This window comes from Hyla sarda, chromosome 3, assembly GCF_029499605.1.
Source record: "Hyla sarda isolate aHylSar1 chromosome 3, aHylSar1.hap1, whole genome shotgun sequence".
Taxonomy (NCBI): domain Eukaryota; kingdom Metazoa; phylum Chordata; class Amphibia; order Anura; family Hylidae; genus Hyla; species Hyla sarda.
Genome location: NC_079191.1, coordinates 137058932 through 137203110, shown reverse-complemented (window position 1 = coordinate 137203110; position 144179 = coordinate 137058932).

The window sequence follows — 144179 nt, the reverse complement described above, 5'->3', positions numbered from 1 at the left end:
AGTCCGGCAGCGGGCGTGCAGGGACAGCGGCGGCAACGAAGTGGCGATGTGCGGGAGGAGTGGCCTCCCAGCCAGTGGCCGGGGAGCCAATGTGCTTGCTCCCGCCTGTCTGATTGACATGCAGGGAGCGAGTGCAGCCTAACTGAAAAAGGACTGATTGCCACTTCAAAATCAGTCCTTTTTCAGTAGCCGGTTTTTAAATGTAAATTAAACCTTTTTAATGAAAAAAATAAAAAATAAAAGTATATTAGAGATATGTTGTAGTACATAAGTACTACAACATATCAAAAAATAAAGTTGGTGACAGTGCCCATTTAAGGGGTTAAGGTGAAAATGGGATGTGTCCTTAAGGGGTTAAACATAGCTTAAATGTACATGTTCTATTTGTACTCAAAATTCATCATATTCATCAGCATTGAGAGAAGGTCAAGTACTGAGTATGTTTTAACAGGTATATTTACTAGGTAGGGAGCTACATTGCAATCAGTTTGAGTGTCACATTCTGAATAATGTTGATGGCAGAAGTGACTCATTTTATTAGCACTGACTTTTTAAACCACTAACTAAAAAGCTAAAGTAACTATACAGAGTTTGGTCATGTTGACACTAATGTCCAATTTAAAATGTAAAAACCTGCATGGTTTTATAAGCAGAGATGGAAAATCCATGCTGCAGACTGACTTAAGTGTAAAAAGAAATAAGAACAATAGTTTTGTTTTATTCTCCTACTTTTTTTTTTTTAAAGAAAAGATGCAGACATAAAAGCTCAGCATGCGTTCACAATGAAGTCAGTGGAATACAAATTGCACAAATGATGCAAAATGCATCATTAGCACTCATTCAGTAGATAAAACCATATACAAAGCACTGGAAACAATTTTGAAGACTACAGTAATTCAGAGCAATTTGTCTGTAAAGCTTACCTTTTATTTTAAGGTTTTTTTTTTTCCTTTTTTTTTCAATTGTACATGTGTAAGTAGTAAACTTTGTAAGATACTTCAAGGACACTGACATCTTTCTGATCACTCAGTATCCTGCATGTTCACGTGCCCTGTCTGCAGGCTTTCTATTCTTTATAGAACAGGGACATGGTGTGACGTCATGAGGGGGCGTGGCCATGACTCAGCATTCAAAACAAAATTTTCTCAACACAGAGGCAGTGGAGTAGCCCTTTAAATACTGACAGGCGAGTATTAGATTACCTTAACCCCTTAAGGACCGAGCCCTTTTTCACCTTAAGGACCGGAGCGTTTTTTGCAATTCTGACCACTGTCAATTTAAACATTTATAACTCTGGAATGCTTTTAGTTATCATTCTGATTCCGAGATTGTTTTTTCGTGACATATTCTACTTTAACTTAGTGGTAAAATTTTATGGTAACTTGCATCCTTTCTTGGTGAAAAATCCCAAAATTTGATGAAAAAAATGAAAATTTTGCATTTTTCTAACTTTGAAGCTCTCTGCTTGTAAGGAAAATGGATATTCAAAATAATTTTTTTTTGGGTTCACATATACAATATGTCTACTTTATGTTTGCATCATAAAATTTATGAGTTTTTACTTTTGGAAGACACCAGAGGGCTTCAAAGTTCAGCAGCAATTTTGAAATTTTTCACAAAATTTTCAAACTCGCTATTTTTCATGGACCAGTTCAGGTTTGAAGTGGATTTGATAGGGTCTTCATATTAGAAATACCACATAAAAGACCCCATTATAAAAACTAAACCCCCCAAAGTATTCAAAATGTCATTCAGTAAGTGTATTAACCCTTTAGGTGTTTCACAGGAATAGCAGCAAAGTGAAGGAGAAAATTCAAAATCTTCATTTTTTACACTCGCATGTTCTTGTAGACCCAATTTTTGAATTTTTGCAAGGGGTAAAAAGGAGAAAATTTTTACTTGTATTTGAAACCCAATTTCTCTCGAGTAAGCACATACCTCATATGTCTATGTTAATTGTTCGGCGGGCGCAGTAGAGGGCTCAGAAGGGAAGGAGCGACAAATGGTTTTTGAGGGGCTTGTCACCTTTAGGAAGCCCCTATGGTGCCAGGACAGCAAAAAAACACACATGGCATACCATTTTGGAAACTAAACCCCTCAGGGAACGTAACAAGGGGTAAAGTGAACCTTAATACCCCACAGGTGTTTCATGACTTTTGCATATGTAAAAAAAAATTTTTTTTTTACCTAAAATGCTTGATTTCCCAAAAATTTTACATTTTTAAAAAGGGTAATAGCAGAAAATACCCCCCAAAATTTGAAGCCCAATTTCTCCCGATTCAGAAAACACCCCATATGGGGGTGAAAATTGCTCTGCTGGCGCACTACAGGTCTCAGAAGAGAAGGAGTCACATTTGGCAATTTGAAAGCAAATTTTGCTCTGGGGGCATGCCGCATTTAGGAAGCCCCTATGGTGCCAGGACAGCAAAAAAACACACATGGCATACCATTTTGGAAACTAGACCCCTCAGGGAACGTAACAAGCGGTTAAGTGAACCTTTATACCCCACAGGTGTTTCATGACTTTTGTATATGTAAAAAAAATATTTTTTTTTTACCTAAATTGCTTGTTTTCCCAAAAATTTTACATTTTTAAAAAGGGTAATAGCAGAAAATATCCCCCAAAATTTGAAGCCGAATTTCTCCCAAGTACGGCGATACCCCATATGTGTCCCTAAACTGTTGCCTTGAAATACGACAGGGCTCCAAAGTGAGAGCGCCATGCGCATTTGAGGCCTAAATTAGGGATTACATAGGGGTGGACATAGGGGAATTCTACACCAGTTATTCCCAATCAGGGTGCCTCCAGCTGTTGTAAAACTCCCAGCATGCCTGGACAGTCAGTGGCTATCTGGCAATACTGGGAGTAGTTGTTTTGCAACAGCTGGAGGCTCAGTTCTGGAAACAGTGGCGTACCAGACGTTTTTCATTTTTATTGGGGAGGGGAGGGAGGCTGTGTAGGGGTATGTGTATATGTAGTGTTTTTTACTTTTTATTTTATTTTGTGGTAGTGTAGTGTAGTGTTTTTAGGGTACAGTCGCACGGGCAGGGGGTTCACAGTAGTTTCTCGCTGGCAGTTTGAGCAGCGGCAGAAAATTTGCTGCAGCTCAAACTTGCAGCCGGATACTTACTGTAATCCTCCGCCCATGTGAGTGTACCCTGTACGTTCACATTGGGGGGGGGGGAAACATCCAGCTGTTGCAAAACTACAACTCCCAGCATGTACGGTCTATCAGTGCATGCTGGGAGTTGTAGTTTTGCAACAGCTGGAGACACACAGGTTGTGAAACACCGAGTTTGGTAACAAACTCAGTGTTTTGCAACCAGTGTGCCTTCAGCTGTTGCAAAAGCTACAACCCCCAGCATGTACGGACAGCGGAAGGGCATGCTGGGTCTTGTAGTTATGCAACAGCCGGAGGCATACTACATTGGCTGGGGATGCTGGGGATTGTAGTTATGCAACAGCTGGAGACACACTGGTTTACTACTTAACTCAGTGTGCCTTCAGCTATTGCAAAACTACAACTCTCAGCAGTCACCGACAGTCAACGGGCATGCTGGGAGTTATAGTTATGCAACCACCAGATGCACCACTACAACTCCCAGCATGCACTTTAGCTGATTGTGCAAGCTGGGAGTTGTAGTTACACAACAGCTGAAGGTACACTTTTCCATAGAAAGAATGTGCGTCCAGCTTTTGCAAAACTACAAGTCCCAGCATGCCCATAAGGGCATGCTGGGAGTTGTGGTGGTCTGCCTCCTGCTGTTGCATAACTACAGCTCCCAGCATGCTCTTGTTGCATGCTGGGAGCTGTTGCTAAGCAACAGCAGGAGGCTGTCACTCACCTCCAACGATCCACACTGCAGGACTGTCCCTCACCGCCGCCGCTGCTCCTGGGGCCCCGATCCCAACATGGACGCCGGGGATCGGGGTCCCCAGCACCCGGGGTCGTCTTCCCGCACCCGCTCACGTCCTCCGGAAGAGGGGCGGAGCGGGTTGCGGGAGTGACACCCGCAGCAGGCACCCTGATTGGTCGGCCGGTAATCCGGCCGACGAATCAGGGCGATCGTGAGGTGGCACCAGTGCCACCTCACTCCTGCAGGCTCTGGCTGATCAGCCAGTAATTCCGGGTCATCGGGTCACTGGAGACCCTATTGACCCGGAATCCGCCGCAGATCGCTGGACTGAATTGTCCAGCGATCTGCGGCAATCGCCGACATGGGGGGACATAATGACCCCCCTGGGCGATATGCCGGGATGCCTGCTGAACGATTTCAGCAGGCATCCGGCTCCGGCTCCCCTCCGGCTAGTGGTGGGGGCCGGAAATGCTCAGGGCGTATCCATACGCCCTCGGTCCTTAAGGACTTGGAAACGTGGGCGTATGGATACGCCCTATGTCCTTAAGGGGTTAATGTATACCAAGGACATAGCCTAGCCAGTGTTAAAGACACCACCACAGTTAATACTGTTTTGTCTATAGAAAGCATACTGGCTTATATATATATATATATATATATATATATATATATATATATATATATATATATATATATATGTATACTTCAATATAGAACTTACTGGAAAGTCCTAAAAAAGATGTGGAGCTACATTTGGCAGCTCTCTATAAATATGGTCCTCTTGAGCTAGCTAGTTGAGATCCAGAGGAGTTAGATTATAAGCTACGCCATCCTGAGCTCCAACAAAGAGTAAGTTGCTCCCAGGAGAGCAGTATTTTCCAGACCGTACCTGAAAGTTCTTGGTTATTTGAGCACACCCTGATTGTCAGTGGTTGGGGCCTAGTCAGTCTGTGGAGACACATGTACCATCCGGCTGAATGTAAGTACAACACTCACGCTGAGTGGCCCTCTTGGAATGCCCTTCAGTCCTCCACACTAAGGAACTAAATCAGACTAGTAGAGGCGTGGCCTGGCAGCCGGACTGAATGGACGCATAGCTGCAGAGCTCCTGAGTTAGCGACTAACGGCGCCTGACCTCCACAAAACCGGTCACAAAGGTGTCTAAACTTTGCCTGACCGAGACGGCTTACCACAGGAGAGGAAAATCATCGGGGAGACCCAATAAACTCACTGATTTCTACTGCACAGCAGGCCATGGCGTGCCTCAAGATGGCGCTGGCTCATCTAAGTGCACTTCTTCTCCAGCCTTCTCCAGTAGCAGGTGGCAACGCAACAGACATGGCTCAGATGGCTCACCTCGGGGACGCAGGAGTACATCTCTCCTGTCAGATAGATATCTGGGCCAAATGGAGATAGCTACAGAACGAGGCTTCCCGCACTCCGGAGCTGACTCCCCAGCTTGCTCAGGGCAGGTACGTGCCATCTCTGCCCCGGCATCACCAGCCTCAGACAGCCAGGTAAAACAGAGGCCTCGGCTCTCCTCCCATGAGGAGACACTGCTCCACCACTAAACCTCACCTTAACCCCTGCTATCAATGAGGATGTGTTTAAAGCTTCTGTGGTAGGAAACGAGACAGTCTCTGAAACAACCTTGAAAGCCATGCTACAAGCACTTAGCGCTTCAATACATAAAAGTATCTTGCACTCCTTGCACTCAATACAGTCTAGTGTGCATGAACTAGGCAATAGAGTGGATCATGCTGAAAATAAGATAGCTGAATTTGCGGGCTCACATAATGATCTCATTGATGCTCATTATATTTTGTAATCCGAAGTAAAAAACCTTACGGTCAAAAGTGGTCGATATTGAAAATAGGTCACGCAGAAACAACGTCAAGTTCCAGGGCATACCCGAAAAAGTGGCCCCTAAAGATTTAACAGCTTATGTTCAAAGACTGATTAAGGGTGTTCCCCTAAACTGCTCCCAGAGGGACCTTTTACTCGATAGGGCACACAGGGTGCCTAATTCTAAGCATCTGGCAGATGACATACCTAGGGACTTTCTAGTCAGAGTGCACTTTTACCACATTAAGGATGCTCTGATGTTTCAGGCTAGGAACCGAGATGCATTACCTGAGGAATTCAGCTCTGTTTCCTTGTATACAGACCTATCTGCAGTAACTCTCCAAGCTCGCAGACAATTACATCCAGTGACTCTTGCACTCCGTAATATGAAAATGCCCTATAAGTGGGGCTCTCCCACCCGCCTGTTAATCCACAAAGATGGTGTGGTGCATGTCATACCCACCCTAGACGAAGGGATCCAGCTTCTTAAAAAATGAGGAATCTCCATGGTCAAGCCGACTGAAATGCCTAGAACCTCTCCTAGAGCTGTTCATCCTGACTTGCAGGTCGCAGGCAAATTGCACAGAGGTCACCGCTGATTGATGTTCTTGACACTCGGGACTTTTTTTCTCCGAACTTCCACCCTGAACCCTATGTGGTCCAAGTCTGGCACTCAGGAGACTTTGTCATGTCCCCAACTAGATGGTGCTCAGTCATCATCATGTCACTGTCTATCACTAGTGGTTCCTCTAGGAACTGATCCTACTTTTACTCTGTTTGTGTTGTTTTGTCTTGCCCTTTTTTTCAAGGTACAACAAGAAGAAAACTCACCATTGCTGAGGTTTCCTGTTTTGGCTGTCCTATATTGCTGTCTTCAAATAAATTAGGTTCTCTGGAAGCATTGTTTATGTATGACATGTGTCTTTAAATGTTAATGGATTAAATATACCAGCTAAGCGATCCTTTTTATGGTTAGAGGCTAAATGCACTAGCTGCGATATCTTGTGTGTACAGGAAACACTTCTACTTTTGAAGGATGCCTCTCATGTCCATAATAATGCCTTTCCACATATCTTTCAAACCCACTATGACACAAAATCAAGGGAAGTTTTGGTAGCCATCAAAAATACTGTAGCTTTTAAGTTGCTTAATAGTGTGACTGACCCACATGATAGATATGTTCTTTTAGTTTGTGATATAAATAATTCCATTTACACATTATATCAGTATATGCACCTCAAAAGGGTCAGATATGATTTTGTAACAAAGTGTTCCGACTTATCTCTAAACATAAAAAAGGTTCCCTTGTATTATGTGGGGACTTCAATGCGGTCCCAGACCCTGAATTAGATATTTCATCGTCTTCCCGTACTGTACCACTGTCTATATCTAAACTCTTGCATAGAGAGGAGTTGTATGATACCTGCCTCCTGCCTCAGAGGGGGATTTTTCACATTATTCTGCAACACACAATTCCTATTCACGCATAGACTTATGTTTAGTTGATAGAACTGCCTTAAATTCTGTGAAGTCTGCCACTATTGATCTGTTTAGGTAGTGACGGTGCTTTATGAGAAGGAAGTGCCTCCCCTGACATTCTTCTGCAGATGTAATACATTCATCATGAAACATACACAATATGGGACTGAGATAGAGAAGGACCTAGAGACTTATTTAGCGATTAACGCAACCCCTGAGATGTCTAAAGCCACTATATACAATGCCCATAAGGAATTCATCCGCTGTACTTTTATAAAACTAGGCCATGCATAGAAATTAGTTAAAGCAGCTCGACTAGAATCACTACTCTCTAAACACTCTGCACTTGAGATGCAAAATGAAGCTGCTAACTAGCTAATACATTGAAAGAGTGGCAGGTGAAATTTAAAATCCCTTACTTGAAAGACTTTCTTCTGGAGGTAAAAATATCACCCACAACACATAGCAGATAAGTTTATGGAATATTATGCAGAGCTGTACAACTTAGGCCCTGGAGGCTTTTTCTCTAACCCTTCTGAACCTGAAATTCAAGCCTTTCTTGCAGCTTCCACTTTTGTCCCTTGCACAATAAACCTCATTAAATGCCCCTGTGACGCCGGAAGAAATTAGCAAACTAATTAAATCTCTTCCCCTTGGTAAGTAACCGGGCCCAGATGGCCTTTCCACTGCCTATTATAAAAGAGTATGTTCTACTCTTCTCCCCCATCTACATGCCTTTTTGGCACATATTTTTGTATCTGGCGAGCTTCCTAAAGAAAACCAATCCGCTCCAATTTTAACGCTACCTAAGCCTGGCAAAATGCTTGATGTCCCTAGCAATTTCCGCACCATATCTATACTAAATCTAGACTTAAAATTATTTGCTTAGTTGCTTGCATCTAAACTAGCCTCATTACTACCATAATTAATAGAGAGGAACCAGGTCGGTTTCATCAAGGGTAGGCAAGCATTTGATAATACCCATAGGGTTGTTAATTTGTTACATTATGTTGAAGCAAACTGTACACCTCCTTTGTTCCTGTCCCTTGATGCCGAGAAGGCGTTCGCCTTCTCAGCACTCCACGGTATGGGAGTGGAGGGCGCTGCTCTTGTAGCAATTAAGGCCCTTTATACGGCACCAAACACCAACATTTTCCCCAATGGCACACTGTCCAAGGAATTCATGATTACCAATGGAACTCGGAAGGTCTGCCCACTATCGCCCCTGATTTTCATTCTTTGCTTAGAAACCATCCAAGTATCAAGAGCGAATGTCCGGCACCGCTAGCGTGGGAGGCTGCAAACAAGGTGGTATCAGCTCGGCAGTCAAAGGGTATACCAATGTAAATGCAGGCTGTGACTCTCCAGGTGGTGGGGCAGTGATCCAATAAGAAATAGCAGGTAAATACTGTATACTGAAGCAGAATGGAAAACACACTAACCAATCACTTGCTGGGTAGAATCATTTCTTTATTGCAGCGTGCTGTACATAAAATCTTCAGGTACAAAGGTGCACAGGGAGCTGTAGATAACAGGCAGGTGGCGTGCAGGGGGCTGCAACTGGTTTTGCGCACGTGGGCGCTTCCTCTGGCTCGCAATTAGGTGTTTCACAGGAATAGCAGCAAAGTGGAGGTGAAAATTCAAAATCTTCATTTTTTACACTAACATGTTCTTGTAGACCCATATTTTTTTATAAGGGGTAAAAGGAGAAAAAGACCCTCAAAATATGTAACCCCATTTCTCTCGAGTAAGGAAATACCTCATATCTGGATGTAAAGTGCTCTGTGGGTGCACTAGAGGGCTCAGAAGAGAAGGAGCAACAATGGGATTTTGGAGAGCGAATTTTGCTGAAATGGTTTTTGGGGGGCATGTCTAATTTAGGAAGCCCCCATGGTGCCCGAACAGCAAAAAACACCCCACTTGTCATACTATTTGGGAAACTACACCCCTCAAGGAATGTAACAAGGGGTGCAGTGAGCATTTACACCCCACTGGCGTTTGACAGATCTTTGTAACAGATCTATGTACACGGACCACAAAAATCTGTCAGACACCTGTGGGGTGTAAATGCTCACTAAACCTCTTATTACGTTCCGTGAGGGGGGTAGTTTCCGAAATGGGGTCACATGTGGATGTTTATTTTTTTGCGTTTATGTCAGAACTGCTGTAACCAGCAGCCACCCCTGTGCAAATCACCAGTTTAGGCCTCAAATGTACATAGTGCGCTTTCACTCCTGAGCCTTGTTGTGTGCCCGCAGAGCATTTTATGTCCACATATGGGGTATTTCTGTACTTGGGAGAAAGTGTGTTACAAATTTTAGGTGTCTTATTTTCTTTTTACCTCTTATGAAAATAAAAAGTATGGGGCAACACTAGCATGTTAGTGTAAAAAATGGAAAAAATTTACACTAACATGCTGGCGTAGACCCCAACTTTACCTTTTCATAAGGGGTAAAAGGAGAAAAAGCCACCAAAAATTTGTAGCGCAATTTCTCCCGAGTACGGAGATACGCCATATGTGGCCCTAAACTGTTGACATGAAATACTGTACAACAGGGCTCTGAAGTGAGAGCTCACCATGCGCATTTGAGGCTTGAATTAGTGACTTTCATAGGAGTGTATCCGGATGCAAGCGTTACACTTGCCTCCTCCACAAAAAATGGCTGTACGGCAATACTGGGAGTTATTTTTTTTGCAACAGCTGGAGGCTCCATTTTGGAAAAACTGACGTACAAGACGTTTTTTATTTTTAATTGGGGGGGGGGCACAGTGTAAGGGTGTAGTGTATATGTAGTGTTTTACTCTTTATTTAGGGTTAGTGTAGTGTAGTGTAGTGTTTTTAGGGTACATTCACAGGGGCCGGGGTTTACAGTGTGTTTCCCACTGCAGCGGAAAATTTGCCGCATCTCAAACTTGAAGCGGGAAACATTCACATGGGGGGGGGGGGCTTAGAAGGGACAGACCGTGCATGTATTTAGTTATGCAACAGCTGGAGGCACACTGGTTGGGATTGGGAAACGCTGAGTTAGATAACAGACTAACTAAGTGTTTCCACACCACTGTCTGTTTTCTAACTCAGTGTTTCCCAACCTGTGTGCCTCCAGCTGTTGCAAAACTACAATTCTCAGCATGCATTGTCTGTCAGTGAATGCTGGGAGCTATAGTTATGCAACAGCAGGAGACACACGGGTTGGGAAACACTGCGTTAGGAAAACTACAATGATTCCCAACCAGTGTGTCTCCAGTTGTTGCAATACTACAACTCCCAGCATGCCCAGACAGATGAAGGACATGTTGGGAGTTGTAGTTATGCAACAACTGGAGGAGAACAGTTTGGAGACCACTGTGCAGTGGTCTCCAAACTGTAGCCCTCCAGCAGGGCTGGACTGGGTGTGAAAACCAGCCCTGGAAAAAAATTACATACCAGCCCCATAGTGTTGCGTCATTATACCAGCACGTCGTCATCTTCTTGTTCATAAAAGGTAAAATCATGCATTTTAAAGCATATTAGTTTCCCCACCTTAGGTGCAGTATAGTTCCCCCCACATTAGGTGCAGTATAGTTCCCCCCACATTAGGTGCAGTATAGTTCCCCCCACATTAGGTGCAGTACAGTTCCCCCACATTAGGTGCAGTATAGCTCCCCACATTAGGTACAGTACAGTGCCCCATATTAGGTGCAGTATAGTTACCGCACATTATGTGCAGTATAGTTCCAGCACATTAGGTGCAGTACAGTTCCCCTCCCATATTGGGTGCAGTACAGTTCCCCCACATTAGGTGCAGTACAGTTCCCCCACATTAGGTGCAATACAGTTCCCCCCACATTAGGTGCAGTACAGTTCCCCCACATTAGGTGCAGTACAGTTCCCCCACATTAGGTGCAGTATAGTTCCCCACATTAGGTGCAGTATATTTTCCACACATTAGGTGCAGTATAGTTCCCGACATTAGATGCAGTATAGTTCCCCCACATTAGGTGCAGTATAGTTCCCCCACATTAGGTGCAGTATAGTTCCCCCACATTAGGTGCAGTATAGTTTCCCCACATTAGGTGCAGTATAGTTCCCCACATTAGGTGCAGTATAGTTCCCCACATTAGGTGCAGTACACATTAGGCTCTATACACTGAGGACAAGCAGGGCTCTGTACCTGAGGACAAGCAGGGCTCTGTACCTGAGGACAAGCAGGGCTCTGTACCTGAGGACAAGCAGGGCTCTGTACACTGAGGACAAGCAGTGCTCCGTACCTGAGGACAAGCAGGGCTCTGTACCTGAGGACAAGCAGGGCTCTGTACACTGAGGACAAGCAGGGCTCTGTACCTGAGGATAAGCAGGGCTCTGCACACTTAGGACAAGCAGGGCTCTTTACATGGAGGACAAGCGGGGCTCTGTACACTGAGGACAAGCAGGGCTCTGTACAAGCAGGGCTCTGTACACTGAAGGACACTGAAGTACACTGAGGACAAGCAGGGCTCTGCACACTGAAGACAAGCAGGGCTCTGTACACTGAGGACAAGCAGGGCTCTGTACCTGAGGACAAGCAGGTTTCTATACCTCAGGACAAGCAGGGCTCTGTACACTGAGGACAAGCAGGGCTCTGTACACTGAGGACAAGCGGGGCTCTGTACACTGAGGAAAAGCAGGGCTCTGTACACTGAGGACAAGCAGGGCTCTGTACCTGAGGACAATCAGGGCTCTGTACACTGAGGACAAGCAGGGCTCTGTACCTGAGGACAAGCAGGGCTCTGTACCTGAGGACAAGCGGGGCTCTGTACCTGAGGAAAAGCAGGGCTCTGTACACTGAGGACAAGCAGGGCTCTGTACCTGAGGACAAGCAGGGCTCTGTACCTGAGGACAAGCAGGGCTCTGTACCTGAGGACAAGCATGGCTCTGTACATTGAGGAGAAGCAGGGATCTGTACACTGAGGACAAGTAGGGCTCTGTACCTGAGGATAAGCAGGGCTCTGTACCTGAGGACAGCAGGGCTCTGTACACTGAGGACAAGCAGGGCTCTGTGCACTGAGGACAAGCAGGGCTCTGTACCTGAGGACAAGCAGGGCTCTGTACACTGAGGACAAGCAGGGCTCTTTACATGGAGGACAAGTGGGGCTCTGTACACTGAGGACTAGCAGGGCTCTGTACACTGAGGCCAAGCAAGGCTCTGTACACTGAGGACAAGCAGGGCTCTGTACACTGAGGACAAGCAGGGCTCTGTACCTGTGGACAAGCATGGCTCTGTACCTGAGGACAAGCAGGGCTCTGTACACTGAGGAGAAGTGGGACTCTGTACCTGGGGACAAGCGGGGCTCTGTACGAGAGAGAGAGCAGCCAGGATGGCGTGCGCACTGATCGGTGGCACAGTGAACTCCGACGTTGCACTGCTGCGCTTAGACGTGAGGTCCCGTCACCCCCACGGTGAAGTGACATCACGTCTAAGCGCAGCAACACGCCACGCTGGAGTTCAAAGTGCCTCTTCCAGGCAGCCGACCACCCAGGGCCATAAGTAAGAAGCAAGGCTGGCCTGGGACAGTGCAGGGCCGGTCCTCTTTTTCTGTTAAGATATTTACCGTCGGCGCCAGGTGGCCTATGCGGGCTGCCTGTGCAGCCCGCTGGATCTATTTACATGTAGGGGCCTGGAGCCCCTACGTTAATCCGGCCCCAAAGCGGCCCAGGGCCCAGCGGCCCACCTGGATAATTCCCGGTATCCCGGTAGGCCAGTCCGGGCCTGCCCTCCAGATGTTGCAAAACTTCAACTCCAAGCATGTCCAGACTTCCCAGTAATGCTGGGAGCTGTAGTTTGGCAATATCTGAAGGGCCAGATGTTGCTGAACTATAACTCCCAACATGGCTGGACAGTCTCGGCATGCTTTGAATTGACATCTGGAATGCTACAGTGCTCTCCAAACTGTGGCCTTCCAGATGTTGGAAAACTACAACTCCCAGCATGCACAGACAGCCAAAGGCTGTCTGGGCATGCTGGGAGTTATAGTTTTGAAACTCCTAGAAGCTGCAATGAAGATCACTTTACGGCGATCTTCACTGCAGCATCTGACACCGCTGCCGCATCACTTGCGGTCCCTGCTGCCTGCTGGCGGTCCCCGCATCATCCCAGGTAACGGCCGCCGTCCCGACGCATCAACGGCTCCCACACCTTGCCGCAATCTTCCACCGCTCTGCCCCAACATCCAGGGGTGGGCAGAACATGGGAAATGGATATTCCCCACGCCCATGCCACAAGTCGCCGATCAGGACCCCCCCAGGCATTTGCATGGGATGCCTGCTGAATGAGTACCTTCGTCCTTAAGTACCAGGGAGCAAGGGCCTACCTGTACACCCTTTGTCCCCAAGAGGTTAAGGCACATGGCCTTATATTCCTCCCTGGTCATCAATACAATATTACTACCCCCTTTATCAGAGGGTTTGATGACCAGTGAGGAACCCCTTACTTGCCCTTTGGATAGAGACTCTTTGTTCAAACAGACTGTTAAACTCCATCTTGTGTGGAAGACTCTGTCTCTCTGCACCCACACACCATCACGAACACCCCAAACTCCTCCAGGTTAACATTGTAATGGGGGGCACCTCAGAAGACTATTATATCATCTTGTGCATCCACTCCGATAACTGCTGTGACCCACAGGGTAGTGCTCCAAGACATCAAATCCTCCACAAGTGCCTGCTGGTCTTGTTCCCCAATCTTGATTTATCAATGCTTCTCCTGAACTGCAACTTAATCGAACTATCTGAGGTAATCTCATGGCAGAGCAGTCCTTTTATTATCATGATCATTTGGAGTCCCAGATGTAGGATCTCCCATTAACCAGTTTATCATGGATATTCCTTAACAAGATTAGATGAGAATACCCCTTAACCCCCTTAAGCCCATTTTATCCTTAATGACCAGGCCAATTTTAGTTTTGCATTTTTGTTTTTTCCTCCTTACCTTCTAAAAATCATAACTCTTTTACTTTGTTATGACATCACTCATTTTACCATAAAATGTATGGCATAACAAAAAAAAAAAAATTTTTATGTGGGGAAATTGAAAAGAAAACTGCAATTTATGAAATTCTGGAAGGTTTTGTTTTCACACTGTACACTTTCCGGTAAAAATTACCTTTTCTTTATTCTGTGGGTCAATACAATTAAATTGTACCACTTTAAAAAAAAAAATCTTAAACTATTTTAACAAAATTAGTATGTTTAAAATTGCCCTATTTTGACCACCTATAACTTTCCCAGACAGCTGGAGGCATTTGAGGGGACCTCCGTCCGCCATTATGGATGATCGGTTCCCCGCGGCAGCGCTGCGGGCGATCTGATCATCCATTTTAAGTGCCGCACTGTGCAGATTCCGTGATCTGTATTGATCACGGCATCTGAGGGTTTAATGGTGGACATCAATGTGACCGCTGATGTCCGCCATTACTGGCGGGTCCCTGACTGCTGAAAGTAGCCAGGACCTGCTGTGCATGACGTACATTTACGTCCATTTTCATTAAGGGGTTAAACTGTCATATAACTCTATCATTCTGTCTGTGACAAATCACAGACAAATGCTTGGCTTACAGCATATGGCACTACTTTGACATCACCCCAAGAGGATCCTGTCCATTTTGTCAGTCGAGCTTATCCCTGGCCCCAAACCCCAAAATGGACAGAATTAGAAATCACTGCACCATGGTGGGGACTCTTGGGACTTCATAACAGCAGTGGGAGCACTCAAATGATCTTGTCACTACTCTAAAGCATCAAACAAAATCATTCAGGCTTATAACAATATTTTCAAATGACAGGTAAGCTTTAATGTAAGTTACATCTATCAATATTATATCCTCCTGTAAAGTATTTAGCAAAATAATACATTCAGATTATTTTCCAACTATTCCACTATAATATGCATTCATTTTACATATCTTCTCAAATAGCATTAATTTTACATACTATATATAAACTACAAGAAATATAGTGGAATCTAATTGTCTGTGTGGGGAATATAGTTTTTTTTATTATTTAATATATGTAAATTTAATAAATTATCGCTTGATATCATTTAATTTCCTTTATCACACATATACCATTCTATGATAACAATGTTAACACTGTTATTACTTAATGTCATGCATGCATGTTTAAAGAAATGTACTTTGTGTTATATGATACTTAAGAAAAAGGAAACATACTCTGTAAGTCTTTGACTATAAATAAAATAGAAGAATTTTTAACCTCTAACTGGTGATTTTTTTTTACCCCTTACGGACTCAGCGTTTTTCTGTTTTTGCACTTTCGTTTTCTCCTCTTCACCTTTTAAAAATCGTAACCCTTTCAATTTTGCACCCACAGACCCATATGATGGCTTGTTTTTTGCACCAACAATTCTACTTTGTAATGACATCAGTCATTTTACCCAAAAATTTACGGCAAACCAAAAAAATAAATTTGCGGGACAAAAAAAAAAAAATACCATTTTGTAACTTTTGGGGGCTTCCGGTTCTACGCAGTGCAGTTTTTGGTAAAGCTGACACCTAATCTTTATTCTGTAAGTCCATACAATTAAAAAGATACCCTATTTATATAGGTTTGATTTTGTTTTACTTCTGGAAAAAATCATAACTACATGCACGAAAATGTATACGTTTAAAATTGTCATCTTCTGACCCCTTTAACTTTTTTATTTTTCCACATACAGGGATGTATGGGGGCTCATTTTTTGCGCTGTGATCTAAGGTTTTTATCGATACCATTTTTGTTTTGATCAGACTTTTTAATCGCTTTTTATTCATCCAAAAAGACACCATTTTGGACTTTGGAATTTTTTTACATGTATGCCATAGACCGTGTGGTTTAATTAACAATATATTTTTATAGATCGGACATTTACACACGCGGCAATACTACATATGTTTATACTTATTTTTATTTATGTAGTTTTATTTTTTTAATTGGAAAAGGGGGGTGATTCAAACTTTTATTAGGGAAGGGTTTAAATCATATTTATTAACAATTATTTTACACTTTTTTTTGCAATGTTATAGCCCCCATAGGGGATTATAACATGCAATACCTTGATTGTAGACACTGATTAATGCTATGCCATAGCATAGCAAATGCCTTTTCTTGTCTGCTTGAGATTTTATACGGGTTGTGGTATATAAGAGGGAGAAAAGAGTCTTCTTCCAGATGGAGGTGAAATTCTGTATTAGTTCATCTGCCATAGGGACACCGGAGGGAGAAGACAAGGGAAGTGGTGGACATGGATGAAATCCATAGACTACATGGAAAGGCAAAGTCCCTGTGGATTTGGAATCCCTATGGTTGTAAGAAAACTCAGCCCAGGGAAGTAAATCGGACCAATCGTCCTGACGAGTCGAAACAAAATGACGAATGTAGTTTCCCAAGACTTGGTTCACCCTTTCGGCTTGTCCATTAGATTGAGGGTGATAAGCCGAAGAAAAATTTATTTTGACTTGGAGACGTAAGCAGAGGGCCCAAAAAAATTGAACTCCCCGGTCGGACACAATATGGTTAGGCTATCCATGTAAGCAAAGATGTGGTGGAGAAAATGTTTAGCAAGCTGCGGTGCCGATGATAATCCTGGCAGGGTCCTAAAATGAGCCATTTTAGAGAATCGGTCTACTACAACCCAAATGACTGTATGGCCGCCAGAGGAAAGAAGGTCGGTAATAAAGTCCATGGCAATATCAGTCCAAGGACACTCTGGAACTGGCAAAGGTTATAGAAGTCCTGCAGGTTTTGAACAAGGAGTCTTGTCCCGGGCACAGACTGAACAGGAACGGACGAAGTCAACAACGTCCTGTTGGCCACCAATACTGTCAGGATATGAGTTATAAGGATTTACGGATACAGGCATGACCGGCCAACAATGAGGAATGACCCCATTTCAAGACTCGAAGTCTGAGATTGGGAGTTACAAAAGTCTTTCCAGGAGGGAGGTGCTGAAGAGTTGCTGGTGCTGCAGAAAGGAGACGATTAGGAGGTATAATATGTTGAGGATGGGATTCTTGGTCTTGTACATCGGAGGATCTAGGCAGAGCATCTAAAGATTCTTCTCTGATGGACTGCAGTGAAGAAACAAGTCAAATCTGGAGAAGAACAGAGACCAACTAGCCTGACGATGGGTTGAGATGATGAGCAGTCTGTAGATAGAGCAAGTTCTTGTGACCTGTATAAATAGTAATTGGGTGTACAGAGCCCTCCAAGAGTTGTTACCATTCTTCCAAGGCCAACATTATAGCCAAGAGCTTGTGATCTCCTATGGTATAATTTATCTCTGCAGAAGAGAAGGTCTTAGAGAAAAAAAACTCAAGTTACAGTTTTACCTTTGGAGAACTTTTGTGTCAAAACTGCACCTGCACCAACTGAAGATGCATCCACTTCCAGAATAAATGGCTTGCCTGGATCGGGTCTTGATAACACAGGAGAAGAAGCTAAGGCAAACTTTACTTGTTTGAAACCTTCTTCAGCCTCTGGAGTCCAGACTTTTGGATTAGCAGTCTTCTTGGTAAGCAAAACAATGGGAGCTACCAGAGTGGAGTAGTGAGGAATGAATTGTCGATAGTAATTGGCAAAGCCGATGAAGTGCTGAATCTCTTTCAGTCCAGTAGGTTGTGGCCAGTCCAGAACTGTGGATAACTTGTTGGGATCCATTTTAAGACCTTGACTGGTAACAATATAGCCCAGAAAAGGGAGGCTAGTCTTTTCAAAAGTGCATTTCTCCAGTTTAGCATAGAGATGATTTTCACAGAGACGCTGTAACACTTGGCGGAGGTGAGAGCGATGAGACTGGACATTGGGCTAGTTGATGAGTATGTCATCCAAATAGACAACGACAGAGGAGTACAGGAGGTCATGGAAAATATCATTGACAAACTCCTGGAAAACTGCTGGAGAATTACAGAGTCTGAATGGCATCACAAGATATTTGAAATGTCCATCTTGAGTATTAAAGGGGTTGTGCGCTGCTCTGCCTTTCGGAGCTCCGCACGCAGCGTCCGGAAGATCATTACTCCGAACGCTGTGTGCGGGCTTCCGTGTTCGTGGCCGCCGGGTGTGACGTCATGCCCGGCCCCCTTGTGACGTCATGCCCGCCCCCTCTACCAAAGTCTATGGGAAGGGGGCATGATGTCACGAGGGGGCCGGGCGTGACGTCACGCCCGCCGGCCGCGAACACGGAAGCCCGCACACAGCATTTGGAGTAATGAACTTCCGGACGCTGCGTGTGGAGCTCCGAAAGGCAGGGCAGCACACAACCCCTTTAAACACAGTCTTTCATTCGTCCCATTCCCGTATACGAATCAAATTATAGGCTCCACAAAGGACTTGTTTAGAGAAAATCCTGGCACTTCGCAGATGATCAAATAACTTAGAGATTAAAGGAAGTGGGTAGCGGTTCTTTACTGTAATTTTATTCAAGCCTCGGTAGTCAATGCATGGTCGCAAAGACCCATCTTTTTTTTCCACGAAGAATAACCCAGCTCCGGCAGGGGAAGAAGACTTCCTGATGAACCCCTTCTGAAGGTTCTCCTGGATATAATTAGACATGGCAAGAGTTTCAGGGAATGACAAAGGGTAAATCCGGCCCCTAGGAGGAGTGGTGACGGGCTGTAAGTCAATAGGACAATTGTAGGGACGATGTGGAGGCAAAACTTCAGCTTACTTTTCACTGAAGACATCAGCAAAGTCCTGGAGGAACGAAGGCAAACCGGACAGAGGACAAGAAGATGATGGTTCCAACTTAGACAAACGTATATGAATACAGTGTCTGTTGCAATGCGGACCCCAGCGAAGAACTTCTCCAGTTTTCCAATCAGCTGCGGGGCATGGAGCTGCAACCACTGTAGGCCAAGCAAGAGAGGAGAAGTACAAAGAGGTAGTACATAGAAGGAAAAGTTCTCCTTATGCAAGAATCTGACCTGCATTGACAACGCTTCTGTGCGATATAGCACGATACAGTCCAGATTTTCTCCGTTGACCGTAGAGATGTACCGGTGGGACACAGGCATATGATACCTATGTACTAGGGAGGCATCAATAAAGTTTCCCGCTGAGCCATGAATCCAGAAAGGCAAGAATGGAGATGATCTCTTTGGATGGTAGAAAAATCTGGACTGTCAAATTTAAGCGTGGAGAGGTGGTATTCACACCTAGGGAGCCCTCTCCCACAAACCCTAGGTGCAAGCATTTCGCTGTGACTGTGGACGCAGAGGACAATCCTTGAGGAAGTTATCTGCACTGGTGCAGTATGGGTATAGATTCTCATTTCATCGGCGAGTTCTTTCCTGCAGGGTCAGGCGAGACCGATCCACTGGCATAGTCTCCACTGTGGGAGGCAACGTAGCAGTTTGCAGTGGTTGCTGGAAGACAGGTGCCAGGCGAAGAAGGCGCCGAGGTCGTTCAGACTCCCTTTCTTGGCGTAGTTCCTCACATTGCTCAGAGAAACAGATTTCAATCTGGGATGCCAAGTGTATAAGTTCGATGACAGGTTAGATGGCAATTCCCAGGCAGCGAGGACATCCTTGATATGACTTGATAATCCTCTCTTGAAGGTAGCTCAAAGAGCTTCATTATTCAATGACAACTCCGATGCCAGAGTACAAAATCGTATGGCATACTCGCCCATAGAGGAGTTGCCCTGAGATAGACTCAGCAATGCCGACTCAGCGGAGGAAGCTCAGGCTGGTTCTTTGAAGACACCTCGAAATTCCGACAGGAATGCCTGGAGATCAGTAGTGAGAGCATCACTGCGATCCCAAAGCGGAGTTGCCCAGGCCAAAGCCCTTCCAGTTAAGAGACTGATGATGAAGGCCACCTTTGCTCGTTCTGTAGTGTGCATGGAGCACTGAGTCACAAAACCATGACAGGACTTGGGATCCCCCTACTATTTCTCTAGAAGAGACAAGCGGAGTTTTGATCTGTAGACGACTGCAGGAGCCTGTGGATGTGGCAGTTGTTGTTGAACAGTGAGTAACTGCTGCATCATGGCGGACAACTGGCTCATCTGCTGTGCCTGCTGGGCCAACTGCTGTGACTGGGGCGCCACGATGGAAGCGAGATCCGGATTCTCTGGCAGAGGAACCCCAGCGGCATCCAAGGCCGGATCTTGCTGTCACGGAGCTGGATGTGGATCCTCTAACCTGTGTGGCTGATGGCTGACGGTATTGGGGAGCAGAGTCTAAGCCCGCCGCAATGCAGGATGGGCATGCTGCAGCAGGCGACACCCAAGTCGCTACATCCAGAAGAAGGGGACACAGGGACTTGCAGTGCTTGTGGCCTGAGCGCAGAGTGTAACAATGTTTCCCTTATCTTTCTTTTCTCTTTGTATAAGTTCTTTATTACTACATTCTCTGTACATACTTACCTTCTATTTTATTTTCCTTTATGGTGTTGTATTAATCCTAAATCCCAGGCTTGATATGCGCCAGTGCTCCGCTCTCTAGCATTTGAGCACAGAGCGCATGCGCTAGAAGTGTATTGTACGCTATTGACGTGGTAGAGGACGCCTCTGACGTATGCTACTCACAAATTTTAGGAGCGCCACTGCCATCTCACAGCATAGAGCCAGAAGAAGCCACCGATGAAACATTGTGTCGCTCTACCTGTGGAACGTCTCCAGCCACTCAGATGTATCCCTCTTGATCTTTACACAGTAAAGAAGCCCTGCATCTATATGTGAGTGCCACGTCTCATTTTCTGCTACTTTTGAGTTATAAAAGCAAAATGTTATGCTGTAAAAAATTATCCCTAACATAGCGAAAAACGTCAGGCAGAAAAAAAAGTTATGAATCTTGTAATGTGGCCACACTAATTATTTTTATGTTTTAATGTTTCTATTATGTCAATGTAGTAAAAAAAAACTAAAACTATATAAATTTGGTATTGGTAATTTTACTGGCCCACAGAATAATGCTAAAATGTTATTTTTACTGTAAGATGAACAATGTAAATTTAAAATACAAAAAAATGAATGGCAAAATAGCATTTTTTTTCCCATTTGACAAGCATAAAAAGAGTTAATAATAAATTTATAATAGGATATAGTAACCCCAAAATTGCAGCAATACAACTAATATGGCTTTGTTGGCAGAAAAAAAAAGTTATGGAATTTGGTAGACAACATTGAAAAAGCTCAAAACAATTGCTTGGGCATTATAGTCCTAAAAGCATGTCAGGGAAAGGAATGAAAGCATATTTTCCTTCTAAAATAAATAATAAAAAAAACAACACTTCCCACCCTGCCTTCTCCCCTACCACAACATTCCTGCCAATTCCTTGCCCTATGCTGATTTGGGACATTTCAGTACACAGCAGACCATTGCTCTGCAATCAGTTAATCTGCAGCTCTTACTGTATTCAGTCCCTGTATTCAGGGTACTTGAGTGCCCTGCTTCCTCTTGACAAAGCCACAGGTTTTTAATATATGGTAAAGATTGGTATTTTTGGATTACCTTTTATGGTGATCTATGGGTTTATGTACTGAATTACCCTCAATATATTGGACTGCATGCTGGTGGTGAATATTTGTGTGAGGGGCCTGGGTTCAAATGTGGGTGAACAGTTCTAAAAATAGGGGTTACTTACATTAATAGGTGTAGTACTTGAAGAGTTATGTTCCTGTATTCTTCTTTTCCTATTGCACTGCTGTATGCAATGGAGGCGGGATGCCGGTTTACCGAGCTCCCCTGCCTCTTCTATACCCCCCTCCCCCATAATGAATATGCAAATATATTCACTCATACATCTCTAGAACATGAGAGCTTGCCTGCCGGTGGGGCAGAGCACTGCTGCCTCGCTACACTCATGAGGCAGTGGTGCCTCAGAGAGCTTATTCATTTTTGATAAACCTCCCTCTATTACTGTACGGAGACACACAGAAACTTCCTTCTTCCTCTGTACATGGACATCATGAACGCCTGGACATCATTGGTTCCTCACTTTGCCAGCCAATCCTCATCCTCTGTATAAAGACAACAATCATTATAACCCTACAAGAGTCTGTGCTTCCTAAATATAATACTGCCAAACTGTGTGTGCCCTGTATATTATAATGCCAAACATCATGCCCTCTAAAAACAATACTACCACACACTGTGTCTTCCGTAGTGTGCACAGAGCAGCAGCATCCCATTGAAAACAAGCAAAATTCTGCTGGTGGAAGTTTGTAGTGTGGAAGAGCCCTAATTCCCCAAGACCCCTCTGCCCTCCAGACCCCTAAGTCCTCTTCCAGACTCCTGCTTCTTGTGATTTTGCCTTCTCTGGAAACTTAGCCTTAGTCCTCCCCTGGTCCTTAAAGGGGTACTCCACCCCTTGACATCTTATCCCCCATCCAAAGGATAGGGGATAAGATATCTGATCGCGGGTGACCCGCGGCTGGGGAACCCCGCAATATAGCATGCAGCACCCACCTGTATCTGCTTCCGGGAGCGCTAGAGGTTCTGGCTCCCGACCACGGGAACGGAAGATCGTGACATTACGACTCTGCCCCCTCAATGCAAGTCTATGGGAGGGGGCGTGACAGTTCCCCCACAGTAGGTTGCAGTTTCCCCACATTAGGTTGTAGTCCCCTCACATTATGTTGGCAGTGTCCCCACAGACATACACCCTCCAGCCATATACAGTGTATGGCTGGAGACTGTATGTCTGTGTACTGCCCCACTTCAGTGCTCCGACCACCGCTCCTCTAGTCCGGGGTCATGATCTACTGCTAGGTCCCGGGACTGGAGGAGCGGTCGTCGGTGCACTGAAGATGATGTGTAGGTAACTTACCTTGCGTGCATCCTCGCTGCTCCGCTCCTACGGGTGCATGCACGGGACGTCAGTGATGTCCCTGCTTGCGCTACCTCCTGGAGGCCCCTGCGTTTTTAAAGTTAACGTGGGGCCGCAGAAAGGTAACCGGGTCATCCTTGTGTCCTGAAAAGATCTTTCAGGACACAGGGATATCCTGCTGAATGTGAGGGGGGGGGGGGTTGGGAATGACAGTATTTATCTGCATATAACACGCACTGGCATAAAACGTGCACCCTCATTTTCACAGGAAAATTTGAGGGAAAAAAAAAAGTAAAATAAATGACTGGGAAGCTCTGAACTATATGCCTCATCATCCTCCCAACTTTGATTCCCCTTGACCCTCAGTTCCCCCCCCCCTTCCTCCCCCTTTTATAAACCCCTATGCCATATTTACCCCCCACCTCCTTTCCCGCATTTTCCCCTGCTCATCATTCATTCCCTGCTCATCATCCCCCCCACTGCTTATTATTCCACCCCCCTGCTCATAATTACCCCCCCTGCTAATCATCACCCCCCCTGCTCATCATTTCCCTACCCCCTGCTCATCATTACCCCCCCCGCTCATCATAACCCCCCCTGCCAATCATTCCCCCCATGCTCATCATTACCCCCCTCTGCCTCATCACCCTCCCCCACTCATAATCCTCCCCTGCTCATTGCTCCCCCCTCCTCCTGCTTTTTCTATTTTTCCTATTTCCTTACCTGGCTGCGCTCGGCAGGCTCAGGTAATACGTCGGGTTTTGTGGGCTGTCTCCTGCGGCTCCTCTGCACAGCGGCAGGGATGTCACTCATCATTTCCTGCAGCGCTGGGGTGTAATGAAGAAAACTGTGCCCTGTAGCGGCCGCGGCTGCAGGAAGTGATGAGTGACGTCCCTGACGCCGAGCAGAGGAGCCGCAGGAGACGTCACACGTCACAGCCCACAAGAAACGACACATTACCTGAGCCTGCCGAGCGCAGCCAGGTAAGGAAATAGGAAATATAGAAAAAGCAGGAGGAGTCCGGGCCGCTGGTCACTGTTTTAAAGTGGCCGGGCTACTCTACAGCCACTTTAAAACAGTCCCCCCCCCCCCCCCCCCCGCTACTGAGCAGCCCGCAGGGATGTCCCGAATGTGACGGGGCCCCCTGCTGGCATGGGGCCGGGAGCAGGTGCTTCAGGAGCGTCAATGATGATCTGGCCCTGGTCACAGGGGGAGATTTATCAAAACCTGGGGAGAGGCAAAGTTGCCCAGTTGCACATAACAACCAAACAGATCGCTTCTTTAATTCTTAACAAGGCCTCTGCAAAATGAAAGAAGTGATCTGATTCATTGCTATGGAGAACTGGGCAGCTTTACCTCTCCACAGGTTATGATAAATCTCCCTCACTGCTTTGAGAGCTGTGACTGCCGCTTTAAGAGCTGCGGCCACACTGCGAGGAAGCCCGCCGCTGAGGAAGCAGCAGGGCTGAACATTGTGAGTTATCTAATCTATCTTCATAAAAGAAGTCCTCTTGCAATCCTGGCCAGGGGCTGTGAGGTAAATTCACCATCAGCCCAGGACGTGGATCTCCCTGTCTGCCCCTGTGTTCTTATCTAGATGGTTTGATTCAGCTGGTTTAACCCTTACATAGCATAACAGGGGCAGAAAGAGTAGAGAAACTTACAGTATAATTTATATGACAGGAGGAATGTCCATTCTAAACAATGTTGTTAACCTCCCCAATCCATGTATTCCTCTGTACTTCACCCAGACCCCTCTGTCCATCCCTGACCCCTCTGTACTTCACCAGACCCCTGTGTCCATCCCTGACCCCCTGTACTCCACCAGACCTCTCTGTCCATCCCTGACCTGCTGTACTCCATCTGACCCCTATATACTCCACCACACTCCTCTGCACTCCACCAGACCCCTCTGTCCATCCCTGACCCCCCTGTGCTCCACCAGACCCCTCTGTCCATCCCTGACCCCCCTGTACTCCACCAGGCCCCACTGTACTCCACTAGACCCCTCTGTACTCCACCAGACCCCTCTTTCCATCCCTGACCCCTCTGTCCATACCTAACCCCTCTGTACTCCACCAGACCCCTCTGTACTCTACCAGACCCCTCTGTACTCCACCAGAAGCCTCTGTCCCTCCTTGACCCCCTGTACTCCACCAGACCCCTCTGTCCATCCCTGACCCCCTGTACTCCACCAGACTCCTCTGTCCATCCCTGACCCCTCTGTACTCCACCAGACCCCTCTGTATTCCACAAGACCCCTCTGTCCATCCCTAACCCCTCTGTCCATACCAAACCCTTCTGTACTCTACCATACCCCTCTGTCCTTCAACAGACCCCTCTGCACTTCAACAGACCCCTCTGTCCTCCAACAGACCCCTCTGTTCACTCCTGTCCGATCTGTATTCCACCAGACTCATCTTTCCATCCCTGACCCCTCTGTATTCCACCAGACCCCTCTGTCCATCACTGGCCCCTCTGTACTCCACCAGACCCTCTGTACTCCAGCAGACCCCTTGGTCCATACCTGACCCCTCTGTACTCCAACAGACCCCTTTGTCTGTCCCTGACCACTCTGTATTCCACCAGACCCCTCTGTTTGTCCCTTACTCCTCTGTACTTCACTAGACCCCTCTGTACTCCACCAGACCCCTCTGTATGTCCCTTACTCCTCTGTACTTCACCGGACCCCTCTGTTCTCCACCAGACCCCTCTGTCCATCCCTGACCCCTCTCTCCATCTCTGACCCCTCTGTATTCCACCAGACCCCTCTGTCTATCCCTGACCCCTCTGTACTTCACCAGACCCCACTGTACTCCATCAGACCCCTCTGTTCTCCACCAGACCACTCTGTTCATCCCTGACCCCTCTGTTCTCCACCAGACCCCACTGTCCATCCCTTACCACTCTGTACTCCACCAGACCCCTTTGTCCATCTCTGACCCCTATGTATTCCACCAGACTCTTCTGTCCGTCCCTTACTCCTCTGTTCTCCACCAGACCTCTCTGTCCATCCTTGACCCCTCTGTAATCCACCAGACCCCTCTATCTGTTCCTTACCCCTCTGTTCTCCACAAGACCCCTCTGTCCATCCTTGACCCCTTTGTACTCCACCAGACCCTTCTGTCCATCCTTGACCCCTCTGTACTTCACCAGACCCCTCTGTCCATCCCTGACCCCTCTGTATTCCCCCAGACCCCTCTGTATTCCACCAGACCCCACTGTCCATCCCTGACCCCTCTGTATTCCACCAGACCCCTCTATGCTACAGCAGACCCCTTTGTCCATACCTGACCCCTCTGTACTTCAACAGACCCCTTTGTCCATCCCTTACTCCTCTGTACTTTACCAGACCCCTCTGTTCTCCACCAGACCCCTCTATCCATTCCTTACCCCTCTGTACTCCACCAGACCCCTTTGACCATTTCTGATCCCTGTGTATTCCATCAGACCCCTCTGTCCATCCCCGCATTGCAACCTGGGAAAAATCTGAGACATCAGTCATTTTGTATGCTGTTAAAAGTAATTATTGGAGTGAAAATCACATAAGAATTGTGTGAAAACCACCAAACACTATTACAGACACTATACTATGAACTAACTTTACAGCCCTTGTAGCACAGTCAAATAAAAAAAATTCCTGGAATATCCCTTTAAGGTTTTAGGAAACCTCTCAGCAAGTTCATGATGATCTTACCGTGAAACATCCTTTTCATTCTAAACCATTGCAGTATTTTAGAGAAAACACAGTTTTAAAACAAACGGGAGGTGATAAGTGTCCACAGGGGGCCGTGGCTTCTTCCCATGCTTGCCTGTTTTTAAAACTATGCTTTTTCTGAAAAGCTGCAATGTAAAGACCAGAGTGAGAAAACAAGTGGGAGCTTCATTTTGTCTGTGGTTAGGGCAGCCAGGATAAGCTCACAGGTTCCCTTTAAAGGGGTACTCCGGCCCTTAAATGTCTTATCACCTGATCGCTCATCTCTCATGCTGCACCCCCTATCATCAGCCTCACGGAGTGAAGATCGCTTCATGTCTGATGACTCACTGTCACGGGGCTGGAGTATCCGCCCCATTGAGACATCACGCCCTGCACCCTCAATGCAAGCCTATGGGAGGGGGCGTGACAGCTGCAACATAGACTTGCATTGAGGAAGCGGGGTGTGATGTCACAAGGGGGTGGAGCCGTGACATCACAATACTCCGGCCCCGTGACTGTGAGTCATCAGACACAGATCGATCTTTGCTCCCTGAGACTGAAGATAGGGGGTATTGCATGAAAGATTGCAGGGTTCCCCAGCAGCGGGACCCCTGTGACCAGGCATCTTATCCCCTATCCTTTAGATAGGGGATAAGATGTCTTAGGGCCGGAGTACCCCTTCAAGGGTGTGTTCACACGTGCATATTTTTGCTACAGATCTGCTGCAGATGTGTGCTTCCCATTGACTTCAATGACTACAGTAAGTCTCCATCAGAAAATATGCATGTGTGAAGACACCTTAAAGAAGTTTCCTAAAATAGTGTATACTCATATTTTCAGGTTATATGGCTTAAATAGACTGGTATACATTACAGTGCTGGAAAAATCATGAGTTTGATTTACATATTTGAAAAGACTGAAATATTTTATGAAAGTTATTAGTTGAAATACTCTGTTTTGCACAGAGTTGTAATAGGTCTGTCATAGAGACAGATGAGGCAGGCCTCTCCTACTTTCATATGTCTCTGATTTAATACAGAAGCATAAAGAGACTTTTTCTGTTTAACTTTATATAGCATACTCTTTCACATTTAGCATGTTAATGGTCAGTAGAGATCTCAGGACATGGATGGCCACCAATCACATCTTTTGATAGATACCCAAAAAGGACTTTATTAAGCCATTAAGCCAGATGTCAGATTCCTCAAATTGTTATCCCTATATATTGCTTATAAAAATACCTCTTTTCATCAGCTCACAGTGTTAGAAATCCTTTCAGGGGAAGGGGCGTGTCCCTCTTTGTGGTGGTGGGAGAGGATTAATGTGCCTTCTCATTCAGCCTTGTCCATGAGTTATCTTTTGTCCATGACTCATGGACAAGCCTAAGGCTGCTGCATTACTGGTAGGTATGGGGACCCCTAGTGGTGGGATTTTCAGGAGCCATTTTCTTTATTGAATATTCAAAAAAAAAAATTAATAACCATATTACAAAAGGTCTTTCATTTTCATCAGTAACAACATATAAAAAGTTTTTGGATCTGACAGTGTTCATTTAAGTTATTTCTTTTTATTTACCATTTTTTTTAATACACGTTTGGCTTTAGTTCAAAATTGCAGTGCCAGTTTAAAAAAAAAAAAAAAAAAAAACTGCCAAGTGGAAACCTAGCCCTAGAGAAATATTGCCATGAGGTTTGACCTCTAATTATTTAATGTCTCCGGGCTATGTTCCCATATTGAATATTCACGACATTTTTTACAAATTTTCACTACTTTTTGGCCTTTTTAAAAAAATTGCAAACCAGTGCAGGTACACTCAGGTCAAAGTCGAATTAAAGTGCAAGCACTGAATTGAAAGCAGCCAATACAATATGCCCTTAACAACATAAATGTACATCTCGATGCGGTGATACTTAACGCACGAGGATGTACATTTACCTCATGGTTATGCCGCGAGCACCGGACCAGTGCTCACATCATGCACGGCAGGTCCCAGCTGCTATCAGCAGCAAGGGACCCACCTGTAATGCGGACATCAGCAATCGCACTGATAACAGCCATTAACCCCTCAGATGCCGTGATCAATATAGATCACAGCATCTGCGGCAATGCGGTCGTTTAAATTGAAGATCGGATCGCTGGTGGCACTGCCGGAGATCCCCTTACCTGCTCCAGCCGTCATCCCCTCTGGTCTGAGATCTAGCAGACCAGAGCAGAAGATCGCTGATGCTACTGTTCAGTGCCAGTGCCTATGCATAGCACTGTTCAATATATGCAATCTATTATTTGCTATAAATAGTCCCCTATGGGGACTATAAAAGCGAAAAAAATTGGAAACAAAAAAAAAAAAGTGAAAAATCCCCTCCCCAATAAAAATTTAAATGGCCCCTTTTTCCTATTTTATCCCAAAAAAGCTTTAAAAATTAATAAACATATTTGGTACCGACGTATGCGTAAATGTCTGAACTATCAAAATACAATGTAAAAGATCCGATACAGTGAACGGCGTGTAAACAAAATGTTTCAAAATTTGCTAAATTGTGGTTTTCTTTTAAATTTCCCTACGCAAAAAATATTTTTTTTTGGGTTGTGCCATACATTTTATGGTAAAATTATTGATGTAATTACAAAGTAAAATTGATGTTTCAAAAAACAAGCCCTCATATGGGTCCGTGGATGGAACTATAAAAGAGTTATGATTTTTAGACGGTGAGGATGAAAAAATGAAAATGCAAAAATAAAATTGGCTGTGTCCTTAAAGGGGTACTCTGGCCCTAAGACATCTTATCCCCTATCCAAAGGATAGGGGATAAGATTTCTGATTGCGGGGGTCCTGCCGCAGGGGACCCCCGCAATCTCACATGCAGCTCTCAATCTGCGATCTCTCATTTGCATGGCGGAGTATCAAATGGGTGACAAGAGGAGTCCCTTACTTTGTCAGACCTGAAGATGTGCCTGGCTCACTGATAGCAGCTACGCTGTGCTTCTGACAGTTGCAGAAGGTACTAAGCTGTGTATGACAGCAGGGTCCCAGCGAGATCACCGCTCCTACCGTTTCTGAACATGTTAACCCTCTGTGATGGGTATACCAGTCACAGAGAATTAACTACCTTCCTACCAGGCCGTGTATACAGGTCATATAGCTGAAACGGATAATCCCAGGTTTCAGGCTCAGGTGGAACAGCTCTAGCCCCCGACATGAACAGTTTGTAAAAAAAAAATAATAATAATAATAATGTCACACTCTGGTGTTTGGGCTAAGTTATTGAACTTGTATGCTATGCTTGTATCGTATGGATTATTTCAGTAGCCTAGATAGTGTTAGTAGCAATGTTTTGCAGCTTGGCTCTTCAGCTAGCTGTAATGAATGGAGACAGTATTTTGGTGGATATAGCTGTGTGCCACATGTGAAGAGTAAAGGATCTTCACAAGCAGCAGCAGGAGTTTGACTCCATCTATTGGAAGGCATACTTCCCCAAAGGCGGCCTCAATTCAGTATAGCATGATAAAGGGCCTAGTCAAAAAAAAGGGTGCTTCTAGCACTAACTAGGCTACTGAAAACATCCATATGATACAAGCAAAGCTGTGATTCAGAGCAATAACTAGCATGAATGGAATTACCAGTTACTGAAACCAAAGTGTGCCTCTCTTTTTCTAAAAACTGTTGCATTTTGGAGAATAAATGGATAAAGACTTGATCATTTCTCTCAAATAAATTCATGGTCTGTTTTAAGGATATACCATAATGTCTAAGAGATCCATGCTTAGTGCTTTCAGTGACACCCATACTGGTGAGAAAAGACAATATGGACTTGTCTCTATTCTCCTTTATTCTCCACCTGAATGCGGTGTCTGGTGAATGTTGTGACACTGACATTAGTGGTAGTAGTGGTGCTGGATGTGGATCATTCAACCTGTGCAGCAGGTGACACCCAGGTCGCTACCCCCGATGCGACTCAGGAAACTGGGCAAGGCGAGGTAAAGAAGGTTGAGGCACAGGCGTAGTCAGACTTAGCAGAAGGTCAGGGCAGGTGGCAAAGGTGCGTACCCAAATAACGTAGCGGAAAGGTCAAATACATGGGCAAGGCACCAGACAATAGGAATGCTTAATCTCAGGCTAGGGGCACTGAAGATCCGGCAGGGAAGTGTGGGAGGTGCAGGGACTTCTAGAGTAGTGTCAGGTGTTACACATAATTCTGGGCGTACTGGCCCTTTACATTTCAGAGCTCCGGCATGCGTGTGCCCAAGGAGACGGGGACACGCCTGCCAGAGCTGAGACACCGTGGAGGAGGTGGCAGAGGGCCGAGGTAAGTGACGGGCTGGGATTCGCATGCAGGCGCGTCCCGCAATGCGAATCCCAGCCCCACCAGCAGCAGGGGAGAGGGGATCAATGCGCTCACGGCCAGCGCAAGTGGCCAGAGCGCATTGTGTAACAAATGTCTTGCCAAGCAGGACAGGCAGGGTGTAGGGAAATTAGTTGTGGGTTCTCACAGGCTAGGTCTGCATCTATTAGATCTTTATGGCATATCCATTATTTTACATTATGGTAGGAATGCAGATGTCCCAAAAGAACTACATTCTGGGATGCTGGATTGCAAAGTCATGGCACTTTGTACCATGCTTTTCTCTGTGGCTCTTTCTGTAGCCTTGGCCTCAAGCTGGTCTACTTTACTTTCTTTAACGGGTTATCCACCATAAGGTGACTTTAGTAATGGCCATGCTTAGGAAAGATCTCTGTCTGTCTTCGGGCTAAATGGCTGTGTCAGTTCTCCATAACACTGCTGCTTTATTTTTGTGAAATGGCTATTTTCTCTTGGAGTTCCCTCCCTCCAACTACAAGTCCCAGGATCTATTACTTGTAAGTGTGAAATCACTTATCTCCCTCCCACACAACATTCACCCAACCAATTTTTGCACAGCTAGGCTCTCTTCCATGGGTTGCCCCACCCATTAAAGCACAGACAGGCTCCTTTAAACCCTTCACTAGCGATGTAATGTCTCAAATAGCATTGCAACCTGGGAAAATCCAGAGACAACACATTTTGTATACTAATAAAAACAAATATTGGTGCAAATATCACATAATAATTGCAAGACCACCCATCAAACACAGGTACAGACACTATATTATGAACTACACTGACTTCACAGCCCCTGTAGCACAGTCAAATAAAGAAAAATCCTGGAATACCCCTTAAAGGGGTACTCCCACGCTAGACATCTTATCCCCTATCCAAAGGATAGGGGATGAGATGTCTTATCGCGGAGGTCCCACCGCTGGGGACCCCCGCAATATTGCATGCGGCACCCACCTGTTTCTTGTCCGGAAGCGCTGGAGGGTCTGGATCGCGACCACGGGAACGGAAGTCCGTGACATCAGGACTCCGCCCCCGTGTGACGTCACGCCCCCTCCCATAGACTTGCATTGAGGTGACGGGGCGTGACGTCACACGGGGGCGGAGTCCTGACATCACGGACTTCCGTTCCTTTGGTCGCAACCCAGACCCCCAGCGCTTCCGGACAAGAAACAGGTGGGAGCCGCATGCAATATTGTTGGGGTCCCCAGCGGCAGGACCCCCGCGATCAGACATCTTATCCCCTATCCTTTGGAAAGGGGATAAGATGTCTAGGGTGGCAGTACCCCTTTAAATACTTGTAATAAGTGTTACTAGGAAGGACATGTTAAGACATAACACTATCAATAAATAAGAAATGTATTTGATTCCCAATACCCTTTAACCAAACTAAAAGTATATTAGAGTCCTAAATATGACAAAATTGTGTTCATAGTGTATATCTACCATTGCCCCTTTATTGCAAAAAGAAAAACAATCACTTTGTCACATACATCTTGTGTGACAATGAATTGGATTAAAAAGCATTGAAATGCTGAAAAAAATAAGGGATAACAAAGTATACTGGCCAAATTTGTTCAGAAAGGACACACTTTTGACGAAGATCTGGCCAAAAGAATACACCAAGTACATTAGACATACATTTTAAGAATTTCCCAACATTCAATATACGGTAAATCTAGAGTGGAGCCTGCATGAAGTGTAAAAAGAGCGCAATATTTTATTTTACTTCTTTTATTAATCAAATTGTCAAATGTCTAAAATAAATCATTTGGAAACTGTATAAAACTAGTTTAATGAAAAGAAACTAAACACTGTCAAATATTTACATTTTACAACTTTTCTTCACTGCGTTACAAACATATCTAGAATCAGACTCCTACTTTTATATTTAACTAATTTTTATAATTCTGCGCGTAAAACAGTTTATATTGAAAAGGATGCAAAGAAACTAATAAACACTTCAGTAGATTAAACATTTCAATCCAGCAGTTTAAATTCTCTATATTAAAAAAGTGGGGAGTTGTTGCCACTGTATAATATCATCAACACAAATGCAATATTACCATGTACTCTTCTACGATTACATTATTAAATATTAAAGGATCAACGTTGGACCCAACTTGGCTGAAAATTTTATTGCATCCTGGATTTGTTTATTAAACTAAATGATTATAAATTCTTTGGAAAGATAAAACAACTTACAGTGAATCTACTTTTTAGATTAAGGAAAACTTGAAATAATAATAAAAAAAAAGAAAATATTTAACCCAGTTGGGACACAGCCCACTTTGGCCTTAAAGGGGTATTCCGGGAAAACATCTTATCTCCTATCAAAAGGATAGGGGATAAGAAGTCTGATCGTGGGGGGCCCGCCGCTGGGAGCCCCCGCAATCTCCTGCAGCAGCCCACATTCAATGCGTAGCTGCGTCTGCAGTTTCGGAAACCACCTTACGAATGGGAACGGGACGTCACGCCACACCCCCTCGATTCATGTCTATGGGAGGAGGTGTTGCGGCCATTACGCCCACTCCCATAGAAATGAATAGAGGGGGCATGGCGTGATTTCACAGCGGCAGTGCAGCGGGCGATCCAATCATCCATCTTACCGACCGCACTGCGGCAGATGCCGTGATCAGTATTGATCACAGCGTCTTAGGGGTTAACGGTGCAAATCACCGGTGGGTCCCTAGCTGATGATAGCACTCTGGTGCTCGCGGTCATGTACAGGACATAAAAGTACGTCTTGGTGCCCTGGTACTTAATGCACCAGGACGTACATTTGCGTCCTGTTCATGACCGCAAGCACCAGAGTGGTGCTCATATCATGCGTGGCATTTACGACCTGTGTCATTAACAGGTTAAAGGGTATGTCAACACAGGATGAAATGGTACAAATGTTTCATTTGGATGTGAAGGAGGATTTTGGTGTGGGTTTGCCACTGCATATTCTGATATGAATTGTATTATTAAAAACAAAATCCACAACAATATATTTTATTGTGTATTAATTGTGAATTTAACAAATCTGCAGCATATTTGTAGCAAAGATTAACATGCTGGGGCCAGTTTTGATCATAAGTTATTCGAACGCATGTAAATGAAATTTGTTGAATCTATACTATAGCATTATATTGTGTACTACACTGGACTAGTTGACAAAGAGCCTGTGTATTTTATGGTATGCAGCCTTGTTATGGTTTTGCTTATCATGACAGGTTGAAGGTTTTATTAAAGAAACAATTCTAGGAAATGATCCATGACAGTCTTTATTTAAAAACCACAATAGTGATATTTACATGTAGTTTTTAAGAATTGATGAAGCAACAAAACAGTATCAAGTAGATCTGTATATCAATTTAGTTATTTATGCATCTATCGATTTATAATAAAATAATGTAGCACTTCATAGATTTTAGGTGGAACATGTTTAACATGGTTAAATATAGAGATGAGCGAATATTTGGAAAATTCAATTCGGACGATTTGCCAAAAATTTGGTTTGGTCCGAATTTATTTACGGCAAATCGCTATTAAAAATGGCGATTCCTGGGCTACTGAGAGGCTCAATAGGGGTGTAGAACACTTTGATTTGTCGTAACAGGCATAGGGAGTGTGCTGTGTTAGTGAAATAATACTGTTATTCAGTATGACATGTAGATTACAGGCATCGCTATTAAAATCACTGTCGCAGAGCGTCTGGTTGTGGCAGCAGGGTGGAAGACCATATGGTGTCACATATTAAGATATTAAAGAGATTTTTTATGTATTTTTTATTTAATCTAATTGGAATTTATTTACCTTTTTTTGGGGACCCATTCTGGTGAACATTGAGCTGGCGGTCTGCCGTGAGGCAAGCTACCACCTGTTCCAGCCACTGCCACTCAGCGCCCCCCCCCCCCCCCCCCCCACACACACACACTCTGTAAAAGTGCAAATGTTTCATTTAATCAGTTATGGTTCATTGTTATCGCTCCAACCTGTTTAATTGGATTCTTGTGGTAATTCCACAGGTAATATAGGACAACGACCATAGAGCCTCACAATAATACTAATGACTGCATGACCATGAAACCTAATATAACAAGGAGTCACAAGGTGGCACAATGAATGAACCTAGAGGATTCAGCAGCCCGACAAGACCATAGGGCCTCACAATTGAAAAGATTGAATATATTTTTTAAAATTTAAATTAAAGATTTTCTATAGATTTAAAAAATGTTAAGTTTCATTTAATGTGACAACAGCATGAGGAGACCATATGGTGGCACAATGACACAGCCTGGAGGTGGCAGCAGCATAAGGAGACCATAATGTTTCATAATGACATAGCCTGGAGGTGGCAGTAACATGAGGAGACCATAGTGCCTCACAATTGAAAAGATTAAGGATATTTTGTAAAATTTTTATTGAAGATTTTATATAAATTACATTTTTTAAAGTTTCATTTAATGTGCCAGCAGCATGAGGAGACCACATGGCCACTGTGTGTCTGGGTCCTCTGTCTCGTCTTCCTCATCACCCTGTAGCTCCACAGCCTACTCCTGCTCTTCCTCTCCTGTCAGATGTCTATAAAAAAAAACATTTTGCAAAAGCTTGCCTGTGCTCCACTGTCCCCCTCCTCCCCCAGTTCAGCCCCCCTAGAGCTCATGTGACCATGAGATGTAGGCACCACTTCTCCAGTGCCCTGACCAGCCATTGTTTTCAACACATGTTGTAGAAAATGAAGCAGTGGAATGATGTTGTTCATCCCATAATCCTGGTGACTGACTAATAATGTGGCTTCTTCAAAGGGCCTGAGAAACGGCAGGTGTCATGTATGAGCTGCCACTGGTTGACTTTGAAGTTACACAGGGGAGTCCCCCTATCCGCTTGGATCATCAAGAAATTGGTGATGGCTTTTATGTGTTCATATATGGGGGATGCCCTTCTAATGCTGCATCTCAAGCAGGGTGTGCTTTGCCGTGTATGAGTGGCTGAAGTGCATGCAAAGTTTTCTTCCCATTGTTAGAATGTCTTGCAGATGGGGGTAACACTTCAGGAATCGCTTGACAACCAGATTGAACACATGTGCAGTGCAGGGTACATGTCTCAGACTACCTTGATGCAGATCAGACAAGATGTTCTTCCCGTTGTCAGTCACTATGGTTCCCATTTCCAGTTTTCGTGGAGTAAGCCATGATTCGATTTCCGGATGAATAACTTTTAGCAGTTCCTCCCCTGTGTGACTCCGTTTTCCAAGGTAAACCATGGGAAGAACAGTGTGACACTGCTGTGACCTGCACACATGGTATGCTGGAGGGGCACTGAGACTTGTCTGGGCAGTGGAGGCTGAGGACACAGTGGAGGATGAGGAGACGGAGTCACACACTACCACAGGACCAACGACCTGAGAGCTTGGAGGCAGAAGTGGCAATACCTGTCCAAGTTGCTGTTGTGGCTGTGCAGGAACCCCATTCACCCAGTGGTCCGTAAAGGACATGTATTGTCCCTGACCGTAGTTACAGGTCCACATGTCATCACTGCTGTGCACTTTGGTACACTTTGATAGAGTGGGGTGGTGGGTGTTAATACCAGAACCCGGTGATGAAGGTGGGTGAAAGAAGGAGAACTTGTCATCAAATGTGGGGCATAAGGCGGGTGGCAGGATCAGGATCAGTAGCTGAGGCAGGTAGGCAGAAGAAATTGTCTATTTTGTCAAAGTGTTGGTGTGCACAAGTAAATATTGAGGATATACAGTACGTAAAACGTAACTTTAAATATTATTCTTAGAACAAAATATATGGACCCAATTTTTTGGGGAAATCTAACAAAAGGAAAGGTGTGCAAAAAACACCATGTACCACCTACACCACCAAGTATTGATGCGATGCAAAGACCTCTAAAATGTGGAAGGGAACAACGTTTGGTCCATTGTAACAGTTGGGAATAAAAACTTCCCCTGTAAGGCCCTACTCTCACACTATTAGCTGCCTTATTGGCAAGTGTTACTCGCCCTAAAAAGTGCGGCCAAACACAGGAACCTCTCCCTCTTTTAACATAAAAACACTGCCATTTCCCAGGGTATTATTTTTTTTTTAATAGAGAGAAGTTTCTGTGTGGGGTCAGCCTTTTTAGGATGAGTAACACTTACCTCCAAAAGGTGTAAAGGGAACAATGTGTAGTCCATTGTAGCAGGTTTAAAAACTTCCCCTGTAAGGCCCTACTCTTGCCCTATTAATTACCTATTTGGCAAGTGTTATTCGCCCTTAAGAGAGCCGCCCCACACAGGAACCTATCCTTATTTCCACCTAAAAACCCTGGGAAATGGCCGTGTTTTTAGGTGGAAATAGGGAGAGGTTCCTGTGTGGGGCCGCACTTTTAGGGCGAGGAACACTTGCCAAGAAGGGAATTAATAGTGCAAGAGTAGGGCCTTACAGGGGAAGTTTTTACCCCCACCTGTTACAATGGACCATACGTTGTTCCCTTCCACCATTTAGAGGTCTTTACATCACATCAATACTTGGTGGTGTAGGTGGCACATGGTGGTTTTTGCATACCTTTCCTTTTGTCAGATTTAAAAAAATTATTGGGTCCATATATTTTATCCTAATAAAAGTTGAGTTTTAGCTAATGCATATCCTCAATACTGACTTGTGGTCTGATTCGGAGGAATTTCTGTAACTGGGGACTAGCACTAAAATTATATTTTGCAGTATCCATGGCAGCACAATGAGAGATCCTAGAGGTTGCAGCATCATCATGAGGAGACCAGATGGCGGCACAATGAGAGAGCCTGGAGGTGGCAGCATCAGCATGAGGGCCATGCCAACTGAGGTTTGAGTCTCAGTAACCCCCCGACTGTTGACTGGGGTGTCGGACATCACTTGGGATGAAGAGGATGACCTCCCAATCAATCACAGCTGCTAGGTTGCTGGTCGAGACACGACTGCTAGCTGACCCCGGGAGCTCAGACCTCTTGCTGCGACTCCTGCTGCCACACACCCCTACTCTGCTGCAACCTCTGCCTACAACTGATGAATTTAGGACTTTGCAACCCCTCTTTGCATGTCCTGGCACTTCTCTGTCTGACATACTTATACACCAGCTGAGTGCGTGTATGTTACACTTATGAGAGGAGGACAATGCGCTCCACTACTACTTAAAACTGTATTAGACTACAGAAACAAGTGTGTAGCTTTGGCTGGCCTTTCACAGTAACTAAACTCAAATTAGTTTAACAGGAAAATATATAAAGGACACCACATAGGTGTAAGTACAATTTTACTTCTTAACGACGCAGGACGTATATTTACTGTACATCCTGCGCCGGCTCCCGCGATATAACGCGGGGTCACGCGGTGACCCCATGTCATATCGGACGGTCCCCCCGGCCATCAACGGCCGGGACCCGCGGCTAATACAGGACATCCCCGATCGCAGTGATGCCCTGTATTAAACGTTCAGACACGGCAATCAGAGTTGACCGCCGGTTCTGATGTGAAACTGAAAGTATCCTGACAGCTCAATCGGGCTGTTCGAGACCAAAATCGCGGTATCCCCAACAGCTTACAGGACACTGGGAGGATCCCTACCTGCCTCCTTGTAACCGATCAACGAATGACTGCTCCGTGCCTGAGATCCAGGAAGGAGCAGTCAAGCGCCGATAACACTGATCAATGGCATGTTAACACATGCCAGTGATCAGTGTAAAAGATCAGTGTGTGCAGTGTTATGGCCCCCTATGGGGGCCATAACACTGCAAGAAAAAGGGAAAAAAAAGTGTTAATATATGTGATTTAACCGCTTCCCTAATAAAAGTCTGAATCACTCCCCTATTCACATGAAAAAAAACAGTGTAAATAAAAATGAAAATAAACATATGTGGTATCGCCGCGTGCGTAAATGTCCGAACTATAAAAACCTATTGTTAATTAAACCTCCCGGTCAATGGCGTACACGTAAAAAAAATTCCAAAGTCCAAAATACAGTGACCCCCCCGACCTACGATGGCCCCGACATATGATCAAATCGACATACGATGGCCTCTCAGAGGCCATCGCATGTCGATGTCAGCATCGACATACAATGCTTTTTTATGTCGGGGCCATCACATTAAGTGCTATCCGGCAGCGCCAAATACTTAAGCTGCTGCCGGATAGCAGCTTAATGTTCCCCGTGTGGTAAGTATTACTTACCCCTCCACGATGCTCCGGGGTGCCCTCCGGGTCCAGCGCTGGTGTTCCGGTGTCTTCTTGGCCCTCTACGATGACGTCAGTACGCTGCTGCGCACGTCATCCAATAGGAATGGCGTACGCAGCAGCGTAATGACGTCGCTACGCAGGCCCAGTAAGGCCTTGCGGAAGAAAGCAGAGGACCAGAGAAGACAGCGGAGTAACGGAGAAGACAGCAGAGAGCCCAGTGGAGGCCCGGGGACACCATCTCGAGCGGCGGGGACAGGTGAGTACAGCTTCCTATACTTTACATTGCATGAATCCCACAACATACGATGGATTCGACAAACGATGACTCGTTTGGAACAAATTACGATCGTATGTTGAGGGACCACTGTAGCATAGCACTTTTCATACCATTAAAAAATTTATAAAAAGTGATCAAAAATTCTGATCAAAACAGAAATGTTACCGATAAAAACTTCAGATCACAGCGCAAAAAATGAGCCCTATAACTGCTCCTTATGCAGAAAATTAAAAAAGTTATAGGGGTCAGAAGAGAACATTTTTAAACATATAAATTTCCCTGCATGTAGTTATGATTATTTACAGAAGTACCACAAAATCTAACCTATATAAGTAGGGTATCATTTTAACCGTATGGACCTAAAGAATAAAGATAAGGTGTCAATTTTTTTTTAAAAATGCACTGCGTAGAAATGGAAGCCCACCAAAAGTTACAAAATGGCATTTTTTCTTCAATTTTGTCGCACAATGATTTTTTTTCCGTTTTGCCGTGGATTTTTGGGTAAAATGACTAATGTCACTCCAAAGTAGAATTGGTGGTGCATAAAATAAGCCATAATATGGATTTTTAGGTAGAAAATTGAAAGGGTTATGATTTTTAAAAGGTAAGGAGAAAAAAACAAAAATGCAAAAACTGAAAAACGCTGAGTCCTCAAGGGATTAAACTTATAAGAGGTGGACAATACGCTATACTTAAAACTGTATAAGGCTAAAGAAACAAATGGGTTGCTTTGGCTGGCCTTTCACAGTAACTAGGCCAAAATTAGTTTTACAGGAAAATATATAAAGGACACCACGTAGGTGTACATACAGTTTTAACTTATGAGAGGAGGACTATGCACTCCACTACAAAGTGTAAAAGGCTACAGAAAAAAGTGGGTAGCTTTGGCTGCCTTTCACAGTAACTAGGCCAAAATTAGTTTTTCAGGAACAAAAACATACACCACGTAGGTATACGTACAGTTTACACTTATTAGAGGTGGACAATATGCTCCGTTTAAAACTGTATTAGGCTACAAAAACAAGGGTGTAGCTTTGGTTGGCCTTTCACAGTAACTAGATCCAAATTAGTTTTACAGGAAAAAAAACATACATTACCTATGTACACACAGGTTATACTTATGAGAGGACAATAAGCTCTGCTACACAACCTGCATTAGGCACTGTAATCAGGTAACTATGGCTTTTCATGCTCACCCTAGCATCTTTCATTTTACAACCAACCGCAGCAGTGCAGAATCGCTGTAGTAGTAGAGCTCAGTACAGTATTATTAGGCACTAATAGCAGGTCACAATGACTTTTGTGCTCAGTCTAACTGGCCGCTATAAGCTTCAGAGTTGCTGTACATCCCACTGTAGCAGTGGATTCGCTGTGAATTACACCCAAAAGTGTACTTTGTCTCTCACTTCCCTGTCAGTGCTTTTCTGCAGTGATTTTGACTTGTGCCAAATCGCTGGCAGGCTGTTTTTCTGTGCAATGCACACTCAGCTCTATCTCTCCCTCCAATTAAACGCTTTCTCTGAAATTAAATGGTGCAATGCCTGGCCGCAAGATGTCTGCCGATGTATATAGGGCTGTGACATCACAGGGGTGGTTGGCTGCTGATAGGTTGCATGTTGCATGTGATTCAGAGTCATCCTGCCTTGCTGCCTTCCCAGAGTTCCTTGCCCCATGTCCTTACATGTGGATCCGCCATTTTAGGTGCCCCGTAGCATTGACCGCACTAAATGGAGTTTAATCAAGTGATTCGTTTAATAAAGCAATCAAATCACTGCGATATTCGGATTCGTTGCAAAACATATTTTTCCTGAAATTTGTAACAAATTTGGATTCGTTGGATTCGATACGCTCATCCCTACTTAAAGACAGCACTTAATTTTTTTTTTTTTTTAAGCAAAAAGACTATTGCAATGTTGGGTGTATCTAGATCCACCTATTCATTATCCATCTACATGTGACAATGCTGGTTAGTCACTACACTGCAAAATTGGGCTTCACCTTTAACAATCAGCTTTCCTAGGTCCCGCCTGTGCCCCTTAGTAGTTAGATACTCCCAAGACTTACAGTAGAGCAGAATAAAATGACCAGCAGGCAATGAAAAGAAAAAGCTAATCATATATGTACATATCCGTATTGGAAGGCAGTAAGGATAAGATAAGGATAAGAATGAAGCAGAAGAAGACAAAGCAAACACATGCCGAGGTAAACTGTCAATCATTCTCCTTAATTGTTTCCTTGATCCTTCTATAAATTCTAAAATAACACCAAATTAAACTTCACATACAAATAAGGCACTATAAAACCAGATATGCACACCTTGAGAAAAACTCAGAAACTTATGGGGAAACATATTTTACCAGACTTCCAAATACAAATATCAGGATAAAACAGAGAGGAATCTAGAAACAGTCTACACATTAGGACAAGAACATGGAATTTAGTTGATAATGTAAATACTAAGACACACTTAAACATACTAAAATCTTTCTTTTAAAGGTTATCCAGTCCTGAGCAATCATCATTCCTTGATCTATTGCTGTGTACAGTCTGTGACATGATTGCATAATAACTGCCTCAAACAGGCTAAAACTATCTATCTGTCTGTTCATCGTTCCATTTATGTTTCTTTCCAGTGTTATGCTGGCATGCCAGTGTGCCTAAGCCAACAACATGAAGCAATCCTAAAGATCAACCATGCTTTTGGGCAAAATCTGTAGAAGGGCACTCTGCCTATCTTTAATTTAAAATGCTATAATCTTCTTATGTAGTGAGTCTGCTTTCTATGCAACCCCTATAGCTAAACCTGATTAATCTATATAGAACATGTGCAGGTTCAGTTTTTACAATTACACTGTTATTATTATATATCATACACACTGGTCATGTCATCTGTAAACTCATATAAGCTAGTTATGAGTGAACTAATGGGAACTGTCCCTGTTGCAAGTGATTGGTTCCGAAAGAGTTTCCAAATGGGTATGTAATTTCATCTACTCATTTCTAATCTATCTTGTTTCTACCTATACATCTGTCTTTCTAGTCTTCTCTTCTTTTGTCAATGCCTCCCACTCATATTAGGACCTCTAACAACCGGTTCTAACTAATTCTACAACATATTGCACTGTTAATGTTATCAAATAGTACAATTACATACTAATATTGTAAAAAAAAAACGGCTGATTTATAAATTGGCTGATTTATACTCGTGACTTTTTGCATTTTTATCATGACCTCTTTTTCTCATGTGGACTTTATTATTCTATGCCACTAGGATGGCAGTAAATATTTCTAGCAGCAGGAATGGTGACTTTAGCATTATTAATACAAACATGTCTGTTTTCTCTACTTGAATTCGTAAATACGAACATATTTATACAAAAAAAAGACTATTGAAGAGCAATTGCGGCTATTGAGTAGAGCATGAAGATGGATAGGTCTCACGCATATTTCATATGTATTTCAGGGTTTATTTCTAGATTCTACTATTTAAAGGGGTACTCCATCCCTAGACATCTTATCCCCTATCCAAAAGATAGGGGATAAGATGTCTGATCATGGCGGTCCCGCAGCTGGGACCCTTACAATCTCTGTGCAGCACCCAGCGTTCATTCAGAATGCTGGATGACAGTGGCGGGGGTTGTTACGTCACCACCACACCCCTCGTGATGTCACACCATGCCACCTCAATGCAAGTGTATGGGAAGGAGTGTGGCAGTTGTCACACCCCCTCCCATACACTTTCATTGAGGGGGCGTGGTGTGACACCACTAGGGGCGTGGTCGTGACATCACGACCCCCCACTGCCTGCTCTAAGCATTCGGAACAAAATGTTTCAAATGATGGGGCAGTGGAGTACTCCTTTAAATGCAAGAAGTACCACTTGTATGTCTGAGACAACTTTTGTACCTTACATTACCACACTTCTGATAATGTCAGTGATAAAACAGCACATACAGTTCTTGCTAGGAATGTTCTTTATGCCATTTGATGTGTAAAATATATAAATGAAACTTTGGAAATTTTAATGTGATAGCTAATAATACAGAGAACACGATGAAAGTGAGGTGAACGCAGTACATCTGAATCATTTACAATTACTGTCTTTTCATAATATTAATCTGTCAATTCATGTAATGGCATTCAATAGTGGGATGGAAATATGCAAAACATAAAAAATGGTAAAGGAAAATGTCAGGATTCCTATTAGCCAATGGTATTTGAGAAGATAAAAAAAAAAAAAGTCATGCTTGTGCATTTGTCGGCAGGTTATCTTCATTTAAAATGACATTATTCAGTAAATGACAAAATAAGATAACAACATAATTTTTTTTATTCTATAATCCTGTTGTTATTTGTGTTTATTTAATATTTATTTTGAATCTGAATGCATAATACTGCTGTCTTCAGATGTGATAGAAGGGACTCTCTGCCCCCTCAGATACCATTGCCTTTGTACAGCCGGTACCCTTCAATACACCAATTTGTGACATAAAAGCAACACTTGGGGTTATTAACCCCTTAACGACAATGGACATAAATGTACGTCATGGTGACGTGGTACTTAGGGCACCATGATGTACATTTACGCGCCGCCATGATCGCGAGCACTCCGGTGCTCGCGTCATGCCCAGCAGGTCCCAGCTGCTGTCAGCAGCCAGCGACCCGCCGGTAATGGCGGACATCCGCAATCACCCACCATTAACCCCTCAGAGGCCGTGATCAATACAAATCACGGCATCTGCTGCAGTGCTGTACTTTGAAAGGATGATCGGATTGCCCGCAGCGCTGCTGCGGGGATCCGATCATCTAGCATGGCGGCCGGAGGTCCCCTCACCTGGCTCCGGCCATCTCCCGGGGTCTTCTGCTCTGATCTGAGATCGAGCAGACCAGAGCAGAAGATCACCGATAATACTGATCAGTGCTATGTCCTATACACAGCACTGAACAGTATTAGCAATCAACTAATTGATATGAATAGTCCCCTATTTACATAAAAATTGTAAAAGAAAAGTAAAAAAATGTAAAATAAAAAAGGAAAAAAATTGAAAAATCCCCTCCTCCCCAAAAAAGTAGAACATCAGTTTTTCCCATTTTACCCCCAAAAAAGCGTAAAAAAAATTAAGACACATATTTGGTATTGCCGTATGCGTAAAAGTCTGAACTATTAAAATATATTTTTAATTATCCCGTACGGTGAACAGCGTGAACGTAAATAAATAAAAAAAAGTCCACAATTGCTGCTTTTTTGTCACATTTTATTCCAAAAAAATTTATAAAAAAACTAATAGAAAGTAAAACCTAAGCAAAAGTGGTACTCATAAAAACTACAGATCATGGCACAAAAAATGCTATATACAGAAAAATTTGAAAGTTATAGGTGCTCAAAATAGGGCAATTTCAAACATACTAATTTTGTAAAAATGGTTTGAGATTTTTTTAAGCGGTACAGCTATAGAAAAGCATATAACATGGGTATCATTTTCATCGTATTGACCCACAGAATAAAGAAAACATGTCATTTTTACCGGAAAGTGTACAGCGTGAAAACAAAACCTTCCAAAAATTTGTTAAATTGCATTTTTCTTTTCAATTTTCCCACATAAATAATATTTGTTTGGTTGCACCATACATTTTATGGTAAAATAAGTGGTGTAATTACAAAGTACAATTGGTGATGCAAAAAAACAAGCCCTCATGTGGGTCTGTGGATGGAAATATAAGAGAGTTATTATTTTTAGAAGGCGAGGAGGAAAAACGAAAATGCAAAAATAAAATTGGTCTGGTCCTGAAGGTAAAAATGGGCCTGGTCCTTAAGGGGTTAAGCGAACAACAAAGAAACTCCACAACTCCTATAATCCACTGAATGCATACAAAGAAACACACAACATAAACAATTCTGTGTTAATACAAAATCAACTTCTATCTTTATTTGGTAAAGTTCGACTAGACATAAACAGCACTCCACCCGGAGTATTTGAAAACAGGAAACGGTGTCCTGGAGGAGAGCTGGTGTTCAGGCACTCCTGTGCCAATGCAATGTTTTAGGGGTCATGCTCCCTTTCTCAAGCATATCCCAAGTGCACCCACCACCAAGTTACATAGGTATGTGCTCTCACAAGGCTTTGTCTGCTGAGATAAGATACAGTTAAACTCTATTATACTTTATAAAATAGCATAAAATGAGTATGCTTTAACCCCTTAAGGACTCAGCATTTTTCCGTTTCTGCATTTTCATTTTTTCCACATCACCTTCTAAAAATCATAACGCTTTCAATTTTGCACATAAAATTCCATATGATGGCTTATTTTTTGTGCCACCAATTCTACTTTGCAGAGACATTTGTCATTTTACCAATAAATCCATGGCGAAATGGAAAAAATAATAATTGTGCGACAAAATTGAAGAAAAAATTTCATTTTGTAACTTTTGGGGGCTTTCGTTTCTATGCAGTGCTTTTTCGGTAAAAATTAAACTTATCTTTATTCTATAGGTCCATACGGTTAAAATGATATCCTACTTATATAGGTTTGATTTTGTCGTACTCCTGAAAAAAATCATAACTACATGCAGGAAAATGTATACGTTTAAAATTGTCATCTTCTGACCCCTATAACTTTTTTATTTTTCTGCTTACAGGCCGGTATGAGGGCTAATTTTTTTGCGCCATGTTCTGAAGTCTTTATCAGTACCTTTTTTGCATTGATTGGACTTTTTGATCGGCTTTTTATTCATTTTTTTATGATATAAAAAGTGACCAAAAATACTCTATTTTGGACTTTTGAATTTTTTTGCGCGTTTGCCATTGAAGCGCGATACCACATATGTTTATTTTTATTCACACAGTTTTTTTATGGGAAGGGGGGTGATTTAAACTTTTATTAGGGAAGGGGTTAAATTACCTTTATTAACTTTTTTCCACTTTTTTTTTTTGCAGTGTTATAGCTCCCATAGGGACCTATAACACTGCACACACTGATCTTTTACCCTGATCCCTGCAAAGCCATAGCTTTGCATGGATCAGCGTAATAGGGGGTTGATTGCTCAAGCCTGTAGCTCAGGCTTAGAGCAATCAAACGCCGATCGGACGCGATGGAGAAAGGTAAGGGGGCCTCCACTCGTGTCCTAGCTGATCGGGACATCGTGATTTTATCAAGATAGTCCTGATCAGTCCGACTGAGCTGCCGGGAAGCTTTTACTTTAATTTTCGACGCGGTGATCAACTTTGATCGCCGCGTCTGAAGGGTTAATAGCATGCGGCACAACGATCTGTGCCGTGCTATTAGCCCAGGGTCCCGGCTATCAATTGCAGCCTGGACCGATCTGGTGTGATGCAGGGTCCATGTGTGACCCCATTTTAAACACCGGGAACAGGCGCAGGGCGTACAGGGACACCATGCGTCCTTAAGAGGTTAAATCTCTTCATTGGACTTATTTATTGAAAATAGGCCACAAAAAATTTCTCCAACTGTCTTACAAAAAAGGAGAATATAACCTACATCTTCACTTAAAGGGGTACTCCGGCCCTAAGACATCTTATCCCCTATCCAAAGGACCCTATCCAATGTCTGACCACAGGGGTCCAGCAGCTGGGGACCCCGCAATCTTGCACGCCGCACTGCCAGCTCATCCTGACATCACGACTCCGCCCCCGTGTGAAGTCACGCCCCACCCCCCTATGCAAGTCTATGGGAGGGGTGTGACGGCTGTCACGCCCCCTCCCATAGACTTGCATAGCGGGGGCGGGGCGTGACATCACACGGGGGCGGACATATTTGGATAGGGGATAAGATGTCTTAGGGCCGGAGTACCCCTTTAAGCTTGTATCTCTGACAAAGTCTGTATAATATATTTGGAAGCAGTTATCAATTGAACCTAATTTTACTATGTTAGGGTATATTCACATGGAGGAATTTTCATGTGAAATCCGGAGGAAAAATTCAGCTTGGAAATTCTGCTACATGAAGCTAACATTGTGGTGAATGGAATTTTCGCTGTCCCATTCACATGGTAGGTTTTCTGCTGTGTATTTTACTCTTCGAAAATTCTACATTCCGGATTCCACAAAAAAATTGAGCATGTCAATTATTTTTGTGGAACTTTACAGCATTGAAGCTAATTGAATCCTATTTAATTCTGTCCAGAATCTGTTTGTTGAATGCAAGAAATTCTGCATAAATTCAGTGCAAATTCTGCACTCATGAATGAATGATGTCACGAGGGTGTGTGGTGTGACGTCATGGCCTCCCAAACCTAGCGCTCTGAACATAATGTCTGTCTGCAGGGAGATCATGGGAGGCCCCAGTGGCCAGACCCCTGGGATAAGATGTCTACAATGGAGTACCCCTCAGGTGACCAAAATGCAGGAATGGGGAATTTTTCCCTAGAATATTTCACTTGAATATAAAGTAAATCTGCAGCAAATTCTGCTAATGTTGTAAGGGATTTGCCTTTTGACTGCAGATCTCAATGTGGATTTCCCAGCTAATTTAACTACGATGTTGAAAAAAAGTAAGAATAAAAAGTGGAAACCCCCTATCTGTGTAGTTTTACATATATTTTGGTTTTACTAGCAGAGGGATAAAGTGAGCATCAGATTGCTTCCATCCTGAGGATTTCAAAGAGAGCAAAATATTAAAAGAATTTCATTTGTTTAGTCTTAAGAAGGGACATTTAAGGGGAGATAATATCAACATATATAAGCATATAAATGGCCCATTAAACCCCCCTCAAAGGACAAGGAGGATCTCCCCTGTCTGGAGAAGAAAAGGTTTAATCTCAAGGGGTGACACACCTTCTTTACCATAAGAATTGTGAATTTATGGAACAGTCTACCTCAGGAACTGGTCACAGCAGCAAAAGTTGAAAGCTTCTAAACAGGGTGAGATACATTACTAGAACAAAAAAATATTAATGCTTATGCAGAAACATAACATCACATCCCTTCCCTTCAATACCTTGGTTGAACTTGAGGGACTTATGTCTTCTTTCAACCATACTAACTATTTAACTATGTAACAAGGGCCCAGATTTATCAAACTGTGTGAGAGAAAATGTGGAGTGATTTTCCCACAGTAACCAATCACAGCTCAACTTTCACTTTATAGAGCTCGTTAGCTGAGCTGTGATTGGTTGCTGTGAAAAATCCCTCCACTTTTTCTCTCACACAGTTTGAAAAATCTGGGCCAAGGTAAAGCAACAGACAATGAGGACAACAAAGCTTCAATTTGCAAAGTGTGAAAAGAACTGTCCACTGATTGAGATCACTGTTAGGCTAGGTTTCCACTTGTTTTTTTTTTTGTACACCTAACAAAACGCCAGCAAAAACGCCAGAAAAACTGCCACAGGTTTTTCCTGAGTTTTTGCAGTTTTTCTGCCGTTTTTTCTGTCGTTTTCCCTGGTGTGTGGAAACAGCCAAATTTGTACCCTGTGGCAGTTTTCTCACTGCCTTCTGGGTACCACTCTGTGGGTCGGATGCTGAGCGCTCGGTCCACAGTGTGTAGGGAGATGAGGAGTGATGTACAGCATGGCTCCCACTGCCTTATAGTATACAGGGGGGCATAGTGTACCCGTGTATGCTTTACAGGAGCCGGGAATCCTGTCACCAGACTGACAGGACTCCCTGCTCCTATAGCCCCTTTGGACAGTATACAGAATATACAGCTATCTATAGATAGCTGTATAAATTGTATACAGAACAGGAGGTCCACTTACCTCACTCGTTTCTGTCACTGCCGATCCATGTAGCCCCGCCCCTAGTGATGACATTATTAGGGGCAGAGCTACAGACGGGATTCAGACTAGTCTGAAGCTCTGTTCACATTGTCCGTTTTGGATAATGGAAACAGAGCCTTCTGCCAGTGTCTACCCAGACAGGGAGACTCCAGCTGTTGCTAAACTACAACTCCCAGCATGCCCAGACAGCCAAAGGCTGTCTGGGCATGCTGGGAGTTGTAGTTTTGAACCAATTGGAGGCTCACTGTTTAGGTAGACATTGCATTATGGGCGCTCTCCCCTGCAGAGAATGCAAAAAATTTACCAACCCATTTTTTTTGTGTTTTTTTTCTTCTTGTTTCAGATCCGTGTATGCAGAGGATTACAACGGATTCGATGGATTACAAAGGATGAACTTGCTGTGGGGGATTGTTTTTTAAAATAAAATTATTTTTCCAATGTGTTGTGTATTTTTTTAATTGAATATTCATGCTTAGTAATGGAGGCTGTCTAATAGACGGAATCCATTACTAAGCCGGGGCTTAGCGTTAGCCCCAAAAACAGCTGGTGCTAAAACCCAATTATTACCCCGGTACCCAACGCCACAGGGGTGCCGGGAAGAGCCAGTACCAACAGGCCCGGAGCGTCAAAAATGGCACTCCTGGACCTAGGCGGTAACAGGCTGGCGTTGTTTAGGCTGGGCAGGACCAGTAACAATGGTCCTTGCCCACCCTGGTAATGTCAGGCTGTTGCTGCTTTGTTGGTATCTGGCTGATACTGAATATACAGGGAACCCTATGCATTTTTTTAAATAAATAAAAAATAAATAAAAAAAACTCATAGGGTTCCCCCTATTTTCATTATCAGCCAGATACCAACCAAGCAGCAACAGCTTGACTTTACCAGGATGGGCGAGGACCATTGTTACTGGCCCTCCCCAGCCTAAATAACGCCAGCCTGTTACCGCCTAGGCCAGGAGCGCCATTTTTGATGCTCCGGGCCTGTTAGTACCGGCTCTTCCCCTGTGGCGGTGGGTACCGGGGTAATAATTGGGGGTTAGCGCCAGCTGTTTTTGGGGCTAACGCTAAGCCCCGACTTAGCAATGGATTCCATCTATTAGACAGCCTCCATTACTAAGCCTGAATATTCAATAAAAAAGAAAAACACATCACATTGGAAAAATTATTTTATTTTAAAAAACACTCCCCCACAGCCCTCGTTAATAAATTTTATTAAAATTTAAAAAATCAAGTTCATCCGTCGTAATCCATCAAATCCGTCACAATCCTCTGCATACACGGATCTGAAACGAGAAGAAAAAAACACAAAAAAATGAGTTAGGACATTTTTTGCGCTCTCTGCAGGGGAGAGCGCCCATAATGCAATGTCTACCTAAACAGTGAGCCTCCAAATGGTGCAAAACTACAACTCCCAGCATGCCCAGACAGCCTTTGGCTGTCTGAGCATGCTGGGAGTTGTAGTTTAGCAACAGCTGGAGTCTCCCTCTCTGGGTAGACACTGGCAGAAGGGTCTGTTCCCATTATCCAAAACGGATAATGTGAACAGAGCTTCAGACTTACTAGCCTGGATCTCGTCTGTAGCTCTGCCCCCTAATGACGTCATTACTAGGGGCGGAGCTACACGGACCCGCAGGGACTGGACGGTGGTAAGGGGACTTCTCCATCTTCTGTATACACTATATACAGCTATCTATAGATAGCTGTATATATTGTATACTGCCCAAAGGGTTAACCTACACGTCCAGCAGTGTAAGTTAACTCTTTCCTTGCTGGGCTGGCTTAGCGCACAGCTCAGGTAGGGGTTAAGTGAGCCAGCAATGTGAATACTGTATATACATTGCAGGCTCACTGTAAGTTATTGCTGAGCAGTAGGTATACGATGCATATCTACTGCTCAGCATCAGCTCTGTAGCCTTGAGAACAGCTGATCCCGACAGTCACATCAGGACAATCGCAGCGGGTGTCAGGAGGAGTGACATCCGCTGTGATCTGTCCCTTTCTGCAGGTACTACTGCTCCCAACATGGAGCACACTCTGCTGGGAGCTGTAGTATCTGCATTAACAGACAGATCGCAGTGGGTGTCACTCCTCCTGACACCCGCTGTGATCCTCCTGTATAATATATAGATGCGGCCGGCCGCTCTTCTATGGTCCCCTGCACTGCCGTATATATATATATATATATATATATATATATATATATATATATACACTTATTCCTATTTCCCACAGAGTTGTGATTGGCAGGAACTATCTGACCAATCACAGCTCTCTGCAGGAAATATGAATATGTGTATATATACGTCAGTGCAGGGGACCATAGAAGAGCGGCCGCATCTCTAAATTATACAGGATCGCAACGGACCCCGATGATCTGTCAATTAGTACAGGTAACTACTACTCCTATCATGGAACAGTGTGTTCCATGCTGGGAGTAGTAGTACTACCTAAAAAATGTAAAAAAAATTTATAAAAAGTGAAACACACACATTACATTTTTATTATTGTCGGCTACAATTTTAGTGCCCTACCCGCGCACATAAATTGATCCCTGTTTAAAAATGTATTAACATTTTGTTATAAAAAAGATACATTTCGTTAAATACAATTTTTTCCATCACTATTGTATCTTTTTTATTATTATTTTTTAATGGTATCCTACTAAATTTTAATAAAAAAGGTATCTCCAACACTTTTTTGGATTGCTAAAGTCCAAAAGAGAATAAGAACCGCCTGAAAAAACGCAAAATTTAAAACCCACATGGCGTTTTTTCACTCCCATAGACTTTTTCCCGAAAAAAACCCCAAAATCTCGACAAGAGGTCGTTTTTTAAAAACTGCCAAGGAGCCCAAAAACGCCAAAAGGATAAAAAAAACGCCAAACTGAAAAATGTAAAGTGGATTTGGCATTTTGCAGTTTACTATTGATTTGCAGCTAACATCTGGCCGCAGCCAGCAAGTGAAAAGCTAGCCTTAAAGAACAAGTATCATGTAAGATACTTGCGCTGGGACACCAGTAATCTCCTGTTTGGGGCCCTGGCTATCCTTCACAACGGCGCGTCACAACCCCCGCCCGAAGCAGGGGCAGCGGTGCCCCCTCTATATAGCTCTATGGGAGAGCCGAAGATTGATTAATGGCTCTTCCATAGAGCTAAATGGAGGGGGCATGGCAGCCCCCGCTTTGGGCGGGGGTCATGACGCACTGCTGTGAAGGAGAGCCAGGGCTCCAAACAGGAGATCACGGGGGACAACCTCAATTCAGATCAGCGATTTGCGGAGATTCCAGCTCAATCAGGTCACCAGTGACCCGGTGACCGGGAAAAAAAGGGTGTTTGGTGCAGTCCGAGTTTGCACCAATCAACCTTGCCCAGCAGGAGTGAGGTGGCACCGGTGCTACACCCCTCAATGAATGTAACAAGGGGTGCAGTGAGCATTTACACCCCACAGGTCTCTGAAAGGTTTTTAGAACAGTTGCCCATAAAAATGAAAAATTTACTTTTTCATTTGCACAGCCCACTGTTCCAAAAGTCTGTCAGACGCCATTGGGGTGTAAATGCTCACTGCACCCTTTGTGGGGTCACATATGGGGAGGTCCACTGTTCTAGCACCATGGGGGCTTTGAAAAACACATGGCCCCCGACTTGAATTCCAGCCAAATTCTCTCTCCAACAGCCCAATGGAACTACTTCTCTTCTGAGCATTGTAGTTTGCCCGCAGAGCACTTTACACCCACACATGGGATATTTCCATACTCATAAGAAACGGGGTTACAAATTTTGGGGGGCATTTTCTCCTATTACCTCAATTTTTTTTTCATTTACACATCCGACTTTAACAAAAAGTCGGCAAACACCTGTGGGGTGTTAAGGCTCACTGTACCCCTTGTTACATTCCTTGAGGGGTGCAGTTTCCAAAATAGTATGCAAGGTGGTTGTTTTTATTTTTTGCGGTTCTGGCACCATAGGGAATTCCTAAATGCGACATGCCCCCCCCCCCCCCAAAAAAAAAACAAAAAACATTTCAGCAAAATTTGCTTTCCAAAAGCCAAATGTGACCCCTTCTCTTCTGAGCATTGCAGTTCACCCGCAGTGCCCTTGATGTCCACACATGGGGTATTTCCATACTCAGAAGAGATGGAGTTATACATTTTGGGGGCATTTTCTCTTATTACCCCTGGTAAAAATTAAAATTTTTGGTGAAAAGCAGCATTTTTGTGAAAAAAAAAAATCATTTTCACATCCAAATTTAACGAAAAGTCGTCAAGCACCTGTGGGGTGTTAAGGCTCACTGTACCCCTTGTCATGTTCCTTGAGGGGTGTACTTTCTAAAATAGTATGCCATGTGGGGAATTTTTTGCTATTCTGGCACCATAGGGGCTTCCTAAATGTGACATGCCCCCCAAAAACCATTTCAGAAAAACTCACTCTCCAAAATCCCATTGTCCCTCCTTCCCTTCTGAGCTCTCTACTGCGGCCACCGAACACTTTACATTCACATGTGAGCTGTAACTCACTCAAGAGAAATTGGATTACACATTTTGGGGGGATTTCTCTCCGTTTACCTCTTGTAAAAATTTAAAAACTGGGTCTACAAGAACATGTGAGTGTAAAAGATTAACACCTAAAGGGTTAACACACTTACTGAATGTCATTTTGAATACTTTGAGGGACGCAGTTTTTATAATGGGGTATTTCTAATTTGAAGGCCCCTCAAATCCATTTCAAAACTGAACTGGTCCCTGAAAAATTTCGATTTTGAAAATGTTGTAAAAAATTGGAAAATTGCTGCTGAACTTTGAAGCCCTCTGATGTCTTCCAAAAGTGAAACATGTCAACTTTATGATGCAAAAATAAAGTACATATATTGTATATGTAATTCAATACATAATTTATTTGGTATGTCTATTTCCCTTACAAGCAGAGAGCTTTCAAGTTAGTGTTTTAAAGTGACAGTGGTCAGATGTGCAAAAGATGCTCTGGTCCTTAACCCTTTAAGGACTCAGCCCATTTTGGCCTTAACCTCTTAAGGACGCAGGGCGTATGGATACGCCCTGCATTCCGAGTCCTTAAGGACACAGGGCGTATCCATACGCCCGTGGGAATTCCGGTCCCCACCGCTAGCCGGTTGGGGACCGGAGCCGGATGCCTGCTGAAATCGTTCAGCAGGCATCCAGGCATATCGCCCAGGGGGGTCATTATGCCCCCCCATGTCGGCGACAATTCAGTCCAGCGATCTGCGGCGATTCTGGGTCAATCGGGTCTCCAGTGACCTGGTGACCCGGAATTACTGGCTGTTCGGGGCCGTCTCTGACGGCCCCGAACAGCCAGAGCCTGCAGGGGTGAGGTGCCACCTCACGATCGCCCTGATTCGTCGGCCGGATTACCGGCCGACCAATCAGGGCGCCTGCTGCAGGTGTCACTCCCGCACCCGCTCCGCCCCTCTCCCGGAGGGCGTGAGCGGGTGCGGGAAGACGACCCCGGGTGCTGGGGACCCCGATCCCCGGCGTCCATGTTGGGATTGGGGCCCCAGGAGCGGCGGCGGCGGCGGCGAGGGACAGTCCTGCGATGGAGCAGCAGCAGGAGGTGAGTTACAGCCTCCTGCTGTTGCTTAGCAACAGCTTCCAGCATGCAAAAAGGGCATGCCGGGAGCTGTAGTTATGCAACAGCAGGAGGCAGACCACCACAACTCCCAGCATTCCCTTATGGGCATGCTGGGACTTATGGTTTTGTAACAGCTGGAGGCACATTTTTTCTATGGAAAAGTGTACCTTCAGCTGTTGTATAACTACAACCCCCAGCTTGCACAAACAGCTAAAGTGCATGCTGGGAGTTGTAGTGGTGCATCTGCTGGTTGCATAACTACAACTTCCAGCATGCCCGTTGGCTGTCGGTGACTGCTGAGAGTTGTAGTTTTGCAATAGCTGAAGGCACACTGGTTGTGAAACCCATTTTATTTTTTTACCTTACTCAGTGTTTCACGACCGGTGTGCCTCCAGCTGTTGCAAACTACAACTCCCAGCAGTCACCTTACACCATGCACCGTACATGCTGGGAGTTGTAGTTTTGAAACAGCTGGAGGCACACTGGTTTTGAAACACTGAGTTAGGTCACAAACTCAGTGATACATAACCAGTGTGCCTACAGCTGTTGCAAAACTAAAACTCTCAGCATGTACAGTCTGTCAGCGCATGCTGGGAGTTGTAGTTTTGCAACAGCTGGATGTCCCCCCCAATGTGAATGTACAGGGTACACTCACATGGGCGGAGGCTTACAGTAAGTATCTGGCTGCAAGTTTGAGCTGCAGCTAATTTTCTGCAACAGCTCAAACTGCCAGCGAGAAACTACTGTGAACCCCCGCCCGTGCGACTGTACCCTAAAAACACTACACTACACTACCACAAAAAATAAAATAAAAAGTAAAAAACACTACATATACACATACCCCTACACAGCCCCCCTCCCCTCCCCAATAAAAATTAAAAACGTCTGGTACGCCACGGTTTCCAAAACGGAGCCTCCAGCTGTTACAAAACAACAACTACCAGTATTGTCGGACAGCCGTTGACTGTCCAGGCATGCTGGGAGTTTTACAACAGCTGGTGGCACCCTGTTTGGGAATCACTGGCGTAGAATTCCCTTATGTCCACCCCTATGCAATCCCTAATTTAGGCCTCAAATGCGCATGGCGCTCTCACTTTGGAGCCCTGTCGTATTTCAAGGCAACAGTTAAGGGTCACATATGGGGTGTTGCCGTACTCGGGAGAAATTGTGTTACAAATTTTGGGGGGCTTTTTCTGCTTTTACCCTTTTTAAAAATGTAAAATTTTTGGGAAAAGAAGCATTTTAGGTAAAAAATTTTTTTTTTTTTTTACATATGCAATAGTCGTGAAACGCTTGTGGGGTATTAAGGTTCACTTAACCCCTTGTTACATTCCCCGAGGGCTCTAGTTTCCAAAATGGTATGCCATGTGTTTTTTTTTGCTGTCCTGGCACCATAGGGGCTTCCTAAAAGCGGCATGCCCCCAGAGCAAAATTTGCTTTCAAAAAGCCAAATGTGACTCCTTCTCTTCTGAGACCTGTAGTGCGCCAAGAGAGCACTTTTCACCCCCATATGGGGTGTTTTCTGAATCGGGAGAACTTGGGCTTCAAATTTTGGGGGGTATTTTCTGCTTTAACCCTTTGTATAAATGTAAATTTTTGGGGAAACCAAGCATTTTAGGTAATTTTTTTTTTTTTTTTTTACATATGCAAAAGTCGTGAAACACCTGTGGGGTATTAAAGTTCACTTTACCCCTTGTTACATTCCCCGAGGGGTCTAGTTTCCAAAATGGTATGCCATGTGTTTTTTTTTTGCTGTCCTGGCACCATAGGAGCTTCCTAAATGCGGCATGCCCCCAGAGCAAAATTTCCTTCAAAAAAGCCAAATGTGACTCCTTCTCTTCTGAGACCTGTAGTGCGCCAGCAGAGCACTTTTCACCCCCATATGGGGTGTTTTCTGAATCGGGAGAAATCGGGCTTCAAATTGGGGGGGGTATTTTCTGCTATTACCCTTTTTAAAAATGTAAAACTTTAGGGAAACCAAGCATTTTAGGTAAAAATATATATATATTTTTTTACATATGCAAAAGTTGTTAATCACTTGTGGGGTATTAAGGTTCACATTACCCCTTGTTACGTTCCCCGAGGGGTCTAGTTTCCAAAATGGTATGCCATGTGTTTTTTTTTTCTATTCTAGCACCATAGGGGCTTCCTAAAGGTGACATGCCCCCCAAAAACCATTTGACGTTCCTTCCCTTCTGAGCCCTCTACTGCGCCCGCCGAACAATTAACATAGACATATGAGGTATGTGCTTACTCGAGAGAAATTGGGTTTCAAATACAAGTAAAAATTTTCTCCTTTTTACCCCTTGCAAAAATTAAAAAATTGGGTCTACAAGAACATGCGAGTGTAAAAAATTAAGATTGTGAATTTTCTCCTTCACTTTGCTGCTATTCCTGTGAAACCCCTAAAGGGTAAAAACGCATACTGAATGTCATTTTGAATACTTTGGGGGGTGCAGTTTTTATAATGGGGTCATTTGTGGGGTATTTCTAATATGAAGACCCTTCAAATCCACTTCAAACCAGAACTGGTCCCTGAAAAAAAGCGAGTTTCAAAATTTTGTGAAAAATTGGAAAATTGCTGCGGAACTTTGAAGCCCTCTGGTGTCTTCCAAAAGTAAAAACTCATCAATTTTATGATGCAAACATAAAGTAGACATATTGTTTATGTGAATAAGAAAAAATATTTGGAATATCCATTTTCCTTACAAGCAGAGAGCTACAAAGTTAGAAAAATGCAAAATTTTCAAATTTTTCATCAAATTTTGGGATTTTTCACCAAGAAAGGATGCAAGTTCCCAAAAAATTTTTACCACTAAGTTAAAGTAGAATATGTCACGAAAAAACAATCTCGGAATCAGAATGATAACTAAAAGCATTCCAGAGTTATTAATGTTTAAAGTGACAGTGGTCAGATTTGAAAAAAATGGCCAAGTCCTTAAGGTGAAAAAGCGCTCAGTCCTTAAGGGGTTAAGGACTCAGACAATTAAATTTTAACGTTTTTGTTTTTTCCTCCTCCCCTACTAAAAATCATAACTCTTTTATATTTTCATCGCCAGACGAGTATGAGGGCTTGTTTTTTGCATGACCAGTTGTCCTTTGTAATGACATCACTCATTATATCATAAAATGTATGGCGCAACCTAAAAACACAATTTTTGTGGGGAAATTAAAAAGAAAAACGCAATTTTGCTAATTTTGGAAGGTTTCGTTTTCACGCCGTACAATTTACGGTAAAAATGACATGTGTTTTTTATTTTGAGGGTCAATACGATTAAAATGATACCCATTATTACATACTTTTATATTATTGTTGTGCTTAAAAAAATCACAAACTTTTTAACCAAATTAGTACGTTTATAATCCCTTTATTTTGATGACCTATGACCTTTTCATTTTTCCGTATAAGCGGCGGTATGAGGGCTCATTATTGCGCCATGATCTGTACTTTTTTTTGATACCACATTTGCATATAAAAAACTTTTAATACATTTTTATAATTTTTTTTATAAAATGTATTAAAAAAGTAGCAATTTTGGACTTTTTTTTAACGTTTACGCCGTTCACCGTACATGATCATTAACATTTTATTTTAATAGTTCGGACATTTACGCATGTGGGGATACCAAATATGTCTATTAAATTTATTTTTTACGCTGTTTGGGGGTAAAATAGGAAAAAAAGGATGTTTTACTTTTTTATTGGGGGAGGGAATTTTTCACTTTTTTTTTACTTTTAATTTTACATTTTTTCACATTTTTTTTTACACTTGAATAGTCCCCATAGGGGACTATTCATAGCAATACCATGATTGCTAATACTGATCCGTTCTATGCATAGGAAATAGAACAGATCAGTGTTATCGGTTATCTTCTGCTCTGGTCTGCTCGATCTCAGACCAGAGCAGAAGACGCTGGGAGCCGGACAGAGGCAGGTAAGGGGACCTCCGTGTGGCGTTCTGAATGATCGGATCCCTGCAGCAGCGCTGCGGGTGATCAGATCATTCATTGAAATTGTGTACTGCCGCAGATGCCGGGATCTGTATTGATCCCGGCATCTGAGAGGTTAATGGCGGACGCCCGCAAGATCGCGGGCGTCGGCCATTGCCGGCGGGTCCCTGGCTGCGATCAGCAGCCGGGATCAGCCACGCATGACACGGGCATCGCTCCGATGCCCGGGGTTATGTACAGGACGTAAATGTCCTGTCCTGCGTCCTTGAGGGGTTAACCCGATAATGACCATGGACGTCTATACTCGTCCAATGGCCGTTACCGGGGTATGGCGCCGGCTCCCGACTCGAGCCCGCATCATACCGGCCAGCCCCCAGCTGATTCTTGTAGCTGGGGGCCGGCGTTAATAGCCGACATGCGGCGATCGCAAAGTTGACAGCGGCGTCTAAAGGTGCCTGTATACAGTCCCTGGTGGTCCAGTGGGGTGTATCGCCCCCCCCCCCCGCAGCGCGATCGCGGTGGAGCGATCCACTACTGAGGTAGCCTGAGGGCTTACCTCTCCTGCTGCGGCGGCTCCAGCTCTCTGAATGATAAAGCCTGGCAGGGCTATCAATCGAGCGCAGAGCACGCAGATCATTGTGGTTTTATGAAACCACAATGATCTGTATGAGGAATCTAATGATTCCTCCTAAAAGTCCCCTAAGGGGACTAAAAGTGTAAAAAAAAAAAGTTTAAAAAAAGATTAAAAACACACACATTAACCCCCTTCCTTATTAAAAGTTTAAATCACCCCCCTTTTCCCAAATTCCATATTAAAAATATGTAAACATAATAAAAATAAACATATGTTGTATCGCCGCGTGCGTAAATTTCTGAACTATAAAAATATATCATTAATTAAACCGCACGGTCAATGGCGTACACGCAAAAAAATTCCAAAGTCCAAAATAGCGTATTTTTGGTCACTTCTCATACCATAAAAAAAGGAATAAAAAGCGATCAAGAAGTCCAATCAAAATAAATATGGTACCGATTAAAACGTCAGATCACGGCGCAAAAAATTAGCCCTAAAACCACCCTGTACGTTGAAAAATAAAAAAGTTATAGGGGTCAGAAAAGGACAATTTTAAATGTAAAAATTTTCCTGCATGTAGTTATGATTTTTTCCAGAAGTACGACGAAATCAAACCTATATAGGTAGGGTATCATTTTAATCATATGGACCTACAGAATAAAGATAAAGTGTCATTTTTATCGAAAAATGTACTGCCTAGAAACAGAAGCCCCCAAAATTTACAAAATGGTGTTTTTTCTTCAATTTTGTCGCACAATGATTTTTTTTCCGTTTCACCATAAATGTTTGAATAAAATGACTGATGCCGTTCCAAAGTAGAATTGGTAGCGCAACAAATAAGCCCTCAAATGGATTTTTAGTTGCAAAATTGAAAGGGTTATGATTTTTAAAAGGTAAGGAGGAAAAAACGAAAGTGTAAAAACAGAAAAATGCTTGGTCCTTAAGGGGTTAAAGGGGTACTCCCGTGGAAATCTTTATTTTTTTTTTTAAATCAACTGGTGCCAGAAAGTTAAACAGATTTGTAATTCACTTCTATTAAAAAATCTTAATCCTTCCAGTACTTTTTTGGGGCTGTATACTAAAGAGAAATCCAAAAAAGAAATGCATTTCCTCTGATGTCATGACCACAGTGCTCTCTGCTGACCTCTGCTGTCCATTTTAGGAACTGTCCATCTCTACTGAGGAAAGGGTCGAGATTAAAGTACCCTGAAATGCATCTAGAGGAGATAAAAATTGCCGCAGCATTACCGCAATCCAACAACCGCAGCTTCTACATTCTAATACCAACCGAAAGTGAAGTGCTATTTCTTTAAGCCCTGTGAATCCTGCCAAATCAGCGTTGTACCATCTGCAAATCCAGCATTTCTATCTTGCCGAAATCACCTACCTGACTGACGTCAGACGCCGAGGGGCTCTCCACGAGGCTGCTTCTCCTTCCATCTCTGGAGCAGGAACATCTACCTCTAAGATAAGCGACTTCCCCTAGGCCTGTGACAACAAGGCCAGTCGCTGCAGCCCATGCCAGCGCTGCCAACGCAGCCTCCACGAGATACACCACCTGCCTCCTCGGACATCCAGTGATATGGCGCCATACCACGAATATACTACGATTCACTCTCATCTGCAGGAGCTGGTAATTATAAATGGTGTTCTGCACCTTAATCTGAACTATCCATCATACACGGACATTGTCTGCAATTCATTCCATATGAGAAGCTATTCATGCCGGTTTATTAAATGTCGGATTAGCGGATTATAGCATTATATAGCGGTTCCTTAATATTTTACTGTTTTATACCATTCTGTTTATGTTTTAACACCTCCCCACAAGGGCCCTGTGAAAGGAGGTTGTTATTAATGTACCCCTTGAAATTATTTTATAAATAAATGTTCTTACCATAAAGTGAAACACATTTCTTTTCCAAAATTTATGGTATTAGTCTAGAGGCTTATGGTACCCCTTTTTTTCCTGATTTACAAATCTGTTTAACTTTCTGGCACCAGTTGATTTAAAAAAAAAAGTTTTCCACGGGAGTACTCCTTTAAGGTGAAAATGGGATTGGTCCTTAAGGGGTTAAGGTCACGAATGATACAAAATGTGTATAAAGAAAGAAACACAGTAAGGAAAGTACAAAGAATCTGCAGATAAATCACACAAGCAGTTTTGGTGGATACATATTTGATTTACAAATCTTATGCAGGAGCCTATATACATTTTAATTATATCCGATTAGTAAAAGGTCTGATCCACAGATACCAAAGATATGTCTATGCTATATATAATTTGTTACTAATAGTTAATAATATAATTTGTTAATAGAAAAAAGATAAATGTCTGCATTGAGCTATGAAGATCATCCACCAATATGTTGTCTTTTTAACCTATCTGTCTCTCCAAAATGCTTTTCAAATTGAATCTAAAAAAATATTGTATACTGTATTTTTCGCCGTATAAGACGCACTTTTTCTAAGGGAGTTGGTGCGCCTTATACGGCGAATACCTGCGGCCATCAATGGCCGGGACCCGCCGCTAATACAGGACATCACCGATCGCGGTGATGCCCTTTATTAACCCTACAGACACGGCGATCAAAGCTGACCGCCGCGTCTGAAGCAAAAATAACACTAACCCTGCTGCTCAGTCGGGCTGTTCGGGACCGCTGCGGTGAAATCGTAGGCGTCCAGAACAGCTTACAGGACATCGGGAGGGACCTTACCTGCCTCCTCGGTGTCTTCTCCGTGCCGGGATCCCCTGCGCTCTTCTTCGACGTCATCACGTCGTCACGCACGCCATCATCCAATAGGAGCGGCGTGCGTAGAGGCGTGATGACGGCGACGTGATGACGGTGACGGAGAGCGTGGATCCCGGGGAAGAAGTCCGGAGTGTCGGGGACACCACAGGGACGCGGCGACAGCGATGGAGCGACATCCAGGGCACCGGTGACGGGTCCGGAGCTTCGGGGACACGTGAGTACTACATCCTATACCAGTGGTCTTCAACCTGCGGACCTCCAGATGTTGCAAAACTACAATTCCCAGCATGCCCGGACAGCCAACGGCTGTCCGGGCATGCTGGGAGTTGTATTTTTGCAACATCTGGAGGTCCGCAGGTTGAAGACCACTGTTGGGTTCAGAATCTTTATTATTAAAATTTGGCACCTATAAATTGGGTGCGTCTTATACGCCGATGCGTCCTATAGGGCGAAAAATACGGTATATCCTGAAATACCTCTCATAAAAAAGATTGCAAAAATCTATGTAATACCTATGTAAGATGATGTGCTGTCATTGCAATGTGTCAAGGGTGTAAAGATTTCTGCAGCACTTCTTCAAAGTCTCAAACCTCATTCTCCCTCTGTCACTTTGCCCTCCTCAATTTCCATCTGCTCTTTTCTAATGTATTGCAAAGTAACTTTCAAATCTAAACTCCAGCTGGCTGAGTCTTCTAATAGCATTTATCCATGGCTATTGTCGCTTTCAAGTTTTGCTTTTTATTAAAACTCTAACATTAAACACTTATTATATCTGCTCCAAGTTAAAAAGAAAAGCTTCAGGGGGTAAGTGATATTCAGAGACATGACCAGCTGGTAATTCTATCTTTTATGGGGACTGCTTAATAAACACGACAACAAGCGCTCACGAATGCAAATGAACATTTATTATACCAGGCATCTGACCTTCTCTGACAAAAGGTCTTATTAGGAATAAACATGGAAATCTTCAACAAAACACTCGGAAATCTTCCCACACAACAGTTTTTTTGTTGTGTTTCCTCTTCTGTCCTCTTTATGTATAATCCATTGCAGTTCTATATTTTCACCACACTGAGACATTAAAGGGGTATTCTCGGAATTTTTGGATTTGACTATGCTACAGGGGCTGTAAAGTGAGTGTAGTTTATAATATAGTGTCTATACCTGTGTGGGATAGTGATCTCGTAAGTCTTCTGTGATTTTTACCCCGATGTTTATTTTTTATCAGCATACAAAATGACTGTTGTCTCAGGTTTTCCCAGGTTGTAGTGCAGCCCAAGACATTACATTACTAGTCAGGAGATGACAGGGAGCCTGCCTGCTTTAATAGGTGGAGCGGCCGCTGGGTGGAAAGGAGATCATTCTGCAGTGAATTGTAGCTTTGCAACAGCTGGAGGCACCCTGGTTAAGAACAACACTGGTCTAGTCACAGCATAGCATGGGAGCTCAGATGTGCTTCAATAGGTGGGGTAGCTGATGTGTGGGAGGGAGAAAAATGACCTCACACTTACAAACAAGGTATTATAGAACTTGCAATTTGACAGAGGGATTTCCAACAGGAAATAGCCATTTCACAAAAAGATAGTCATAGCATTATGGTGGACTAACGACATAGCCATTTATTCCCCAAGACAAGCACAGATCCTTCCTAAGCATATCCATTACTGTCTGGCAAGTGAGTACTAAAATTACCTTATGCTGGATAACCCCTTTAAGGTCAAACGTAACAGATCCGCACCCATAGGGTGCCTCCAGCTAATCTCCATCAAGTTCCACCTATAACCCTAATGAGTCCCTACTAAGTTGATCCAGAGGAAGGCAAAAAAATTCCTTCCCGACTCCAAATATCTCAGTCAGAATAAATCCCTGGATCAACGTTCTGTCCCTATAAATCTAGTATACATAACCAGCGATGTTATTATTCTCCAAAAATGCATCCAGACCCTTTTTGAACTCTTTTACAGAGTTCACCATGACCACCTTCTCAGGCAGAGAATTCCACAGTTTCACTGCTCTTACAGTAAAGAACCCCCGTCTGTGCTGGTGTAGAAACCTTCTTTCCTCTAGAAGTACAGGATGCCCCCTTGTTATAGATACAGTTCTTAGTATGAATAGATCATGGGAGAGATCTCTGTACTGTCCCCTGATATATTTATACATAGTTATTAGGTTTAACCTAAGCCTTCTTTTCTCTAAACTAAGTAACCCTAATTCTGATAATCTTTCTTGGTACTGTAGTCCTCCCATTCCCCGTATTACTTTGGTTGCCCGTCTTTGAACCCTCTCCAGCTCCACTATATCTTTTTTTTACACTGGTGCCCAGTACTGTACACAGTGTTCTATGTGCGGTCTGACTAGTGATTTGTACAGCAGTAGAATTATTTCCTTGTCGTGGGCATCTATGCCCCTATTGATGCACCCCATGATTTTATTTGCCTTGGCAGCAGTTGCCTGACACTGGTCACTACAGCTAAATTTACTGTTAACTAAGACTCCAAAGTCCTTTTCCACGTCAGTCGTCCCAAGTGTTCTCCCATTTAATACATAATCCCAACCTGTATTTTTCTTCCCCATGTGCATTTCCTTACATTTATCAGTGTTGAACCTCATCTGCCACTTCCCAGCCCAAACCTCCAACCTATCCAGATTCATTTGTAACAGTGCACTGTCCTCTATAGTGTTGCTGTAATTACCCACTGACCCCTAGTTTTGCTTATCATGCACAGGTAGGTTAGTGTTAGGTCCCTTGCCACTTGAGAAACCTTGGCGTTGGTGTGCGGGCTCTAGTGTGTCCTTCATCTAAGGATATACTGGAGAATGTCTCAATTTTAACATCAGTGTTGAGGGATAGCCAATGTCATTGTAAACATCTACCCCAGTAGTACACCTAAATTGTATTCTAATTGTTACACATCCACACTGTTTATCTGGTGTAGGATGTCATTGTGGCACTTGTAGTCTGTTGCAGGCATCCTCCATTGTATGCATTTTTATGCTGGGGGTCGCCCTTAGCAACAGACCACAAGGGCAGGATCTTCTCCCCCAGTATATATGCACAACTGCATTTGGGGTTGAGCACCTCCTGCCATTTGAGACCACCTCTTTGTTGTTGTTTATCTCTATAGTGTTTACCACTTTACAGAGTTTAGTATCATCTGCAAAGATTGCTACTTTACTATTCACTGAGCCAGATACTTACCCACTTACACGCATTCTCCCCCAGCCCAATCCATATCAAATGTTTAAGAATAATTAAGATATATGACATCCAGCGATTGCCCCTGGTCCAGTCTGGAGCTCACCTCTTCATAAAAGCTGATCAGGTTAGTTTGACAGATCGATCCCTCATAAAGCCATGCTGATATGGAGTCATACATTTATTTCTATCGAGAAACTCCAAAATAGCATCCCTTAGAAAAAACTCTCAAACAATTTACATACAACAGAGGTTAAACTAACAGGTCTATAATTCCCGGGGTCACCTTTTGGCCCCTTTTTAAATATTGGCACCACATTTGCAATGTGCCAGTCCTGGGGAACAGTCCCTGTCACTGTAAAGTCCCGGAATATTATAAATAGGGGTCTGACTATTACATTACTTAATTCATCTAGAACATGGGGGTCAATTCCATCTGGACCTGGTGATTTGTCTATTTTGATTTTTTGTAGGTTGTACTGTACTTCTTTCTGGGTTAGACAGGTGACTGGTACTGGGGAAAGTTAGAATACTCCTTTTAAAAAAAAATACTGGTTAAACTATCTATAGTAAACTGATCAACACCTTTTGTATTGAAGTTGAAAACACCATGCACACACTCTGCATCCTATTGTTTATATAAAAAGCCTGCATATGTTAGTTGACATACTGCCCCGGAAACCATAGGCATACAATATTTTTGTATCAGAATACAGAGGGGATTTAAAATCCCTTAAAGGGTATGCCCATATCAACTTTTTTGTGGACAAATAAAAAAAAATGCTCCTTTTTTTTATAATGGATTAAAAATATCACATTTATTTGGTGTCTGAAGCTCCTATGCAGACTTACTGTATGTCTCTACATGGTCAGAGACTTTAAACTTCCTACTAGAGATGAGCGAATCGAATCTGAGGAAGTCCAATTTGTTTCGAATTTCATGAAAAATTTGATTCAGACCGAATCTGAACCTCAACTCGATTCGAAATAATGAATTTCTTCATTGGCGTCACCCCATGCGATCATCCTGTATAATATATAGATGCGAGCGGCTTTCTCCTGCGCTCCCATCTCTGAAATAGATAGGACAATCACAGCGGGTGTCAGGAGTGACACTTGCTGTGATCTGTCCTCAACTGCAGGTAATACTGATCTTAACATGGAGCACACTCTGCTCCATGCTGGGAGCTGTAGTACCTGCATTAATAGAGATATCGCAGCGAGTGTCACTTCTGACACCCGATGCGATCATCCTGTATAATGTATAAATGTGGGTGGCCGGCCGCTCTTCTCTGGTCTCACTGTGGTATGAGTATATGCCGTATACATACCTATTATTCATATTTCCCACAGAGAGCTGTGAGTAGCTGGAACCATCTGGCCAATCACAGCTCTCTGCGGGAAATATGAATAAGTGATCTGAATTCTTTTCACATCACTGGCCAGTGGAGTATAGTGCAGAGATGTGAGCGCAGGAGAAAGCTGCTCCATCTCTGCAATAGAAAGAACAAGCACATCGGGTGTAAGGAGTGATACCTGCTGTGATCTGTCTATTAGTACAGGTACTACAGCTCCCATCATGAAACAGTCTGTTCCTTGCTGGGAGAAATAGTACTACCTAAAAAATTAAAAAAATTGAGAAAAAAAAGTGAAACGCATATACACACACATTATTAAACACAATATTAAAATATATTACTAATAAAAAAAATGTTTTAATTGATTTAAAAAAATATATATATTATTTTTACATTTAAATGTAAATTTTTACATTTAAATGTAAATTTTTTTTCTAAATTTTTATTATTGTTGCCTACATTTTTAGGTCCCTGCCCGCCCATATAAATTGATTGCTGTTTAAAAATTAATATTAACATTTTTTTTTTATTTGGTGGCTTTATATTTTTTTTTATTTTACACCTAAGAATAGAGTCTACATTTTAGGCTGCTTTCACACTATGAGTATTAATCCTTTATTAAACATCCATTTTCTGTATTGTATAATAGAAAAACGGATGTATAATAACGGATGAAATAATGGGTGTTAAAGGCTGAATAATGTCAGTCAAAATAACATGCATATTCATCCCTTAAGACCCGTTATAACATCCATCATGTAACATTATTTTATGGCTGTTTTCAAGGGGTTATCCAACAAAAGGTGATTTTAGTATGTACCTGGCAGGCAGTAATGGACATGCTTACGAAGGATCTGCTCTTGTCTTGGGGCTAAGTGGCTATGTTGTTAGATTACCATAACACTGTGGCTAGCTTTTTGTGAACTTGTATTTCCTGTTTGACTTTTCTTTTTTTGACTACAAATCCCACAATTCCATTTTCCTCCCTCCCACACATCAGCCACCCCGCCCATTGTTTCAATGGACCTGTGGTTTTCAATCAGGGTGCCTACAGCTGTTGCATTAGTTGCAGTTGATCTCTCTCCCACCAAGCGATCGCTCCACCCATTGAAGAAGACAGGCTCCCTGTCATCAGCTGACTAGTGAGTCAGGTCTCGGTCACATTGCAAGACAACAGTCATTTTGTATGCTGATAAAAATAAATAGTGGGGTGAATATCACAGAAGAATTGTGGGAAAACCATCACACACAGGTTCAGACACTATATTATGAACTACACTAACTTTACAGCCCCTGTAGCATAGTCAAAAAAAAAAATCCGGGAATACCGCTTTAACACCTCAGCCTACAGACTGCCACAGCCGGGACTACTACTCCCATCATGTAACAGACTTGGTTCCATGATGGGAGTAGTAGTTCCCAAGCTGCTGGAGTCTGCCGGTGGCTGGGGAGGCTACATAAGTGTTTTTACTACTACCACCATCATGGAACAGACTCTGTTCCATGAAGGGGGTTGTAGTACATGGGTTGAGGGATTGATTGCACAGTGTATTTTTTACTTTTACTTTCAAATTCCCTGCCGGGAGCCCTGAATGGCCGCCACTGAGGAGCCATTCAGGGCTTCCGGGGGGGTTTCCAAACTACTAATTTGACCCCAAAATGAATGCCCCCATGCATGTTTCTAATAATTCATTGACTCCAGTATGTTTATAATAATTCATTGGCCAAGTGTGTTTATAATACTTTATTGGCCCCAGTGTGCTTATCCTTACCCCCCACAGTGTCCTTATTTCCCCTCCCGCTGCCTACTCCTCATCTTCCGCCAGCGATAAATGAATGAATGAAGCTGACATGTCCCGCATGTAGGCTTCATTCATTCAGTGCAGCTGCCCGACATGTCCCCGCTGCTGCCCTGCTCCTAGCACAATCAGCGCACCGTGGGGACATGTCTATTCTTTGCTGCTCATCTTCGTACTCTTATTGCACTAGGAGCAGGGCAGCAGCGGGGAGATGTCGGGCGGTGGCGGTGAATGAATGAAGCCTACATGCGGGACATGTCAGCTTCATTCACGCCGCCAGTTCCTGACATGTCCCACTGCTGTCCTGCTCCAAGAAGATGAGGAGCAATCATTGGGAGGGGAAATAAGGACACTGGGGGGTGGGAATAAGGATAAGCACACTGGGGCACATGAATTATTATAAACACACTGGGGCCAGTGAATTATTATAAACACACTGTTGCCAATGAATTATTATAAATATTCATGGAGGACATACATTTGGGGGTCAAATTAGTTGTTTAAAAACCCCGCTGGGAGCCCTGAATGGCTCCTTGGTGGCGGCCATTCAGGGCTCCTGGCAGGGAATTTGAAAGTGAAAGTAAAAATACATTGTACATCACAGGAGAGTGGAGCATGTCACCCGTTCCCCTGTTTACTAACTTCTGATCGCATCAGGTCACAGAAGTGAGACCTGATACGATCAATCCCTCAGTCCACATACAACCCCCATCATAGAACAGAGTCTGTTCCATGATGGGGGTAGTAGTATAAACACTAGCCTCCCCAGCCACTGGCAGACTCCCGCAGCTGAGGAACTACTACTCCCATCATGGAAACAAGTCTGTTACATGATGGGAGTAGTAGTAGTTCCGGCTGCAGGAGTCTGTAGGCAGAGTGTTAAAACGTCCATAAAACAACGGCGCATGACAGATGTTATAACGGGTCTGAACAGATGAATATGATCATTATTTTGATGGACATTATTCAGCCGTTATCACCCGTTATTTCATCCTTTATTATACATTTGTTTTTTAATTATACAACACAGAAAATTGATGTTTAACCCCTTGAGGACCTGGGCTTTTTCCGTTTTTTTCATTTTCAATTTTTCCTCCTTAACTTCAAAAAATCATAACTCTTTAAAAATTTAACCTAAAATTCTATATGATGGCTTATTTTTTGCATCACTAATTCTACTTTGTAGTGACATTAGTCATTTTACCCAAAAATCTACAGTGAAACGGGAAAAAAAATCAATGTGCGACAAAATTGATGAAAGAACACTATTTTGTAGGTTTTGGGGGCTTCAGTTTTTACGCAGAACATTTTTCAGCCAAAAATGACACCTTATCTTCATTTTGTAGGTCCAAACGGTTAAAATGATACCCTACTTGTATAGGTTTGATTTTGTATCACTTCAAAAAAAAATCATGAATACATGCAGGATAATGTATACGTTTAAAATGGTAATCTTCTGACCCCTATAACTTTTTTATTTTTCTGTTTTCAGGGTCCTATCAGGGCTAATTTTTTGCGCTGTGATTAGTGGTACCATTTTTGTTCTGATCAGACTTTTTGATCACCTTTTATTTTGTGGTATAAAAAGTGATCAAAAATGCGCTATTTTGGACTTTGGGATTTTTTTGCGCATACGCCATTGAGCGTGCGGTTTAAAAAGTGGTATATTTTTAGAATTCAGACATTTCCGCATGCATCGATACCACATGTGTTTATTTTTATTTTTATTTACACTGTGTTTTTTTTTTTATTCTTGGAAATGCCGGGTGATTGAAACTTTTATTAGGGGAAGGGATATTTGAAAGGGTTAATGATTTTTTTACACTTTTCTTATGCAATATTATAGCTCCTATAGGGGGCTATAACATTGCATTAACTGATCTTTTACACTGATTGATTCATCTCCATAGGAATGGATCAATCAGTGTTTTCGGCGATTGAATGCTCAAGCTTGGATCTCAGGTTTGAAGCATGCATTCGGCGATCGGACAGCGCAGGAGAAGGTAAGAAGACCTCCTCCAGTGCTACAGCTGTTCGGGATGCCGCGATTATACCGTGCCGATCCCGAACAGCTCCCTGAGCTAGCCGGGCACTTTTACTTTTGTTTTTAGCCACGTGGCTCAGCTTTGAGCGTGTCGCTAAAGGGTTAATAGCGTGCGGCACCGCGATCAGTGCCACGCCCTATTAGCGCCGGGTCCCGGCTTCACTATGACGCTAGGCCCGCCGCGATATGATGCGGGGTCACCATGTGACCCCGCATTATATCGCAGGACTGGGACCCAGGACGTACCCATAGGTTAATAACGGGTGAATACTCATAGTATGAAATTATACATCCATTCTTGGGTGTATAAAAAATGATAAAGCCACCAAAAAAAATGTTAATGTTAAGTTTAAAACAGGGATTAATTTATGTGGGCGGGCAGGGACCTAAAAATTTAGCTGACAATAATAAAAATGAAGAAAGCGGCCATTTAACCAGTTGCCCTCTAAGGACGAGCCGGCTCGTCCTGAGACGCCATACCAGCCGGCCCCTAGCTGATTCCTGTAGCTAGGGGCTGGCATTAATAGCCGACATGCTGCAATTGCCGTTTCCGGCAATTAACCATTTAGATCGCTGCTGACAAAGTTGACAGCGGCATTTAAAGGGACATTTGAACCATCCCATGCTGGCTGCTGCACTGTGAATGATTAAAGCCTGGCAGGGCCGAGCTTTATCAATCGAGTACAGAGCACACAGATCATTGTGGTTCTATGAAACCACATTGATCTGTATGAGGAATCTAATGATTTCTCCTAAAAGTCCCCTAAGGGGACTAAATGTGTGTAAAAATGTTTTTAATAAAAAGTAAAAAAAAAAAAAAAAACACCCATTAACCCCTTTCTCATTAAAAGTTTAAAGTTTAAACCTTTTCCCAAATTGCATATAAAAAAATATGTAACCATAATAAAAATAAACACATGTGGTATTGCCGCATGTGTAAATGTCCAAACTATAAAAATATATAATTAAACCACACGGTCAATGGGGTATGCGCAAAAAAATCCAAAGTCCAAAATAGCGTATTTTTGGTCACTTTTTATATCAAGTAAAATTAATAAAAAGCGATCAAAAAGTCAGATCATTACAAAAATGGTACCGCTAAAAACTTCAGATCACAGCACAAAAGATGAGCCCTCATATCGCCCTGTACACAGAAAAATAAAAAAGTTAAAGGGCTCAGAAAATGTCAATTTTAAACATATAAATTTTCGTGCATGTAGGTATGATTTTTTCCATAAGTAAAGCAAAATCAAACCTATATAAGTAGGGTATCATTTTAATTGTATGGACCTACAAAATAAAGAAAAGGTGTAATTTTTACCGAATAATGTACTGCGTAGAAACGGAAGCCCCCAAAATTACAAAATGGTGTTTTTTCTTAAATGTTGTTGCACAATGATTTTCTTTTTGTTTCGCCGTAGATGTTTGGGTAAAATGACTCATGTCATTACAAAGTAGAATTGGTAGCACAAAAAATAAGCCATCATATGGATTTTTAGGTGCAAAATTGAAAGGGTTATGATTTTTAAAGGGTAAGAAGGAAAAAACTAAAGTGCAAAAATGGAAAAATGCTCGGTCCTTAAGGGGTTGAATGTAAAAAGAATATATTTTTTTAATATTTTATTTTTAAATTAGTAACGTATTTTAATATTGTGTTTAATAAAGTGTGTGTATGTGTGTTTACCTTTTTTTCTAAAAATGTTTTAACATTTTTTAGGTAGTACTACTACTCCCAGCATGGAACAGAATGTTCCATGATGGGAGCTGTAGTACCTGTACTAATTGAGAGATCCCCCTGGGTGTCACTCCTGATACCCCATGCGATCGTTCTATCTATTGCAGAGATGGAGCGGCTTTCTCCTGTGCTCACATCTTTGCACTATATTCCTGCCGGCCAGTGATGTGAATAGAATTCACATCACTTATTCATATTTCCCACAGAGAGTTGTGATTGGCCAGATGGTTTCAGCCACTCACAGCTCTCTGTGGAAAATATGAATAATAGGTATATATACGGCATATACTCATACTACAGTGGGAACAGAGAAGAGCGGCCGCCCGCATCCATACATTATATAGGACGATCACATCGGGTGTCAGAAGTAACACCAGCTGTGATCTGTCTTTTAATGCAGGTACTACAGCTCCCAGCATGGAGCAGAGTGTGCTCCATGTTGAGAACAGTAGTACCTGCAGTTAAGGACAGATCATAGCAGGTGTCACTCCTGACACCCGATGCGATCATCCCATCTAGATGCAGGAAAGCTGCCCGCATCTATACATTATACAGGATGATCACAGCAGTCAGGAGTGACACCTGAGGCGATCTGTCAATTAGCACAGGTACTACCACTCCCATCATGGAAAAGTCTGTTCCATGATGGGAGTAGTAGTACTACCTAAAAAAAATAATTAAATAGAGAACAAAAGTGAAACATACACATTTTATTAAACGCATCATTAAAATACATTACTAATAAAAATTTGCTGAGAATTTATTAGGATCAAATCAATGTATTTATTTTTATTCGGTGAATCGGCCAAATCAAATTTTTCTAAAATTCGCTCATCTCTACTACCTACCATCTGTTTCCTGATTAGGGGGTTAACTATAGGAGATGCAGAGAAAGTAGTCACATAGAGGATTTCTGTGTCGGTAGTGACTAAAGCTTAATGTTACTCATTTCTACTTGGTAACTTTTATTTGATATAGTACGGCAGTCGCTAATATTCTGCTTCCTCATTTTTTTGGTTTCTTGTTTTTTTCTAAAACAAGCATACATTTTAACCTACTTTTTTTAATTTTCCAAAATTCGAAAACACATTTACCTATCAAATTTCTGACTATTGCCATGGTGTCGATGCTGAATTCATCACATGTAGAGGTGTAAAAAATATATATATAAATATATATATTACATCACCCCGCAGTTTATTATAGTCTATTTTCAATTTTCCCTGAGTCACTATTGCAAAATGCTGTGAAAAGTAGCTGTATGAAGATTATATGTTTCATAGAAGAATAAAATATCTTTGTGTCATCATAATCACAGGTATTTCCGAGATAATATAACAAAATGAAAACCTATACTTAGAGGCAAAAAAATAAAAATGGAGGACTTGGCACTTTATCAGTTTAAACATAACCGGAGAGTTATCGTCTGCATTACATTAGCACATCTCCCTTTCAAAAGTCTTTATCTTGTCTACATGAATTACTCATGATAACGTTAACAATCTAACAATCACTTTTTCCATTTCCTTTTTTCTTATTTTTTTTTAGTTTCCTTCTAAAACTTTTTAGCATCTTTCAAAAATAGTACATCCTTTGTTATAGCCGATTCAGCTCCTTAACATCTATGTTTTATTCAGAGATGTTTTGAAATAAGGTGTTTTTTTCTGCGCCAGCTTAACTACTTCATTAATGCAGAATCAAGGCTCTCTTTCCACTTCTATTAGATGATCTGGGAAAGATCTATTATTACGCTTAACTATAAGTTTGTTTTACCGAGGCTCTTGCTGTGTCAGGCAGATGAGCAGTGCATGAATAATCTGTGTTTTAGGAATATCTCATTTAAATTACCATGGAGTTGAACTTTATTAAGTGTCCTGGAACAGGGGAAATAACAAACACAATGAATAATGTAGTTCGAATGATCTTCTTTACTTTAAGACTTCCCCAATATCATCTTTTGTTGTGATTTGTTTTTGTTAAAAGCTTACCCTACTTTTGCTAAATCTTTAAACTAATCTCAGTTATGTGCTAAGCTGTGCAAGCTCTTTTATCATTACTAAAATTTGAAACATTTCAGAAAAATAACAATTGACCCATATTTTGGGTATTTATAGACGTTTCTCATTCTACTCTTAAAATAAGCATTTCAATACATCAACTAAGAGGATTTGTCAATGTTTTTGGTGGTTATCAAAAGTAAAAATGAGCGCCATAATAAACCAAAATGCAGTGTTAATTTTTTTTGGAAAAAACATCAGTAAATGTAAAGTATCTTAGTGTATAAAATGCCTTTCTGACCACTGTCATATATTTACAGCACAGGTAGTGTTAGAGAGTACAAAATAGGTTCAGGATCTGGGGGGGGGAGGTCAGCCACTGCAGGCACCGGGATACAGGCACCTTTATTGAAAGATGATCTAAAGTGTTAAGGGTTGTGTCGTCTAATAACGCTGGCCCCCAGCTACAGGAAGGCTGGGGGCCGGCCGGTATGACGTGGGCTCGAGTCGGGAGCCCGCGTCATACCCGGTTAACGGCACATGGAAGAGTATAGACGTCCATGGTCGTTAACCAGTTAATGTCCCGGTGTTTAATTTGAACTAATACTGTATGACTACAAAACCCAATCTAACAAGTAGTCACATGGCGGCACAATGACAGAGCCTAAATGTGGCAGCAGCATGAGGAGACCATAATCTGGAAGAATGACGCAGCCTGGAATTGGAATTGAAGGTAATGTCCCAGGTCCAGCAGCATCACTAAATCATATAGTTGCTGAATGACACAGCCTGGAGCAGGCGGCAGCATGAGTAGACACTAGGGCTTCACAATCCCTACGATTAAAAGATTAATTTTAAAATTGGAATTGAAGAAGTATGTTAGCAAGTGCCACCATAAAATATTTGTAGATAATGTCCCAGGCCCAGCAGCATCAGTAAACCATATAATGGCTGAATGACACAGCCTGGGGTTGGCGAAAGCATGAGGAGACCAAACAGTGTCTGAATAGCACAGCGTGGAGTTGGCTGAAGCATGAGAAGACCATATAGTGTCTGAATGGCACAGCCTGGAGTTGGCAGAAGCATGAGGAGACCATTGAAATTTAATATTTTTAAATTTAAAATTTTTAAATTTAAATTTAGGATTTTGAAATTAAAATTTTAGCTAACACTCCCAATTTTTCGTATCCTGGGCCCCGGCGTGTGGGTGGAAAGGACCAAATTTATCAAGGAGTCATATGTTACATGGCAGCAGAATGAGAGAGCTTGGAGGTGGCATCAGTATAAGGAGACCATATAGTGGCTAAATGACTGCCTGGAGTTTGTGGCAGCATGAGGAGACCATATAGTGTCTGAATGGCACAGCTTGGAGTTGGCAGAAGCATTTTAAACCATTGAAATTTAAGATTTTGAAATTGAAATTTAAGATTTTAAAATTGAAATTTTAGTGTATGGGTACAAAGGACCAAATCTAACAAGGATTCACATGTCACATGGAGGCACAATGGCAGAGCCTGGAGGTGGCATCAGTATGGGCAGACCATATAGTGGTTGAATGTCACAGTCTGGAGGTGGCTGAAGCATGAGTAGAAAATATAGTGGCTGAATGGCACAGCCTGGAGTTTGCAGAAGCATGAGGTAACTATAGAAATTTAAGATTTTGATATTGAAATTTTAGCTAACACTACGAAGTTTTAGTGTCCTGGACCCCGTCTTGTGGTTACAAAGGACCAAATCTAACAAGGAGTCACATGCCACATGGCAGAACAATAACAGAGTCTGGAGGTGGCATCAGTGTGAGGAGAACATATAGTGGCTGAATGACCGCCTGGAGTATGTGGCAGCATGAGGAGACAATATAGTGTCTGAATGGCACAGCCTGGAGGTGGCAGAAGCATGAGGAGAGACCATATAGTGGCTGAATGGCACATCCTGGAGTTTTTGGCAGCATGAGGAGACCATTGAAATTTTAGATTTTGGAACTGAAATTTAAGATTTTGAATTTGAAATTTAAGATTTTGAAAAATAAATTTTTAGCTAACACTCCCAAGTTTTAGTATCCCGGGCCCCGGCGAATAGTAAAAAAGTACCAAATTTAAAAAGGAGTCACATGTCATATCGTGGCACAATGACAGAGCCTGGAGGTGGCATCAGTATGAGGAGACCATATAGTGGCTGAATGACCACCTGAAGTTTGTGGCAGCATGATGAGACCATATAGTGGCTGAATGGCACAGCCTTGAGTTTGTGGCAGCATGAGGAGTCCATTTAGTGGCTGAATGGCACAGCCTGGAGGTGACTGAAGCATGAGGAGACCATATAGTGTCTGAATGGTACAGCCTGGAGGTGGCTGAAGCATAAGGAGACAATATAGTGATTAATTGCAAAGCCTGGAGGTGGCTGAAGCATGAGGAGACCACATAGTGGCTGAATTTCACAGCCTGGAGTTTGTGGCAGCATGAGGAGACCATATATTGTCTGAATGGCACAGCATGGAGGTGGCAGCACCAGCAGCATCAGGAGTCCTGAAAGGGACCCGGTGATAGAGTGGTGTGGTGGGTGGAAATATCAGTACCCAGTGACGAAGGTGGATGGAAAAAGTTCTGATGCGGAGGAATGTTTGTAACTGGGGAGCAGCGCCTTAAATCTGTTTGGCACTATCCATATTTATGAAGTGTTGGTGTGGCACCACGGTCAATCTACTCTCCTGCATCAGGCATTGGTAGTTGGAAATCCTGGCTGATCCATGTCTGATTCATGTTCACAAAGGTCAGTCTCTCCCCATTTTTCATGGACAGATGAGTTCTCCTTGGGGTGACTATGGTCCCCGCCGCATTAAATACCCGCTCTGATGGTACACTACTGGCCGGGCAGGACAGGTTTTCCAGGGCAAACTATGCTAGTTGCGGCCACAAATCAAGTTTGGCTGCCCAGAATCCAGCAGATCTTCAAGGTGTGTTGGCATGGGAATGTCAAGGTATGCCACCACCTGCTGTTTCAGGTCCTGTTCCAGGTCTACCTGGAGTTGCTTCACTATGCGGGTGAAGAAAGCTACTCATCAGCGACTGTAGACTTAGGCTGCTGCTGATGGAGCTGGTACTGCTCCTTCCACCCAACCCCTCCCCAGCAGCCATGGCAGTGGAAGGTGAGCGCAGGGGGCCCCCTGATTGAGACCTGCGAGAGGATGGACGATGGACCGATGGGCATCGGCCAACTGACTACATAGGATAGCTCTGTAGTAGGTCAGTTTGTCCTCTTTCTCAGTGGCTGTAAAAAAGGTCCCTATTTTTGTGGTGGTAGCGAGGACCCAATAAGATGGAGATCAAGAAGTTATCCTGCTGCTGAATGGTGACAATTCGGCTGTCATTACGCAATCAAGTGAGCATTCATCGTGCCATTTGTGCAAGTGACTCGGAAGGACTCCCTGCCTACATCTCCACTGCACACTGCCACGGTGTGTCTGGGTCCACTGTCTCCCCTTCCTCATAACCCTTTAGCTCCTCTGGCTGCTCCTGCTCCTCCTCTCCTGTCAGATTACTAGAAAAAACACCCATTTGGCAAAATCTAAACTGTGCTCCACAGTGACCCTCCCCCTCCTCCTCCTCCAGTTCAGCCCCCACAGGGCTCATGTGGCCATGAGATGTAGGCGTCATGTCTCCATTGCCCTGACCAGCCATCGTTTCAAACATGTGTTGTAAGAAATGAAGCAGTGGAATGATGTTGTTCATCCCGTAATCCTGGTGACTTACTAATAATGTGGCTTCCTCAAAAGCCCTGAGCTAACGGCAGGTGTCACGTATGAGCTGCAATTGGTTCACATTGAAGTTCCACAGGGGAGTACCTCTATCCGCTTGGATCATCAAGAAATCGGTGATGGCTTTTCTGTGTTCATACAATCGGTCGAACATATGGAGGGTGGAATTCCAACGTGTGGCAACTAGTGTTGAGCGGCATAGGCCATATTCGAATTCGCGAATATTCGCGAATATATGGACGAATATTCGTCATATATTCGCGAATATTCGCATATTCGTTATATTCTCGTTTTATTTTCGCGTGTGCGAAAATACGCGTATGCGAAAATTAACATATGCGAATTTTCGTATATGCTAAAGTTAGCATATGCTAATTTTTGCATATGCGAATTTCCGCACGCCAGTCTCACACAGTAGTATTACAGCCTTCTTTACACCACAAAAGCTGGAAGCAGAGAGGGGTGATCACTGTGATGTGTACTGTGAAGAAAAAAAAAAAAACGAATATTCGTAATTACGAATATACAGCGCTATATTCGCGAAATTCGCGAATTCGCGAATATGCGATATTCACGAATAATATTCGAATTGCGAATATTCGCGAGCAACACTAGTGGCAACGTCACAAATCAGACTATGTTGGGGGATGCCGTTCTGATGCTGCAGCTCAAGGAGGGAGTGCTTTGCGGTGTACGAGTGGCTGAAGTGCTTGCAAAGTTTCCTTCCCATTGTTAGGATGTCTTGCAAATGGGGGGAACACTTCAGGAAACGCTTCACAACCAGATTGAACACGTGCCATGTAGAGCGCATGTTTAAGCCTTCTCAGTCGCAGCACATGCAAGATGTTCTTCCCGTTGTCAATCACCATGGTTCCCATTTCCAGTTTACGTGGAGTAAGCCATGCTCCGTTTTCTTTACGAATTACTGTTAGCAGTTCCTCCCCTATGTGACTAAGTTTGCCAAGGCAAACCATGGGAAGAACAGCATGACACTGCCGTACCCTGCACACATGGTATGCTGAAGGGCCACTGAGACTTGTCTGGCTCTGCAGGAACCACATTGACCCATTGAGCCATGTATTGTCCTTGACCATAGTTACAGCTCCAGACATCGGCGCTGCCGTGCACTTTGGTACATGCCGACAGGCTCAAGGACTGGCCCACCTTCTCTTCCACAAAATTGTGCAGGGCTGGTACTGCCTTCTTAGCAAAGAAATGACAGCTTGACACTCTTGAAAAGGGTGGGACTGCAGCACCAGCAACTTAGACAGGAGCACATTCAGCTTCTGCTCTGTTGGATGAGTGGGCGCATACTGTTGTCTCTTGGACATGGCTTCGCCAATGGATTGTTGGTGGAATGACTGACTAAAAGTATAGTAATCGCAGTATCCGGAGCAACAGAAGGAGGGTATGACACACAGCTCCCTTCGGCTAAGATGGTGGATCCTTGGCTGGATGAAAGAGGGAGCGGCGTGCCACTAAGTGATGCAGCAGGCTGGACCACTACGTCAGAGCCACGGTTCTCCCAGGCCACTTTTTGGTGGCGCAGCATATGTTGACGCAGGGCCATGGTAACAACATTGGGAACCTGGCTACGCCTCCCCTTCTGCCGACATATCTTGCATGTGGCTATGTTAACCTCCTCCAGATGCTTGATGAACAACTGCCACACCGCTGAGTAGAAGATTTTCATACACCCAGTCCGCACTAATTATCTGCTACTGTTGACATCTCCAGGAACCTCTGTTCCACTACCTCGCAGGAAGGTAGGCTGCAGCCAAGCAGGTGGTCTCTCCCGGGCATGATTGGCTCCAGAATTTCCACTTCTGCACCATTGCTGACTGCCAACCATGCTACCACCTTGCTGCCTCACGGGCAACCTGCAATTCTCTTCTCCTGATGATGATGAATAGTGTTGCTCGCGAATATTCGCAATTCGAATATTATTCGCGAATATCGCATATTCGCGAATTCGCGAATTTCGCGAATATAGCGCTATATATTCGTAATTACGAATATTCGTTTTTTTTTTTTTTTTTCTTCACAGTACACATCACAGTGATCATCCCTCTCTGCTTCCAGCTTGTGTGGTGTAAAGAAGGCTGTAATACTACTGTGTGAGACTGACGTGCGAAAATTCGCATATGTGAAAATTCGCATATGCTAATTTTCGCATATGCTAATTTTCGCATATGCTAATTTTCACATATGTTAATTTTCGCATACGCGTATTTTCGCATATGCGAAAATAAAACGAGAATATAACGAATATGCGAATATTCGCGAATATATGACGAATATTCGTCCATATATTCGCGAATATTCGCGAATTCGAATATGGCCTATGCCGCTCAACACTAATGATGAAGCCCCTTCTGCACCCAGCTCCCACTTGCGATCGACTTCATCATCAACAAGTGTATGCACGTCACTGATGTCCTTCTCAGGTTCCTCAACAGTGTCTGCTTCAGGACCCTGAACGCTGGCAACACCACCTCCCATGTCACTCTCCTCATAACTACTTGTCCGCCTAGCAGGGAAGTGGAAGATGTCTCCTACACTTCTTGGCTGGGCAGTAGCTGCTAACTGTCCTCTATTAGATCATTCTCACTGAATAGTGGAGCTAAACCTTCAGCATAAGATACTTCTTTAGGGGAGGGAACAGCAAAGGACAGAGGCAATGGGAGGACAGGGACTGCTCCCAGGCAATGCCAACTGAGTGTTGTGTCTGAGAAACCCACCGACTGTTGACTGGGGGTATCAGATGTCACTTGTGATGAAGTGAATGACCGTGTTAACCAATCGATGACGGCAGATGGGTTGCTGGTCGAGACAAGACCGCTAGCTGATACCAGGAGCTAAGGCTTCTCACTGCGACTCCTGCTGCCAATTGCCCCTAATCTACTGCGACCTCTTCCTGATTAATTTAGGCCTCTGCCACTCCTCTGTGCATGTCCTGGCACTTCTCTGCCTGACATATTGAGTGCGTATATGAGGGGAGTACAATAGGCTTCACTACGCTTAAAACAGTATTTGTCTATAACAGCAGCAGGTGGGTACTTTTGGCTGTCCTTTCACAATATCTAGGCCCTTGATGAGGGGAGAAAAATGCTCTACAGTACGCTTAAAAAGCACTAAGGTAAAACACCAGCCTTTGATAAATTTTGCCTTGACTTTCACAGTATCTAGGCCCTGGACAGATTAACAGGTACAAAATAGTACACTCCTTATTTGTAGGTATGTGGTATGCACTTATGAGGGCAGAAAAAATGCTCTACAGTACGCTTAAAAAAGCACTGGAGTAAAACACCAGACAGTGATTACTTTTGCCTGGACTTTCACAGTATCTAGGCCCTTGACAGATTAACAGGTACAAAATAGTACACTACTATGATGTAGGTATGTGGTATGCACTTATGAGGGCAGAAAAATGCGCTACGATACACTTAAAAAAAATCTTACTACAACACTAGCCGGTGAGTACTTTTGCCTGGACTTTCACAGTATTTAGGCCTATGACAGATAAGCAGGTACAAAATAGTACACTACACTTTTGAGGGTAGAAAAATGTGAGTAAAAACCCCAGCTAGTGAGTACTTTTCTCTGGACTTTTACAGTATCTAGGCACTTATGAGGGCAGAAAAATGCGCTACAGTACACTTAAAAAAGTATTTGAGTAAAAACACCTGCCGGTGAGTACTTTTACCTGGATGTTCACAGTATCTAGGCTCTTGAGAGATTAACAGGTACAAAAAAAACAGGTACTAGACAACGAGATATACCAGACAGTACAATTAACCAAACCCCAAGGCCGTGGCCTGGGGTGCAAAACACCTCAAATTTTTCCCCCTAAAACATAACTTTTAATGGTGTATATCTAAAAGGTAACAATTCCAGAAAGTGATAGTTAAAAAATGCAATGTCACATGGGAGGATAATAGTTATTGGAGCAGCATGGCTTCCAGTATACAGGGCTCTGCAGAAGCCCAAACTTCCCAGTTGTGACACTAGTTAAAACACAAAATTGCCACCTCTACATGTTTCGCCGTCACACGGCGTTCTCAAGAGGCAATATGTGGCAACATCACTCCAAAATGGCGGCAGGGGGTATTTATAGACCATTCCCCCATCATCATCAGTCAGCGACATCTCTATCTAGCCTATCACAATTATTCTAGTATTGCTCCAATCACGATCCAATAGATATGATGCACTTCCCGAATGCTTCCATTTGGGAGCCAATGGGAAAACCTAGAGAGCTCCTTACCTCATCTTCCCTCATCATTCCGATATGTCATGTGATGGAACTACGTAAGCGGGGTCTTCCGCATCATAACAGTGCGCCGCGCACGCGCAGTCTGTTTACCAATGTTGCCTTGTCCTCTGTCGGCCGCGAATGAGTCGGCGCATGCGCCCGCACTCAGACACTGTATCGCCTACAGGAGGGCTAGTGCGCATGCTCCTGCACTTAGATGACAGCCTAATATCTATAGTGCAACTGCACTTATATGGAAAGGGGAAGCGAGGTAAAGGAATCTTTAATAGGAGTATGTATAGAGATAAAACCTTAATAGTGATGTTAAATAATATTATACTAACCATAGTACATATCTTGCGGAATATAAGAAGTAGAGCACTAGTATATTAAATTCCAGAGTAGGTTGGGAATATGTCAACAAGTGAAATAAAAATAAAATAAAATAAAATAAAATAAAATGTGATATAAATGCCCAAGGTGTAAAGATAAAAATAAGACAATAATAATGTATGAATATAAGGTGAATAAACAATCCAACTGTGCAAAGGTGAGTATAGTAATAAAAAATGTATATATATATATATGTGATGAGTGGTGAAAAAAAAAAATAAATAAATAAAAAAAAAAAAATAAAAAAAAAAAAAGAAATTGCAAAAATAGATAAATGTGAAAACATAAGTGTAAGATGAGTTTAGCCACAATTACACACCAATTTTTAAAAAGTGATAAGTGCTTTATTTGTGTCTGGCCACATATCGACAAATTCCCAACCCTCCATATGAATATATAGCTCTCAGTCTAAGATGATGATAAAAATATTACAACTGGTAGACTATAGATAACCATTATTTAAATAGATTGCCATTAGGACTGTGAATTTACACAATCTGGATGTAACATAAATAAATCCTGAAACAAAATAAATAAAAAACAAAAGATATATTTAATAATGCTACAGAAATGCTGAAAAAGAAAACCCTTCATTAAGACCACTTGGCGCCTGACTATGTAGCCTCCATATCCATTTAGCCTCCTCGCGTAGGAGGGACTTGTCGATATCTCCTTTCCGTGGTCCTAACTTCAATTGACATAGACCCACAAATCTTAAGTCGCTGATTCGACCTCCATGTAGAGCTCTCATGTGTCTGGATACTGGTGTGTCTTTTCTCGTCCTAATCGAGCTAAGATGTTGCGATATCCGCTTGCGAAATTCCTGTGTCGTCTTGCCCACTGTCTCACACAAGGTGGTAGTATCTATCTGGATCACGCACTTTCTTCTTTTGTCACTGCACTTCCTTCTTTTTTACAAGATACTAAAGATACAGTATTGAAACTTAATGATATTACTGTAACGGACTCTACGATATTAGTGAGCCTTGACGTGGAGAGCCTCTATAGCAACATACGGCATGAGCTAGGTATAGAGGCAGTTTCAACATTTCTAAGCACAAAGAGCACACTCTTTCACGAGCACAACCAATTCATTCTATCTTTACTTAGTTTTGTTCTTACACATAACTATTTCACCTTTAATGGCACGTTCTATCACCAAACACATGGCACTGCTATGGGGGCTTCTTGTGCACCTAATTATGCTAACCTCTTTTTAGGGTGGTGGGAGAACACTATTGTTTTTTCTGATGAGTTTATTTCTTTTACTGAGCACATTTTATTTTATGGTCGCTACATTGACGACATTTTGATGTTGTGGGACGGGCCAATTACCCTTTATCAGGAATTCGTTGACAAACTTAATGCTAATAACATCGGGATGGCCTTTACCTCCGAGATAGGTGGGCGATCTATCCATTTTTTGGATCTTAACATCTATATCGATGAGTCTAACCATCTACAGACGGATATTTTCCGCAAGCCCACCTCTACCAATTCGCTCCTGCACTGGGGTAGTTGGCATCCGGGGTCCCTGAAGAGGAGTATTCCGGGTGGCCAATACCTCAGGGCGAGGAGGAATTGTTCAGAGGAGAGGAACTTTCAGAGGGAAAGTCAAAATTTGTATGAGAGATTTAGGCAGAGAGGATACCCTCGTAAACATTTGAAAACGGCATATAAGAGGGCATGCCAAGCAGATAGGAATGCTCTACTTACCTTTACGCGGTCAACAGACACATCCAAACAAGTGAGATGCATTGGCACCTACGATGGACATACCGATCAGGTGATGGCAATAATGCGCAGACATTGGCATCTACTCACACGTGATGAGGATCTGGCACGGGTGATTGGAAAATTTCCTGGTATCACCTTTAGGAAAGGCCCCAGCATAAAAGATCAGCTGGTCCATAGCCATTTGGGCATAACAAACTCAAGGCAGTGTTGGCTGAGGAATACCACAACGGGCTGTTTCCCCTGTGGGCATTGTAGTTTCTGCCAACAGATTAATAAGACCAAAAAAGTGACAAATCCTGTGGACGGCCACCAATATGAAGTCAGACAGTTTATTAACTGTAGTTCACATAACATCATATATATAGCCCAGTGCCCATGTCCCAAGTGGTACGTGGGCAAGACGACACAGGAATTTCGCAAGCGGATACTAGTGTCACAACTGGGAAGTTTGGGCTCCTGCAGAGCCCTGTATACTGGAAGCCATGCTGCTCCAATAACTATTATCCTCCCATGTGACATTGCATTTTTTAACTATCACTTTCTGGAATTGTTACCTTTTAGATATACACCATTAAAAGTTATGTTTTAGGGGGAAAAATTTGAGGTGTTTTGCACCCCAGGCCACGGCCTTGGGGTTTGGTTAATTGTATTGTTTTGGCCTCATAGCCCCCCCCTTTTTGGGTCATTTTGTAGTTTTTGGATATACCAGACAGAATACAAATTCTAACGGCAGAATATAAACTCACAAACAGAGCAGAATATAGTGAATTTTTAAACAGTTCATAAACCGGATATTAGATAAACAGCAGCCATGATAAAATGAACAAGACTAGGCATGATAAGAGTATACAGCAGAATCCAGGAGATGAAGGGGATAAACAGAAGAACTGAGAGCCAAAACACTAAACTGAACTGGTAAAATAGAACACTGTTCACAAGCAGGTACAAGTACAAAGGACAAAGATCAGATCAACCAAACAGGATATAAATATAGGACACTGTTCACACAGGGACACAGAACATACAAACTGGACTCCACACACCACTATAGGAGTAGCCAATAATAATAAAGCCAAATAGGCTACTGGCCAGCAGACACACTCCCCCGTGTGGACAAAATGCTGACCCACTAGTAAACAGAAAAATAATACATTAAACACTAGACTAGAACCGGATGAGTCTGAATAGACTCCAAAATACCGAACAAGAATATAACATACAGAGCACAGGGTACAAGCTAGATTCAGACAGTGTGAGAACAGACAGAGCAGAATGAACAAACATAATCCTAAAACCGACTACTGTAACAGACTAAAATACAAGGAGCATACTATATAACTAGAGATGAGCGAATCGAAGTTGACGAACCCGAATTCGTTACGAATTTCATGAAAAATTTGATTCGCAACGAATGCAAATATCGCCGCAATTCGCTTCATTAAACTCCATATTACAGCGTTCCAGGCTATTGGATACCTAAGATGGTGGATCCACATGTGAGTACATGGGAGATGCAGCCTATCAGTGTTCACTGACCCCTGTGATGTCACAACCCCTATATAATCGGCGGTCATCTTGTCTCTCTTCATTTCATCTATGCACTCAGATGGAGAGGACGGAACTCTGTGTGTGTGAATAGCTCATACCACAGCGTTACACTGCAACTGCTATTCACATCAACATTAGAGAAAGACAGGAGTGCAGAGTGCTTTGCTGTCACACTGAGAAGGATCATTGATAGGTAAACCTCCTATTCATGTTATTGAGCATTAGTGTTGAGCGGCATAGGCCATATTCGAATTTGTGATATTTTGCGAATATATGGACGAATATTCGTCATATATTCGCTAAATTCGCATATTCGTAATATTCACGTTTTATTTTCGAATATGTGAAAATTCGCGTCTGCGGAAATTAGCATATGTGAAAATTAGCATATAGAAAAGTTAGCATAAGCGAAAATTCACATATGTGAAAATTAGCATATGCAAATTTTCGCATATGCGAAAATTCACACGCCAGTCTCACACAGTAGTATTAGAGCCTTCTTTACACCACACAAGCTGGAGGCAGAGAGGGGTGATCACTGTGATGTGTACTGTAAAAAAAAAATAACGAATATTCGTAATTACGAATATATAGTGCTATATTCGCGAATATTCGCAAATTTGCGAATATGCGATATTCGCAAATAAAATTTGCATTGCGAATATTCGCGATCAACACTATTGAGCATTGCAGCAGAGAGGGGGCAGATAGCTGTCAGCTGCCTCATACAGATCTTCAGATCTTTTGCTTCACAAATCTTCTGCTGCTCAGAATTGTGTGACAGAGTGCAATTTAGGGTTTAATCCCTGGATTTTTTTTTTTTGTGATGCTGCACTGTTGGGTCCTGCTGCTGTTCAGAAATACGTGATTTTTCAGTGGACTGCAGTGCATTTGTACCATTTTGTACCTGTTAATCTGTCAAGGGGCTACATACTGTGCAAGTCCAAACAATAGTATCCACCGGCTGGTGTTTTACAAAAATACAGATTTTTTTCTGCGTATAGTTAGGCAAATCACTGCCCTCATCAGTGCATACCGCATAGGTACATTCAAGTATTGTACCATTTAGTACCTGTTAATCTGTGAAGGTGCTCCATACCGTCAAAGTCCAAACCATAGTATCCACCGGCTGGTGTTTTACAAAAATACAGAGTTTTTTCTGCGTATAGTTACGCTTATTACTGCCCTCATCAGTGCAGACCGCATAGGTACATCCAAGTATTGTACCATCTAGTACCTGTTAATCTGTCAAGGGCCTACATACTGTCAAAGGACAGCCATAAGTAATCACCTGCTGTTGTTCTAGACAAATACTGTTTAAAGAGTAGTGTAGCGTATTGTAATACCCTCTTAAACGCACTAAGTATGTCAGGCAGAGAAGTGCCAGGACGTGCACAGAGGAGTGGCAGAGGCCTAAATACTTTAGGCAGAGTTGGCAGCAGACTTGGGGCGAGTGGCAGCAGATGTCGCCTGAGCTCCCGTTATCAGCCAGCGGTCGTATCTCCATCAGCAACCCATCTGCCGTCATCGATTGGTTAACACGCTCATCCACATCATCACAAGTGACATCTGACAACCCCCGTCAACAGTCGGTGGGTTTCTCAGACACAACCCTCAGTTGGCATGGCCCGGGAGCAGTCCCTGTCCTCCCATTGCCTTTGTCCTATGCTGTTCCCTCTCCTAGAGAAGTATCTTATGCTGTGGGTTCAGCTCCACTATTTACTGAGGACAATCTAATAGAGGACAGTCAGCAGCTACTGGACAGCCAAGAAGGCTGCGCCGCTTGCTTCACTAGGCGGCCAAGTAGTGATGCAGAGAGTAATGCGGGAGGCGGTGTTGCAAGTGTTCAGGGTCCTGAAGCAGACACTGTAGGGGAACCTGAGGAGGACATCATTGACGTGCACACAACTGTTGATGATGATGAAGCCGATCGCAATTGGGAGCCGGGTGCAGAAGGGGCTTCATCATCATCAGGAGAAGAGAGTTGCAGGTTGCCCTTGAGGCAGCAAGGCGGTAGCACGGTTGGCAGTCAGCGTGGTGGCAGTAGTGGAAATTCAGGAGCCAAACGTTCCCGGGGGAGACCACCTGATTCGCGGCAGCCTACCTTTCTGGGAGGTAGTGGAACAGGGGTTCCTGGAGACGGCGCCAGTAGCAGTCAATTAGTGCGGACTGTGGGTGGGAAAATCAGCTACTTGGTGGTGTGGAAGTTTTTCATAAGGCATCCGGAGGAGGTTCACGTAGCCACATGCAAGATCTGTCGGCAGAAGGTGAAGCGTGGCCAGGGTCCCAATGTCGGCACCACGGCCCTGCGTCAACACATGCTTTGCCACCATAAAACGGCCTGGGAGAACCGTGGCTCCGATGTAGTGGTCCAGCCTGCTGCATCACCCAGTGGCCATCCGCTCCCTCCTTCATCCAGCCAAGGCTCCACCACCTCAGCCGAAGGGAGCTGTGTGTCAAACCCTCCTTCTGTCGCTCCTGCTTCTCCCGCTTTTAGTCAGCCATTCCGCCAACAATCCATCAGCGAAGCCATGTCCAAGAGACAATAGTGTGCGCCCACTCATCCAACGGCGCAGAAGTTGAATGTGCTCCTGTCCAATTTGCTGGTGTTGCAGTCCCTCCCTTTTCAAGTGGTGGACTCTGCACCTTTCAGAGAATTGATGTCTTGTGCCGAGCCGAGGTGGAGAGTCCCAAGCCGTCATTTCTTTGCGAAGAAGGCAGTACCAGCCCTGCATAAGTTTGTACAAGAGAAGGTGGGCCAGTCCTTGAGCCTGTCAGTGTGTTCAAAAGTGCACGGCAGCACCAACGTGTGGAACTGTAACTACGGGCAGGGACAATACTTGTCTTTTACGGCCCACTGGGAAACTGTGGTTCCTGCACAGCCACAACAACAACTTGGACAGGTCAAACCGCTTCCTCCTCCACGCTCTCGCTCCCAGGCAGTTGATCCTGTTAGAGCGTGCGACGACACCTCCTCAACCTCCACCGTGTCCTCGGCCTCCATTGCACGTCCAAATCTCGGTGGCCCTTCATCGTACCATGTGTGTAGGGCACGGCGGTGTCAAGCTGTTCTTCACATGGTTTGCCTTGGTGAACGGAGTCACACAGGGGAGGAACTGCTAAAGTTCATTCGTAAAGAAATCCGAGTATGGCTTACTCCACGAAATCTGGAAATGGGAACCATGGTGACCGACAACGGGAAGAACATTGTGTCCACGCTGCGACAAGGAAGTGTGAAACATGCGCCCTGCATGGCACACGTGTTGAATCTGGTTGTCAAGCACTTCCTCAAGTCTTCACCCCATTTGCAAAACATCCTGAAAATGGCAAGGAAACTGTGCATGCACTTCAGCCACTCGTACACCGCCAAGCACACCTTCCTTGAGCTGCAGCGTCAGAACGGTATCCCACAACATAGTCTTATTTGTGGCGTTGCCACACATTGGAATTCCACCCTCCATATGTTGGACAGACTATACGAACAAAGAAAAGCCATCACCGATTTCTTGATGATCCAAGCAGATAGGAGTACTCCCCTGTGTAACTTCAATGTGAACCAGTGGCAGCTCATACGTGACACCTGCCGTTTGCTGAGGCCCTTTGAGGAAGCCACATTATGTGTGAGTCGCCAGGATTACGCCATGAACGTCGTAATTCCACTCCTACATTTCCTACAACAAATAATTGAAACCATGGCTGGTCACGGTAATGGAGACATTGCGCCTACATCTCAAGGCTACATGAGCCCTGTGGGGGCTGAACTGGAGGAGGAGGATGATGAGGGGCAGAGCGGAGCACAGTTTAGGTTGGATGAGATGGACGATGTTTCTAGTCTTCGGACCGGAGAGGAGGAGCAGGAGCAGCCAGAGGAGCTGGAGGGTTATGAGGAAGTTGAGACAGAGGACCCAGACACACCATGGCAGTATGCACTGGAGATGGAGGCAGGTAGTCCCTACGAGTCACTGGCGCAAATGGCACGATGCATGCTCAGTTGCTTGCGTAGTGACCCCCGAATTGTCAAGATTCGTCAGCGGGATGACTTCTGGATCTCCACCTTATTAGACCCTTGCTACCGTCCCAAAATGGGGGACTTTTTTACACCCACTGAGAGGGAGGACAAACTGACCTACTACAGAGAGATTCTACGTAGTCAGTTGACTGATGTCTATCGGCCACATGGTCCATCCACTTGCAGGTCTGACTCAGGGGGCCCTCTGCGCTCAACTTCTACTGCCATGGCTGCTGGGGAGGGATGGCAGGAGCAGTACCAGCTCAATCTGCAGCAGCCCGAGTCTACAGTCGCTGATGAGTAGCTTTCTTCACCCGCGTAGTGAAGCAACTCATCAGCAGCAGGTAGACATGGAGCAGGACCTGAACCAGCAGGTGGTGGCATACCTTGACATGGCCATGCCAACAATCATTGAAGATCCGCTGGACTTCTGGGCAGCCAAACTTGATTTTTTGCCACAACTAGCAGAGTTTGCCCTGGAAAAGCTGTCCTGCCCGGCCAGTAGTGTGCCATCAGAGTGGGTGTTTAGTGCGGCCTGGGCCATAGTCACCCCAAGGTGAACTCATCTGTCCACTAAAAATTTGGAGAGACTGACATTTGTCAAGATGAATCAGGGATGGATCAGCCAGGATTTCCAGCCACCAATGCCAGATGCCTCAGAGTGGATTGACCATGCTGCTACACCAACATTTCCCAATTATGGTTCGGTTATGAAACCATCTTTGGTACTATGATTGTATGCTCCTGGCTCATCCTGTGTCTTTCAGGAACTACTTGCCTCACTGATGCTTCTGGCCTTGGGCCTTTAATTTTTGGATGTTTAGCAGTAGCTAAATACATGCTTAATGCAAATGTCAACATTGATCTTTAAATGTAAGGGGTTATGAAACCCTCTTTGGTACTGCGAATTACTTCTCCATACTCATTCTGTGTCTTTCAGGAACTACTTGCCTCCCTGCCCTCAGGCCTTGGGCCTTCAATTTTGGATGTTTAGCAGTAGCTAAATACATGCTTAATGCAAATTTCAACATTCATCTTTAAATGTAAGGGGATGGTTATGAAACCCTCTTGGGTACTGCGAATGACTGCTCCTGATTCATTCTGTGTCTTTCGGGAACTACTTGCCTCCCCAATGCCTCAGGCCTTGGGCCTTCAATTTTTGGATGTTTTGCAGTAGCTAAATACATGCTTAATGCAAAATTTCAACATTGATCTTTAACCCCTGAAGGACTCAGGGTTTTTCCGTTTTTGCACTTTCTTTTTTCCTCCTTACCTTTTAAAAATCATAACCCTTTCAATTTTCCACCTAAAAATCCATATTATGGCTTATTTTTTGCGTTGCCAATTCTACTTTGCAGTGACATTAGTTATTTTGCCCAAAAATGCACGGCGAAACGGAAAACAAAATCATTGTGCGACAAAATCGAAGAAAAAACGCTGTTTTGTAACTTTTGGGGGCTTCCGTTTCTACGCAGTGCATATTTCGGTAAAAATTACACCTTATCATATATATATTATTCTGTAGGTCCATACGGTTAAAATGATTTCCTACTTATATAGGTTTGATTTTGTTGCACTTCTGGAAAAAATCATAACTACATGCAGGAAAATGTATACGTTTAAAAATGTCATCTTCTGACCCCTATAACTTTTTTATTTTTCCACGTACAGGGCGGTATGAGGACTCATTTTTTGCGCCGTGATCTGAAGTTTTTATCAATATGATGTTTGTTTTGATCGTACTTTTTGATCACTTTTTATTCATTTTTTAATGGTATAAAAAGTGACCAAAATACGCTTTTTTGGACTTTGGAATTTTTTTGCGCGTACGCCATTGACCGTGCGGTTTAATTAATGATATATTTTTATAGTTCAGACATTTACGCACGTGGTGATACCACAGTTTATTTTTATTTTTTTTACACTGTTTTATTTTTTTATGGGAAAAGGGGGGTGATTCAAACTTTTATTAGGGTAGGGGTTAAATGACCTTTATTAACACTTTTTTTTACATTTTTTTTGCAGTGTTATAGGTCCCATATAGACCTATAACACTGCACACATTGATCTTTTACACAGATCACAGGCGTGTATTAACACGCCTGTGATCAGTGTTATCGGCGCTTAGCTGCTCCTGCCTGGATCTCAGGCACGGAGCAGTCATTCGCCGATCGGACACAGAGGAGGCAGGTAAGGGCCCTCCTGGTGTCCGGTCAGCTGTTCGGGACGCCGCGATTTCACCGCGGCGGTCCCGAACAGCCCGACTGAGCAGCCGGGTCACTTTCACTTTCACTTTAGAAGCGGCGGTCAGCTTTGACCGCCGCTTCTAAAGGGTTAATACCGCACATCGCTGCGATCGGCGATGTGTGGAATTAGAGGCGAGTCCCGGCCGTTGATGAGCACCGGGACAGATGCGATATGATGCAGGATCGTGGCGCGATCCCGCTTCATATAGCGGGAGCCGGCGCAGGACGTAAATATACGTCCTGCGTCGTTAAGGGGTTAAATGTAAGGGGTTGGTTATGAAACCCTCTTGGGTACTGCTCTTGACTTCTCCTGACTCATTCTGTTTCTTTCAGGAAATAATGGCCTCCCTGATGCCTCAGGCCTTGGGCCTTCAATTTTTGGAAGTTTAGCAGTAGCTAATACATGCTTAATGCAAATGTCAACTATGATCTTTAAATTCTCAGCACTCTGCTAGGGCCTTCTCCTACCCTGTCGGGGCCGATCCAAGGACCTCACTAAACCATCCAACCGGTAGTAGAGACATGTGGTGTGTACAAAGGGCAGGGACTTAATGAGCCCGAGCTTATGACCCGCGCTTAGTTGTAATTCTTCTTTCCTGGCAAATAATTGCAATCCCTGATCCCTATCGCAAACGGGTTCAGCGGGTTACCCGCACCTGTCGGTGAAAGATAGACACACGCTGGTCCATTCAGTGTAGCACGTGTGCAGCCCCGGACATCTGAGGGCATAACACACCTGTTATTGCTCGATCTCGCGAGTGATTGTGCAATGTAAGGGGTTATTAAAGCCTCTTGGGTACTGCTGATGCCTACTCCTGACTGCTCCTGTGTCTTTCAGGAACTACTTGACTTCATGATTCTTCTGGGCTTGGGCCTTTAATTTTAGGATTTTTGAAATACATACATACATGCTTAATTTAAATTTCAACATTTATGGTGCAATGTATGGGGTTATTAAACACTCTTGGGTAGTGTTTTTTTCAAATTTTCTGATAATTATCACAGTAATAAACTTGAATTTTCCACAATAATAACCATTACACCATTGAACGATTGTTGCGTGTGATTTTTTAAGTAAAATTTTCCAAAAAAAATATGCAGAGGGATGAACTCTGCTTATTTATTTAATAAAAAAATATTTTATAGAAGAATGTCTTTTGGTGGTCCACCATCCTGCATTATAGAGTCTTCTGGACTCTTGGATATGCGCTTGTTCTTAAACAAAGGTACAAAACAAAAAATGGCCCGTCAGGGCTATGGAGACGTTGCGCCTACATCTTACGGCCACATGAGCCCTGTGGGTGCTTGTGAGATTAGGTCCTTTGTACCCACACGGCGGGGTCCAGGACACAAATTTTGATTTAAATTTCAAATAAAAAAATCACACATTTCAATTGTCTCCTCATGCTGCAGCCAACTCCAGGCTGCGTCATTCTTGTAATATATAGAGAGCACTCGCTGTCCTAAATATTCGTTAACATTTTTCGTCAAAAATGTTTGTCTTTTTTATTAGGGATTGTGAAGCTTTGGTGCGTACTCATGCATCAGTCAACTCCAGCCTGTGTCATTCAGGCAATATAGGGTTTACTGATGGCACTGCTGGGCCTGGGTCTGGGAATTTCAAATTTTCTCAAGGTAGCACCCGCTATCCAAAAGTCTTCTTCATAAATTTCTACAATTGTTGCATTTTTTTTAGAGGGATTGTGAAGCCCTAGTGTGTACTCATGCATCAGCCAACTCCAGGCTGTGTCATTCAGGCAATATATAGGTAGTGTCCTAAATATTCTTAAAATTATTTTAAAAATGTTTGTTTTTTCTTTGGGCTTCTGAAACCCTGGTGTGTACTCAATGCTGCTTCCTGCTACACTCTGTCAGCCCATTGGTCCTGCGACAGTGTGCTACTCCACCTCCACATCCTCCACTGTGTCTTAAGCCTCCACTGCCCGGTCAAGTCTCAGTGGCCCTTCAGCATACCATGTGTGCAGGTCACTGCGGTGTTACGTTGTTCTTCACATGGTTTGCCTTGGCGAGAAGTCTTGGAAACAATGGCCGGTCAGGGCAATGGAGACGCTGCGCCTAAATCTCATGGCCACATGAGCCCTGTGGGGGCTTGTTGGATTTGGTCCTTCGTACCCACACACTAGGGTCCGGGACACGCAAAGGTTGTTTTAAATTTCAAATGAAAAAATGATGGCGCTGCTGTGCCTGGGTCTAGGAATTTCAAATTTTCTCATGGGTAGCACCCGCTATCCAAAATCTTTTTCGAAAAATTCTAAAATTGTGGTGTTTTTGGGGGGGGTTATGAAGCCCTGGTGGGAACTCGTGCATCAGCCAACTCCAGGCTGTGTCATTCAGGCAATATATGGGTTACTGATGCCGCTGTTGGCCTGGGTCTGGTAATTTCAAATTTTCTCATAGGTAGCATCCACTATCCAAAATCTTCGGTTTAAATTTCTTAATTCATCTTTTAATCTTAGGGATTGTGAAGGCCTAGTGCCTACTCATGCTGCTGGCAACTCCAGGCTGTTCCATTCATCCACTATATGGTCTCCTCATGCTGCCAACACCTCCATGCTGTGTCATTCAGCCACTATATGGTCTCCTCATGCTGACAACATGTCAATGCTGTGTCATTCAGCCACTATATGGTGTCCTCATGCTGCCAACACCTCCACGCTGTGTCATTCAGCCACTATATGGTGTCCTCATGCTGCCAACAACTCCACGCTGTGTCATTCAGCCACTATATGGTGTCCTCATGCTGCCAACACCTCCACGCTGTGCCATTCAGCCACTATATGGTCTCCTCATGCTGCCAACACCTCCACACTGTGTTATTCAGTCACTATATGGTCTCCTGACACTGATGCCACCACCAGGCTCTGTAATTGTGCTGCTGTGCGGCAGTGATTCTAAAAGTGAGGCCGGTAATCTGCATGTTATTCTGAATAACAGTATTATTTCACTAACCCAGCACACTCCATATGCGTTTTAGAACACAGCAAAGTGTTCTATACCCCTATAGAGGCTGTATATAGGCTAGAAATAGCCTTTTTTAATATAGATTTGCCACAAAAAAATTCGGAACAAAACAAACTTTTTCGGAAAATTCGGCGAATCGACCGAAACAAATTTTTGAAAAGTTCGCTCATCTCTATATATAACCATGGCTAAAAACCCAGATACAATGACAAGATAAATACAAGGTAAATGCTCAAGCAGACATAGTCAGAATAGAGCACAAACATACATAGTAGTATAACCAGCCCCCAGAATGCAGGAGAACTCTGGTTAAATAACCACACCCGAGTTTTCATTCATTCAGAGCATTAACTATTCTCTATCCAGGTAGAATAGCAAACTACTCTGAACAAACTAGTGTGTGAATACTCACCTAAACAGAACAATACAAAAAAACAATAAACGGAAATTACAAGTACACTACTTAGATGTAGGTATGTGGTATGCACTTATGAGGGCAGAAAAATGTGCTACAGTACACTTAAATAAGTATCCAGCCGGTGAGTACTTTTTTCTGGACTTTCACAGTATCTAGGCCCTTGACGGATTAACAGGTACAAAATAGTACACCACTTAGATGTACATATGTGATATGAACTTATGAGGGCAGAAAAATGCGCTACAGTATGCTTAAAAATACGTATTTTTGCACAACACTAGCAGTACACAGTCCCTGTGTACTAAACCCAAAATTGCGCTCTCTCACAGACTATTAGGAATAAGCTGCTGGGTATTATACCCTCTACAGACTAGTATATATACAGGAATTTAGGTGCACTACTGTGGTAGATGTAAACAATGGCATTAGCTAACCCTCAACTTTGATGTTAAAATTGAGACATTAGCCAGTATATCCTTATATGAAGGACACACCAGAGCCCGCACACCAACGCCAAGGTTTCTCAAGTGTCACGGGACCTAGCACTAACCTATCTGTGGCCATTGGGCAATTACGGCAGCATTAGGCGGACTTACAGCCTCCTCCCAGGTTACCTGCCGTGTGACATGTGGATCCACCATTGTCGATGCCCTGGAGCCAGGATAGCACTAAATGGAGTTTTAATTAAGCGATTTGCACAATAGAATCGCGGTAATATTCACATTTGTTGTGAATCAAATTTTTCATGAAATTCGTAACAAATTTTGGTTTGTCAGCTTCGATTCTCTCATCTCTACTTATGTTTATGTGATATATGCTTAAACTCATTCACTGTATTTGCAGATGTCACTTCAGCAGGCATGCAATTTTATTCATCCACTACTCTCTCAGTAAAGTAATGCTGCCTGACAGTACTGCATAAAACTTCCACAGCAGATGTTTCTGGCACGAAAACCGACTCCGCACAGAATCAGCAGCTGGAACCCATGGCTAATGCTAGACATTACCAATCAGACTAATGTCCTGCATTGATCTAAAGGTATTATAATGCAGTTGACGGTACCACTGCAGCACAATCACGGGGACCCGATCATCTAAGAGAACAAACAGAGGTCCCATACTTAGCTGTGTTCGGTCCATTTGGCGCTCCGACTGTGCAGGCAGCCTTGGCAGTCTGTACAAGTGAAGCACCAATAAGAGTAATCAGCATTGTTTGTGTGTATGCAATTGAAAGATTGCAAGTAAAAGAGAATAAAAGAAGAGAATTAAAAAAGCAAAAAAAAAATAATATAAATAAGTTAATATATGTGAATAAGCCCCTCTCCTAAAAAAAAGTTAAAATCACCCCACCTTTTTCCATTTTAAAATTAAATAATGTAAACTAAAATAATCTTAAGTGGTGTTGTTTTTTTTCAATTTTGTCCCACATATATATATATATATATATATATATATATATATATATATTTTTTTTTTTTTTTTTTTTTTGTTTCACTGTAGATTTTGTAGTAAAATGAGTGAAGTTCTTACAAAGTACTTTCAGGGTTAATATATTGGGAGAAGGTGAGGGAGAGAACTAAACAGGTGGGTCTATAAATTGCAGGGGAGTGTTAAAGTTGTTTTGTCCTGAGAAATATGGTCCATGGTTTTGATGTCTTTACAAGCTCTGAGAAGTTCATTCCTAAGGGATGTAGAAAGACATAAACATGTGACACATTTATTTATGATCTAAGTGTGTCAAAGATTGCATGAGTTTGTATTCCCCTACTCTCCTGTATCTCTGTCACTTGACATGGTCGTCTTATATCAAGACATTCATGTCTGGGATGGTGTGGTCAAGGACACAAAAAATGTTGAGCTACAGGTAGATCTGTCCTTTTAGTTTATATTGTGTGAGGATGAAAGTTCATTCTTGTCCTATACTTCTGACCTTTTTTTAACTTACATAAGGATCCATTAATAATATGTACCAAATGTCATATTGGGGATATGACATTTGGTACATATTATTAAAGGGGTACTCCAGGGGAAAACATATTTTTTTTAAATCAACTGGTGCCAAAAAGTTAAACAGATTTGTAAATTACTTTTATTTAAACATCTTAATCCTTCCAGGACTTATTAGCTACTGTATGCTACAGATGGAGTTCTTTTCTTTCTGGAATTCTTTTATGTCTGACCACAGTGCTCTCTGCTGACACCTCTGTCTGTTTCTGGAACTGTCCGGAGCACGGTAGATTTGCTGTGGGGATTTTCTCTTAGTCTGGACAGTTCCTGACACGGGCAGGTGTCAGCAGAAAGAACTGTGGTCAGACAGAAAGGAAATTCAAAAAGAAAATAAATGTACATTTTTTTTATTATGAAATTATGGAGCTCAGATAGAACAATATTTTCTGGTGCTGCTTTATTTAGATGTGTCTGCTTTCCTTTAATGTCTGAGAAGTCGTAAGCAAAATATATATTCCCTCTGAGTATTTTTCTTTATTAGAAAAACACACTTAATAAATAAAAAGCTACAAGCAATGATTTACATTTTTTTTTCTTCAGCAAAAATAAGGTTATATAAAAAATAGTTACTGATATAATTCTTGGAGGATTTGTGATGCAGAATCATTGATGATGTATTTTCTGATCCCAAGAGGCCTTAAATAAGCCATTAAAGTGCTTTGAAGAAAAAACTAGGGTCAAAAATACACCAGAATGGTTGGAACAAATAATAAATATGTTCACTGTTTGCTGTTATTACATAATTAATTTAAATGAATGATCAGCCCTTAAAAAATCATAAGAAAATATAAACGCCTTTCAGAATGCAGATGTTCCTGGGATTGTTTGATAAATCAGCTGACATCACTAGTGGAAGCTGCAGGCAGTGAAGTATATGCTATATAAGTGTGTTCTCAGGCATACATTACTTAGGGTACTCTTTCTGTTGATAATAGAGGAATGTCTAAAGTGTTCTATTCAACTCTATGACATCCATGTGCCCAAGATAAGTTAGGAAAATGTGTAAAAAAAAATCTATGTTTGTAACATTAGTTTAATGGTTTCTGTTTTTAAACATGTTAGCATGTTATCTTCTATCCAGAGGAATAACAAAAATTTAAAATAAAAAGAGGTAAAAAAAGGATACCCTGATCACCCACCTTTTACTGCTTCTTGATATGCCATCCTTTTCCTGAGATGTAAGGGTTCATAGTTTGTCAGACAATTCACTGAATCCGTCAGATGGGCGTGAACTTGATTTTAATAAATGGAAGGAAAATCAGGGAATGGGAGGGATTATATAGCCCTGTGTATTAGACAATGTGACACAGTAACGCCCCCTGACTTTATAATCCCACCCGCCACCTATTTGAAATTTTGGTTGCAAAGTTATAAAAGAATTTGAAAAGAGAAAAAGCCTTGTTTTTTGTTTTCTATTTAATCCTTGTTTTGTTTTCAAATATTACAATTCCATACCTGAACCTGTGAACAGACCCTTTCATAACATCCCAAAAAATATTTTGGTTTCATTGAAACTCTAAAAAAAACTAAAAACTCTTCAAATCTGTATTAAATTTGGTCCATTTGAAGGTGCAGTGGTGCAGTATAGAAGTCTGTGGGTGTCAAATTATAGGTCTGTATGGCCTCAAGGTTGTGGAAAGCCATAAAACACCCATGAGCATCAGGCCTTATCACAACTAAGTCTTCTTTTTGAATTCCTTCCTTTTATAGCATTGAACATTAAACCAGTAGTGACTGATTCACTGTAACCTAGAAACCTTGTCCAAGTCTGAATTATAACTTGGCTGCAAGGAACTTGATACGTCTCTATGATTTTATCTCTGCGTGGAGCTGAGTCTGTTTGATACACTGCCCCACAGGTGAAAATACGTAAAAATAAACCTCTTCCCGGTTTATAATTTATGTACCGATTGTTTAACGGAATTCAGTTAAATAAGCTCAGTTGTTAAAAGTCATATATTGTTAAATATATTGTTCTCCTGCCAAAGGGGGAAAAAAAAGAACAAAAACTTATTTTGCCTAAGTAATTATATGTGTTTAGTGTAGACAAAGAAATTATCACAGCATGAAAAAGTAATTATTTACTCATTGAAACAACGAGGCACAGCAGGTAGGTAGCTTTTATTTAAGGCAACACTTTGCAAGAAGCACAGCAAGATAATGTGGTTTTGGAATAAACAAAATGTGGAATATACAAATTTAAATTTTTGATGTAAGTTTTCTTATCCCAGCTTCTGGAATTACAATTACCTGCATTAATGTCAGGGACAAGAAAAATTTACTGCGAGCAGAGCACAGCCTGTAGAGATCCTCATTTCTCTGAGCTTATTGTTTACAATTACATAGCGCACCTTCTAATTTATTGCTATTTCTCCTACAAGAGTTGAAAAATACAACTTTCACATGGATCTATGTATATTATACCTCCGTTACATTGGATACAATTAGGGGTGTCAAAATGTTTTCATTTTGTTTTATTAAAAAACAAACAACAACAGCAAAAAATATATATATTTTCCTCTGTATTAAACCAGAGGAACATGAAGGTATAATATAGACCCATTGCATGGATTCCATTCCACAGTCCAATACAACATGTCAATAAGGCTGCGTTTCCACTTGGCAGTTTTTTGAAAAAGCCATAACACTGAAGGCCATTGTCTATACACAAAATTAGTTGTTTTGTTCTTGTAATTGTTATGCTAGGTTTTCAGGATGTTTCCATACAGATATTTTTCTGGTGTTTTTTGGAAACTTGCCATTGCAGTTTTTAAGCCAAAGCCAGAAGTGTATTCAATGGTCATGAGAAACATAAAGGAAGGGACATCTACATCTCCTTCCTACTGGATTCACTTCTTTCTGACTTTGCCTCAAAATCTGCAGTGGCAGTTCTCGAAAACAAAACACCAGAAATAAATTTGTGTGGGAACTTAGTCATAGGCACATTTACTAAGAGTGGAGAGTAGTTTTGTTTTTTTTGTGGGTTTTGTTTCCCAACAGATATTTTTCCATTGTATTTACTACACTTTGCACTTTAAGGGTTCATTCACACGACCGGATCCCCAGCACATATTATGTTGCGGATCTGCCGCTGAAGGCCCGCTGTCTGCGCCCTTTACAGGTGCTTGCTCAGAGCGGCAATATGCCTCTGCGAGCAGACACACTGAAGCGATGTGCAAGTCACTGCGCATGCGCGGTATACTCGTACACATTGTGGATGCTCCCCCTGCTCTATGAGCTAGGCTAAGAGCTGCCACAATGTGCAAGTATACTGAGCATGTGTATGGCAACTTGCACATCGCAGTGTGTCTGTTTGTAGCGGCGGATTGCCGCTTTGAGCAGACACCTGTAAAGGCAGCATACAACGGTCCTTCAGCAGCAGATCCGCAACATAATACACGCTGGGGATCCGCTCGTGTGAACATACCCTTACCCAAGTTTTGCCTTTTTTTTTTTTTTACAACTGTGCCTTTTTTTGAGTGTTTTTGATGGGGAAAAAATGGAGACCAAAAAATACTGCAAAAATGCCTAAAATTGCAGCATGCAGGGGGAGATTTATCAAAACCTGTGCAGAGAAAAGTTGCTGAGTTGCCCATAGCAACCAATCAGCTTGCTTCTCTCATTTTAAAAGAGACCTCTGAAAATTTTAAGAAGCAATCCGGTTGGTTGCCATGGGCAACTGGGTAAATTTTCCTCTGCACAGGTTTAAATAAATCTCCCCCCCAGCATCCAAATATTAACTGAAATAAATAGGAAATTATGAACCTATTTGTTATTTTTTTACTTTGGTGAGACATGCTGAGAAAAACTTGAAATTGTTGAGTCACATGATCAATGAATTAACAACAACTTAGGGGAAACCCCTGAAAGGGTACCCAGAACTAAAACCCTCCCAATAAAAAGTAACTTTCATTCCTTACTGATTAAAATATATTTATATAATGTTTCAAGTTTGAACATGCTGTGTGGTTAAGGAAATCGATGACTAAGTGTCAGGACCACACTTAAGTTTAAAAACACAGCTCCAGTCTATCTCCTGTGTTATCTATATGACAACCATTCTGCTCTTGGAAAAAGGAGATCCACTAATATTGAAAGGCCCGTCCAAAGTGAATAAGCAAGGGTTGTATTGGAGTATGACTGTTAAGCTGCAATTTAAAACTACCAGTTAGCCAGTTTCTTTGACGTTTCGCTGGTGCCCCAGCTTCATCAGACAGCACTGGTGGCTATTGGTCAGTGGGCATACAGCTTTTCCTTAAATAGACTGGTGTCTATTTTCCATTTTATTTTCTATTTTCAGTAGCCAAGATTCCTTCTCCAATCAATAGTTAGTATCATTACCATGTGATCGCATCAGAAGGTGCCGCGCATGACTGCTAACTTAGATTGTTCTCGTTCCCCACAGGTATTACTGCGCAGCTATGGATTACTTGCGCATGACCCTGTAAGGGAGACATGGATGGAATTTTATTTTATGAGAAGAAGCAAGGTGGATCTATTGATTAAATTGCAGTAGCCCATTAGGTTTCAATGAAGGGTTCTCGTTTTCCACATTTCTGGATTGATTATATATATATATATATATATATATATATATATATATATATATCTCAAGGCTGGTTTGTGAGTCGCTCACCCAGTGCACGCCCAACTTGCCTCCTGTGCCGTGGACCGGCCGGTACCGCCTCCGGCTACTCCCTTGTGCAAGAAGAAACAAGGTCCGGCACTAGGTTGCAAGTGAAAACTTCTTATTCTTTTATTTCAAGATTCTGCGGTACAGGGTAGAAAGTCTGACGCGTTTCGCTAAAAAGCTTAATCGTAGACTGCCATACAATCACAGGGGACAACTTAAAATACCGGAGGTGTAAGTCACATGACTAACCTCGTCATTGTTAATAACATGTTACATATAAAACCTGGAATTGGAATCCATTCAGAGCACTAATTATAGTGTCTGTTCACACTCTTAGATTATCATATACTGCGTTAGAAACTATTTCATATTTATTAATCGCTGGTTGCAATACTAAGAGTTTCCCTAGCAATAAATTAAATTGTAGGATGTGTTTTGACCTCTTATTGATTTTATATTTTTGATTTTTAAATTTTTAATTTTTTTAAAATCGCAGTGGATGAAAAATGGAGTGTGAACTAGACGTACAGATTGTCATATACATACGGAAACCACAAAAAGGGGGGGAGGAGAAAGGAACAAACAGGCAAGAAGAATTTAAATTTTGCACGGGAAAAGAAAGATTTTTTGTATATATACACATATGCTTATCATTATCAGAATACGCACATGGGAAAGGCACACAATGCAGTTAGTACGTAATATTATGCGATACTGACTGCCATGTGAGAACAACATCAATTTGTGTGTGAATATTAACAGGATGAAATAAATGGAGACCATTGATGAACAATTTTTTATGATTTTTTATTTGTAATTTTTTAGTGTATATATTATTATTATTATTAATACTTTTTATCTTTAAATATTTCTTATTTTTATTATTTATATTTCTATGTATTTATATTGTTGTTATTTATATTCTGCTAACAATTGTTACTATGCCATAAGATAGCATTGACATCTTTCCTATTTCATTATGATAATTAATTCTTTATTATTTTATTTTTTATTTTATTTTATTATTTATTTTGTTGTTATTATTTTATATCATTAATATTATTATTTTTAAATTTTTTGTCATATTTTATCTTTTTTTATTATTATTATTTCTTATTATTTATTATTTTAAATTTTTTATTATTTTTAATTTATTTTTAATTTTTTATATTTTTTTATTTTTTATTTTTATTATTATTTATTCCATGTTGCTATTTTTATAGTTATTATTGTAATTATCATTATTTTTGAATTTTGAATACTTTTTATTATTGGTATTAATCGTTATTGTTATTTCTCCTTATTACTTGTAAAATCCAAATGTGGATCCTATCATGCTATTCCATAACATAAAATTAAGACATGATTGCCCTACATAGTTGGATGGATTTGGTCTATGAATACAGTGTAGGTTATGATATTGTCAATCCACACTGGATTGTTTGGCTTATTCATACCTATAAATACTATTCCTACCAAATATAACCTAACAACAACAATGTAATATTATGGACAAGTTAACATCATATCCATTCTTTTATTTAAACCCTCTGGGTATCTAGTTCCCAGAAGGAACATCCAAGAGGTCTCACGTTTATACATCCTGTATTTGAGATCTCCACCTCTTGGCCCCAAGGATATCTTCTCCAATCCCGAGACACGGAGGCTATTTGCCTCCCCTCCATGTATTTCTCTGAAATGACGAGATAACATGGAGATACCTGGTAGATTACTCCTAATATCCGACACATGTTTTCTGAATCTCATTTTTAATGAGTTGCCTGAGCAACCCACATATTGTAATTTGCAGATTGTGCAAGTCGCCACATATACAATATTTTTAGTATTACAATTTATATAATTTTGTATACTGTGTGCTTTTCCCGTAGTGCATGATATCACTTGATTTGAGACACTCATGTGTCCACATTTCCAATTTCCTTTGGCATTGAGCCAATTCTGGCTGTTTGTTTTGGTATTACTTTTACTTTCAAAATGGTTTGGAGATATTTTAGACCCTATCGAGGGACCCCTCCTAGATACAATAGCAATACCTCCTGCTACAATATTTCTTAAAGCTGGATCAGTTTCAAGGACTGGGATGTATCTGTTTATGATATTTTTTATTTTATTAAATTGGGTGCTATACGGTGTGATGAAAAAAGGTCTCTTGAATTTAGATTTAAATTTACTACATTTGCCGCCTGCATTATGTGATTCCTCCTGCTCCTGCCTCCTCCTAGAGTATGCCACGAAATCCCTCCGATCGATTTCATTAATTTTCTTGTGTGACTGATTCAAGATTTTATCATTATAGCCTCTATTTCTCAGCCTAACACACAGGTCTTCTGCTGCCACTTTAAACTCATCATCTCTAGAGCAATTGCGCCTGATCCTACAGAGCTCCCCAAATGGGATATTATCCAAAACATGTTTTGGGTGACAGGAGGATGCCCTTAATATGGAGTTAGTCGCCGTTTCATTCCTGTAAGGAAGGACTTCTATAACATCCTCTCTGCCCACCAATGTGAGATCTAGGAAATTAATACTATCTTTGTTAAAGAATGATGTGAACCCTAAATTAAGGTCATTGGATCCAATATATTTAACAAAATTCTCAAATTCATCCTTTGAATCTTTCCAGATTATTAAAATATTGTCAATGAAGCGCCATAGCCAATGTATACTATTCAAATATGGATTATCGATATTGATTATGAACTGGGATTCCCAATAGAACATAAAAATGTTCGCAAAAGAGGGGGAGTATTTAGCCCCCATCGATGCTCCCCTGGTCTGAAGGAAATAATCACCATCGAACATAAAATAATTGCGTTTAAGCAAAAATTCTGTAGCGATGGTGATGAAGTCCCTCAGACCAGGGGAGTACAGGCTATATTTTTCCATGTGTAAGGATAAAGCTTCTAAACCCTTGGACCAAGGAATAGATGGATACAATCCTATGACATCACACGTTGCCCATGACAACTCCTTGCTCCAAGTAATATTTTCTAGAACATTAATGGCATGTTTTGAATCCTCTATATATGTAGGAGTAGTCTAAGTGAGGGGCTGCAAGTAGTGATCCACCCACTCACCAAGGCGCTCTAGCAGGGACCCAATGCCGGCGACAATGGGTCTCAGGGGTGGTGGAAAAACCCCTTTATGCACCTTGGGGAGTGAGTGGAACACCGGAATCATGGGATGAGAGACAAAGAGATACTCTTCTAGTCTCTTATCCAAAACCCCCAATGCTACACCTTCCTCTAGCACCTTTTTGAGTTTCAGTTGAAATGTTTTAGTGGGATCTCCACCCAATTTACAATACGTTTGTGTATCTGACAATATTTCCATATTTAATTTTTTGTATAAGCCGGCATCAAGTACTATGATGTTTCCGCCCTTGTCGGCATTGCGAATTACAATGGATTTATTGTCAACCAAATCCTTCAACGCACCTCTTTCGCTTTTATTCAAATTATCATATAGGCTAGTGGTGCAAGATTCTTGTTTTAATTTGACCAAATCCCTCTCCACCAACTCCTGGAATCTATCCAGGGCCTCAGGTCTGGAGGCCACAGGATAGAATCCAGGGTTGGCAGAGAGGTACGGCTTGTCCAATTTATCATCACATTCCACATTTTCCATCTGTAAACTTATCAAGTTTAACTTAGTTAATTGATCTTGAAAATCATAGCACAAATCTCTCCCACCCAATATAGCTGTTGATCTGGCCCCTGCTACACTATATATATATCAATTTTTTTTCTTTTTTGTTCTATTAGTGACCACACATGGTACAGTGAAGATTGGCCAACCTCCTATATGATACTTTTTGTTTCTGTCCTCTGATCCCTTCTTCCACTTTTTCCACCTCCCCATATCTATTATTTGATTTTTTTAATTGGACATATTGACAACTGACACTTGAATAACAAATTTAAAGTAAAAAAATAAAGAATAACAAAATTATGTAACATATCCCCTTAACCCCTTATGGACTGAGCCCTTTTTCACCTTAAAGGGGTTCTCCCGTGCTTAGACATCTTATCCCCTATCCAAAGAATAGGGGATAAGATGTCTGATCGTGGGAGTCCCGCCGCTGGGGACCCCCGTGATCTTGCACGCGGCACCCCGTTTATAATCAGTCCCCGGAGCGTGTTCTCTCCGGGTCTGATTACCGGCGACCACAGGGCGGATGGCGTGTGACGTCACTCCTCCACCCCCATGTGCAAGCCTATGGGAGGGGGCGTGATAGCTGGCACCCCGTTTATAATCAGTCCCCGGAGCGTGTTCGCTCCGGGGACTGATTATAAACGGGGTGCCGCGTGCAAGATCACGGGGGTCCCCAGTAGCAGGACTCCCGCGATCAGGCATCTTATGCACTATCCTTTGGATAGGGGATAAGATGTCTAAGCACCGGAGTGCCCCTTTAAGGACTGAGCCCTTTTTTGAATTCTGACCACTGTCAATTTATGCATTAATAACTCTGGGATACTTTTACCAATTATTCTGATTCCGAGATTTTTTTTTGTGACATTCTACTTTAACACAGTGGTAAATTTTCGGCGTTACTTGCATCCTTTCTTGGTAAAAAAAAATCCCCAAATTTCATGAAAATTTTGAACATTTTGCATTTTTCTAACTTTTAAACTCTCTGCTTGTAACGAAAATGGATATTCCAAATAAACTATATATTGATTCACATATACAATATCTCTACTTTATATTTGCATCATAAAGTTTACATGATCTTACTTTTTAAGACAGAAAGCAGACAGCGCTCCATAGTGTGATATTGTTTGTTATACAGAAAGGATCATACAGGTGGATATTGCGCTTACTACAAAGGGTTACACTCCACCAAGTGCAACAATGGATCAAGGTATAAAATATAGTTGTGGTGTCGGCAGCCACTCCACGTCTCATCAAATGCAATAAATGAACAATAAAATCTCCTAGGTATAGACAGGATACAAGGGTGCTCAACCACCAGGTAACAGGATAAAAATGTTTATTCACCCATAATGCAACGCGTTTCACAGCACAGCTGCTTCATCAGGCATCATGAAGCAGCTGTGCTGTGAAAAGCGTTGCATTATGGGTGAGTAAACGTTTTTATCCTGTTACCTGGTGGTTGAGCGCCCGTGTATCCTGTCTATACCTAGGAGATTTTAATGATCTTACTTTTGGAATACATCAGATGGCTTCCAAGTTCAGCAGCAATTTTTCACAGAATTTTCAAAATCTGATTTTTTTTTTTCCTTTTATCTCTTGTGAAAATAAAAAGTATGGGGCAACACCAGTATGTTAGTGTTAATTTTTTTTACACTAACAGACTGGTGTAGACCCCAACTTTTCCTTTTCATAAGGGGTAAAAGGATAAAAAGCCCCCAAAAATTTGTAATGCAATTTCTCCTGAGTACGGAAATACCCCATATGTGGCCCTAAACTGTATCCTGCTCCGAAGTGAGAGTGCACATTTGAGGACTAAATTAGGGATTGCATAGGGGTCGACATGGGGGTATTCTACGCCAGTGATTCCCAAACAGGGTGCCTACAGCTGTTGCTAAACATTCAGCATGCCTGGACAGTCAATGGCTGTCTGGAAATGCTGGGAGTTGTTGTTTTGCAACAGCTGGAGGCTTTGTTTTGGAATCCCCGTCGTACGATACGTTTTTAATATTTATTGGGGGGGACAGTGTAAGGGGGTGTATATGTAGTGTTTTACCTTTTATTATGTGTTAGTGTAGTGTAGTGTAGTGTTTTTAGGGTACATTCACATGGGCGGGTTTATGGTGAGTTTCCCGCTAGGAGTTTGCGCTGTGGCAGAAAATTTGCCGCAGCTTAAACTTGAAGCAGGAAACTCACTGTAAACCCACCCATGTGAATGTACCCTGTGCAATCACATGGGGGCAAACCTCCAGCTTTTTCAAAACTACAACTCCCAGCATGCACTGACAGACCGTGCATGCTGGGAGTTGAACTTTTGCAACAGCTGGAGGCACACTAGTTGGAAAACATTCAGTTAGGTTCTGTAAACTAACTCAGTATTTTCCAACCACTGTGCCTCCAGCTGTGGAAAAACTACAACTCCCATCATGTTCTGATCGCCGAAGGGCATGCTGGGAGATGTAGTTATACAACATCTGTCAGTATGTAACTACATCTCCCAGCATGGTGAGACTGGAACTGTGTGTTTAAACTTAAGTGTGGTCCTGACACCAAGTGATCGATTCATAAAACAAACAGCGTGCTCAAACTTGAAACTATATATATATACATATATATATATATATATATATATATATATATATATATATACATACTGTATTAATCTGTAAGGAATAAAAGTAACTTTTTATTGGGAAGGTCTTAGCTTAGGATACCCCTTTGGGGGTTTCCTCTAAAGTTGTTGTTATTAAGTTGTTACCCTGGTACCTCCTGGGGTTTTGTTGTAAAATAAACTGAAAATGAAAAAATGTCTATACTAAAACTATAAAATAAAAAAAAAAATAAAATAAAAAGCCACAAATGCTGCATCTTGGAAGTGCAAAGTGAGGGGGCAATTTTAAGTTTTTTTTTACCCAAAATAATTTGTGTGGAAACATAACCTTAGGGCAATTTTTCCCCCCAAACCACAACATGCCTTTGATAGGAAAATTACATTAAAGGGGTACTCCGGTGGAAAACTTTTTTTTGTTAAATCAACTGGTGCCAGAAAGTTAAACCGATTTGTAAATTACTTCTATTAAAACATCTTAATCCTTCCAGTACTTATTAGCTGCTGAATACTACAGAGGAAATTACTTTATTTTTGGACACAGTGCTCTCTGCTGACATCACGAGCACAGTGCTCTCTGCTTTTAGATACTGTCCAGAGCAGCATATGTTTGCTATGGGCATATTCTCCTACTCTGAACAGTTCCTAAAATGGACAGAGATGTCAGCAGAGAGCACTGTGCTCGTGATTCATCAGAGAGCTCTGTGTTCCAAAAAGAAAATAATTTCCTCTGTAGTAGTCAGCAGCTAATAAGTAATGGATTTTTTAATAGAAGTATTTTACAAATCTGTTTAACTTTCTGGTTAAAAACACCATAAAATACTTCAAAGTACAAGCTTTTCAGTCTAAACCAGCCTTTTTCAGGCAAGTATATACCGAGCTGTATGAACCTGACCTTCTTGTGAGCAGTACCTCTGGAACAACTCGACATTTCAGAATAAAATAATCCAGAAGATACTTACAAAACCTATTTATTTCAGCTTTGGCCACAGGCCACCGAACCATTGGCAATACAGATTCATGACTTTTTTTTTAACTTTTTATAGATAAATATTTTTAATATAATAATAATAATTATATTATTTGTTAACTTCATCATTCAATTAAGTATACAATAAATAGTCCTCTACATTTTATTAAAATCCTCTTCAGTAAAACACATTCAGAAATTGAACTAGACTACTTTCTTTGATATTTTCAATTGCCTATTTAATAAAATATTTTTAAGCTTCATACAGGAATGTAATGATCAGCTCAGAGTTTTCTTCAACGATACTTTCACCTGTCAAATTCTGCAGTATGATAAGCCTTGATATTCTCTTAATCCCTTGGGACGGAGCCCATTATGACCCTAAGGACAGGAGCATTTTTTGTCGATACTTGCATAATTTCTTGGTGAAAAATTCAAAAATGTCATGAAAAATTTGAAAATTTGGCATTTTTCTAATTTTGAAGCTCTCTGCTTATAAGGAATATGGATATTCCAAATAAATTATATATTGATTCACATATACAATATGTCTACTTTATGTTTGCATCATAAAGTTGACATGTTTTTACTTTTGGAAAACATCAGAGGGCTTCAAAGTTCAGCAGCAATTTTCCAATTTTTCGCAGTTTTCAAAATTGGAATTTTTCAGGGACCAGTTCAGGTTTGAAGTGGATTTGAAGGGTCTTCTGGTTAGAAATACCCCATAAATGACCCCATTATAAAAACTGCATCCCTCAAAGTATTCAAAATGACATTCAGTAAGTGTGTTAACCCTTTAGGTGTTTCGCAGGAATAGCAGCAAAGGGAAGGAGAAAATTCAAAATCTTCATTTTTTACACTCGCATGTTCTTGTAGACCTAGTTTTTGAATTTTTACAAGGGGTAAAAGGAAAAAAATCCTCTCAAAATTTGTAACCCAATTTCTCTCGAGTAAGAAAATACCTCATATGTGTATGTCAAGTGTTCGGCAGGTGCACTAGAGGGCTCAGAAGCGAAGGAGCAACAATGGGATTTAGGAGAGTGAGTTTTTCTGAAATGTTTTTTGGGGGGCATGTCCCATTTAGGAAGCCCCTATGGTGCCAGGACAGCAAACTCCCCCCACATCGCACACTATTATGGAAACTACACCCCTCAAGGAACGTAACAAGGGGTATGGTGAGCCTTAACACCCCACAGGTGTTTGACAACTTTTTGTTAAAGTCGGATGTGTAAATGAAAAAAAAAAATTCACAAAAATGCTGGTTTTTCCCCAAATTTTACTTTTTTACAAGGGGTAATAGGAGAAAATGCCCTCCAAAATTTGTAACCCCATTTCTTCTGAGTATGGAAATACCCCATGTTTGGACGTCAAGTGTTCTGCTGGCGCACTACAATGCTCAGAAGAGAAGGAGCGCCATTGAGCTTTTAGAGAGATAATTTGTTTGGAATGGAAGTCGGGGGCCATGTGCATTTACAAAGCCCCCCGTGGTGCCAGAACAGTGGACCCCCCCACATGTGACCCCATTTTGGAAACTACACCCCTCACGGAATGTAATAAGGGGCACAGTGAGCATTTACACCCTACTGGCGTTTGAGAGATCTTTGGAACAGTGGGCTGTGCAAACCAAAAAATTACATTTTTCATTTTCACTGACCACTGTTCCAAAAATCTGTCAGACACCTGTGGGGCATAAATGCTCACTATACCCCTTGTTACATTCCGTGAGGGGTGTAGTTTCCAAAATGAGGTCACATGTGGGTGTTTATTTTTTGGGGTTTATGTCAGAACCGCTGTAAAATCAGCCACCCCCATGCAAATCACCAATTTAGGCCTCAAATGTACATGTACATCTACAGGCTAGTGTAGACCCCAACTTTTCCTTTTCATAAGGGGTAAAAGGAGAAAAAGCTAAAATTGTAGTGCAATTTCTCTCAAGTACGGAAATACCCCATATGTGGCCCTAAACTGTTTCCTTGAAATACGACAGGGCATTGAAGTGAGAGAGCACCATGCGCATTTGAGGACTAAATTAGGGATTGCATAGGGGTGGACATAGGGGTATTCTACGCCAGTGATTCCCAAACAGGGTGCCTCCAGCTGTTGCTAAACTCCCAAATGCGTGGTGTTGTGGTTTTGCAAGAGCTGGAGGCTCCGTTTTGGAAACACTGCCGTACAATAAGTTTTTCATTTTTATTGGGGGGGGGGACAGTGTAAGGGTGTGTATATGTAGTGTTTTACTCTTTATTAGGTGTTAGTGTAGTGTTTTTAGGGTACATTCGCACTGGCAAGTTATGGTGAGTTTCCTGCTAGGAATTTGCGCTGCGGCGAAAAAATTTGCTGCAGCTCATAATTGAAGCAGGAAACTTACTGTAAACCTGCCCGTGTGAATGTACCCTGTACGTTCACATGGGGAAGCAAACCTCCAGCTGTTTCAAAACTACAACTCCCAGCATGTACTGACAGACCGTGCATGCTGGTAGTTGTAGTTTTGCAACAGCTGGAGGCACACTGGTTGGAAAATCTTCAGTTAGGTTCTGTTACCTAACTCAGTATTTTCCAACCAGTGTGCCTCCAGCTGTTGCATAACTAAAACTCCCAGCATGCACGTTCTGTCAATACAGGCTGGGAGTTGTAGTTTTGCAACAGCTGGAGGCACACTGGTTGGAAAACCTTCAGTTAGGTTCTGTTACCTAACTCAGTATTTTCCAACCAGTGTGCCTCCAGCTGTTGCAAAACTACAACTCCCAGCATGTACTGATCACAGAAGGGCATGCTGGGAGATGTAGTTATGCTACAGCTGGAGGTACGCAACTACAACTCCCAGCATGGTGAGACAGCTGTTTGCTGTTTGGGCATGCTGCGATTTGCAGTTTTGCAACATCTGGAGTGCTACAATTTAGAGACCACTGAACAGTGACCTCCAAACTGTGGACCTCCAGATGTTGCAAAACTACAACTCCCAGCAGGCCCAGACAGCAAACAGCTGTGTGGGCATGCTAGGAGTTGTAGTTTTGCAAGATCTAGAGGGCAGTATAGAGATCACTGTGCAGTGGTCTCTAAACTGTAGACCTCCAGCTGTTTCAAAACTACTAATTCCAGCATGCCCACACAGCAAACAGCTGTCTGGGCATGCTGGGAGTTGTAGTTTTGCAACATCTGGAGGACTACAGTCTAGCGACCACTATAGTGGTCTCAGACTGTAGCCCTCTAGTTGCTAGGCAACTCACTGGCTTCCGTCGCATCCAGGGAGCCGTCCTCTTCTGCCGCACGCCGCCCGCAGATCTCCGTCGCCGCCCGCCGATCGTCGTCGCTCCGCTGCCTCCGGACGGGTAAGTGATCTTCGGCGCTGCTCCTCTTCGTTTTCCCCATTCTGGCCCGCCTATTGTGGGTGGGCAGGACGGGGAAAACCAAAGTAAACCCCCCCGCCCCCGTTCTGCTATTGGTGGTCACATCTAGACCACCAATAGCAGAGATAGGAGGGGTGGCACCCGTGCCAACTTACTCCTATCGCTTCAGGGGGATCGTGGGTGTCTGAGACACCCGTGATCCCCCTTATATTCTGGGTCACCGGGTCACCATAGACCCGTAATGACCCGGAATCAGCGCAAATCGCAAGTGTGAATTCACTTGCTATTTGCGCCGATCGCCGACATGGGGGGGGGTCTAATGACCCCCCTGGGCATTTGCACGGGGTGCCTGCTGATAGATATCAGCAGTAACCCCGGTCCGGTCCCCGCCCGGTGCGCGGCGGGGACCGAAATTCCCACGGGCGTATGGATACGCCCTTTGTCCTTAAGTACCAGGACGCAAGGGCGTATGCATATGCCCTTCATCGCCAACAGGTTAATCTATGTGGATTTGACTATAATCATTCTGGATGGTAATTGCCTTTATAATATAAAGGATCTATTTATACAGATTGTCAAAAGAGGTGTTGAGATTGTGTACAGAGATGTAAAAGAACTGCCATTGTGGGGCATTAGCCCTCTACTATACATATACCTGTTGTTGTTTTTGTCTTTTATCTTTTTTTATCCATACTAATCTAAGAGGCAAACATGTCGTATGTTCCACAAAAATATACAGTGGTCCTTCAACATACAATGGTGATCTGTTCCAAATGGACCATCGTTTGTTGAAACCATCGTATGTTGAGGAATCAGTACAATGTAAAGTATAGGACAGTGGTCTACAACCTGCAGACCTCCAGATGTTGCAAAACTACAACACCCAGCATGCCCAGACAGCCAACGGCTGTCCGGGCATGCTGGGAGTTGTAGTTTTGCAACATCTGGAGGTCCGCAGGTTGAAGACCACTGGTATTGGAGGTTATACTCATGTGTCCCCGCCGCTCCGGACCGTCACCGCTGCCCTGGATGTCCCCGGGGTGTCCCCAATGCTCTGACAAGGCCTCTGCTTCCCCGGCATCCTCGCTCTCCGTCGCTGCCATCACGTCGCTACGCACGCTACGCTACTGCTCCTATTGGATGACGGGACAGCGTGCGCAGCGATGTGATGACGACAATGTAGAGCACCGACGATGCAGGGGATCCCGAAGAGGACGCGCCGGAGCCCCGAGGACAGGTCAGTGATCGTCAGCGGACCACATGGGGCACCGTAAACGGCTATCCGGCGGCAGCTGAAGCAGTCTGCACTGCCGGATAGCTGTTTATGCGATGGCCCCAACATACAAAAGCATCGTATGTTGATGCTGCCTTCAACATGCGATGGCCTCTGAGAGGCCATCGTATGTTGAAATGATCGTATGTCGGGGCCATCGTAGGTCAGGGGGGTCACTATACTGAGGTATGCCCCTATCAAAACCTGTGTAAAGGTAACATGGTGCAGTTACCCATAGAAATTAATCAGATTTCTTCTTTTATTTGTAGAATGGCCTCTGAAAAATGAAATACGCAATCAGATTGGTTGCTGTGGGTGAATGGTCAACTTTTACTCCGCACAGGTTTTGATAAATCTCTCCCTATGGGGAGATTGACTAAACCTGCGTAAAGAAGAAGTGGTAGCCCATAGCAACCTATCGGATCGTGTCTTTCATTTTTAAGAGTCCTTTTCAAAAATGAAAGACGCAATCTGTTATACTATTGGCAACTGGTCAACTTATTTTTGCACAGGTTTTGATAAATCTCTCCCAAGGAATCTTGCAGGGCCTGTGCAACAAAGACTGTACCCCTTTGCACACTATTATAAAGATTGTGTAGAGGCTGTTCAATTTGCATGATCCAGTAAGCTTTATTACAACAAACTGATATTGATATTTTACATTTCAATAATTTTTATTTATTGTACACATATTTATTGTAAGTACACATAAAACAAACATAGACGGTATAGGGGGAGATTTATCATTGCATTCAGAGCGTTCTTTTTTTGCTTACTCCAGGGGCACAAACTATTGCACCTGGGCGTAAGCAAAAAAATTTTTTGCCACTTTTGTGGGTACGCATAAAGTACCAAACAGTCTTACCTAAGCAACTTTTAGTTTTCACTTTGCAGTGGTATCAAATTTATAAAGTGTGAATGTCACACGTAGGCATACAAAAAAGTCGCAAACTCCTCCAAAATGTTGCAAGTCAAATCCAGGTCAGACCCGGCTTAGAAAAATGCCTTTGCAAATTTTTGAGCAGAAAAGTTGCAGAGAAGAGGAGGAATCATACAAAATGGTGTTCTGAAATGATTTATTGTTTTTTGCTTATGTGCAGCAAATTTATCACTCTCGCTTGATAATACCGTAAATGTGTCGCACATAAGCAAAACCAAAGCAAACAAAAAAAAATCAATGACTTCAAAACTCACTTTCCAAAGACAACAATAATTTATGTCCCCCATAGCCTTTAATGAAAAACTGTCATCAGTGTCACTGCATTAACTTGCTGCTACAGTAGGGGTGACAGGGGTTCCTCCAAGCCTGCCGGCCGAACGGAGGGACAGTATGATTGTCATCAGTGTCACCCGCACTACCTGCCTGTAGCAGAAGGTCAGTGCGGTGATACTGACGACAGTTTTAGTTTAAAAAAGGATGCAAAGTTCTATATAGCCTTCATAAAGTTAAGTGAAATTTTGAGGGAACGTTATGAATCAACAAGAATATAACCAGGGTCTTTAACCCCTTAAGGATATAGCATTTTTCAGCTTTTGCACTTTCCTTTCTTCCTCCTTACCATTTAAAAATCATAACCTTTACAATTTTGCACCTAAAAAGCCATTTGATGTCATATTTTTTGGGCCACTAATTCTACTTTGTAATGACATCAGTCATTTTACCCAAAAAAATTCCCAGCGAAAGGGAAAATAAATTAATTGTGCGACAAAATGGAAGAAAAAACGCCATTTTGTAACATTTGGGGGCTTCCGTTTCTACGCAGTACATTTTTTCATACACATGACACCTTCTCTTTTATTCTGTAGGTCCATATGATTAAAATGATACTAAAATGATACCCTACTTATATAGGCTTGATTTTGTGTTACTCCTGAAAAAAAAATCAGAACTACATGCAGGAAAATTTATACTTTTAACCCCTTAAGGACACAGCTCATTTTCACCTTAAGGACGCAGGCCTTTTTTTGCAAATCTGACCACTGTCACTTTAAGCATTAATAACTCTGGGATGCTTCTACCTTTCATTCTGATTCCGAGACTGTTTTTTCGTGACATATTCTACTTTATGTTAGTGGTAAAATTTCATTGATACTTGCATAATTTCTTGGCGAAAAATTCCAAAATTTCATGACAAATTTGAAAATTTTGCATTTTTTTAACTTTGAAACTCTCTGCTCATAAGGAAAATGAAAATCCCAAATAAATTATATATTGATTCACATATACAATATGTCTACTTTGTGTTTGCATCATTAAGTTGATATGTTGTTACTTTTGGAAAGCATCAGAGGGCTTCAAAGTATAGCAGCAATTTTCCAATTCTTCACAAAATTTTCAAAATCGGAATTTTTAAGGGACCAGTTTAGTTTTGAAGTCGATTTGAGGGGTCTTCATATTAGAAATACCCCACAAATGACCCCATTATAAAAACAGCACCCCTCAAAGTATTCAAAATGACATTCAGTAAGTGTGTTGACCCTTTAGGTGTTTCACAGGAATAGCAGCAAAGTGAAGGAGAAAAATCAAAATCTTCCTTTTTTCCACTCGCATGTTCTTGTAGACCAAGTTTTTGAATTTTTACAAGGGGTAAAAGGAGAAAAATCTTCCTAAAATTTGTAACCCAATTTCTCTCAAGTAAAGAAATATCTCACATGTATATGTGAAGTGTTCTGTGGGTGCACTAGAGGGCTCAGAAGGGAAGGAGCGACAATAGGATTTTGGAGAGTGAATTTTTCTGAAATGGTTTTTGGGGGGCATGTCACATTTAGGAAGCCCCTATGGTGCCAGAACAGCAAGAAAACCCCCACATGGCATACTATTTTGGAAACTACACCCCTCAGGGAAAATAACAAGGGGTCCAGTGAGCCTTAACACCCCACAAGTGTTTGACGACTTTTCGTTAAATTTGGAAGTGTACATAAATTATTTTTTTTTCTCACTAAAATGCTGGTTTTTCCCCAAATTTTACATTTCTACAAGGGGTAATAGGAGAAAATGCCCCCCAAAATTTGTAACCCCATTTCTTCTGAGTATGGAAATACCCCATGTGTGGACTAAAAGTGCTCTGCTGGCACATTACAATGTTCAGAAGAGAAGGAGCGCCATTGAGCTTATGGAGAGAGAATTTGGTTGGAATAGAAGTCGGGGGCCTTGTGCATTTACACAGCCCCCCGTGGTGCCAGAACAGTGGACCCCGCCACATTTGACCCCATTTTGGAAACTACACCCCCCCCCACAGAATTTAATAAGGGGTACAGTGAGCATTTACACCTTACTGGCTTTTGACAGATCCTTGGAACAGTGGGCTGTGCAAATGAAAAATATTTTTTTTTTCATTTTCACGGACCACTGTTCCAAAAATCTGTCATACACATGTGGGGCGTAAATGCTCACTGTACCCCTTATTACATTCCGTGAGGGGTGTAGTTTCCAAAATGGGGTCACATGTGGGGGGGTCCATTGTTCTGGCACTATGGGGGCTTTGTAAACACACGTGGCCTTGAATTCCGGACAAATTTTCTCTCCAAAATCCCAATGGCGCTCCTTCTCTTCTGAGCATTGTAGTTCGCCCGCAGAGCACTTTACATCCACATATGGGGTATGTTCTTACTCAGAAGAAATGGGGTTACAATTTTGGGGCCTTTTTTTATTTTCCCTTGTGAAAATGAAAAATTTAGGGTAACACCAGCATTTTTGTGAAAAAAAAGTTTTTTCTTCATTTTCCCATCAAACTTTAACGTAAATTCGTAAAACACCTATGGGGTCACATGTGGGTATTTATTTTTTTGCGTTTATGTCAGAACCGCTGTAAAATCAGCCACCCCTGTGCAAATCACCAATTTAGGCCTCAAATCTACATTGTGCGCTCTCACTCCTGAGCCTTGTTATGCACCCACAGAGCATTTTACGCCCACATATGGGGTATTTCCGTACTCAGGAGAAATTGCATTACAAATTTTGGGGGTCTTTTTTTCCATTTAACGCTTGTGAAAATAAAAAGTATGGGGCAACACCAGTATGTTAGTGTAAATTTTTTTATTTTTTTACACTCACAAGCTGATGTAGCCCCCAACTTTTCCTTTTCATAAGGGGTAAAAGGAGAAAAAGACCCCCACAATTTGTAGTGCAATTTCTCCCGAGTACGAAAAAACCCATATGTGACCCTAAACTGTTTCCTTGAAATACGACAGGGCTCCGAAGTGAGAGAGCGCCATGCGCATTTGAGGACTAAATTAGGGATTGCATAGGGGTGGACATAGTGGTATTCTATGCCAGTGATTCCCAAACAGGGTGCCTCCAGCTGTTGCTAAACTCCCAGCATGCCTGGACAGTCAGTGGCTGTCCAGAAATGCTGGGAGTTGTTTTGCAACAGCTGGAGCCTCTGTTTTGGAAACACTGCCGTATGATATGTTTTTTAGTTTTATTGGGGGGACAGTGTAAGGGGGTGTATATGTTGTGTTTAACCCTTTATTATGTGTTAGTGTAGTGTAGTGTAGTGTTTTTAGGGTACATTCGCACTGACGGGTTTAAAGTGAGTTTCCCTCTCGGAGTTTGAGCTGTGGCAGAAAATTTGCCTCAGCTCAAACTTGAAGCAGGAAACTTACTGTAAACCTGCCCGTGTGAATGTACCCTGTATATTCACATGGGGGGGCAAACCTCCAGCTGTTTCAAAACTACTTTTGCAACAGCTGGAGGCACACTGGTTGGAAAATCTTCAGTTAGGTTCTGTTACCCAATTCAGTATTTTCCAACCAGGGTGCCTCCAGCTGTTGCAAAACTACAACTCCCAGCATGTACTGATTGCCGAAGGGCATGCTGGGAGATGTAGTTATGCAACAGGTGGAGTTACGCAACTACAACTCCCAGCATGCCGAGACAGCTGTTCGGGCATGCTGGGATTTGCAGTTTTGCAACATCTGGAGGGCTACAGTTTAGAGACAACTGCACACTGATCTCCAAACTGTGGCCCTCCAGATGTTGCAAAACTACAAATCCCAGCATGCCCAGACAGCAATTGGCTGTCTGGGCATGCTGGGAGATGTAGTTTTGCAACAGCTGGAGGCACACAACTACAACTCCTAGCATGCCCAGACAGCCGTTTCCAGCCGGGCATGCTGGGAATTGTAGTTTTGCAACATCTGGAGAACCACTGTTTGGAGACCACTGGGTAGTGGTCCCCAAGCTGTGATCCTCCAGATCTTGCAAAACTACAACTCCCGGCATGCCCAGACAGGCATTGGCTGTCTGAGCATGCTGGGAGTTGTAGTTTTGCAACATCTGAATGCCTGAACTGCGATATTCAGCATTAGCCACGGGTCCTGGCTGCTGATAGCAGCTGGGACCGTGCGGGTATGATGCAAGCTCAGCTCCTGAGCTCGCTTCAAAACCCTCTTGCACCGCAGCGCTGTTCAGAAATGGCGTTTTGCGGCAAGGGGTTGATCCTTTGGCATCATCCACATAATACAGTGGGGAAAGAAAAGTATTTACCTACAGTGGAAAATGAGAATATAAATTTGCACCCAATATGTAGAGGATACAGATAAAGATTCTTTATTACGGAATGCAGCAAACAAGGAAACACAGGTTCCACATGCGGGGAGTGAGAGCAGCCGTTGAATGGTGACTAGTTTTGCGTCATTACAAGACACTTCTTCTGGCCAAAGTGTACACCTTCCCTAAGTGGTAGTTCCACGTGTGTGGAATCTGTATGTCCTTGTTTGTGGCCTTCCGAAATAAAGACTCTTTATCTGTATCCACTACATATTGTGTAAGTGCAACTTTATATTCTCATTTTCCACTGTATGGGATTGCATCTACTTACCTATAGAAGTCAGTACCCCCAATAGGACACTAAGCAGTATTCCAAAATAGCAGGAAAAACAAACTGGCTTATGTTACTCATAGCACAGCAGTGCCTGATTGTCTGTTTAACTCTTACTTTGCTCCAAAAAAGTATTTAGTCAGCCACCAATTGTGCAAGTTCTCCAAACTTGAAAAGATGAGAGACGCCTGTAATTTTCATGACAGGTATACCTCAACTATGAGTGACAGAATGAGAAAAAAAAATCATAAACTCACATTGTCTGATTTTTAAAGAATTTATTTGCAAATTAAAGTGGAAAATAAGTTTTTGGTCACCTACAAACAATATACCTCCTATCAAATAAATGCACCAGACGTGAAAATATAAATAAAATAACAAGCTTTATTAAACATTGATAATAATAAAAATAAAAAAAACATAAATAATGAGAATCAGCAATAGCCAGAAAAAATGTGTAATGATCTAATAAGGACTATTCTCTTAAAGGTTTGCCATTACCAATTAAACATATACTGCAGAACAGCACTGCGACATTAAGCACACATAGAGAAGGCAAACAAAAAATAAATGATAATAAGAGAAGAGAGACAACGTGTACAGGTGATCTATTGGTGCACTGTGGGAGCCTGAGAAACCTAGAGAAAAAAGTGTGTTGGTATGAGACCTGAAAAGATTAACAAGTACATCAACAGCAACATCACTGCACTAGGAAAATACACCAGCCCTCGGAAGGGAAGAGAGGATAAACACGCTGCCACAGTGCATCCGGAGTCACCACGTTATACTCACATCTGAGTGTGATCTCAGATGTGAGTATAACGTGGTGACTCCGGATGCACTGTGGCAGCGTGTTTATCCTCTCTTCCCTTCCGAGGGCTGGTGTATTTTCCTAGTACAGTGATGTTGCTGTTGATGTACTTGTTAATCTTTTCAGGTCTCATACCAACACACTTTTTTCTCTAGGTTTCTCAGGCTCCCACAGTGCACCAATAGATCACCTGTACACGTTGTCTCTCTTCTCTTATTATCATTTATTTTTTGTTTGCCTTCTCTATGTGTGCTTAATGTCGCAGTGCTGTTCTGCAGTATATGTTTAATTGGTAATGGCAAACCTTTAAGAGAATAGTCCTTATTAGATCATTACACATTTTTCTGGCTATTGCTGATTCTCATTATTTATGTTTTTTTTTTTTTTTATTATTATCAATGTTTAATAAAGCTTGTTATTTTATTTATATTTTCACGTCTGGTGCATTTATTTGATAGGAGGTATACTAAAGTGTTTTGCACCAAACGCAATTTACTTTTCGAGTTGAAAAGCAACTTTGGTCACATATCTTTGGTCACCTACAAACAAGCAAGATTTCTGGCTCTCACAGACCTGTAACTTTTTCTTTAAAGGGGTACTCCGGCGCTTAGACATCTTATCCCCTATCCAAAGGATAGGGGATAAGATGCCTGATCGCAGGGGTCCCGCCGCTGGGGACCCCCGTGATCTTGCACGCCGCACCCCGTTTATAATCAGTCCCCGGAGCATGTTCACTCCGGGTCTGATTACTGTCGATCACAGGGCCGGAGCGTTGTGACGTCAAGGCTCCGCCCCATGTGATGTCAAGCTCTGCCTCCTCAATGCAAGCCTATGGGAGGGGGCGTGACTTTATGCTACGTTATTTGATTACGCACCTTTGCCGCCTGCCTTGACCTTCTGCTAAGTCCAACTTTGTCTCTGCCTCATCCTACTGTACATTGCCTCGTCCAGCTTCTTGTGTGGTCGAGTCGTATCGGGGGTAGCGACCTGGGTGTCACCTGCCACAGCAAGCCCATCCTGCCTTGCGGCGGGCTCTGGTGAAGACCAGCGGCACCTTAGACTCAGCTCCCCGATGCAGCCCGTGTCATCAGCCACCCAGGTTAGTGGATGCACATCCAGCACCACAGTACTCACAGCAAGTCTTCAGGCTTTCTTGTCTGACTTCCGAAGCGTATTTAAAGAATCTGCTCATGCTTCTTCCTCTGAAACAGCCTTGCTGAGTCTTTCTCAGGGCAACTCCTCTGTGGGCGAGTATGCCATCCATTTCCATGCTCTAGCTTCAGAGTTGTCTTGGAATAATGAAGCTCTTTGTGCCACATTCAAAAGAGAACTTTCTAGCCAGATTAAGGATTTCATTGCTGCCTGGGAATTGCCTTCTACTCTAAATGACCTCATGCAGTTGGCCTCCCGGATTGATATCCATTTCTCTGAACAACGTAAGGAACAACGTCAGGAAAGGGAGTCTGAACTACCTCGGCGCTTACCTCACCTGGCACCAGAATTCCAGCAACCACCGCAACCTTCTACGTTTCCTCCTGCTGTGGAGGCTATGCAGTTGGATCGGTCTTGCCTGACTCTGCAGGAAAGAACTCGCCAATGGGCTTAGAATCTTTGCCTCTACTGCACCAGTGCAGATAATTTCCTCAGAGATTGTCCTGTGCGTCCACAGTCACAAGTTACGGCCGCACCTAGGGTTTGTGGGAGAGGTTTCTATAGGTGTTAATACCTCCTCTCCATGCTTGAATTTGATGGTCCAGCTTTCTCTACCAACCAAAAAGATTATTTCCATTCTTGCCTTACTCGACTTCCTGGAAATTTTATTGATGCCTCCTAAGTACATAGGTATAATCTGCCAGTGTCTCGCCTGTTGAAGCCCTTATACATCTCTACGGTCAACGCAGAAAATCTGGACTGTACTGTGCTATTCCGCACAGAGCCGTTATCTATGCAGATCAGAGTCTTGCATAAGGAGAACTTGTCCTTCTATGGACTTCCTCATTGTACCTCCCCTCTCCTGTTGGGCCTTCCTTGATTGCAACTCCATGCCCTGCAGCTTAATTGAAAAACAGGAGAAGTTCTCTGTTGGGGACCTTATTGCAATGGTCACTGTATTCATACACGTCCATCTAAGTTGATGCCTCCATCTACTCTTCTGTCCGGTTTGCCTTTGTTTCTTCAGGACTATGCTGACTTCTTCAGTGAGAAGCAAGCTGAAGTTTTGCCTCCTCATCGTCCCTACGATTGTCCTATAGACTTAATGCCTGGGACTAGTGATGAGCGGCATTGGCCATACTCAAATTTGCGATATTTCCCGAATATATAGATGAATATTCGTCCTATGTTCGCGAATTTCGCGTATTCATTATATTCGCATATGCGAATATTTGCATATGTGAATATTTGCATATTCACGTATTCGAGGAAGAAAACAGTGAGGGGGTGGGCAACTTTACTATTGGTTACTAGGGATGTTGTTGATAACCTTTGACAAGTGTATTTGCATCATTCTAATTGGCCCACAAGTGAAAAGAAGGAATATGTGAATATTCACATATGCGAATATACGCATATGCGGATAGTCCCATGTGCAAATATGCAAATATTCCCATATGAGAATATGCGCATATGCGGAAAAACGAATATTCACAATTTCGAATATATTTGCAATATTTGCAAATTCGAAATGCGAATATTCGCGCCCAACACTAGCTGGGACCACTCCTCCTCGGGTAAAAATTTACCCTATGTCTATTCCAGAAACTCAGGCCATGTCAAAATATATTCAAGAAAATCTTCAAAAAGGCTTTATCAGGAAGTCATCTTCCCCTGCCGGAGCCGGATTCTTCTTTGTAGAGAAAAAAGGAGGTTCTTTGCAACCTTGCATTGACTATCATGGTCTGAATAAAATCACAGTCAAGAACCACTACACACTTCCCTTGTTCTTGGAATTATTTGATCGTCTGCATGGAGCGAGGATTTTCTCCAAACTTGACATTCGAGGTGCCTATAACTTGGTTCGCATAAGAGAAGATGACGAATGTAAGACTGCGTTTAACATTCGAGATGGACATTTTGAGTATCTTGTGATGCCGTTCAGACTTTGCCCGTATGCGAATCCCAGCCTGTCACTTACCACAGTCCTCTGCTGTCTCCTCCACTGCCTCTCAGCGTGTGTCCCCATCGCCTAGGGTGTGTGTGTGCCCGAGCTCTGAAATTTAAAGGGCCAATACACCCATAATTATGTGCAACACCTGACACTATTCTATAAGTTCCTGCATCTCCCATTCTTCCCTGCTGGATTTTCAGTGTCATTTGCCTGAGATTAAGCATACCCTTTGTCTGTTTGCCTAGCCCGTGTTCTGACCCTTACACTACGTTATTTGACTACACACCTTTGCCGCCTGTCTTGACCTTCTGCCTCATCCTACTGTACTTAGCCTCACCCAGCTATTTGTGTGGTCAAGTCGTATCGGGGGTAGCGACCTGGATATCGCCTGCCGCAGAAAGCCCATCCTGCCTTGCGGCAGGCTCTGGTGAAGACCAGTAGCACCTTAGACTCCGCTCTCAGATACGGCCCGTGTCATCAGCCACACGTGTTAGTGGATCCACATCCAGCGCCATTACAAATGCTGAGTTGCATCCAAAGAACACTATACCTACTGGGAAGCATGGGGGTGAAAACATCATGCTTGGTGGCTTTTTTTTCAGCAAAGGGATCAGGACGACTGATCTTTGTAAAGTAAAGAATGAATGGAGCCACGTATTGTGAGATTTTGAGTAAAAACCTCCTTCCATCAGCAAGGGCATTGGAGATCAAACATGACTCGGTCTTTCAGCATGACAATGATCCTGAACACATCACCAATGAAGAAGTGTCTTTGTAAGAAGCATTTCAAGGTCCTGGAGTGGCCTAGCCAGTCTCCAGATCTCAACCCCATAGAAAACCTTTGGAGGGAGTTGAAAGTCTGTGTTACCCAGCGATAGCCCCAAAACTGCTAGCAACGGGGTGTGAAAACCTTGTGAAGACTTTCAGAAAACATTTGACCTCTGTCATTGCCAACAAAGGGTATATAACAAAGTATTGAGATGAACTTTTGTTATTGACCAAATACCTATTTTCCACTATAATTTGCAAATGAATTCTTAAAAGATCAGACAATGTGATTTTATGGATTTTTTTTTCTCTCATTATGTCTCTCATAGTTGAGGTATATCTATGATGAAAACTATAGGCCACTCTCCTCTTTTAACCCCTTAACGACGATGGACGTAAATGTACGTCATGGTGACGTGGTACTTAGCGCACCATGACGTACATTTTCACGCCGACGGTGCTCACGTCATGCCCGGCAGGTCCCAGCTGATATCAGCAGCCAGGGACCCGCCGGTAATGGCGGACGTCTGCGATTGCGCGGATGTCCGCCATTAACCCCTCCGATGCCGTGATCAATACAGATCACGGCATCTGCGGCAGTGCTGCCGCGGGGATCCGATCGTCCAGCATGACAGCCGGAGGTCCCCTCACCTGGCTCCGGCCATCTCCCGGGGTCTTCTGCTCTGGTCTGCGATCGAGCAGACCAGAGCAGAAGATCACCGATAATACTGAGCAGTGCTATGTCCTATACATAGCACTGCACAGTATTAGCAATCAACTGATTGCAATGAAAACTACAGATTATGGCGCAAAAAATGAGCCCTCATATCGCCCCATATACAGAAAAATGAGAAAGTTATAGGTGGTCAAAATAGGGCAATTTCAAACATACTAATTTTAGTTAGGTTAGTGGTTAGGTCCCGCATCACATGAGAAACCTTGGCGTGGTATGCGGGCTCAGGTATGTCCTTCATATAAGGATATACTGGCTAATGTCTCATTTTTACATCAGTTTTGAGGATTAGCTAATGTCATTGTATAGTTACCACAGGATTGAAACCCCACTCTTGTCCATAGGTGCAGGTCCTCTGCCCCATTGTATGTGTGCACAATTGCACTTGGGGTTGAGCACCTGTTATCACCTTGAGACTACGTTGTTTTTTTTTTTGTTTAAAGTTAGTCATGTTGTACACATCCACATACACGTTTATCAGGTGTCAGGATGTGATTGTGGTACTTGTGACCGTCTGCAGGCATCCTCCATTGTACGCATTTTTTGCTGGGGATATCGCCCTTAGCAACGGTTGACAAGTGCAGGGCCTCCACCCCAGCGAAGGTGCACAATTGCACTTGGGGTTGAGTTTCCTGCTATAGCCATGTTCATGCAAATATAAGCCGGCAAGCGTCTTTTAAGGCTTATACCAATGCGCCCTTTTATCTTATTGGGTAGCGTTGGGGGTTTCACCTGTGAGGCCTGCTATATATAGACCAGCAAGGGTGGGGCTTGTAACCTGTCTCCCCCTACCATTGTATGTGTGCCTAGTACACACTGGAGGCGACTGGGAAGCAGTCTGCAAGTTGGACCTTAGGCTGCTGTATATCTGGTTCCTGGTTATATGTATCTGGCCAGGAAAAAGGTTAGTGGTTAGGTCCCGCATCACATGAGAAACCTTGGCGTGGTATGCGGGCTCAGGTATGTCCTTCATATAAGGATATACTGGCTAATGTCTCATTTTTACATCAGTTTTGAGGATTAGCTAATGTCATTGTATAGTTACCACAGGATTGAAACCCCACTCTTGTCCATAGGTGCAGGTCCTCTGCCCCATTGTATGTGTGCACAATTGCACTTGGGGTTGAGCACCTGTTATCACCTTGAGACTACGTTGTTTTTTTTTCAATTTCAAACATACTAATTTTTTTTTAATGGTTTGAGATTTTTCTTAAGCGGTACAATTATAGAAAAGCATATACCATGGGTATCATTTTATTCATATTGACCCACAGAATAAATAAAACATGTCATTTTTACCGGAAAGTGTACAGCGTGAGAACAAAACCTTCCAAAATTTGCTAAATTGCGGTTTTCTTTTCAATTTTCCCACATAAATAATATTTGTTTGGTTGCGCCGTACATTTTATGGTAAAATAAGTGATGTAATTACAAAGTAAAATTGGTCACGCAAAAAACAAGCCCTCATATGGGTCTGTGGATGGAAATATAAGAGAGTTATGATTTTTAGAAGGCGAGGAGGAAAAAACGAAAATGCAAAAATAAAATTGGCCTGGTCCTTAAGGCCAAAATGGGCTTGGTCCTTAAGGGGTTAAAGTGGGAGAACTTGCACAATTGGTGGCTGACTAAATACTTTTTTGCCCCACTATATATGCAATTCTGGTTTCAAGTATGTAACACCACATGCCGTTTGCCATTTATGGCACAGAGATGGCACAGTACGGAAGTCTGCTTCAATTGGTGGGATCAGAGATATCTCCAATTCCAGCTATTTAACCTCAAGCATCCTTAGGCTCATTTCCGAGCAGTATTCAATGGGAATATTCTGCTCAGAAATTCCCCTGCAGCCCCTTTGATTTCAATGGGATTCTGCAGCACTGTGCACACAGCGGAATTTCTGCAGCAGATGTTTCTGCTGCGGCCAGTGTCTTCAGAAACATTCATTTAACCAGTTCAATGTTTCTGCAGATTCTTCTCTGAAATGCATTGTCGATTATGGAGACAGCGCATTTCCGAGTAATCCTAGTGTTGCCAAAACAATGCCCCCCCCCTAGTTATCTGGACCTTCTGCACATTTTAGGCCGTGTGAGCAAAGCCTAAGACTATGTTCATGCGTTGAAAATTCTGTTATTCCGCCCAAATTCTGTTCTGTAAAGCTTGCTGTGGGATTTTTTCAGTTTTGCGGAATTGCAGTGGAATTTTAGTATGCTCAAAACACAGAATTTAAAGCCTTATTGACTTAAATGGGATTCTGCCCAGAATTCTGCAAAATTTTAAGGCATTTTCAATGTTTTAGCACAATAAGTAAAGCAGAATTTCTGCAGTTAAAATGTTGTCATGTGAATGGGACGAATAGTTTTGCAGTGAAACTGCTTGATCACGCTGATCAAGCAGTTTCACTGCGAAACGATTCGTTGCACTCAGCCAGCTCTACGGAGCTGAGGTCTTCTCCCCTCCCTTCCCTCCAACCTGCTTTGACTGTATAGCACTTAGTATTTACGAATAAAGCCGAATTTGAAAACCTCCATGCTGTGTCTTGTGGTGAGTGCAACATTACTTTTTCTATTACCTGTATCTTAAAAACCTTGAATGCAGCAAATGTGAAAGCATCTTTATAATTGCATTCTAAGTCATGGTTCATGGAAACATAAAAAAAGTTATGGATATTAAAATATTGCAACCCAAAACTAATTTTTTAAACATGTTTTATTACTCAGAAGTTCAGAAAATAAATTTGGTATTTATCATATTGACCCACAAAATAAAATTACCATTTTATTTACACTGCATAAAACAAGCGTTGAATAATATAAATTCTTTGTTTATATTGCACACACAGATACTGCAGCGTTGTACCCTCAAGTTGGTCCCTGTTTCTATTGGAGCTTACAATCTAAATACCGTATTTATCGGGGTATATCTGCACCGGCCTATAACACGCAGCCTCATTTTTCCAAGGATATATCCTTGATAAAATGAGGGTGCATGTGTGTGCATGTGTTTACCCTGATAGACTGTTTCTGACCCGCAGAAGCGCGGCTTTTCCAGGGCTCAGAGACCACCGTCCTGGGGTCTCCCGCTGCCCCATTACCTCCCCCATCCCCTGTTTTATAATAACCTGTTCCCGGGGTCCACACTGCTTCTGGCTCTGGAGCTGTCACTGTGCCCCGGGCCACTGACGGTGACATCGCGTTGAAGACGTCACTCGTCATTGCGCAGCGCATAGAAACAACGCAGGACACTGCCGGAGCCAGAAGTAGCGCGGACCCCAGGAAGAGGTACCGTAATTATAAAACCGTGGATGGGGGAGGCAATGGGGCAGTGGCGGCGGCGGTCCCTTGACCCCAGAATAGGCAGGGGCAGAGAAGCGGGCAACGACGGCAGGTCTCTGGCCCCGCAAAAGCCGCTGCAGTTCATTGATTTAAAGTGCCCGCTTTAAATCATTGAACTGCAGTGGCTTATCGGTGCATAACACGCAGATAGACTTTAGGCAAAAAATTTTAGCCTAAAAAATGCGTGTTACATGCCGATAAATATGGTATATCACTATGTTTTTAAAGTGTGGGAGAAAACTCATACAAACACACAGACTCTTTGCAGATGTTGTACTTGGTAAGATTTGAACTCAGGACCCCAGGGCTCAAAGTCTAACCACAGAGCCACAAGTATACAGGTGTAACCTCTGTTGGTGCCAACCAAATACAATAACCTTTGCAATGGTAGCACAACATTACTAAAACCACTCTCAAGAGACGCTATACTTTATTGGAGGATTTCTTGCAATTTCATAGATTCATTTGCAGGCAGTCATTTTTATCCATTAAGTGAAATAAGAAAGCATCTAATTGTTGCAATATTAATTTGCAATTGTTTACAACCAATTTTTCAATCCTTTTTTATCTACTCTTGACACCAATAAAATAAATGAGCTGCAAGACATAAATGATTAACCCTCAACCGAACCTCCAGTCAGCTAATAAAATGAGCGCATTGTGACATTCCTATCTTATCAGCCAATCAGAAACTGTGTCATTATGTGTTTAAACTGCAATTCTTGTACAGTCTTATTTATGATGCTGAGTTCCTTATGACAATAGGAATCGGAAATAAATCAACCCTAAATAATATGCATTTCTTTCTTTCAATGCTTTATTTTTAATTTAAATAAAATCCATGAACAAGAAAGGCAGAATGGGTAATACACAAATGGTCAACATATTTTACACCACTGGTATAAGTCAAAAAGGTAAGGTTTTTCTTGAGGAGTGCACCCTAATAATCTCCACACACCATTAGGGTGCACTTCTCAAGGAGAAACCTTACCCTTTTGACCCACATCAACAGCCCTTTTACCAGCCAAGCCAGCACACCCTGTTCTGTACTTTCAAGGGGCAGTCACCCTGCTTACTACCAACACAAAATTAGTCCCTGCCTAAGGATCAACTATGACTAGGGTTATCATTGGCACCGAGGCAGGTACTCATTTTGTGCTCAGTAAACCCTAACTGTAAGCAGCCAAACAATTCATTGCATCAGGGTCTCTGCTCACGTGACTTTGTGATGTCAGTGCATGCCTCCTTGCAGCCCATACATTCTAGCCTTTACCTTGCAGTGAGGCTGCCTCACAATGTCTTGAGGACTTGTGGTTATGTGACTTGGCAGGTCCTTCATCATTTTACAGCACAGAGCAAAGGGAAGATTTCCAGCACAGACAGATCTGCAGATGAGTGCCTCTTTCCTTTGCCTTATTCCAGTACACATGCCCCTCCCTTCTAGCTCCTGTGCTGGCTCTTTCCTGCTCTGGACCTAGAAGCTGCACAATAGCACTAATAGAGTATATTACAAATATTACATATAAAACATTAACATACATAACAAAATAATTTAACCCCTTAATGATGCAGCAATTTTTCTATTTTTGCATCTTCACTTTTTCCTCCTCGCCATTTAAAATTCATAACTCTTCCGATTTTTCATAAATTTTTTATCTAAAGGGCTTTTTGTTTGTGGGACTTTTTGTACTTTGTAATTACATCACTCATTTATCACAAAATGTATGGTGAAGCCAGGAAAAAAAAAAAATAATAATAATAATAAAAAAATAATAATAATAATAATAATAATATATATATATATATATATATATATATGTATATATATATATATATATATATATATATATATATATATATGTGTATATATATATATATATATATATATATATATATATATATATATATATATATTGGTGGGACAAAATTGAAAAAAAAGAAAAAAAAAGAAGTAGTGCATTGTTCAGTTTAAATGACGCATTATGTTTATTCTGTAGATCTATATGATTCAAACGATACCCAATTCATATTGGTTTTATTTTATTTTGCTAGTGAAAAAAATATAAATTTAAAATTGTCCTCTTCTGACTCCTATAACATTTAAATTTTTCTGCATACAGAGCTGTATGAGGGATTTTTTGGCCATTTTTGTTTTTAATGTGCTTTTTGTGTGCTTTTTATTGATTTTTTTTCTGCTATGTGAAGTGACCACAAATGCACAATTCTGTACATTGGTATTTTTCCCCAATTACACCATTAACCATGTGGTTTAATTAACATTATATTTTAATAATTTCGACATTTATGCATGCGGCAATACCACATATGTTTATTTATTTATTTTTTTACATTATTTTATTTATAAAATGGGAAAAGGGGGGTGGGGTGATTCAAACTTTTATTAGGAGGAGGGGTTATTCACATTCATTGCTTTTTTTAAACATTTTTTTTTTAGTCTCCATAGGGGACTATTACATGGAATGTCTCGAATCCTAACACTGATCAATGCTATGCTATTACACAGCATTGATGTCATGTCTGGGAAGGGAACACTATTCTCGCCCACTCCCACTATCTGTGCGTACATACTTACCCGCCCTAGGTAGCAGGTCCGTAACCATGGTGGCGGTCCCAACTTACAATAAGTGAGGGCAGTCAAAATAATAAATTATAATGCAAACGGAGGCCAGGACACAGAATGGAATCACTCAGACTAACAGAAAAATAACTAAACATTGACACAATAAGTTGCTGTCCACAGTCTGAGTTGATACCAAGAGGTTACAGATAAGCCAATTCGCAAAGCCAGGAGAAGAGTCAGAGAGGGGAGCCAAAGGGTCTAAATGCCACATATCACAGATACAATATAAATGCTAGGTAGGAGTACACAGAGCTCTATAGCAGGCAAGGATTGGGGGTAGACTGCCAGCTTATATGGAGCCAGAACAGGTTCTCCAATAAAGGTCAGCTGACCAGTCCAGACAGCCGGACGTTGGCTAACATCCATCCAAGAAGTTCCACAACCTATACCTGATCATAAAAGATCCAAAACACTACTACAAACTAATAAAAAAATAAATAAAAAAAGCTGCCTTCCATTTACATTGGGGAGTGTAAGATTTAGCAATAGTGCACTCTATAAAATACTCTCCAAAGTGGAGAGATCAATAATAAATCTTTAAAAAAAAAAAAAAAAAAAAGAGAAGGAATCACAGACAAATAAGTTATGTCATACAGAAAACATATCAACTTCTCAATATAATCAGATAACAGGTGTGCACACAATGGGTGGCTTCCCTATGTCTATCCCAGGGCTCCGTATCCTGAGTGCAGTAAACCATATATATAGAAACAGACATAAAACTGGGAATTGCACTTAAAAAGTTCTTTATCTCCAAATGTATCCATGTACAAAATTGCAAAGAGATATATAGAACATAATCACCCGGTGCTCAATAAACTGCTCAGAGGTAATTCCACTCGGTGTCTTCAGAACCTTCCATCCCAGACTTGCTACTTGCTGGACGGTGTGTTCCTGGCCATGTGGACGCTAATTCTGAGGGGGGGTGAAAACGCTCGCTGGCATGCGAGCTGCTGGACGTTTCAGGAGTCTCCTCCCCTTCTCAACATAGTTCCTGTGCACCCACCACCATACACTTATACAGGTGCGTTCTCTTGCGAGAATTCATTTCTACATACAAAATATAAAATAATTAAAACCAGGATTCTAATTGGACAGTATTCATAGGAACACATTAAAATTACAGCTTTCATTAATCCCTTTTGGTGCCAAAGAATCGAGACAATGTATCCAAAGGACTTCTCTTTGATTTAGTCTCTTCTTTATCTGTTCACTATTAATACCCTCTATTTCTTCCAATATCAACCATTTTAACTCACTTATCTGATGTCCATTCTCGACAAAATGTCTAGCCAGACTTGTCTCCCCAAATTTCTCTCTATTATAATAATTTCCAGATACATTATCTCCATTCTCTGTTTTCTTCTTAAACAACCTGATGGAACTTCTATGTTCATTTAACCTAATTTTCATTGCACGAACTGTCTGCCCCACGTATGCCATTCCACACGGACATTTTAACATATAAATAACTTGTTTCGAATCGCATGTATGGAAACCTTTTAATTTAATTTTATTCCCACGTGAAGGATGTATTACATTGTCACCCATGATTATGCTGTTACAATTTTGGCATGACCTACAAGGGAACGTCCCCACCTTCTGTGTTCTTAAAAATGGTACAGAAAACACACCCTTTTTTAATTTTACCCATGTAGTATTATGTAAAATGAAGTAACCCCTCACAAATATAATATAGTATCTATTGTAGTATTTCATTAAAGAAACATAAAAAACAACACTTTTAATGAGATAATAACCTTGTAGTGATAATACAGTACACATTGTGTCAGATCCCTGTGGATTAAAAAGATACATTTATTTTTATATTATAATATTTAGCGTATAGTCCAAAAGGTTGTGAACTATCAAAAGCTTTACCAAAAATACCTATAAAAACCACAAAGCTTCTACTTGAATCTTCACTTGTGCTGTTTTTAAGTCAAGTGGACATGAATTGTACAAGTATTCTCAAGGAACAGATGTTTTAAGCTATGGAAATGTTCAGTAAGTAAACAAACAGCAGTAAGCTCATGAACCCACTAGGAGGTAAAATGGCCTTGTATTTTATTTAAATTGGAAAGAAGAATAGTCAGCAATCACGGTTATACAGTCGGAGCACCTTACACGTTTATCTACCATATTTAATGTTTAATTACATCATTTTAATGGTTGAGCTAATTGTGTTGAGCATTGCACTCCAGCCTGGAATGGTTATATGATAATTACAGTAGTGTTATTTAACAATACAGATACCAATTATTTTATTCTTGTTAAAGTATGCAATAAATCAATAAATATAAATATAATTGTGAGTTAAAAGGTCCCATCCACATCATGTTTTTACTGTTCAGCACTGATATACATTAGAATAGTGTCAATCAGGTATTCCAACATATACTGTGGCATACCAATAGGCTGTAGTAGACATCCTTTTCTCTTATATCGTGTGTTCTTAACTTTTCTACTGACATCATAGGACATTTGATTGTCTGATTTGTTCTAAAGATATCAATTACTTATTTTCTATTCAAAATCATAAACTTAAGAATAAGGCTCTGCAAAAGACAACTAGGTTTTTAGCAAATAACAAAGGGAAATGGAGGATACATCTATTGGAGGGCAATTATTAGTGATGAGCGGCATAGGCCATATTCAAATTTGCGATATTTTGCGAATATACGGACGAATATTCGTCATATATTCGCAAAATTTGCATATTCATTTTTTAATGCACATATGCGAAAATTTATGCGCAAATATATGTGAGTATTCGTGAATATTGAGCCCTCCCTTCTTTAATGGTATAGGGAACTAATGGGCTAGTGCATTAACTCTGTGATTTTTTGCCCATTGAAACCAATAGGCCCATTGTGGTCTATGGGGATCTCACAGCATGTAAACTTGTGAGATAAGCAGGAGTGTCTCAGCAGTACAGTGGATGGGAGACCGTGCAGTGGTTTGAGTCCCGGGGTGGGACGGAGTGTTACAGTGTTGTGGTTAAACTTTATTCGTGATTGACAAATGTAGGCCAATTTGTAATTTAGAAAGCCTTTGAACCGTGGGAACTAGGTCAATTGGCAATTAACTGAGTGTTTGAACCGTGGCAACTAGGTTAATGGGGAACCAAATATGGTTATTGAGGTTAACCAATCAGATCAGGCCTTGTGAAAAATGAAAGAAGCGATCTGATTGGTTGCTATGGGCAACTGGACAACTTTCGTTTGCACTGGTTTTGATAAATCTCCCCCTATGTTCCTTAACCTCCCATTCATTCATTCATTCAAACCCAGCCTTACACATTACATCCAGTTTCAATTAATCCCAATACCCATATTTGGTACCCCATTAATCTAGTTCCCATGGTTCAAACACTCAGTTATTTCCAATTGACCTAGGGGGACATGTATAATTGCCTTTAGACTACTTTTCATGTTTACAGATATTGCGCAATTGTGCTTTTTTTGCATTTGAGCTGCGTTTTTTTTGGTGGATAATTTTCTAAAGTTGTCACCTGTTTGGTGTACCGTAAACCACTTAATCCAGTGGACTGGTATTTATCATTTGTGCATGCAGTAGTAGTCCTAACAGTCTCAATAGAGTCCCGCAGCCGAGGGATGTGCAGGAGCCAGCCCTCAACACTGAAATACTACAACTACTCCCAAAATGGGACAGAATCTGTCCCATGATGGGAGTAGTTGTAGTACCGCAGTGCTGAGGGCTGGCTCCTGCACATCCCCTGGCTGCAGGACTCTATTGGGACTGTTAGGACTACTACTCCCATCATGGACAGACTTTGTCAATGATGGAATTTGTAGTCCTGGGGCTGACGTGCAGATCGCAGCAGGTCATTCTGCAGAGACCCGCAGTGATCCGCATTTATTAACTTAAAAAGCCGGCGGCACATGGGGCTTCACTGCGCTGCTGCCGGCTCCTGTATACACTGTCATAATTCATAATCCCTGCCGCCCGAACACGAGAGCTCCGATTGGTTAATAACTATTCACAAATCAGAGCTCCTGTGTTTCGGCAGGGATTATGAATTATGACAGCTGTAGCGCAGTGAAGCAGTGAAGCCGCACGTGCCGCTGGCTTCTGTATATGCTCTCATAATTCATAATCCCCACTGGAACATGGGAGCTCTGATTGGTGAATAGTTATTAATGGGGATTAGGAATTATGACAGTATATACAGGAGTCGGCGGCAGCGCAGTGAAGCCGCATGTACCGCCGGCTTTTTAAGTTAATAATTGCGGATTGCAGCGGGTCTCTGCAGAATGACCTGCTGCGATCTGCACCTCAGCCCCATGACTACAACTCCCATCATGGACAGAGTCTGTCCATGATGGGAGTAGTAGTCCTAACACTCCCAATAGAGTCCCGCAGCCAGGGGATGTGCAAGAGCCGTCCCTCAGCATTGCAGTACTACAACTACTCCCATCATGGGACACAGAATGTCCCATGATGGGAGCAGTAGTCCAAGGGACAGATCGGCAGAGGGACAGATTGCACTGGGTCTCATTCCTGAGACCCCCGGCGACCTTTACTACTCTGCCCCCTAGTGATGACATCATTAGGGGGCGGAGCTACACAGTCCAGGCTTGAAGCCAGGGTGGTAAGTATGGCTCTTTTCTCATTATGCATTTTGCATAATGGGTACAGAGCCTTTCTGGCAGTGTGTTCCAAAAGAGGGAGACTCCAGCTGTTGTTTAACAACAGCCCCCATGATGGGAGTTGTAGTTTAGCAACAATTGGAGGCTCCCTGTTTAGGAACACACTGCATTATGTGCGCTCTCCCCAGGGGAGAGCACAAAAAAAAATACTACCCTTTTTTGTGTTTAAATTTTTTTCTCATTTCAGATGCGTGAATGAGGAGGACTACATCAGATTCGGTGGACTGCGACGATGACCAGCGTTTTTTTAATGTCAATAAAATGGTTAACGAGGGCTGTGGGGGGGAGTGTTCTTTAAAATAAAATTTTGCCAGATACTCACCAAGCAGCAACAGCCCGACGTTACCAGGGTGGGCGTGGACCATTGTTACTGGCCCTCCCCAGCCTAAATAACGCCAGCTTGTTACTGCCTAGGCCCAGGAGCGCCATTTTTGTTGCTCGGGGCCTGTTGGTACTGGCTCTTCCCAGCACCCCTGGGGCAGTGGGTACCGGGGTAATAATTAGGGTTAGCACTAGCTGGTTTGTGACTAACACTAAGCTCTGGCTTATTAATGGATTCTGTCTACAAGACGGCTTCCATTACTAAGCCTGGAAATTCAATTACACAGCACATTGAAATTTTTTTTTTACTTAAAAAACACTCCCCCACAGCCCTCATTAACCCTTTTATTGACATAAAAAAAACACTGGTCATTGTTGCAATCCACCGAATCTGACGTAGTCCTCCGCATTCACGTATCTAAAATGAGAAGAAAAGAAAAAAAAGGCTATTACATTTTTGTCGCTCACCCCTGGGGAGTGCGCCCATACTACAGTGTAACAGGGAGCACCCAGTTGTTGACGTCTACCTACTGTAACCTGTATATACAGTCATCTATATATGGGTGTATATACAGGATAGCGCACAAAGACTTAACCCAGAACTGCTTAGCAGCAACGTGGGTTAACGCTTTCCTTGCTGGGATCCTGTATAGTATACATGGGTACGCAATACACCCCTGTATACTATACAGCTGGTGAAGGTAAGTAGTGATGCTCTGTACCCTGAATATGTATATGCTATACATCACTCCTCACTTTCATACACTCTGTGGGCCGGGCGCTCTGCATCTGACCCACAGAGTGGTACCAGAAGGCAGTGAAAAAAAATTGCCACAGGGTAAAAAAATTATTGTTTCCGCACACCAGCAAGAATGCAAGAAAAAAATGCAAGAAAAAGCTGTGACAGTTTTTCTGGCGTTTTTGCTGGTGGACAAAAAACATCAATGGAATCCGAGCCTCACAGCAATAGAGCAAAATCCCTGTGTCCACTTTTCCTTTGAGGTGTAGATCAGGTGTACAAAGAGAACTGTGTGTAATTTTAGAACTTTGCACGAAATTTATCATGTGCCTTGTACAAGTATGGTAAATTTGGTGCATTTGCACCAAATTTAGACCAACCAAAATGATCTAAAAAAGATTTCTACCTACACCAACATTGATACATAAGCTCGATCTCAGACCAGAGCAGGAGACGCCAGGAGACGGACTTAGGCAGGTGAGGGGACCTCCGTCCGCCATTACAGATGATCGGATCACGGCGGCAGCGATGCGGGCGATCCGATCATCTAATTTAACATGCGCACTGCAGCAGATGCCGTGGAATGTACTGATCAAGTCATCTGAGGGGTTAATGGTGAACATCCACATGATCGCGGATGTTGGCCATTACCGGTGGGTCCAGCTCACGGTCATACACAGGAGTCCATGGACAGTATTCTAGCTCCTATCACAGTGGTCTTCAACCTGCAGACCTCCAGATGTTGCAAAGCTGCAACTCTCAGCATGCCCGGACAGCCAACGGCTGTCCGGGCATGCTGGGAGTTGTAGTTTGGCAACATCTGAAGGTCCGCAGGTTGACGACCACTGTCCTATCACATTATCCACCACAAGAAACTGCAGGGATCTACTGCTGGGAGGAATCTTATATAGTGAAGAGGTGGGATACTTTCCTATCATTTTTGCTATGGATGTTGCTAACCTCTGACAGCTGTATCTGCATAATTCTCATTGGCCCACAAGCTTTGCGAATATTCGCGCGCCAGTCTCACACAGTAGTATTAGAGCCTTCTTTGGACCAAACACAAGCTGGAAACAGAGACGGATTATTAGTGATCACTGTGATGTGTACTGTTTAAAAAAAAAAAAAAAAAAAGAGCTAATATTCGTAATAGTGCTATATTCGCAATATTCGTGAATTCACAAATATGCGATATTCGCGATTAAAATTTGCATTGTGAATATTCACGAGCGACACTAACAATTATAAAGTAAAGTCTGCTGTTATTAGTTAACAATGGTGTGAAATTTTGTCATTATCCACAAAAGGACTTGCATATGACTTATCGTATAAAGATGTTCCCTCTCACTATTTGTGTCGTTGTCAAAAATGTGATCTCCCAAAAGCCATCTGATAGCATAGACTTGTGCCGTCCACTATCACACCACATATTGGAAAGACATACTATGGGTTATTGCAAACCAAATTTCCAAGTGGAGACAGCTCACCTCGAACACGATTTGCTTGGATCTGCAGGTTCCACCCCTGGCTACACAATCAAGGAACTAAGAAAAGGATATCCAGCATCCAGATGAATTCCAAGGGTATACTTTATTTGAAGATTGCAAATACACGTACAACACTCTGACGCGTTTCGCGCCTTAGCGCTTAGTCATTGAGTCATAGTCATAGTACACTATATATGTGTGTATATATATATATATATATATATATATATATACATTAAGATAGATGTCAGGCCCTGCTTCTGTTGTAGACTGTGGCCTTGGTGGCAGTTGCTAGTCTGGCATCTGGTGCAGTTGTTTTATAATCCCTGGCTAGTGAGCAGATTATAAAGTATGCAGTTTTGACTGATTACCAAACTTTCTATATTATAACCTGCAGTGTGGGCTGGGGGAAGGATCATTTGGTCCCTGACTGAGCCCCCCTGTCTGCTTGGCCCCATAGCATCGGCATACCCTGCTTTTATGGTAATTATTCCACTGGTTTTCCAAACTTTTTCTATTTAAGAATTATGAAGACAACTGGGCTTTTGGGAACATTGCTTCCTTTTGCATATCTGTGCTTTAACATAATCCTGTCTCTGAGCTCTACAGGCAGTTCTTTCCACTCATGGTTTGATTTTTGCTCTGATGCATTGTCAGCTGTGAGACCTTATATAGACAGGGCTGGGTCTTTCCAAATCATGTCCAATCATCTGAATTTAGCACAAGTGACTCCAATCCAGGTGTAGAAACATCTTAGAGATGAAAAAGAGAAAAAAAAAAAAATTAGCAAAGAAAAAAACAATTCTTTTCTCATTTTGTCATTATGGGGTATTAGCATATATTTCTTGTGGCCGGCTCCTGTTATGTGAATCGCACTCAGGAGCTGAGCGAGCTTCGTAACTGCTGGGTCCTGTTTGCTATCAGCAACCAGGACCAGTGGCAAATACCGGACATCTTCAATTGGGCTGATGTCCGGTATTAACCCTTTAGATGCTGTAATCAAAGTTGATTGCGGCTTCTAAAATGGGAAAAAATACTGCCGGTTAGCTCAGCGGAGCTGTTTGGTACCGCCGCGATGAAATCGCAGCATCCTGAACAGCTGAGAGGACAGCGAGAGGTTCCTTACCTTGCTCTATAAAAATATAATGATGATTAAACTGCAAAGTCAAAGGTGTACATGTAAAAAAAGTTCCAAAGTCCAACATTGCAAAAAAATTATGTATACAAAGCAATCAAAAAGTCCCATCTAAACAATTATGGTACCAATAAAAACTTCCATTCACGGTGCAAAAAATTTGCCCTCAAACCCACCAGTATATGGAAAAATAAAAAAGTTTTAGGGGTCAGAAGATGACAATTTTAAACATACTAATTTTGGTGCATGTACAGTCATGGCCGTAAATGTTGGCATCCCTGAAATTTTCAAGAAAATGAAGCATTTCTCACAGAAAAGGATTGCAGTAACACTTTTTGCTATACACATGTTTATTGCCTTTTTGTGCATTGGAACTAAGCTAAAAAAGGGAGGGAAAAAAAGCAAATTGGACATAATTGTCTCACCAAACTCCAAAAATTGTCTGGACAAAATTATTGGCACCCTTAACTTAAAAGTTGGTTGAACACCCTTTGGAAAATATAACTTAAATCAGTCGCTTCCTATAATCATCAAAGTTTCCTTTGCAAACTGCTCCAGGTCTCTCTTATTGGAAGGCCGCCTTTTCCCAACAGCAATTCTAAGATCTCTCCAGAGGTGTTCAATGGGATGCACAGGGTGGGCCATTTATATGGATACACCTTAATAAAATGGGAATGGTTGGTGATATTAACTTCCTGTTTGTGGCACATTAGTATATGTGAGGGGGGAAACTTTTCAAGATGGGTGGTGACCATGGTGGCCATTTTGAAGTCGGCCATTTTGAATCCAACTTTTGTTTTTTCAATAGGAAGAGGGTCATGTGACACATCAACCTTATTGGGAATTTCACAAGAAAAACAATGATGTGCTTGGTTTTAACATAACTTTATTATTTTATGAGTTATTTACAGGTTTCTGACCACTTATAAAATGTGTTCAATGTGCTGCCCATTGTGTTGGATTGTCAATGCAACCCTCTTCTCCCACTCTTCACACACTGATAGCAACACTGCAGGAGAAATGCTAGCACAGGCTTCCAATATCCCTAGTTTCAGGTGCTGCACATCTCGTATCTTCACAGCATAGACAATTGCCTTCAGATGACCCAAAAGATAAAAGTCTAAGGTGGTCAGATCAGGAGACCTTGGGGGCCATTCAACTGGCCCATGAGGACCAATATACTTTCCAGGAAACTGTTCATCTAAGAATGCTCGGACCTGACACCCATAATGTGGTGGTGCACCAGCTTGTCAGGTGTCAGGTCCGAGCATTCCTAGATGAACAATTTCCTGGAAAATGGATTGGTCATCCGGGGCCAGTTGAATCGCCCCCAAGGTCTCCCGATCTGACCCCCTCAGACTTTTATCTTTGGGGTCATCTGAAGGCAATTGTCAATGCTGTGAAGATACGAGATGTGCAGCACCTGAAACTACGGATACTGGAAGCCTGTGCTAGCATTTCTCCTGCGGTGTTGTTTTTCTTGTGAAATTCCCAATAAGTTTGATGTTTCACATGACCATCTTCCTATTGAAAGCTTAAAAATGGCCGCCATGGTCACCACCCATCTTGAAAAGTTTCCCCCCTTACATATACCAATGTGCCACAAACAGGAAGTTAATATCACCAACCATTCCCATTTTTTTAAGGTGTATCCATATAAATGGCCCACCCTGTAGATCTGGACTCATTGCTGGCCACTTTAGAACTCTCCAGCACTTTGTTGCCATCCATTTATGGGTGATTGCCCTGCTGGAAGACCCAAGATCTCAGACGCAAACCTAGCTTTCTTACACTGGGCTCTACAGTGCGACCCAAAATCCATTCGTAATCCTCAGATTTCATGATGCCTTGCACACATTCAAGGTACCCAGTGACAGAGGCAGCAAAACAACCCTAACACATCATTGAACTTCCACCATATTTCACTGTAGGTACTGTGTTCTCTTCTTTGTAGGCCTCATTCTGTTTTCGGTAAACAGTAGAATGATGTGCTTCACCAGAAAGCTCTATCTTGGTCTCATCTGTCCTCAAGACGTTTTCTCAGAAGGATTTTGGCTTACTCAAGTTCATTTTGGCAAAATGTAGTCTTGTCTTGCTTTTTTATGTCTCTATGTCAGCAATGGGGTCCTCCTGGGTCTCCTGCCATAGCGTTTCATTTCATTTAAATGTCGACAGATAGTTTGTGCTGACACAGATGCTCCCTGAGCCTTCAGGACAGCTTGAATATCTTTGGAACTTGTTTGGAGCTGCTTATCCACCATCCAGACTATCCTGCGTTGACACATTTCATCAATTTTTCTCTTCTGCCAACGCCCAGGGAGATTAGCTACAGTGCCATGGGTTGCAAACTTCTTGATAATGTTGTGCACTGTGGACAAAGGCAAATCTAGATCTCTGGAGATAGACTTGTAACCTCAAGATTGTTGATCTTTTTCACAGTTTTGGTTCTCAAGTCCTCAGACAGTTCTCTTCTCCTCTTTCTTTTGTCCATGCTTAGTGTGGCACACACTAAGTGAAATTCTCTCCTTTTTATCTGCTTTCGGGTGTGATTTTCATATTGCAAACACCTGTTACCTGCCCCAGGTGAGTTTAAAGGAGCATCACATGCTTGAAACAATGTTATTTTTCCACAATTTTGAAATGGTACCAATAATTTTCTCCAGATCATTTTTGGAGTTTGGTGTGACATTATGTCCAATTTGCTTTTTTCCTATCTTTTATGGTTTAGTTCCAATACACACAAAGGGAATAAACAGGTGTATAGCAATACATGGGTGCCAACATTTACGGCCATGACTGAAGTTATAAATTTTTTAAAGTAGTAAAATAAAAAAAACTATAGAAATCGGGTATCATTGTAATCGCGTGGACCTACAGAATAAAGATATCATGTCAGTTTTACCGAAATGTGCACTGCTTAGAATCGGAAGCCCCCAAAATTTACAAAATAGCGTTTTGTTTTTTTAATTTTGCCCCACAAATATTTTTACTTTGGTTTCATCATAAATTTATGGGTGAAATGATTGTTGTCATTCCAAAGTACAATTGATGGCGCCACAAACAAGCCCTCAATTGAGTCTGTAGGTGCAAAATTGAGAGTGTTCTGATTTTTAGAAGTGAGGTGGGAAATATGAAAGTGCAAAAACGAAAAAAAAAAACTGTGGTCCTTAAAGGTGTGCTCCTGCTGGGGACCCCCGGGATCTCGGCTGCGGCACCCCGCTATCATTACTGCACAAAGCGAGTTTGCTCTGTGCGTAATGACGGGCAATACAGGGGCCAGAGCATCGTTATGTCACGGCTCCGCCCCTCGTGACTTCATGGTCCACCCCTCATGATGTCACGGTCCGCCCCCTCAATACAAGTCTATGGGAGGGGGTGTGGTGGCCGTAGACTTGCATTAAGGGGGCGGGCCGTGATGTCACACTGCTCCGTCCCCTCTATCACCCGTCATTATGCACAAAGCGAACTCGCTCTCTGCAGTGATGATAGCGGGGTGCCGCAGCGGAGAGCCCGGGGGTCCCCAGACCCTGGCGATCTGACATCTTATCCCCTATTCTTTGCATAGGGGATAAGATGTCTAGGGGCAGTGTACCCCTTTACGGGGTGAAAGGGGTACTCCGGCGCTAAGATATATTATCTCCTATCCAAAGGATAGCTGATAAGATGCCTGATCATAGGGGTCCCGCCGCTGGGGACCCCCGTGATCTTCCACGCCGCACCCAGTTAGAATCAGCCTCCGGAGCGTGCTCACTCCGGGTCAGATTACTGGCGATCACGGGGACGGAGCATAGTGATGTCACGGCTCTGCCCCGTGTGATGTCAAACTCCGCCCCCTCAATGCAAGCCTATGGAGGGGACATGACATGCCCCCTCCATAGGCTTGCATTGAGGGGGCGGAGCATGAAGTCACACGGGGTGGAACAGTGACGTCACTATGCTCCTTCCCTGTGATCACCAGTAATCAAACCCGGAGAGAGCACGCTCCGGGGGCTGATTATAATGGGGTGCGGCACAGAACATCACGGGGGTCCCCATCGGCAGGACCCCCGCGATCAGGCATATTATCCCCTATCCTTCGGATAGAGGATAAGATGTCTTAGTGCTGGAGTACCCCTTTAAGTGAAAAATAATGGAGGTATTTATTTTAGCACACAAATTAGCACTGTAACAAAATGAAAATGTCAGAGGGTCTGAATATGTTTCACTTGCATTATATATATATATATATATATATATATATATATATATATATATATATATATATGTATATCCTTTGTATAATGTCAGTTATCATTGAACAGATTCGTTTGAATAGTATATTGTTATGCTGTAAAAAAAATTAAATGCCTGAAAATGCCAATGTGATTTTAATCTCTTATTATGCATCACTTCTGTACAATATCTGTATGGCTGATATTACTGGGTGTTCATAATAAAATAACAACACTGATCTTATTTTTCATTTTTCACTTTATTTTTTAAATGTAAAAACTGATTTCTGCCACCATTGTATTATGCATGCAAATTGCCAGCCTTTAAAAAT